Below are 143,688 nucleotides of genomic sequence, written 5' to 3'. Positions count from 1 at the left end.
ATACGTGCACACAAACACGCACCCACACGCACCCACGCGCACACATACCCACCTGCATGCGCACACGCGCGCACACTTGTACACGCACACGCGCACCCTCCTACACACGTTTAGAAACGCCCACCCAAGTCTGCGAGAATTTCAGGAACAATAGAAGAACTACGGCAAGAAATTAGCCATAAAATATGTGGGATTGGAGCGCAGCGCGGCGATTTCCAATGATTGATAAATTATGCGCTCCGCGGGAGCCAGTAGTCTGAGATAAAGTATTTACCAAGTCTGTATGTACCCTGAGCTCAAGTATTGTGTCTTCAAGCATCTAACAACTGGCGCAGTAGCAAGTTCTTGTGTAGTTAGGTTGGGCACGTTGTCTCCAAATCACTGTAAAATCTGAACTGAACTAGTTTTTATTGCAGCTTGTATTCAGTGTTTTTTTTTATGAGTCTATAACTTTGAAACTCAAAATAACTGGTTCGACTTCGTAGGTTGCAAACTTGCTAATTGCCACCAAACATTGATCTTTTAGCTAATCAAAGCGTGAAGATGAGTAGAAATGGTCCACTCCCCTCCCTCAAATCCGCATATCTTTTACTTTCTCTCGAAGTTTTGATGTTTGTAATTTCAGTCTTCAGTTGAAATTACGAGAAAAACCCCACCCCTTCTATCCTCCGACACCCGAATTCATTCTTGGCCCCAAAATTCGTTATCTCTTCGCTGCACTGAGTTTTCTCTCTTCCTGTTACTACGTCTCTTGGTTGCCGTTCTATTCCTCCTGTGGTACACGTTCTGTCATTCGACCGCGTTACGACTGCGTTCCCGCCTCATTCTCTCGCGTTAATTGTAGCTGCGACGCCTTCTCCACACATTTGTTCCCTAATCCTGGAGGCTCGCTTCAAGCGCCTAAGCATTACTCTAATGATTCTTAGTTTCGCGGCTGGTTTGACTGACCGAACGCTGTTTTAAGGTGCATTATAAGACACCAAGTTTTTTTACCGGTAAATTGTCAGCGGGCGCACGCGTTGCTTGCAAACACCCTTTTAGTGACAGAGGTAACACACTGTCATTACCAGAGAGAGAGCCTTCTGAACCCAGACCTTACCAATTCCACGCCAAATTGTTTGTAGCGGTTTGAAACCGCTACTACACGACTTCGTGACGACATGTATAGTTCTCGACACCTTTTATACGCTGAATGGCACACTCACCGCTTGTGGTCTTAACATTGTCCTTTATTTCTCCACATTCATCGCTAGCCTCTCAACTGAAATACAGTTTGTTGTGATGTGTAACTTAGTTCATGTTTGTGCCACAAGTGGCGCACAGCGTTAAGGTGGCCAGTTTCCACAGTCATCATTAGTAACCGCAGTTTGGTTATAAATAGTGTGCCACTCTTACCTCTTGTTCTGTTGTTACAAGGAAGCGTCTGCGTCCCTCTATTACGTCGGCGACTCGGCGCGTGTCGGATACGACACAGTCCGGAACGATGATGTGTTTCCGGATCTCCTCAGGCCTCACTGAAGAAGACTATAAGAACCACAAAGCTCAAATCTGGCGAATGTTCTGCGTCGATCCACATTACTGTCTTCTTGCAACCAAGGTTGCTGGCCGGTTGGCCAACAAATAACGTCTGGGCGTGCGTGACGGTGGAGAAACAGACCTGAGATAGCTTAGCTAAGGGGGTTTATTTGTTCGTTGATTATGTATACATGAGTGACAATACAGAAGGAGGTCCCAGAGCCAAGGGCTGAAAGGGGACCTCCTGTGAGTAAGCGCATAGTCAATGGTACATGAAAAATTGGCAGTAGATCAAATAAATCAACAAAATTAACATATAGTCAAGGGTAACAGAATACAGGTAGTTGCATATTGACAATTAAAAGAGACAATGTGTTTACGGCTGTAGAAAAAATTCAAGAAGACCTCTTTTAAATACATACAATGACGAAGAGAGTTTAACGTTAGTTGGCAGGGAATTCCAAATCATGAAAGCGGCAAAGTTGGCAGTTTGTTTTCCATAATTAGAGTGTGCATTAGGTAACAGCAAATTATGATTAGAGGCAAACCTAGTGGAATTTACGTTAACAAGATATTGAGGCTTGATAGCCCACACATCTAACGGAACGTCTGATGAGAAACCCACACTAGACAACGCACGGGATACGCGAGAGATACGTGAGCGCATACGCGGATGGGTCATAGAATCGGTGTGACGCATAGCGGAACTTGCCAGCCTTAGCCACCGACGAGTGCCGGTACTTGTGGTGGCGCTCGCTGCAGCGGGGTGGCGACGATACGGTGACGGGACCGGCGCGAGTATCAGTCACGTGGCGGCTGAGGTCGCGTTTTCGGTCGACGACTACGACCTCGTGAGCGGCAGCGGGTCCGGACAACACCAGCTCACATGAACCCTGGCGCTCGGCTGGGAGTCCGCGGTGGCTCGAACTCTGGCCTAAGCTTGACGAGCGACGTTACTGCAACGCGAGAGATGAGATGACGCTCGATCGGGGGGTCGGTCCCGGTGCACAGCTCTTTCGGCCACTCGGAACAGCTAACCGCCTGCCTGCCCTCAAGTTGCGGTGGTGGCGGCCCATCGTGGTACCAGCGAAAAGGCTCATACTTGCCCATGGGGATTGGCCAGGAAGGGGGCGCTCAACGAGAGAGAGTCTATGCGAGGTATTAAGATAAAGTAAGCAGGAGAAGTCAGCCCTGAAACAACAAAAACTGAGGAAGGACAAGTAAAAAATCATCCAGAAGTCATTTTAAATCACCAGAAAATCACCAGAAAATCATCTCACCAGAAATCACCTAAAATCACCTCAGTGTGCAGCAGGGCGGCTTACGCGTTTCTGTCACAACTCCCACTTTGGAGGGACTACGTGCGTAGTTAATTAACAGCGGAGCTGTTGTACAAGCTGAAAGTTCGGTGTTGCAGGAAAAAAATAGCAAGGAAATGCGGAGCGCCCTTGAACGCGTGCCTCGGGGCGACCGCCGAGCGTTCCCGGCATGCGCTGTGGCTTCAGCAAAAAAGAAAAAAAAAAACTGGCAAAAACCCAGAGGAGCGAGAAAATGCCGAGCGCTCGACAGTGCCTGCCTCCTGGCGACCGCCGAGTCCCCGGCTCGTACCGTGGCTCTCGCAAAAAAAAAAAAAAAAAAAAAAAAAAAAAAAAAAAAAAGGAAAAAACCCTCCACCGCTGTTGTCAAGCGCTAGCGGGCATGCAATGCTTTACATGAGGAACACGACGATATCGATGCATATGACGATGACTGATACTAGCGCAGTGCAGAGCAACGACGGAACATGCAAATAAACAATTTCAAACTTGTACAAATGCGTTCTGATGTGTCCTTCAGTGCTCACATATAAAGAAATCCTGCAGCTTCGCTAAGGTTCAAGCCTTGCGTGACTTGGTGCAAGCTTCGCCATTCGCCAGTTGAGCTGATGGAGGTCTACAAAAATGAGGATGACTTGCATCCACCACTCGCCGTGAATACGACGACGACCACAATGATACTGAAACTTAAATAGACAAACGCGAAGAAAACGAAGTGCGTGAGGCTGTTTCTGCGACCCGCACATCGGTACCGTGAGTGGGTGTTTTGGCCAGGGCTAAAGTTCTTAAAGTTGGGCGAAATTGTTGCAAACCTGTAGCGGTGGGGGATATTAGGGCTATGGCCCTAGGTTCCCCGGGGACCAGCATGGCGTCGTGGTCCGCCAGCTTGGCTGCAAGCAGCGTACCCTTAGAGGCATTCAAGCGGCACAGCGTAGAGAGCATTCCGGTAGCACTTGTCCCCGCCGGTGACGGGGTGATTCGAGCAAAAAATTCAAAACTCCTTCAAGAGCAGTTGAAACTAGTGAGCCAACATTACATGGCCATCTCGGAAGTAAGGCAATACGGCAGGGCAGGCCTTTTGTGCCGATCTAAAGACCTAGATTGTGTCGCGGACCTGCTGCGGTGCACATCGTTTGCCTCGGTTCCCGTGAACGCCTTCATTCCGGCGCACCTCGCTTGTGTGAAAGGCATTGTTCGTGACGTTGATCCCACTGCAGTCTCCCGAAGAAGTACTAGATGAGTTCAAAATGGCAGGTGTGACGGCAGTCTACCGTTGTAGCAGAGTGGAGAATGGACGGCGGATCCCAACCGCGTCTGTTATCGTGATTTTTGCAGGACTAAAATGTCCCTCTGAGGTGATGGCATGGCCGCTGGTGCATAGGGTAGACCCTTTGGAGCCTAGGCCACTGCAGTGCCGGAAGTGTTGGAGATTTGGCCACACATTTCGGGGATGCAAGTCCAATCTTAGGTGCAAAAAGTGTGGAGATAGTCATGATGCGCAATCCTGTTGATCAGACATCGAACTCTGCTGTCTCTGTAAGGGAGCCCAGGAAGCGACGTATTCCTACTGCCCGGCCAGGTCTCATGAATGTTCCCTCTTAGAGATAATGGAAAAAAACCGCTGCTCTAGGTTTGAGGCTTCGGCTCTGTTGAAAAGTCGTACCCAGGGTTATGCGGCAGCAATTCACAAAACAAGTTCCGCTGCTGATGCCGCGTTTCCAGCGACCATTACTCCTGTAATTGAAAAGTCCATCACGCAGGTAATGCAGCAAGTGGTCGCTGCGCTTACTGAGACTCTTGTCACGCTGACGCATGTCACAAACCTTTTGGCGGCAAAGTTAGGTTGCTCAATACCGGATGTTCCCATTAACCACCAGGCCACATGTTCTACTTCTGAACCTCAGCTTGTAACACACTCTGAAACAGATGATGCTCAGGCTATTGCAGGCTGCTCCTCACGGCATACAGCAGAATCAGTCCCAGACTGGGGTAGCGATGAGACAGTCGGTCCGAAGGGAGTTGAGGTTGTTAGTAATGACGAGGTTGGAAAAGCCGCCCCGGCTGTAGACATCGACGACTCCTACGTCATGGAAGTGAATGACGTTTCCACAAATAAAATTCTCCCCACAAAACAGAAGAGGCGTATCTCCCCTATAGATGAAGCTAAGGCTGCACGTGGAAAACCACCAAGCAAAAAGGCGTCCCCTACGTCTTCAACTAATGGCACTGATATACTGGGGGCCATTGTTGCGTCCACAGTACACGAGGCAGTATAGCATCTCTGAAGGTTGTACAGTGGAACTGCCACTCCGTTAATTCTTCTTTTGTTGATCTCAAGTGTCTAGTTGCAAATTACTGTCCTGATGTTGTCCTCCTTCAAGAGTCATGGCTTTCTAAGGACAATTTTTTCGCTTTAGGAAATTATCGGGCCTTTTAGATTAGACCGCAATAGTAGAGGGGGTGGGTTACTAACCTTAGTTTCTTCAAAACTTTGTCATAGAGCATTTTCGTCGTTGGAACTGATGTCACCCAGTGGCGAAGTTCTCGCGGTAGACTTGCTTCTTCCTGGGAGTCCTCCGATCTCCATCGTCAATGTTTATTTTCCGGTAGGCTTCCGTAGAGTAGAGAAACTGGACAGGTTTATAGCCAGTAAATCGACAATTATTGTTGCCGGTGACTTCAATGCTCACCACGTTTCTTGGGGCTTCAGAACGGACTCTCGTGGTCTAGAGCTCTGGCACTGGCTTCAGGAGAATGACCTTTCCTGTCATAATTCCCGGGCTGTTACATTTTTGCGTGGTGGATCTCGATCGGCCTTGGAGTTGACCTTCTCCTCAGGCAATGTACAAGTCGCGTCCTGGGGTACATTACCCTGCGGTTCAAGCAGTGATCATTTCCCTATTGAGTTTACGGTAGGTGTCCCTCTAACTAGAATTGAGGTCAGAAAGCAAAAATTTCTTAACGCTCGAGTTTATCAGGGGGCACTGCGGGATTGCTTTTCATCAATGCAGACCACTGAGTCCATTGTAGATGCTCAGCGAACGATGGAGTCATTGCAGGCAGCAGCAAAAAACGCTGAGTTCACAGTCAATTGTACCGCACAGCAAAAGGTCTTTAACTGGTGGAACTCTGATTGCAGCCGAGATTATCGCCGTAGAAAAGCAGCTCTGAGGACTCTTCTGCACAATCACTGTCCTGTAAATTGGATAAACTATAAGTACATGGCAGCAGTGTTCAAACGTACAGTTGCGAAAGCTAAAATGGATTACATTATAAATCTCAATGACTCTCTTTCGAATCCTAAAAATAAAGCAGCGCTCTATAAGTTCATGGCAAGCAATCGGGCGGTTTCTATCAAGAAGTTACAGTCATCAGAGGTCTTGACTTCTGCTGAAGAGGCCCAGATTCTTGAGCGCTCTGCTAGAGGTCTTGCGGTTCGCTTTTCTTCTCGTTGTAATAACTTCCGTCTTATCGGTCCTCCAGAAACGGATGATTTTATGCCAGTCTCATCTTGTGATCTGACGGAGGCCTTGTCCATCACACGTTCTGCGGCGCCGGGGCTTGATGGCGTGACTGTTGGTGCTATTAAATTTTTGGCTGAGGAATTCCAACCGGTTCTATTGAATGTGATAAATTCATCCCTCAGGTTTTGTTGGATTCCACTCAACTGGAAAGTGTCCAAGATAATTTTGCTCCAAAAAAAGCCAGGTCAGGGTTTCGATTTAGACAACATAAGGCCGATTGCTCTGACCTCCAACATGATAAAATTAATAGAGCGAATACTTTTTAAACGGATGACTTCTTTCATGCAGGACAGGCAAGTACTCAGTCCTGCTCAGATTGGCTTTAGGCGGGGATGTTCTATTTGGAACGCTCATGTGGACTCAGAGGCGAGGATCCGCTTAGCACAAAAAGAGAAACTGGTGTCGGCTCTAGTGACCTTAAATGCAGCTAAAGCTTATGACAGTGTCGAGCATGGTATCTTACTTGACAAACTAGCGCGTATAAACTTGCCTACATATCTTTTTGCTTGGATTAGGGAGTTTTTGGCTGATCGGGAATTCTTTTGTACAAACGGAAGGCTATCTTCAGGAAGATTTCCACAAACTAGAGGAGTGCCTCAAGGATCGGTTTTATCGCCTTTACTTTTTAACATCCTTATGAGTGACATTCCCATATTCCCAGATGTAACAACCTACGTTTATGCGGATGATATAGCGTTTTTTGCGGCCGCAGTCGACATTCATTCGCTATATGACCGTTTGCAGGCCTATTTATCTGTCTTGGAGGCATGGATTGACAGCATTTATTTAACGTTAAATGTGTCGAAGAGTGCTTTACTTGTTTTCCCGGTTGCAGGAACAATTTCAATTTCTCTCACTTACAAAAATCAAGTCATTCCGCAGGTGGATTCGCTGAAATATCTTGGTGTTACATACACGTCTGCTCTTGATTGGAAGGCACATATTAACGCATCGGTCACAACAGCGGAGAGGGCATTTGGTCGCATGAAAAGACTATGTGGGAAACGAGCAGGAATGCGCCGGGACACAATTTTGCTGTTGTACCGAGCCTACGTCCGGCCAGTCATGGAGTTTGGGTGCGTCTTGTTTTGCAGTTGTCCTATCTACAAACTGCGTCCGTTATACCTGTTGGAGAGGCGCATTCTTCGATTTTGTCTTGGCCTTCCCCGGTTCGTTTCGAATCTGTACTTAGAGGCACGCGTTCCTGAACTTAGGGTCCGTTTTCTCTTGCTGACGGTGCAAACTTACCTCCGCATGTACGTAGCCCCCTGTGGGGCTGCCAAGCCTGTATTTATTTGTGAGCCGAGTATATTTTTTACATCCCCGTGGCCTAAACGTATCTCTCCCCAAGTGCTATTTGTTCAATCATGCCTGGATTGTATTTCTGTTAAGTTATATGAGGTCATTCCGGTATCCACAATCGAGCGAGAAACTGAGTTTTACTTTCAAAACCCCTTCCCTTCCGCTGCAAAACTTCTACCACGCTCGCTATTAGCCGCTATTTTAAATGAATATTTATCCCAGTATCCTGCTTCTTCTGTGATTTATACTCATGCATCTCAAAATGGCGAGAAAGCTGGAATTGGTATTTTTTCACAATCTTTAGACTGGAGTTATTCGCTGCGAATCCCGGATTACACACCCATTTTTATGGCCGAATTTTTAGCAATAGCTCTCGCTCTATGCGAAGTACCGCAGCATGTACCAAAAATCATCATATTATCTGATTCGATAGCAGTTATATCGGCGTTAACTTCCTCTTCGGACTCTCCATTGTACCGCACACTATTATTTTTTGTTCCCAGGCATGTGAAGGCGGTACGCTTGTCTTGGGTCCCTGGCCATACGGACATCAGGGACAACGAGCAAGCGGACCATTTAGCTAATCTCGCCGTCACAGCTCCCATTCAATTCGGAATACCTAATCTGGCTCTATTTGCATCTGCGAGACTAAGACGATATTGGCATTTAGACGCCACCCGTTCCGATTCACTCTTATCATTTGAAGAGTTCCAACATTTAAAGTACGGGTGCAATGTTCATTTTTGTGGCTCTCGGCAATGCGAGGTGACCTTCACCGAGCCGCGCTGCAGGGTTCCAAGGCTTAATTTCTATCTGTTCAGATCAGAACTTTCACCTACAGAACTATGTGTGCGGTGCCAGGTCCCCGAAACAATCGAACATTTTTTCCTCGACTGTCGCCGTTTCTCAACAGCTAGACAACTGTTTTTGAAGGAGCCGATTGAGCGGTTGGGGTTGACTTTATCGATAACACTTATATTATCTATTGGCGCATGAAAGCTGGGGTTTGCAAGAAGGGATATATATAATTGCATTCAAAATTTTCTTTCTGCCTCAGGTCGTTTGAATTGCTAAGCGGTGCTGATTAATGGGTAATTCGGGTTTCATTCACAACTAAGTACCCTTTTACAGCCTCTTTCCGGAAATAAGTATTTTGAAGTCCCCACGTTTTTAACCGGTTTAGCCCTGGCCAATCCCCCCTTGTGGGTACGTGCCAAAAACTTTGAGGACATCATCATCATCATCATCATCATAGTGTTATATGCGTGTGTCCAAAGTACACCGTGCACAGACAGAAACCCGTATTATCTTTGTGCAGGCAGCTTGGTGCGGGACTTGAGCTGAGGGCTGTTTTGGGTCCATGGTCGGGTCCCAGTCAGGCTGCGCGTGCAATCAAAGCTCTTTTGGAGTTTCTTCGGAGCACAGAACTGGACAGAGTTTTGTGATTGAAAATTTTGGCCGCATCAAATGACATCATTTCGTTTTCACATTTTTTTCTCTCTTTTTTTCTCTCTTTTTTTTTCTTTTTGTTTTTCTTCTCTCATCTAGCGTAGCAAGCCAGCCCGACGGCTCGGCTAACATCGCTGGTTTTCATTAAAGTTATTCGCTCTCTCTCTGTCCGGCAATGTTCACCTACAAAACCTTCGCCATTCAAATCTTGGGCGTGAGGGCAAGCTTCCCTGAATTTTTGTTCGCCGCTTCGCGATTATCTTACTGTTTCTTGTCAGGTCGAACACAGCAGAAGATATGACGGCGAGGTCCCCATGCAGTCCCCTTTAAAATGGGCCCCTTTAAAATGTTTTTTTTTTTTGAAAATAATTCAATGTCACGGAATTGAAACAGCAGGCGAATACTACCAAATGCTTCAGCAATATTGAGATTACTCACAAAGGAATTACTGAGCCCCTTTAAAGCCGTTTTCGCTAGGTATACGCGAATGTACCGCTGCGAAGTCATTTTTCTAGAGATAATAAGTTTGACATTAAGTCCGAAGGCCTCACCGCCCTTTATCAAATTCTCCCATAAAACCGCACGTGCCGCCTTTGAGCGTCATACACCAAGACCCCTTGAAAATAGGCTTTATTGAGGTATAGGTTTGGGCGCAGTCAACGTTCGGTAGGCCTTACTACTTTGCGAAAATTCGCTGCTGGGAAGGCATTTGTAAGAGTGAATATAACCCGTCTTATATGAAACTAGGAAGGCCACAGTGCCTTCCCACATAGCTTCGGTGCCCTCCCAGCAGATGCTATGTGGGAAAGCACCTCGCCATCTCAACTCTCGTCCCTCGAGGCCTCCCTCCGCACACTTTACCGTATCGCTGTGGGAGTACCCTCCTACGCCCCCAGCGCAACCCTTCTGGAACTAGGGATATATAATACTCTTGGGGCCCTATTCTCGACTGCACATATTGCCGGCAATTCAGGCAATTTTCCGGAAGTCTTTTCTGATTGGCTTTCAATTTTGGTCACGTGCTTCCGGTTGACAAAGCGGTTGTGTGTGCTGTCGTCATTTTGACGTTTCATGTCGTCTACGGACACCAGTTCTAAAGTTTGCCTTATTACTCGTTACTAAAGGCGCATAATTCTTGGCCGGCAATGAAAAACCAGACTAAATGCAGGGGACATGACAACGTAAGCCTGTCTTTGCTATTCAACAACAATACTGCTTGTAATACACACCCCCTCTGTGATTGGCTGAGAAGGCGTGACGTAATTTAAACAGTTGGCGGGAACGATTACCTCATGCATTGGCAACTGCGTAAAAGTGACGTAATGCTACGTAACAATGCGGCTGTTTTTGTCGCAAAATACAAGCAAAATAGGGCACAATATTGCCCCGGCTTACGGCGCCGCGAAATGTGCGGTAATTTGCAGCAGGCGCAGTTTTGCATGCGCGCTGTTTAAAGCATGTTTCCTACCGAAACAAATTATAGTTTCAACTGCTTCCAAGTCAGCGATTATGGAACATACAAATAACATGCCGTATTTTGCTTTTATGTTTGGCAATGAAATAAAAATTTTTTGTTTGGCGTAACCGCAACATAAGACGGCAGTACAAGCCTCTCCATGACAAAGAGAACCCAATGCATGGCATTTGTCCATACTTGTCCTAGTAAGCTGTTGGGTCACATGATCGAACTCAAGAGAAAAATAACAATGAAAAGTGACTATTTAGTTCATTACAGCGCTGATTGCAGTCGAGCTTGACGAATGAGTGAATCGGCGAGATCGGTGCGCTCCGCGGTTATCGGGCGTAGCGCTTCGCTGCTCTTACGTGTCATAGAAGCGATGGTCGCGGCCGTCTTTTTTCTGTGATCACGCCATAAACTTGTAACATAGCAGCAGACGATGGCGTGGCGGTGGTGGCGGCAGGGAAGGTGATAACGCAACAAAGCTTGCATTGAAACAGAGAGCCCAGCTATGTTAATAAAAGCGATTGAAAGAAATAAATAGATACGGTAAAAAAATTGTGCGATGTTCTTTAGCTCGACATCCGCCTTTCGCTCGCTTTTGGATCAACGTTTCTCGATTGCCTTGTGGTGTTGGTGCCAAATTTGACCTCCAGAAATGTATTTTTCTTGTCAGCCTCAGCTACCGTCTTAATTTTTATTGTACATGCCAAGTGTTTTTATATCTTTCTTGCACAATATTTGATAATTGGTAGCGATCTTTATGAGTGACTCGTCAAATTACACTGCATGTCGTCATAGCTATAGGTGCAGCACGTCACTGATTGCTTACGTCGCGCTCACGCAAAAAAACATGGGCGAAATGCCGGCAATTTGTGCAGTCGAGAATAGGGCCCTTGAAGAACGCATCGCGTGCCATCGCAAGGCCCAATTCGAACGCCTGCAGATTTCTGCCCAAGGTCGTGCTATTCTCAATACACTTAACTACCCCACTTCGCAACTACCCCCCATACCACCGGAACACCCTCCTTGGGCGACTTTCGCTAATTTACGGGTTGAGTCTTTGCCCCGCAACATGAACCCTGATCGACACCCTGCTCGTCGTGCACTGCGTGTTCAGGCCCTCTCCAGACGAATTAATTTTCTACTTTCCAATGGTTCTGTTGTTTACTTCACTGACGCCAGCGACATCCCCTCAAACTCAACGGGCACGGCTTCATTTCTCCAACTCCCTTCTTTAGACACAGCCACGCTTTCCTTTCTTTCCCCGCCGGGTTCGACCTCTCTCGAAGAACACGCCATTGCCCTAGAAATATAGCACGCTACTCTTACTGTTCCTACCAGCAAGCCAGTATATATCTTCCCCGACTGTCAGTCAGCCCTTCGTAATTTCGCTTACTATGAGACTCACCCACACACTACTGACGTCGTCACTCCGATACTTGCATCGAATCATCGGCCACGTTTCACACTGGTTTGGGTTCCTGGCCACGCTGGCATGTGCGGAAACGCCTTCGCAAACGCGTTCACCCGAGTACCCGGGTCCGCCCATGTCCTGGCCAACCTTATACCACCCGCCGATGGTTCGTACTCAACACCGCGCTTCCCGCCGTTACCAAATACACGCCCCACGCCTATCACGTACCCTGTACCCCCTCCCCCCCCCCCCCGTTCCCGTCTAACTCGTGAGGCTGCGTGCCTCATTCGGCAGGCTCAAACCTCTTCACTCCCCTCCCATCACATTCTTCACCGCATCTATCGGCGCCCTGGCCATCCTTCCTGTCCCACCTGTTCTTCCTACCCCTCCATCCCTCATTCTTATTGGGACTGCACCCCGCCATCTCTTGACCCACCCCTCGCCTCTATCACCTCCTGGGAGCTCTGGTTGTCTCCCCCGCCGACAGTAAACATCCAAGCTGCCCAGGAAGCTCTCTACAAACACGTGCACCGGATCCGCACGGACATTCTGGAGTACTACGTGGATCCGGTGAATTGAACTTTGAAATTAGTACCTGGACTTAGGTCCTGCGGAAAATAAGGTTTGTTCTCTCTCTCTCTCGGAGAGCTGTCGTGCTGTGCGCTGATGAAGCAGGAGTACCGCATCAACACGTGCACACACAGTCGATTCGTAACAGCTGCCTGAGATAGGAAGGGGGGGGGGGGGGGGGGGTAGCATGTCCCGTCGTCCTTCTTGACCGTCGTTGTCCAAGTCGCGCTCTATAATTTTTTTGAATCATAATGAACCAACTTGCCCAACAGATTTGCTAAAAACGTTGGTTTTCTCTGGCGTCACTTAATGTCACCCAAACTAACTTAATCTAAAGCAACCTAACCTAACTTAACGTAACCCCACCTACGGAACAGCAGCAATGATTTAAAGCTCTTAAAACTGAAAATAACGTCAGTCAGGAAAATAATCATCCAAGCAACAAAAACTAAAGAAAAAAAAACACTACAAGCTACGGGCTAGAACTTCCGCCATTTTGATGACGAAACTACGTTGTAACTGCTACACCGTTAGGTCGCACGTTCCAGAGCAGCCCCCCCTGCCCCTTCCCCTTAGAAATAGTGAAGCCCCTGGACGTACCCCTACCCGGCTCCAACACCCTCCACCTTAACAGCCCCCTCCCCCCACTGAATTTTAAAAGTTCCTTCTTCTTCTCCCAAAATCTGCAGAAGTTTTCATCGAAAAATTTCTCGCCAGTGCTTCCTATTCTCCTGAAACATTCCACAAATGGGACGCACCTTCTCCACCCCGGAACCTCCTTACTTAACAAGCTGCAGCTAGTCTCCATCGTCTTTATTGCCACTGCGTCCGAATCCTTTCATTACCGAAAATTTTTACCACCCTATGTCGCGTTATTTATATCCCTGTCGACCCACACATTTAGGCACCAACAAACTCATTCTCATCGCAGTTGTTTTCATTAAATAAAAAAATAGACCGTTACAACAATAAAAAATATATATGGCTGTGAACCTCGGCTTCTTCGACTCCTCGAGTACCCCTGTAAGTCGATGTGATACTACCATACCCCCGCCCCAAGGTGATCACTGGCAGCAACGTCCCATACTACACAGTCCCCCCTCCGCCCCCGCCCCCCCCCCCCCCCCCCTCCCGGGGCTGGAGCCAGCCTAGCCAACAAAAGCTGCGACAGCAACACCAACTTTAACCCTGAGCTGGAGTGCCGTCGGATGGCAGTGTAGGCATCGATTCGGCAACGTCTTCGTCGAAGCCGTCTTTCATGATGATCATGATGATGATGGTGGTGGTGGTGGTGGTGATGGTGGTCCTTGGTGAATGGGCATACACAAACAGGGATCGGCCAAGCATCAGGTGTATGAAAAAAAAATTTATCGTGGTAACTTCTTCTTGTTCCTTAGGCATGGCACATACCCAATGAGGGGGTCAGCAAACGTGTGGTTGGAAAAAAAATTGTCTTATCTCATTACGGGGCAATTTACAAAGATAATTTAAAGCGGTTAGAAACCATTTTGGGTCCATAAATAAGTTAAGAAAAGGGGAAATTTCAAAGGGAGAGTACATATACTTTATAACGAAAATCGATTAGTATCTTCAGTGAAGCTCAGGAGTGCAGAGCAAATATCCTGGAGGCCGAGCCCACTCTCAGAAGCCCCGAATGAAGGTTATGCCGGCACTAACACGGCAACCCCAAGGCTGCGAAGAGCGCAGAAAAACGTAGATGGTATAAGAGGCAGGGGTCGACGGACTCACCTTCATTACAATAATTACACTGAGGAGTTAACCCTAACGACACATGTCAAGGTACCCGTCCAACAGGGGAACTTGACAGCGATGGGTCTTTAGAATATTGATTGATTGTAGGGTTTAACGTGCCGACGCAACGCAGGCGAGGAGGTGCGCCGTAGTGGAGGGCTCCGGATTAATTTTGGCCTCCTGGGGATCTTTAACGTGCGCCGGAACCTCGTACACACGGGCGTTTTTGCTTTTGGCCTCCATCAGAAAAGCGGCCACGCGGCGGGAATCGAACCCGCCGTGAAAATACCCTCTAGATGGCGTGCAGGGCAAAATTAGGATTTCCACGAGAACTTAGGTGGCGAAAATCTCTCAAGAACAATAAAGCTGATTCCCGATATGCTTGTAGCCTTAGCATCCGACGATACCTAGCAGCGGTGATAAAAGATGTTGGCGGAACTGCGTCTACGACAGGAGCCCTCGCCAAATCTTCTTCTTCTTAGTTATTTTTAAGTCGCCATAGTGTAGGCATAAGTGTGAGGCTATTGCACCTCTACCGGTCACGTCTGTGTTGAGGTGACGTGGCACACATGTGTAGATCGATGTTATGTTTTTGAGAAAAAAGTTAGGAGTCCCCCGCCTTCCCCCCCCCCCCCCTTCTTGCCTGGCCTCCTTTCCTAACTCAGTGTCTGCGGCGCCGCAGTTGGCGACACAACAACAACTTCGATGGCGATTATGATAATTGCATGATGGTGATGATGATGGCGATGCCCACAATATGTTTCGTACTCACGAGGGGGATTGGCCAGAGCTAAACCGTTTACTGGGCTTCGGTTGGAGATTATTGGCATAAGTTATTTTCCAGAACAAAAAAAAAAAAATCAGCTGAAATGAAAGTAGACACTCATTAAAGCCCTAATCGCCCAATATTCATGACTTTGTTATCCATTGAAGCTCCTGTAGCAAAAAGATAACTCTAAATACAACTATATACCTCTTTTTTTTTTGCGCAAGCTTAGTTTGTTGCCCCCAAAGATCAAATATGGGGGATGGAAAGGATCAGCCCCATACGGTCCGAGGACGACGACGACGGGACGACGACGACAATGATGATAATGATGAAGGGTCATCGCTTGCCGAGAACGGGGGAAATGTAAAAAAAAAAAAAAAAAAAAAACGCCCCACTGATTCCTGGATCTGGCACAAAGGCGAAAATTCCACCCGAACATCAAAACCAAGTACTCTTTGTTTGACAATAGCGCACGTGGACGAGTATCTAGAGTACAACCTTTTTAGTCTTGAGGATGCAAAAAGAGCTAAGTTTGGGATACAGAATTGAACGGGAGCTCTGATTACATAGACTGTCCAGAATTTTGTCGCGCCTGATGACCATATTCCAGGAAGCCATAGCAAACATGCCTCCTTGGAGTGTTCAGGAACGATAAAAAGAAGTGTGCGGTGCATTGGAGACTCTGTAAAGGTATTTAGTGCCGAAATAACCGGCATAGAGTCAGGAAATATGATGATTTCTGTTACATAAGTGGGTACGTCACACTAAACAAGAATTTGATTGCTGTCGTCTTTGTTGACGCGAGGGATTGGCCCACAAGGTAAAAATCATAGAGTTTCATACTGTATTAGTAGGAAACTCTATGGCAAAGATCAGTTGCTGAATGACACGACGGCTCCTCTATATTACAACATTTGCCTCAATTTCATGACGCTCATAGCGCATAACCATTAAGTGAGGTTACCCGCTACTCGATGAAACAGATAATTCGATTAATAATTTCATGTTGTAACATGGTCTACAAACACAAAACCTCGCTCTTCGGCATCGCCTGTCAATTTCGCCTCTAAACAGCACGCGCTAGCTTGGGGACGGTCCTTCAATACCTGCGTGATTTCCTAACCAATCACGCCACGCCAGGTTTACAAGGAGCGCTGAAAGAGGCAAGAGCACGCGCCAGTTGCCGCAGTTTCACGTAAATGCTTACGTCATGACCCAGCCAACCATAGCCCGGTCAGGTCTGGGCGCTGCCAGCTCTGTGCCTTCCTACCACGCGGCCAATCTAGCATGTCCGCGGTACGGTACGATAGGAGTCTGTTTCTGCACAGGTACCCCAGCAAACCTCACTCCTCTGGTGTGGTCCCGTCCGACGTCTGCCAAACACCGAACAATTACGGCACCACAACTGCACCCTGATCCCAACCAACTTGACACAGAATTAATCCGCCAAATAGCACTTCATATTCTAAACAGCGGTCTGACACGATTTGTCTGAGCGTAGACCTCAGCGGTCCCACTCACGATGGACGATTTTGCCTGGCCCGCCAGTTGTTAGGGGCTCATTTCAAGAGTGACGCTGAAAAGTACCGAACCCTGATAAGCGTGAACAAGAAGTTACGCAGTGAAACCTAAAAACAGTAGCCCTGCCCGAGTGCTTTAATTACCATCCCCCATTCCCTTCGAATGTTTGAACCAGCAGCTCCCCCCCCCCCCCCAGAGTAGTTACCAAATGTTTTTCTTGATCTCCGTCTCCTTGCATTTAATTAAATTTCCACCTTGAATTTCAGTTTCGTTTTACAGTGGTATTCCCTTTCTGTATAGTTCTGTGGAATCGGGCATTCCATTCTCGCCTGACCTCTTAAAAGAAAAGTTGGTGTTTTATATAAACATTTTCTTAGACGACAAAGAAAATAAATCAACTAAAATTTCGGTGTGCGGCCTCTTAGTTTTTAGAAAGCAGAGGGCGAACGCTGCTGTATCGCCCGGGTGATCAGGTGTTCCTGAGTCTCGAGTCCAGAGCTGGTCACCCCGAACTGTCTCGTTTGAAAGGTTGCTCACATTTCCTTGAAGGGCGGAAACAGTCGTCCAGTGTACTTGCACGATTCGTGAGAGGGAGCACGGAAGGTTTTTAGGGGGCGCACTCAAGATCTTCGTCCACGTCTTTACCGGCCCCATCATCATCATCGCTTGTCAGCCAGCACGCCCCGCGTGCCTTCACGCCCCTAGCTCGCGCTGCCACGCATTCCGAACGCCGACACGGCAGCAGCGGTCGGTCATGGAATACGCCGTCCACTTTTCCAAGGGGGCCCGCGGCGGCCCTGCTGCTTGCCAGTTGAGGGGCGTCTTCGAAAGAGACAGGCCGGAGGAGTACGGAGACGGAACCGCCATGGCCCCGGGGCACACCGACGGTGCTGCTGACACCGGAGCCGACCGAACCCGCAGGGGCTTGGCTTCGGAGGCCTCGCGCCTCCCACTCGGGGAGACGGGCGCCGTGAGGCGCGCATGCTGCCTGTGCTTCAACGAAGGAACCCGTGCGGGGAAGCCACTCTTCATGTCTCCCTGTGCGTGCGAAAACTTGTTCGTGCACCGGTCGTGCGTGCAGAACCGACTGGCCCGCTACCAAGAGCAAGCGTCGTGCCCATCATGCAAAGCTCTTTACCCGGTGGAACGCCGCACGAAGCCTATTTGGAAATGGTTTTGGGAAGAACCGTCCCGTGAACAAGCTTTCATGTTTGCCGCGACGGTCCTCTTCACCGTGGGGAATATAGGCGTCGTCGCGATGGCGTGGATGTATGTGTTGTTCGAGTACCGCCCGCCGACCAAGCTCCCGGCGGCTCTCATTTCATCAGCTCTCTTCCTGGTCACCATCTTCTGGATCGGCTTCACTTGCTTCCGCATTCACACGCTCTACAAGCCGTACATCCGCTGGAAGCAAGCCAACACTACCCTCGAGGTGATGCTGGACGAAGTGAGTGCTCCGCAAGTTTGAACCGTGCGTCGGCTAGGAACGGGGACCCGCAGGCTGCCGTTGACCTCTCTCCTGGGCAGCAGTTATGACCCATGGGTATGAAGAGACTTTGCGTTTTTGGTGTGACCGTTTCAAGTTCTGGGGAAGGACTCTTTTTTTTTACTGTGGGTGGGCTTGTAGATGGCTGAGGAGACTTTCTTCTTTTCCCCTTTTTTGGTTTGGGTTTTCGGGTTCTGAAGACATTTTTTTTTCTTTTGTCAGGGTTTCTCGGTTGCTGAAGATACTTTTGTTGGTGTGAGCTTGCCAAACGGTGAAGGCTATTTCTCTGTCTTTTTTTTTTGTTTTGGCGTTAGCTTTTCGACTGCCAAAGATACTCCCTCTTGTGTGTGTGACTTCGTCGAGTGCTGGAGACTCCTTTTCGTGCGGGCTTGTCGAGAGCTGAGGAGAGTTTCTTGTGTCTAGGTTGGACGAGTGCCGAAGAACTTCACTCTTCTTTGTTGTGCCTTTGCGTGTGTGGTCCGAGACTTTTTTTCTGCTTTTGAGGGATGTGTATCCAGAAACCGTGGTCTTGAAATAAAGTGTGACTTCCTTCGCCTTAACTTGTGCCTCTTTTCTTCCTCCGAACATACTTGCTGTGAGGCAGCATGAAGCCATGTCCTCTTGGCGTACAGTCGGGATCAATTTGAAGGTGATCGCGGGAGCACCGACCGACCGCGACGACAGCGCCTTAGCGTGACACTTTTTAGCATAAGCCACAACGAGATTATGCTAGGTTTACTTCTCCCATGGCTGTTCCAGGCAGTGCGCGCATTGCCTTCAAAAACGATAAAGGCCACGCTCGTTTCTTTTTTTTCTTTATCCTTTCATCGACATACTTCACACTGATACGCAACCTTCTCAGGGTAACTATGCCGGCATGCCAGGGCATTGTTGTGTAAAAAAATATAATTTGCTTCCGCAATGCCGAGTTATCTTCGGTGTTATCAGGTTGCCGAGGAACGAAACGCGAATACGTCACCCAAAAAGGAATGAAGAAAAAAACTGCGGCAGTCGGCCTTTCTAGAAGGGGGTGAGCGAATTCTATGCAACAGCCAAGAGGTGAGGGAGGGCAGCATAATCTCATCTTCGCGAATGAAAAAAAGTGCCACGGAACGGCGGTCTGGTCTTGCTTCCTCGGTGCTCCCGCGATAACCTTCAAATTGAGCCTGACTGTACATGCCTCTGTACCCGCAGCGCATCTTTTGGTAACAATCCGCAGCAATTAGCTTTAAATTTTCCGTCACTGTCGAGTTAGATCGAGAACACGGGCTATCAAAGAACCACATTCTTGTCTAGTGAGGAAAGGGCGAAACTCTACACATCAAATAAGATATAGCCTGTGCGGTATACAAAAGCAAGAGAAAGAAATACCCGCTTTTCTAACTAAGACAAGACATCCGAGCATGGCCTGCCGCTAGCAATGCAACACAGAAACATAACAGAAGGCATGGCTCACGGCAATATCTTGTTCCTTACTCTGCAAGGCATGTACTCGGAACAACAACATTCTGGCAAGTCCTCGCTTTTTTTAGGCGAAAGCTTTAAATCTCTGTTTTAAGTGCGCATATGGTGAGGTTCAGAAAATAGGTGGTACAATAAAAGTTAAGTTTCGCAAGGCGGAGTTTGCGCGCCTGGAAAGGGCGTGAGCCAGGGAGGAAGAGGAGGGTCAGAAAAGGAGGAGGATGATGATGATGGCCCATAAGAATGGCGGCTCCCAGCTCACGCCTTTTCCTGGCGCGTGAACGCCGGCTTGGGCAACTTCAACTTTTATTGGACCACCTAGGAGGAGGGTCGGAGGAGCGCTCTGAGAAAGGGCGACGCAGCGCGCGCCAGGAGGAGGAGGAGGAGGAGAAAACTTTATTTAAAGGAGCCACGAAGAGAAAACAAAAGTTTGTTTTATTCGAAAGATTACGTGTTTCATAGTACCTCAAGCGCTTTCCCGGAAGCAAATGATGCTTTATTCACTGACAAGTAAGGCAATTTAAGCCAAAATTTTAAATCTCCCGCTAAAATTGCACATTTCGTCACGTGAACAATGACGTCATACGAGCCGGTCCATGAAATAGATACTTAGTATGCCGACTCCATATAGCACCCACACGCGGGAGTCGACCGAGACGGCGGCCATTTTCAAAATACTAGTAAAACCTAGTGCACCCGCAGCCCTAGTCATGGAATCGCCTGATCCGGAGAACAAAACTCTCGCCGAGGAGCTCGGGCTTGCATTTAACAACCTCACACCACTTGAACGCTCAATGCTTCTAAGTGCACGAGCGGCAAGAGTTGTGGGATACGCTGTGGACGGGAAAGCGACCATTCCGCGATAGCCACAACAGACGAACGCCCAGCCGTCGGCACCGCTGCCTCGTCAGCCCCGTCGCGACGCACGAATACAGACTGGTATGTATGTGCCGTATTTTCAATTTCAGTAGCAGTATCGCTTATGCCAGTTGTCCGGTATCGTGTATGGAAAGCCGTTCGCTCGAGCTCTGTGCTCCGACCAGAAAGATTCGAGCGTCAATGCGCTGTGTGTACGGCAATTTTTTTCCCCAAGGTCAGAGCGCTTTTGACGAAGTCGGCGACGAGCGCCAGCATGTTCGGGTCCCTGCCGTATATCACTTCCTCGAAAATGAAGCGAGCACACTCGTACTTCCTTTAGCTCTCTTTCTCCTCCGTTTGCAAAGTTCACAAAACGTAGCCACTTGCTTCGCCGAGGTTCGTCGTTGGGCAGCACATGAAAGGAGATCTCACCGGCGGGGATGTCGCACTCCCTCGACGATTTGCCCGTACTACATGGGCATTTCAAAACACAGCAACGAAATTTCATTGTAAAGTACTCGAACAAACTGAAGTTTTCAGTGGTTGTAAACTGTAAACGAGCTCGTAACGACAGCAGCAAGCCAACACGACCTCCATACCGAAACCTGTGCGACGAGTGGCACTATCTCGTTGCTGCTCTGTGTTCCTTACTCCCCTTGTTTCTATTTTTACCTTTGCTGGTTGGCGATATGACGGCCAACCTCCTGTGAAGGGATTACGATACCAAGCATGGTCACGGCTGTGCGGGCTGGGACGGTTCGTTGGCCCCGAAGAGCCTTGTACCCGAAAATTCGTCTGCGCGACGGTGGCGACGGCGAGATGTCGAGTTCGGCTGGCGGTAGTTTTGTACACATTGGCATACACGCTTGCGTGTTCGTTCGGAACTTCAACCGTTTACTCCACCGTTCTTTGTCATAAAAATAATGTGCAGTATGTTTCACGGGCATTTAGCTCGCTATGCAAACTGTAAGCCCTGCCTAACATGAGTTTGCTTTTGCCGGCCTCCGCCAATCGCAGAGCATTCTCGAGTGACATCATAGGTTCTGTTGCGGAAAATGAGCTGGTGGGTCGCATGGTCATTTCCTTTTTTCTTAATTATGTAGCTTATTTGAGCGAAGTTCGCGTTATAAGTGGTGTCGTTATGGTTCTAACGAGGCAATCTTTCGAATGAACCAAACTTGTGTTTTCTCTTCATGGCTCCTTTGACGGTGATATCGAGCTTGCAAGTGCGCGGGGTCTTCAGTTCAGGACTCCGTTGGTGCGGCCTCTCGCCTTCGCCCATTTGCTTACTTAGGTCCGAGCTGGAAATTGCTGCTCGTATGTAGTATTGGGAATTGGTGCAAGGTCTGGGTTTTAATGGCGTGCCCAAACCATATGAAAGAGCGTTGCTGGGCATCCGCAGTGCCTCCACAGGGGGTAGTATAGTGAGGGGTGAATGGCATATAGCCATGTGGGATGTGTAAATGTGTTTGTTTGAAGTTGTCGGAGGGTGACTTCTGGTTCTTTTGTTAATTTTTCTGCCGGTGGCGGGAAGGTGCGTCGTGTGAGCACGTAGTGTTGGGTGATGTCGTTGTATGCAATAGGTGAGTGTCTGGTCCTCTCTTCGTTCTCTTGTGGTGCCCGGCGCACGCCGGGAGGCTGCGATTGCGAGCGAGCTGGCTGGTCAAGTGGTGACGGGCACCGCCGCAAAGTTAAGCAGAAAGTTCAAGAGGAGATGAACATGTCCAACTATGCTTTCGCCTTCAAAGCCCGAGAAACGTCTAAGCATTCAGTTAATTTTTTTCCTTAGATGAAGAGGGTCGTGGGAGGAAGAGGGAACGTTTGTAGTACAACGCCGCTAATCAGCACCGCCGGCCTCGCGTCATCCCCGTTGTCAGCAGATTCGTCTTCTTTATAGACATGAGGCAAGAGACTGACCGGATGTTAAAGGAACACACGCATTAGATAAACTACGTGCGCGGGGGCCAGAAACAATAATTTTCATTCCCGTGGTGATTTCCACTATCATCGTCGACCCAAAGAATTAACTAGGGAGCGTAGTGTACAGTCAGGGACAAGTGAAATGCGAACACAAAAATATGAATCAGAATGTAAAAATAGGGAGATTTCTTTTCGTGCAAGTTAAATTGCCGTGCGTTTTTATTACAGTAACAAAGATTGAAAATTCAGGGACGCTTGCACTCACGCGCAAGGCTTGAATGGCAAAGCTGTTGTAGGTGAGCATTGCCGGACACTTAGTTAGGTTTCGGTATCATTATTTATTTTCAGAGTTGCGGTGATAGTAGGTGGTGCTGGTGGTGCGCAAAAAATGGCGCATGCCGACTTAGGGGGATTGGCCAAGAGGAGTTCTTTTTCCATTGCAATCAATCATACGATGCAAAATAGTGAAGCAGAAGAAATAATTTAGTCTAAGCTCATGAGAGAGAGAAAAAAAAACAAGAAGAAACGACAGTGATCGTCGTCGTATGCATCGAAGAGGTCGTCGTCTGCTTCGCGGCGAGTGGTGGATGCAAAGTCATTCTCAGTATTGCAGATTTCCACCGGACTTCCACTCTTCGTCATCAACTCGAGGCAGCGGTGGCGGGATCTGCAAGCTGTCTCGGGAAGGATTTGGCACACTCGTAACCACGTCTCCAATTATCCACAGTGGCTTCCAAGCAGGGCGCCTTACAGACGCTGCCGTGATCGAGGGCTCTTCTACGGTGCCCAGCGCATGCGCACGACGACACGAGGACGAACGAACGGGGAGCGTACGCTATGACGTGTTTCTCGTTAGGAGGAAGTGTTACCACGATTACGGCGAACGCTAGAGTTTTTTTTTTTTTTTTTGTCAATCTTAGCCAATTCCCCTAAGTGGGTATGCGTTCGGGGAGTTTTTTTCAACGCGGTAATTACGGCCAGTAAGAATAGCTCCGCTGTTAAAATGTGTCTGTCCAAATATACCACTAGCGAGCCATTATTTGATCTCTGCTATCCACATTCTTTGATTTTTGGTGTTCTGGTTTGAATCTTTATGTTTTAATTTAATTTGTCCGTAACAGTACAAAACAATAGTCATTGCCGTGGCTGTCTTAGTCGGTGCTGGGAATCGCCCAAGCAGATTTACCCAAGCCTTCGTCGCTGCCTCCACAGTCCTCGTCGACGCAGGGATCGTGGTCTCACGCTTCCTTCGTGTTCTCATTCCCGCCGGGAGTAGACCATCTTTTGGACAGGGATGAGCTGGTCACATGACGCTCACGAGTGCGATCCTGGGACGTACTGCGTGCGGATGTACAAATTTTGCTTCGAGCAGAGCGTACCGTTGTACAACGATAATGTGGTCGTGAAAATATCTCCCACAGTGTTTTATATTATTCTACAGACCAAAACAAAAGGCATTGAGTGAGGTTAGAAACAAATGAGCTTAGAAACAATTGTGTTCTGTGCACTGAAGAATACACTACAAAGAGACCAGATAACTGCAGTCAACCCCTTTGGGGGGGGGGGGGGGGGGTTGGCGGTTGGCGCTGGGGTGCAAAATGAGGTTACATTCGAAACGAGACAGCACTTCATTAATATAAACTAAACTGCGTTAGCGTAAAATCACTGACACTCCCGCGGCTAACATTTACAGTGAGATAAAGAGTTGCGTCCGCCGAGTGGACTGTGGTTGGACACGGAAAACCCCAGCGGCCCCAGTGGCACAGATGCTGTAGCGCTTGCCGCCATAAAGCACTAAATTCCAGTTTGGAAGGTAGAAAATAGTCCTAGTTGATCGGCAGACTCCGATGTTCGCGCTACAAAACACGTTGCGGCCACGCCAGATTGGGGTGACATGACAGGAACGAGGCGTCAGCGGGCAACACTAGAGTTCCTGTATATAGCTCCCGCAGGGAGCTAAGAGTTGCGCGACCCTTTTCCACGCGCCGCCGTGATTGCGACACTCCGGTTATCCATGCCGCGCAGAGAAGCCCCTACTACGACTGCGCCGCAGCCGCCGCCGCGGGCGGCACCACGCCCCGCTCAGGAACAGCAGCAGCAGAAGCGTGAGGCGCCGCCGACCGAAGCGCCCCCACCGCGCGTCGGCCGCCATCGGAAGCGTGGCGGCGAGGCTCCTTCACCCGCGACGGGCGGCTTTCCCGCAGCAATCCGGATAACAAAGATGGCGGTCGGTCGCGCAACTCTTAGCTCCCTGCGGGAGCTATATACAGGAACTCTAGGCAACACAAAGGAGTACCGAGGAACGCAGGCTCCTCTGCTGCATGCAAATGCGGCTAAATGAAACCCAGAAACACCGTGCGCTTCACAGGAACGGCTTAAACACGTGCTCCATACGGTAGCATTGTTGTTCTTGCAGAACGTTGCCTTAACGCGAATGTCGTATCTGTAGCAGGGTGCACCGGAAATTCGCTGGAGCGTGGCCCCAGCTCTCCCCTGAGGGCGCAACCGAGCTGGTTCTGAAACGCCGGGTTCTCCAGTTTTAGTACCTGTGGTAGGAGTCTGTAATTGTATTTCTCGTAATAAGATGCGTATAGTGCAATAAAATTCGGTGCCATTTGTGCGCAAAGCAGTCGTCACTTCATCGTCCCTTTCTTCTCCTCGCAGGAGAGAAGGACGAGAAAAGGGTCATCAACCTGGGGTGATAGTAAAATGCGTCAAATTCCAAACGGCTTACAACATCTGCTTTGAGAAGAAGCTGAGGCGAAAGCTCTCTGGTTCGTTCTTAGCCACCGATGGCGCATGCGGAAATGGACGAGGTGCTGCATATGAAGCCGTAGTTTGCAGAGGCTTTTACGAGTACTTTCAAAGTAACGGCCACTGAATAGCACCCTGTGTTGCTGCGGTTTTACGCAATTTTTTGCCGTTGTCTAACGTTGTTTGGAATGTGCCCTTGGCAAGGACGGGAATATCCTGATAGTTACCAAATACATTCACGACTTTATGGTTTCATTCAGTAACTTTTAACGAACGACACTTGCGTAAGCCACTAAGTTTTTTTTTTACCTGGCTTTCAACAACACCGCAAAAACCTGAAATTCGGGCTTGAGTTTCCGTCGAGTGGCTCATTGCAGCGGTTATGTATTAATATTCAGTTGTAGAAAGACTAAATTTTCTGGCAGTGAATAGAGCCACAATAATATGGGAACAGGAACCTTTGAACATGCTTCATTCTGTGCATGCACCCAAAAGCAGTTAGGCGAGCAATTGCAAGTTCGTGACTTGATTCCGCCCATATGCTGGCTGGGACATCAGAAACTGTTCAAGCTTGCCTAAAATCGGTGGAAAGGCCTTTGGGGCTGGTTTTTCGTGCTCCATCAATGCAGCTAAATTCGAGTCTCTGTTAAGGAAATAAATAACGGCAGAGTGAGCAAAAAAAAAAAAAAAAGAATGAGCAATCTGATGCAAACGACAAGCGAACCCGTAGGGGCGCCATAAATGAACAAAAGGGCTTACCGCGTGAAAACGTGGCTAATGAAAAAAAAAAAAAAAGACGGAATTTAAGTCGCCTTGTGGACGCAAAGCAAGGTTGCCGGTATTTGCGAAACTTTTCCTTCTTTGCACGTCTCCCTCTAACGTACGGGGTGGGTTTAGATACAGACCGCTCTTACATTCAATTAAATCGCCCTCTCGCTCTCTCATATGGCCTTCTGTATCAGTGAGAGCAGTGAACTGTATTGCAGCGCAGCCTATAGTGTCAAATTGCCCTCGAAATACAGAAAATTGCAAGGCTCTATCATATTTTTTTTTAAATCGCCTCCGGTAGTTTCGAATGACAATATCGTTTTTTAGTGGACAACCGCTGATTGTACGGCAAGTAAGACTCAATAAAGCCTTTTTTCAGGGCAGGTTTTTCTTTATTTATCCTGCGTCGAGAATTAGGCGTTCAGAAAAGCGAAAGAACAGCGGTTCAGCTGTGATGATGCGAGTGTGTTGCGATGGTAGTGCGACATTGCGTTAATTATTCAGTTAGTATTGGATGACTGCATGATATTACGCTGACGAAATTATGACGTGATGAAGCATTGTGCTCACAACCCGTTCGTTCAGTCGCGCAGGATGGCGAGCCCCTTCACCAGCACGAGACTTCGTTTCTCTGAAGAGTTCGGCTGTGAATCGCTTCCGTTTATAAAATCGCAACCAATGTACGGCCACCAGCCAAGCTGCATTCCTGCGCAACTACGCTCGAGGCTGTTACGTGGGACCACCGTAAGTCCCCCTCTGCGACAGTAAGGAGGGTAGTAATGGGAGATGAAACGGTGAGCCTTACCTTGTTTCCCCCGAAAGTATCTGCTCCGTCGGCTCAGCGAGCTCCTACTGGCTACGCGCCTATTCTGTCCACTTTGTGACATGCGCGACCCCTTGTAACCCCTCCTTTGTCAATGTGCGTGGTCTTCAGCGCCGGGGCTGTCCCTTTAGTATTCCTGGGCCAGCCGCTGCCTGTAAGACTGGAATTTATTGACATCGTGGGGACCCTGGTCGCGTCTAAAACGAGCCTATCGTGCGACCAAAGCTCTGGAAAGTACAACACTCGACCAGTGCCTAAAAAGAACTCTACGCAACCACTTGGATCATCGTCAAATTTTCCATCACATTTTCAGTTGCCGCTATTTTTTTTAACAATCTGGGGTAGCATTCCTGGCGTCTTTGCCCTACAAAAGACGCCAGTCTCATTAAGGACCGTTCTCTCTCTATAGCTTTCTCTGCCAATTCTTCTCAGTACATAGGTATAATCAGGCACTGCTGTGGTGTATAATGAGATAGAGATCTTGCCTAAGGCGTCACAAACCCCTGAGCTGTAAAATGAGAAAATTCGCAAATACCAGGGCCCCAAAGTAAGTACAGGTGACGGGTGTGTTCTGAAAACCTAGTTTCCATTTCTTCTCCTGATTGAATAGCAGATTACAATGTACATTGCACCATTGGTGAGAGGGATACCAGTCCCCGTTCCATGGGCAACACATCTTAGAAACGTCTTCCTGTGTCCTTTTTTCTATTCGCGCTGTAGCTATTTTTTCCAAATGAAATACCAAATCGCCCAACAGTACACTTTGTTAGAAGGGCACTTGGGTGTTGCCATTGCTCTCTGGTGTCTTCTCGTCTATCACTGTCCGTCGCGAGATGCAGGAGAGCGCTGCCTTTCCTAATTTCAGTCATCCCAGAAGCGAGGTGTGGGATGCGTCTTGTTATGAGTAGCACAACCGTGATCCGGCACATCACTAAGCTGATTTCATTAGTGACGAACGCTTAGGATTATGACCACGCATCGCACGTGCGTACGCACGGGCACATTTTCGAAAGAAAGCGGCCGCGCAACAGACGGGGTGGGATGAGAAGTACGCAAACACTTGCGCTTGTCTCGTGCCGTCCCGTCTGTTGCGCTGCCGCTTTCTTTCCAAGTCATGCACCAATTAGGATAATTTGAGCTTGATGTTAAGCATGCATAATAGATACCTTTATATACCATCGCGTAACCGGAGTGTCTTGTTTAATTTTTGTACGTAAGCGCTAGACAAAGCGATAATATTGTCAATGTTTACAACTTCCAGAGAGAATAAATGCGGCTTCCAGCTGCACTTCACCTCTTGAGCAGCGCTTTGCGCTTTAGTGCCAAGTTAGCGCGAAAGAGGCGACCCCTCGTCCCCCCAGTATCACCGCTTCGAACCCTTCAGCATTTTTGCTCTTAACGTTTATTTTCGTTTCTCCACTCGCAACATGGCTAATCACAGATGAAAATTTTGGTTGATTTCTTTTCACTTCATTCAATTTTGAAATTTACCGGGTAGAAGGAGGTGCCCACTGCGCACTCCAATGTTAGTAGAGAAGAAGCGACCCTCTTAAGGTGACTGCAAATGGAGTTTTTTCTCGTGGGACACCCTACATCATGCCATGTACCCCGGCCAACTACGACATCCAAAGCGAGTTCTGCTCGCTTCATAGCGCTGTGTACCGCACACGTTGCGGGACTGTGAGGGCAGCGATGCGACGTACCACTCATTGCCCAACCAAGCAAGGAGCAGTGGGAGGCCCAGCTGGTGAGCTCAGACCCTGAGGACGAACTCTGGCTGGTGGGCAATGCTAGGCGAACGGCCAAGGCCATGGCATCCCGTGCTAGCGATGCCACCAACCCGGGCGGGGAAACAACACTGCTCAGTAGTAGTAGTAGTAGTAGTAGTAGTAGTAGTAGTAGTGGTAGTAGTAGTAGTAGTAGTAGTAGTAGTAGTGGTAGTACTACTACTACTACCGTTGATTTTCCAAGGGAACGCTGATTTTCCAAGGGACTATTGAAGTGCTTAATGTCATAGCCTCGACTGCTCAACAGCATTCTCAACAAGCCTCAACTTCTCAGCAAGACTGCTCAACAAGACTCAAACAAAACTGCTCTCCAGAGTAAAGTTTAGTAGTAGTAGTAGTAGTAGTAGTAGTAGTAGTAGTAGTAGTAGTGGTAGTAGTAGTAGTAGTAGTAGTAGTAGTGGTAGTACTACTACTACTACCGTTGATTTTCCAAGGGAACGCTGATTTTCCAAGGGACTATTGAAGTGCTTAATGTCATAGCCTCGACTGCTCAACAGCATTCTCAACAAGCCTCAACTTCTCAGCAAGACTGCTCAACAAGACTCAAACAAAACTGCTCTCCAGAGTAAAGTTTAGTAGTAGTAGTAGTAGTAGTAGTAGTAGTAGTAGTAGTAGTAAACTTTACTGTGGAGAGAAGTCTTCCTTGAGTCTTGTTGAGCAGTATTGTTGAGCAGTCTTGTTGAGCAGTCGAGGCTTGTTGAGAGTCTTGTTGAGCAGTCGAGGCTATGACATCAAGCTCTTCAATAGCCCCTTGGAAAATAAATGTTCCCTTGGAAAATCAACCGTAGTAGCACTACTAGTCCTACTACTACTACTACTACTACTACTACTGCTACTACTACTTAGTAGTAGTAGTAGTAGTAGTAGTAGTAGTAGTAGTAGTAGGACTAGTAGTGCTACTACGGTTGATTTTTTAAGGGACTATTGAAGTGCTTTTGTCATAGCCTCGCCATTGTTTATTGGCCAACGAACATATTGCTCCTTTTATGTCAGTTTACACTCAATTTTACCAACGGCGGAGCAAAATTAGGTTTTCACCTGCGGCTAATCACAGGCGCTTCAGCGAAATAATCGCGCCCGCATCTGGTTTCAAGGGGGTGGCAGTGACACCCCTTCAGCTTTGTATTGCAAAGCGAAGTATCGGTTTCACAGAAAAGTACAATAAAAACGGAGGAAAGTGACACGCAGTGTAAACGAGAAAATACTGACAAGAACAGGCACGCTGAAGCAACAGAAGAAAAAGCTCAACGAAGAAGTAGTAAAGCAAGGTAGTAGAAATCACGTTTCTTTCGATAACGTACTTACGTAGAATATCTCATCTGCTTGCGAAGGAACGGATTCCGTGTTACCGTTTCGCCGCGCCAAGGCCGCCCGCAACGTTCTCCGGATTCCCCATGAGCGGGAAGCAACACCGACAGGAGAAATGGAGAGATGCTGTGCAACGACCGCCCCCGCTTAATTCCCAGAACTCAAGGAGGCGAAAAGTGGCGGATGGGATATCGAGCGCTTCGTGGAGGGGAAATGCTCGTTGCGAACCGAAAATGTAACTTTGCGCGCTGGTCGCTCCTGGAACTGTTTATTCATTTAATGTTTCTGCGACTCCATTTGTTTTATCTGGTTCACGTTACTTCCGAACCGCCCCACAGCAGGTGTATATAAAGTCAGGGATCGTCAAGCAGAGCATCTCTCGCAACCGAAAGCCTCTCGTAGCGTCTAAGCTAGACTAATTCGAACAGACGGGAAACTTAAGCAGCTACGTCAAGGAAAATGAAGGTGAGTGCATGGTTTTAGAAAATAGTCACTTGATATCATTAGCGTATGGCATTTGAATAACTTGTTTCCTGCCAGATCTTTAATTGCTCTAGTCAGCGTTAAAGTTGTGAGAGTCAGAGTATGGAAAACCAAATCCTACGCACAAACTCAGAGCACGACCGGGCACTTTTGCAATGCCATGCTCTCGTGTTGTACACTTTGATAGCATTCATTAGGTGCAAAAAAATTCTCCCGATTTTTGCTTTTGGTTGATGATTTTTTAATATATCATCTTGGGCTACGACCTGTCATATAATACTATACGTTTGAGTCTACTTTTTTCCGCAGATGCAGATCTTTAAACTAACTTTCTTAGCCCTGCCAAATAATAACTTGTTATGTTAAAAAAAAAACGTTGGTATCGTTCCTTTTAACTAAATTTATCGCGGAAAGTAGCCGCACAAAGCATTGCATAATACTCTCGCGTTGTTTATACAGTCGAGCACGGATATATCGAACTCCAAGGGGATCATGAAAGAATTCGATATATCGATAATTCGATATATAAAATAGGCCTATCTGAAGATTATCTGACAACTCCGCACATCACTGAGAGTTTTCTGAAGTCGTGGAAAACGGTAATTTACCGCTTTGACCGTCAAAGCACGGAAAATTCGAACCGCAGCATGATGACCACCACACTTTATTTATCATTGAAATGTCTTTGAGCTTTGCTTGTTTTTTCTTCTGCGTCGTAGAGTTCGCCAAATTGTCTTCAAGATTACAAACACGCACAAATGAGAAAATCAACGCTGTACACTGTGCCACAACAGAGGCGAATAACGCTGACGTAACCTCGGCTGCAGTAGGCGGTTGGGAACGTTGTCAGGCACTGAGTGCCGTTATCTTCAGTATCCGAACCGAACACCTCCCCCATCTGGAGGCGTGCAACGAAGTCGCTTTGCACCCGAAACGCTCCGGAATAGCCGGGGTGGGTTGTGCTACATTCGCCTTTACGTCAACGTTGATGGGTGCATCGCCCTCAAAACTACTGCGAGAAATTCCGAACGCCTTTTCAACCATCTTTTCAGCAGCCTGCACCCGATGAATTTCCGCCTTCGTTGCTCCGAAATGAATGCCTTGTACAAAACAAACATACAACGCCGCATCTGTCCACCTGCACGAGCCACCAAACAGCTCAATCACAGAAAAAGAGTGCCTACGGTCAATTTCTTTTGCTCCTTTATGTCCTTTCGCCCCAACCACTACCCGCGTTCTAGCTATCATGGAGCTGCCCCTCGTGCTAGCGTGAAAACAGCTGTTGAAGGCCATCGAAGCGACATAATGCCGCGGACGCCGCCTCTGTCTCACCAAGCCAGGCAGCGCCTGCGATGAGTCAACATTATCATCAACTCCACCCCATCAGAGGACGCAAACTTTCAGGGGAACCTTCGGCGTGGAATTCGATATATCGAATTTGCCCGTGATCAGGAGTTCGATACACGCGCACAACAGCCCTATACTTTTGCATGGGATTTTCAAGGGGATTTTTGCACTGTTCGATATAAACAATAATTCGATATATCCGTGTTCGATATATCCGTGTTCAACTGTATGACATTTGAGGTATGCAGAGTTTTAAAGCAGCGTCACCCACAAGAAAGGTTCACGGAGTAAGTCTTTTCAGTCTGTACGCCCTACCACGAAGCACCAAATTTAACTCAAACAAGCTAGCATGCCCTGGTTGCCGTGATATAGTCATTTGCACTGAAATGAAACTTTGTGTTAAGCTGCTATCATCGAGAAAACGTTGGGTGACAAAGACGCTAAACCTACTGCATTTTTCTTACATGGGCGCATTTTTTACTGAATTTAAAAGGTATTTGATGAGGGCTTATTAAGAGCGTGTTAGTTATTTCAAGGAAGCCGTTTCAGACTGGTAGCGATTAACAGTCAAGAAAATAGTGCAAGTTCGCAAACCATGCAGCATAACGTGAAACTTTGGGTGTTATAAATGGACTCATCCGCATTCCGACACACTCCTAAATGTTCCTTTTTTCAGTCGCAATGTCACCCTAACCTTTGTCATCTAACATGGATATGCCCTAATTTTACCCGGGTGCGAGATCTTCTGATTTTTCACACCTTCCGGAGTAATGCACAAAAACACTTGCAAAGAGTTCGCAGTGACATATGGTAACTCGAAGGAATTAATTACTTTCGTTTAGAAAATGGTCTCTTGGAAGTTGTTTATCCGCGAGTTTTCAGTTTGTCCTCTCGAAGAACTCAAAGTGAAAGTGCGCAAACTGGACAACGGTTACAGTGCCCTCAGTGCTCTTTAATTACAGCAATAGACAAAAACTCGATAACAGTTATGGGGTTCTTCAGTGTGTTTTTCTGAATTGAAGTGCAGTATACAAGAACTGAATGTGACTTTTCAATTATCCAAGTGTTCTCCCCCCTTCTATTCCCCCTTTCCCACATTTCCCATACCAAGGCGTCTTGCCTTTTTCTCATCAAAGTCAATCAATCAATCAATCAATCAATCAATCAATCAATCAATCAATCAATCAATCAATGAAACAAACACAACTACTTTCTCAGCTTATTTCCCTGTATGTAACCCTTGTGCTACTCCCACCCGCTGCACCCGCAGTTCTTCGCAACGACAGCCATCTGCACCCTCGTGGCCTGCTGCGTTTTCGCTGAAGACGCCGCCAAGAAAAAGGACGAGAAGGACGTGGAAGGCCGCGGTGGTCTTCTTGGTGCTGGCGGTGTCGGTGGCTATGGAGCCGGAGTGGGACCTGGTCTCGTCGGAGCTGGTCTGGGAGGAGCTGGCCTCGGTGGAGCCGGTCTCGGTGCAGCCGGCCTCGGAGGAGCTGGTCTCGCCGGAGCTGGACTCGGTGGAGCCGGTTTCGCCGGAGCTGGGCTCGGTGGAGCCGGTCTTGCCGGAGCTGGACTCGGTGGAGCCGGTCTTGGTGCAGCTGGGCTCGGTGGAGCCGGACTCGCCGGAGCTAGCTATGGCGGCGCTGGTCTCGCCGGAGCCGGTCTCGGTAGCGCTGGACTTTCTGGCGTGGGTGCTGGTGTCGCGGCCGGTCCCGGTCTTGTTGGTGCTGTTCCCGTTGGAGCTGGAGTGGTGGGCAACCCGGCTCTCGTTGGTGCTGGCGTCGGTCACGGCGCTGGTCTCGGTCACGGAGTGGGCGGCGGCTACCAGTCCGGGTTCGGATCTTCTGCCGGAGGTCAGCAGGCTGGATACAAGGGTGGAGCTGCCGGACACAACCAGGGATCAGGGGCATTCGCTGGCGGTTCCTCCACCAGCAAGGTGGACTCCTTCAGCAGCAACCAGGGCTACAACCACAACTCGGGCTTTTCTGCCAGCGACAGCAAGAGCTTCGGCAGCGGCCACAAGCAGGGATCTTCAGGATTCAACAGCGGCGCTGCTGGACACCAGGCTGGCTTTGGGCAGTCCTCCTTCGGAAAGGCTGGCGGCGTTGGTGTTGGTGGCGTTGGCCTCCATGGTTGAAGTTTTACATCATTTGAGCAGCTACACGAGCGAGGACATCTTACTTCTTGTTCACCATAATTTCATATTTTGTGGCACCCGCAGTAAAGAACCAAAAAAATACTGCCCTCTTGCAACTATAAACGGTGCATACATTAGGAGTTCGTGGGGCACAAAAATCCTCTTAAGGAGGTGTTTTAATCTCCTTTTGTCACACCCCTTGTCCATAATACTCCTGTAATTTGGTCGGAAATAAATCTGGTTTAATTTACTTCGTTTAATATTATTTTTTAAAGCGCAACCACAGCTAATTTTATTGGGTTGGATAAACTCGAAATGACTTGTTTTACACTAGTAAATTAAAGATTTTCGGTGAAAAGAGAGAGAGAAAAAGTAAAGGAAAGGCAGGAATGTTAACCAGGCTACGGCTTAGAGCCCCTTCATGTACCTATGGCCTGGTGTAACGAAACCTGTATATTTCATATACGTACTCTACAGAACTGTTGCGTTCCTAAGCAGCCCTGTTTTCGGGACCGCAAACAACCATAACGAATTTTTCACTGCTGTGTTAAACTTCCCCCATTTCAATTGTTATACGAGTATTACCTGATTAGAGAAAGTTGCAGTATTAAATGAATACCGGCAAGAAGTCGGATTTGATATAACCTGGAGTGTGTGGCACACTTGTCGAAAAAAAGGAGGTTACTGCAAGTGTCTATATCATAAAACAATTACGCCAACTCTGAAGGCAGGCATAGGGACTGAAGCCGTTCGCTTAGAAGAGTAACGCATGACTCCACTCCAATTACTCCAGGGAACCGAAGCACAAGGCCAGCGATACTAAATGCTGTGTTATATACAAGTGTTTTGATCTCTGTACCTGTATAAAGGCCTGTTCTAATCTTCTAAGCGCTGATTCCGTCAGATCGCATTACAGTTGGTTCCTTTAGGCCTGTAAGTTAAGAAGTGGAAAGTTGACAGAAACCTTGTCCGTGGTTCAAACCAAGCGTACGTCTGCGCTGTGGGCATATTGAAATTGGCTTAGTCCCTCTCCATACAGCAGCTCATGGAGTAATTTATAGCCTTTTCAAATAGAGTGAGTTGCAACCACCTGCGAGCTTTCTTCTATGAATCAATGAAGTAACGTGTTAGTTCGTCTGATGAAGTTGGCCTTTGGGATGGGGAATTGCATGTTTCATTTCATCAAGGAGGAAATAAAAGTGTTTCCCAAAAATGTTTCCCATGCCGCCAATTTGAACTGGCTAAGAAGTATTTCGCGATTAATAAATTACAAGAATGCTCTGACATGCATGCAGGGGCCTACTGAGCAGGGCACAAAAAAAACATAAATAGTATACCCCCCCCCCCCTCACCAGCGCTGACTTTCCCGGTTTGCTAAAAAACATGGCCGCACATGCCATAACATCCTAACCACCGAAATGGGTCTTGGCATGCCCGGTGCATTGAAGGTGTCATCATGCTTCCCGCAATTATTATTACAAGGCACAGAAACGTAAAATCTCTTTAAACTGCGGCAGTAATGCGCGCTTGTATTGGATAGCCGGGCTTTTATGAAAACAGCCAACCTACTCAAAGCTTATAAGCTCCTGTGTAACCCCGTGCAAACCCATGCAAAAGGGCTTCAATATTGTAGGAATCGCGGGGTTTTATTATACTGCACAATGAACACATTCGCACTCCTCCTTCTCCAAAAGTTGTCCTCAATTGTTGAAATTTTCGCTCAGACTACTTTACATACCTTCCCCAGAGGGCAATGTCATCGACATACTTTGTACATCTGACAAGCACTGTCCTGATCGGACAATGTATTTCCCCTCTGGAGAAAACGAAACGACTTCGCAACAGGCAGCTAGGCTTCTGAGATGACTGGAAATTAGACGTCGAAATGGTAGACATATTCCAAGAATACTGGAAGGCACTCGAGACGAAACGAAACATAAAAAGTGGCTTAAGTGTTCTGAATACGCTGGGACCTTCTAATTTCGCCATCTGAACGCCGAATAACCCATGCACCGCCGTGGCTCAGTGGCTAAAGCGTTGCGCTGCTGAGCACAGGGTCGCGCATTGGATTCCCGGCCGCGGCGGCTGGTTTTCTGATGGAGGCGAAATGCAAAATGCCCGTGTGTGCGAGATTTCGGAGCACGTTAAAGATCCCCAAGGGGTCAAAATTATTCCGTAGCCCTCCACTACGGCGCGCCTAATCACCTGCGTTGCGTCGGCGCATTAAACCCATCAATCAATCAATCAATCAATCAATCAATCAATCAATCAATCAATCAATCAATCAATCAATCAATCAATCAATCAATCAATCAATCAATCAATCACTCGATCGATCAATCAATCAATCAATCAATCAATCAATCAATCAATCGATCAATCAATCAATCAATCAATCAATCAACGCTGAATATAAAAATTACAGGTACTGCTTTCTCCATACACATACAAGTTTCATGTAGGTACTTCCGGGCCCCTTTGCGCATATTGTGGCTTCATCGAGGTTTGGTATCGCAACTCCTCCCACCGATAACTAGTCCGTGCGGAAGCACGGCTCCCCGCTCCTGCCACCCTTGAGAAACGTGGCAGAGAATGGGGGGGGGGACGGTACCTTGCGTTTCCTGAAGGCAGTTCGTGCATGCCTTAGCTCTCTGTAATATTCTTTATACAAGCCCATATCTCTCCCTGACTTGTTATGAAAGACGCCAGATTGTGGTTGCGCTTCAGACACTGTGTAAGACCACCTTCAACGTTTCCGTAAATACGTCCACTCAGCGCCTATCCTCTACGGGGCTGTTCCTGCCCTTGGGAGATCTTATACAACCACATAAAGACCGGCAAACGGCGCGTCTTTCTAGCACAAAACAAGGACACTGGATCCTTCACCAAGTTGCTCTCAAACTTACTGACCTCCCTATGATCACCCCTTCTGCACACCGCTCCTAGATAGACTCAGAATAGCTCCCATCCCAAAAAACATTGCAGCTGACACTAACCCAGGGAGACGCCGTGCTCGCGTTGTCAGTCATCTCCCTCCTATTGATTCTACGATTGTCTACACGGATGCATCACGGACGCACGTCGGAGCAGCCGCCTATTCCATCCCAAGTGGCGATGAAGTAGAGTGACACACACCCTTGGTCCTTTCACTAATCCCTCACCTACAGCGACTCTGGAGACCCTCCCAATAATCACCAGGATTCAGGACCTCTCCTTGGCACGGCCGCTTGATGAAAGCGACATTCTGTTCCTTGCTTGTATACTACGCGCGTGTTTAACGCGTGCATGTATCGGCGCCATGTTTTTTCACCCGATACTGGTCGTTCCCGATCTGCCAATAATACCGCAGACCCTCACTCCGGCAGGCAATTCCGCACCTAATCAGTCGTCGCTTATTATTTGTGGACAGTAGCATATCGTTTCGAGATAAACTATATCAACCAACGAGTAACTCCTATCGGAAAACTTCTGTCTAGTAACTTTTGCCGAAAATTGTTTTACATTTTTGTTTTTGTGCCTCAAGAATGCTTAAAAACGAAAAAAAGATGCAATACTAGTAACAGAATTTTCCTTGTCCGAGCTCGCCTTATGGTGTTTCGACGCCAAACTTTCTAAATGTTCGCGCGACATCTTTTAGACTCAAAGAAACAGAAATATGGCTTTATCTGCGAACTCCTGCAATTATTGATTAGGAAAATTGTATTGGGGCAAAAAACAATTCGGCAGCATAGGAACGTGTTTATTTGTGAAAAAAAAATGGGTGAAAAAGGTACCATTTACGAATTAATGGGTAATCGTATTTCCTCCCCCGCCCTTCACGGATTTGGTAGTTGCTAACTTAAGGCTTTTGTCTCTTTGCTACCTGCCCACAAAAGTAGAATTTTGATAGGATTTCATGTTTTCTTAGATCGGGGGCAACTGTAAAAATGCACCTTTACCATCACTTTCTCAGAGCAACCCAAACCCAAAAGACCGCTTCTACTCCAAGAAGACGCACGATAAGACCAAGACCCTCTAAATTCTCGAGCCCACTTCATTTTACCCAATCCCTAATCTGCTTCCCCCAACCAGCCTTGCCACCTCTCTCTCTCTCTCTCTCTCTCTCTCTCTCTCTCTCTCTCTCTCTCTCTCTCTCTCTCTCTCTCTCTCTCTCTCTCTCTCTCTCTCTCTCTCTCTCTCTCTCTCTCTCTCTCTCTCTCTCTCTCTCAAAGCAACCATTTGTTTTCGCTGTTTATTGCGGGAAATCTCATTATTTTCATCCACATATTCTGTTTTTAAAGATATTCGTACACCGGATAACTGCATTGTTTTCCCAAAATGATCAGTTTTCTACAAAAAGTATTTATTTATTTTGCCGTGTAATTAGCCGTAACTTTCACCATGGTTTAAAGGGACACTAAAGAGTGCAAACAAAGTTTGCATGTATGGAGAGATTACGATGCTGAGGGTCCAAATATACTATTCTCGCGACTATCAGTTGTGTAATAAGGCACAAAACGCCAGAAACGCGAAAATCGGTAATGACGCCCCGTACGCTTTTGGGTACTACGGTTTGTGACGTCAAGAACGTTGCGAACGATGAGAGCTCACTGGTGAAGCATCTATAGAAGTTTTCCGGAAAACGAGTTCCGGAATGGTTGATCACGTTAAATAAACGTAAATCAAAGCTTTCAGTGAGCTCATCGTATTTAAAAAACACTGACTACAGCTTTTATACGCAGCGAGGCAGGTTAGCTGCTTTCCTCTCTATTCAGTCAGCCATCATGATTTCAGTTTCCTTTTTGAAAAGCACTGCTGCGCAATTAGCGAAGTCAATAACCTACGACAGTGAGCGCCCGAACTTCTGCGAGCAATATACTCGGCAGGAAGCAGCTAAATACCCTTCATTAGAAGCGACAAAGGGAACAAGAAGCACTGCACGTGGTTAAGCATCCCCCCTGATCTTCCAATCTTCCGTTCTTTGCGCGCGGATGTTGCTATTGGTAAAACGTGCTCGCGCCCTGTTCGAACATACAATCGCCTGTGAAATGAACTTACTAGGAGTGGTTAGCTGACCGATACGCTTTTCCGTTCACCTCGAGCCGCCGTTGATAATTAGTAAAGCGCGCGTCGCTCTGCCCTTGTTATGTTTGAGCCAGGGAGAGCGCTGTCAATGACGACAGCTCGACACGGCTGCCGTGAAGAGTGTTCGGTTCACGCTAGGTTCGCGCGGCGCGGGAGAAGATAATATGAGATAGCTGTGATCGCCAGACGAGGTGAACTGAAAGCAGCATACTGAGCGGCGCCAGTCAGAAGCTTGGGACGGTGAGCTTGATTTTCGAATGGACGCTTGTTGCTTCTTAAGAGGCTTAGCCGGCAGCTGGCTGGGTGGGGTCTGGGAATCCGAAGTAGGCAGGCACACCAGCCGCTCCAGCATCTAAAAACATTTCTCATTTTCCGTTGGTGAGAAATCATAAATGTTCAAGCCAGCCTCCTCGGCCAGAGCAACGTTGCCGTAGCCGGCCATGGCTCGGAGACGGCAAAGCTACCGTTGCCAGCGTTTACGCTCTAGACCGCACCGGTGCTGCCGATGATTCGCTCTTTGTTTATGAAGCAGTGGCTACGTCGCGAGAAAATGAAAAGAAAGCGGGCGACAGAAATGCCAGCTTTGATTGCTTATTTTTTAGCAAATGACACATCGTTGCTACTTATCTGCAGGTGTTTAAGCGTCCCGCCGGACCTTCCAATATTCCGCTCTCCGCGGATATTGCTATCGGTAAAACGAGTTACGACACCTATGACCTTTCAGTTAAAACAAAATTTCATTTATCCTTTAGTGCCCTTTAATGGAAGGTAAAATACGAGAGATGGCCACTTTGGTGGACCGATCTACTGCCTCTTGATTCTGAAAGCATCCAAGACCGCTTCCAATCCAGCCCATAAAACATGAGGGAGCATACAGGAAAGAATATGCCATGAGAAAGAGCTAGTAAAGCGTGAAGCGGCGGCGTCAGGAGGGCCGAACCCTGTTCGCGTGTATTCCTGCGCAATATACAAAAAAGCACTGCGGGTGGGTTTTAGTCCACGTGCTGTTAACAAGAGATGGCACCAGCAGTCCCGACGCTGAGCTAAAATTACGTCAATCACCCACAATGTCGTGTTTTTTGTTTTTTAACACGAAAGTGTTTTATTCCTGGATACAGAAAGATGTCACTCACGTCATATCCGTCAAGGAAGTGACGCCAGTACAACGAAGCAAGCGGCCTGTAAAGGGTGCACCCCTGAACACAGGGTCTTTTAGCGGGGAAGCAACCTTTACTATTAAGAGTAGGTTATACTTAGGGTTGTTCGTTTCGGGTTTCATATTTTAACACGAAAGTGCTTTATGCCGGGATACACCAAGGTTTCACTGATGTCATATCCATCACGGAAATGACGCCAGTACACCTTTGCTGAAGCGACCCGCCAGCATGACGTCGCTCACCAAGCACACCCACAAGACAGCCGCCGACCAGGAAATCATGCTCAGCTGCATATTTCGCTGCACATTTCACTTTAGTGTTTTACTGATTCATATGACAGAAGAATTAACCACAGTTTTTTTTCAAGCTGGCAGTTTTAACTTAGAGCTTCTGCTTGCAGATTAAGCATGCTGTTTGACACAAAGCGTGAAATTCAGATTCATATACTGCTTAGTTGCAGATTTAGTGGAATATTTTTCACGCTGAAACTTTAATTCTCTGAACGGCGTCTGCGTCCGGAAGGCTGCGTAGACTAGACATACGTGGCGCTGGCTAACACCTAAAACAGAACTGAAATTCACGTAAAGATCTATCAGCGGCAAAAAGAAAACGCATGGACATTTTCAGAGCATTTTTGACAAACTTTCAGGGGGAAAATGCTAAAAATTGGGAATTTTTGAAGCTACAGATGGTGACTTTTCTGCCCAGTACGCAACATCACTGCATTAGCCTGATAAATTTGTAGATATCCGTCGCAATTTTGTGTAATACCTGGTCAGATGTATCTACAATTGAGGCTACGCCTGCTTGCCATCACACGATTTCAGAGGATTCTCTATCGAGCCTGGTGGAAGACGCCATTCAACTTTGCGTTCGGCACAAAGTAAGGTTTCAACTTCAATGCGCGAGTACTTCTGGGGGACACCCAAGAACATCACTTCAACTAGTCTAGACGATAAGCAGAAGCATAAAATGCTGTGCATGCCATAGCAACTCACAATCAAAATAAATTATTGGCGAGAAACAGCTCCTACGCCAACCTATTGTATTCGTAATGCGCAGTCAGTAACACTGCTTTTATTCAGATCATTGCGGGTAAGCGCGACCCAATGGTACTTTAGGAGCCGACACGATAGGAGAGGGGGGCTGCGAATTTTTGTATTGAGCTTCCTACGAGCAATTGAAGTGATTGCCTTAGTGAAATCGATTGACTGAATAATTAAAACTAGTCATTCATTTCATTGGACTGACTGGAACGACGTATTTTATTAACCATGCTATCCAGTCTTGGTTGGTTTTGTTTGCTCTGTGAGGTTTTGATACCTTGTGTGTGCTTGAGGGCGAGCACGAATGAATTCCGGGAATTTCTGCGTCGGTTGGTGTTAGTATTGATATAACTTATTCGTTAACTGAAGCTGCTTTGGGAAATCATCGGTAAATGGTAGGCAATTAAACTATGTATTTTCTTAACTGTTTTACCAGGTCCCAATGCAGTCAGATACAATGGGTCGTCCTTGGGCGTAAGACGCCTGTAAAAACACTTTTGGAGCAATAAAACTGATTCTGATTCTGATTCCGCGCCTATGGGTCATGGGGCACACTGAATACTTGTTTCAGGAAAGACACAGGGATTCGAGTGATTATTTACCGAAACTATTCGTAAGTGATTTATTGATTGAAACTGTCGGTTCACCCTAACTGTTTCATTGATATAATTTATTTCATCAGGCGCTTACACGTTCGGTACACGTTCTCACTCGGTGGGAATTCGTTACTCTGTATACACTGGCGCAGGCAAAAATGAGGCAGACACCAAGTTGATATATGCGAAAGCTCTTAATCTGGATCTCAGTGATCCAAAATTCTCTCAGGGGACGCTGTGAAACCAAACATGCGCTCTCTAAGGAACTGCTTCTTCATTTTTCGTTCGTGCGAAAGCTTGGGAAAGAAGTACCATTTCTTCTAAAAACGGCTTAATTCAGACGAACTCGGAAAGTCAATAACTGAAATCGCTACTTGTATTATGGCCCAAGCAGCCGGTCGTATGCGGATTTCCGATTCCCCACATTCTAGTTCGTACCAAGCGCCTCCCTCGGTTCTGTTGAATAAAACACGCTCTAAGGGCGCCCAAGCAGCCTAACACATAAAAGCGGCAGGAAAAGGAGTCAGCACCGTGTCAGTTCTGGCCTGAAAATATGCTTGCCATTCCATGGTTTAAACGATACTACTGTACTACAGGCGCAGTTGTCATAAATAAAAGGAAGTGGATATTTTGCCGGCAGCCGGCATTTTTTTTTCACGGGAATTATGCCGGCAGTGTCGTCCGATTGGCTGGCTCTTTCTTTGACGTCAAATTTCCGGTTCCGGTTTTTTTTTTCTGCCGGCTGTCCGGCTCTTTCATAATCCCGTGCGCGGACATCGACTACCTCTCAACTTAACCCGCGGAAATGATGTAGTCGTCGGGCGACGATTCTGTCGAGGCTTCCTCATCGGCGTTGATCAAGCCACCGTCGTTTGCCACTGATACCAAACCTACGGAAACGATGACACCGTCGGGCGAAGACGTCGCGTGTAGGTGATCGGTTCACAAGTTTTGCCGAGCTTGAAGCGAAGATAAAAGCCTACAGCCAGGCCCACTTTGTGCAGCTACCATCGTAACTGGTAGAGTGCCATCAAAATTACAGGAGCAGAAAATGACCTAAGCTTTCTGGTCCTGTTAACTGTGCCGGCAGCTGGCATTTTTTACGGGGATCGAGTGCACGTCCCTACATGATACATGGCCGGCAGCAGGAGCCTGTTGAACTGACTGAGTATTTCTTTCTCTATGCTGACGGCAACATGTATCCCTACGTAACGGCTGCCGACACACTTCGCCGTTAATTGTGCCGACACAGCCAACACAACGGTAGGTCCACCGTCGCAAAGGGTTAGTGCTGGCATTACATTTCAGGATAATGCCGGATATTTTGCTACATCAGACAGTGCTGACATCAAATCCCGGGATTCCTGGGTTCTGCAGGACGGGCTTGTGCTGCTAAGGGCTCTAAGCTGCTTGTCCTGCTTGGTGTCCTCCACATAACTCCTAATTTGTGGCACCCGTTGCCCAAATAGTTGTGGCTTTCGAGTAACGGCATCACCCAGTTTCTCCCAGGTTATACAGCATTGTTCTTTTGCCTGCTTGGAATCATCATTTGGATATGCGTCATAATTTGAAACCACTAGAACTACTTTTTATGCTTACCAGTGAAATGAACTCCATTTCTTTTCGCCTTTTGTTTACATATTTTATTGCACAGTAAGCATAAATATCACATTGCAGATATGGATCATACTCTATTTAACGCAAAACGAATATTCATAAAGCACAAAGTAAACAGTAACAAAAAAAGGAATGTGGTAAAGCTGACAGCTGAAGCAAAAAGAAAAAATGAGAGACCCTCATTCATCCACATTGAGCGCATTGCCATAACTTCTTTTTCGGCTGCCTCTTGAGGGAAGTGCAAGGAAGGTGAAACCAGTTGAGGCACCAGTCACACATGATTGCATCAAGGTCTTCCAAATTCCCATGGCACGCATGGCACAGCCAACAATGCCGGGACTTCTTCACGTTTTGTGTGGAGGTTACAACACGCCATGCATCGTCTGTGAAAAAACTTCTTACAATACTGATGTCCACGCTCTCATCCAAGATGCCGCAGTGAACCAACTCGGGCCGTGTCTCCACATCTTCTTCTTCAAGTAACCTGCCTTTAAGTGCACTGGTTGCAGCGTCTGAACCTACCAGCCACGTGAGGATCGCAGTCTTCTTTTCAAAGATGGGAAGTGACCTGAATGGGCCACGTTCCCTGGCGCGCTTACTTTTCCTGGGAAGTCCAATCACTGTTAGCGTGTTTCCTTTCGGCCGTCCACATTTTCGCATTGGAGGTGCCAACTTGATGTCTTTTAAAGTGGTGCAGAAAGAAGCAGGCTGCTCTCTGTGTTCCTTGGCTGATTGATCCAAACCGTCACCATGGCTTGCTACTTCAGGGACTTGAGCTGTCCTTACATGAGAAGTCTCGGTAACTTCAGCTGGTGCCACAGTCCAGAGACTTGCATCATTTGCTCGTTGCACTTCGGGGACCTCTGGCAGCCTGGTTTGAGGAGGGTCAGGGGAAACTTCAGCTGCTGCTGAAGTGCAGGGGACCACATCAGTGTTGCCGGGTGTTTTAGGAGGTTCTGGATACATGGGGCATGGCTCGTGAGCAACAGAGCTTGCACTAGCACCGTGATCATCTTGAGCGCCAATTTCGCTTGCATTAGTTTCGAGACGTACATCATTTCCAACCATCCAGTGCTGTAGAAGATTCTCGAGCGTTTCCATCCTTCTTTGAAACTCAGCCATGAAGACTTCAGACACGACACCAGCTATTCTTGCTGCCACCATGGAAGCCTTTCTGAACTTTTGATGGCTTGACAGAATTGGTCTACTGTCCTGCTTGTCAACAATAACTGGTTCTGGCTCCTCTTGTTCCGCAGCAAGCAGCACCCCTCGGCTCTTGTTGTAATGTTCGGAAGTCCATCGTTGGGCACACATACTGTGATCGAATTTGCTCAACCCGAGCTGGCCGCGTGCAGCGAGCATGTGGCAGCAGGGCAGAAGCATTGCCCTTCTGAAGCCACAAGTACAGTCGCTTGCTGATGCTACACTGTGTGCATCTACAGAAAGCCCATTGGAAATGCGAAGGTGGCGTTCCACATGTTTGAAGGCATATGGAGTTAACAACTGGCTGTACAGCTCCAGGTCTTTATCGCCGTTTGTTATGACTCGTTTCTTGTTGAAGAGTGCTACTGCCTTGTTCGTGCGCTCCTTCCTTGTTGTGTGAATGAAGCAAAAAAAGTTCGTGACGAAGTCTTCCAATGAGCTGTATCGCTCAACAATGGCCTTCAACTTTGCGTTGATGCTTTCTGCGCGGTTGTTCGTAGAGTTCAGGTAGTTCCCGCAGGACTGCTTCATTCCCATTACCCATTCTTGGTGAATGCCATGCCAGTTCGACTCAAAGTAGTCTAGTACTGCCTTTGGTGATGAGGACTTCAGGGTTTCGTGCAGCCGTTGATACTCATCATCATCTTGTGCATACACCATATGCTGAAGTATGTCCAGTGCTGTTTCCTGTGCTGGTTTGGTTATACCAAGCTTCTGGACACTTATCTCTCTTCGGAATGTCTGCAGCGTATGGAAAGCACATATGTGCAAGGAAGACTGTGGAAGAAGCTCTGTTACAATCCGCCTTTCCTTGAGGTCTTTGTCGGCCATTGTGATCTTCACAGAGTTCCAGCTCTTGTTCAGCTCTTTAAACACGTTAAAAAACCATCGTAAAGTGTCACCATCTTCAACTCCAAACAAACCCACTGCAACGATTTCACTTTCCCCATTGCCATCTTCCACAAGCATGAGGAAGCATGACATTCTTGTTTCGAGCAACTTGTATGTTGCGTCAATAAAGATTATTTCGGGGTAGTCCTCGGAAGATCTTCTCATCGCATCATCTTGAAAAAAGATTGCTCTGAGCTCATTGTTCTCGCCTGTTAGCAGTTGAACTGTTGACGCGTACTTATTTTGGAGCAACTTGACTGTCGCTTCCAGGTCGTTTCTGGAACACCCTTGTTTTTTTCTGGCTGCGAGGTTGGACAGGTCTCTCAGTGTGACCGCTTTGTTGCTTTGAACATCAAGCTGCTCCCTAAGCAACTTCTTGTTCGCCCGAAGCTGTAGCATTGAAGCGGCTTTGGTTTGTAGGTCGGGTGGCAATCTCCGCTGTTGAGGTAGGTGCCTGAAAAGGTGTTCAGACACTGTGTGGTTGTTATGTTCAAGCAAGAGACTTCGGATTTCCAGGTGGGCTCCATCTTTGCTGGCGGCAAGGTAGATGTTAAATCCGCAGTCTTGTTTGAAGGTCCTGCACACAAATACAGAACTGTTAGCATGTTTGAACTCAAAAACTAACGAATCGGACTGTAGCACAGTCAAATGCTGCTGTGTGAAAAGGGCTTAACCAACCACAGGGCACTGAAGGCTACCAACTCAAGCCCAGAGATTTTAAACAAACTTTTAAGGACAGGAAAACTGCATTATACATAGGGACAACCCTCCATGGCAGTGCATTCATTGGTATAGGAGTGCGCATTTGAGCGTCAGTTGAAGCTGTGCATGTGCAGCCGTATGCAGAAATGCGACAGGAAGTTGTCCCCACGTGTCCGCAGAAAGAAACGTGTATGGTGGATACTTCAGCAATCCTCACTTGGGCTACCACATACAATGTGCTGCTCATGCACTAATGTTTTAATTTCAAAGTGAACACGCATCACAGACTCATTTAAAGAATTAAGATTCATTTACCCACATTCTGTGTTGTGATAAAAATTACTTTCAAATTTGTCGGCGCGATATTATGGAGTGGATTTCTCGCCTTCGAAGACTTTTCTAGTGCTCAACCACTACCACTAATATTCCAGAGTAATATCGCATGAGATAGAATGCTCGCAGAGATCGTGATAATCTAAGTTGGGACGCTCTGTGCTTATGATGCGCATTAAAGGCCTGTTCATACTTGCTACCGGAGCAACAAAAGGACAAGATTTCTGTTACTCTAGTCGCCTGGCATCGCTCAAGTCGCTCTTGTCGTGCGAGAAGAACGATTGGTCTCAACCAATTTTTGTCAGTTTGACAAGAGCGACTTTAGTGATGCGACTAGAGTGACAGAAATCGCGTTGCTTTTATAGCTCCAGTTGCATATGTGAATGGGTCTTAAAGGGGTCATGAAAACAAAATACAAGTTGTGGTTAATTAGAAGGCTGCCTTGTTCCGGTAACAATGATACAAATTTTTTATTGCAAACTTCAAACAAATAACGGAGATATTTAAAAAAACGTGAAGCAGTGGACACTCCTTAGCCACCTCTGGCAACTTTTCTGTATGACATCACAGAATGTTGTTTGTGCGATTGGTGGCTACCAACCTAAACTATCGCAAGGACACATGACTAGACGATTGTAGTGAGGCCTACACTTCCATTCGATTGCATTACTTAAATGCTGGCATGCAGTTAACACACGGAAATGTATGTTTTTAGTGTTGGCCCGTTTGACGTCACTCCTGGCCACAACACGTCACTGTAGCGTGAAATTTAAATTTTTTAATACTTCGTTTTTTGGTCAAAAACATCTTTTGTGACTGGAATGAAGTTGAGTGAAGTACTTAAGTCTAGTTCTCTCAAAATAAACAAAGCTGTATTCTGTCTTTACTCGCAGCAAACATACTGCACCGGTCACCAGTACCGCGAATGGCTTTCCATCGTGTTTGAACTATAAATGGGTTGAAAGTTGGGCGAGTTGGTAATGATGCATCTCAAAAAACAAACTGCGCTCAAATTAACGGGGACAAGAACACATGAAAACAACACAAGCGCAGTTGTAAAAAATTAGAACGTAATGTAAAAATTAGAACTAATGTAAAAAATTACAACGTAATGATTACTTACGAAGATGCACGTGCAGACGCTTGTGTCGTGAACTTCTTGCCTCCGTGGATGCAGCAGTACTTGACACTCTGGTACTTTAGTGCCTCTGACATGTTGTTTGCAATCTTTCCAACTCTCTTCTTTGCTGCCTCTATGGTGCGTGCATCCCTCCGCCAAAGCTGCACAAAGTGGGCTTGGCTGTAGGCTTCTATCTTCGCTTCCAGTTCGGTAAAACTTGTGAACCGATCACCTACGCGGAAAGTTACATCACTGGCAACTGGCTCGCACGACGCCGAGGAACAAGCCGCGACGTCGTCGCCCGGCGTTGCCGTCGTTTCCGTAGGTTTGGGATCCGTAGCTAACGGCGGTGGCTTGTTCAACGCCGATGAGGAGGCTTCGTCGAAGTCGTCGTCCGACGGCGCCATCCTTTCCGCGGGCTACCAAGTGCCGTGGTATCGAGTGGTAGGTAGTCCGAGGACACGCGCAAACAGGAGACACGGATCGAATGAGCGCGAGTTCTCTTCGGGAAGAGATGACTCGAAAGAATCACACAAGGGGCAGAAAAATGTCATTGTGTCTACTGTTTATTGTAGCTATTTGCTTTCCAGAAGAAAATTATTACCACATGTGTGCGCTCACCAGCGCACGCACAAGAAACATGCGTGCGGAGCGCTTAACTATAGTTCAGACCACAAGGTACTATGGAGGCTATATTGTTCTCAATAGAGCTGAGGCACCTAAATCACCGTGAAGGGGGTTTTGAAAGGACCTTTCAGTCTCCTGTCTCGGAGGTAGAACCGGAAGCCCCGGCCCCTATTCTCGCTTTCCTTCGCGGTAAGTTAGGCGCCCTCAGTGGGCGCTCAATTGACACCAATGCAGCCTATATAAATACAATACAGGGAGAGGCATAACAGAAACCACATGTGAGCGTCGAAATGCAAGCGCCCAAGAAGAGCTAGGGGCGCATGAGCGCCAACTTTCCGGAGCGCGCGTGCTAAATAGGACCACGGCCGGACTGGAGCAGCGGCGAGCGCGCACTTTCAAAGTGCGTGCCCGCCGCTCCTCCAGCCCGGCCGTGATAGGACTCGGCAAGCGCGCGTGTGCGAGAGCCTCCATGTGCGAGAGAGCGAAGGAGAGAGAAAAAAAAAATCCGAAGAAAAACTACAATAGAACCCACAGCAAAAAAAAAAAAAAAAAAAAAGGGGGGGGGGGTATGCGTACGGTTAGTGGACACGTGATATTTTTTCGCTCTTGCACTCATGCTCATGCAGATGCAGAAAGCCGCCCCTTTCACCCTAAGCATTACCTGTGGCAAGAAGAGTACAAGGCTGCTCAAATCAAGAGACTTGGAAATATTTTGAACGCAATTATTAGTACGGTATTGCTACTTTTATCTGAACGGACAAAGTGAATAATATGTACGTTTACTGCTGCAGTCTTTGATGGTATTTTGATTTCAGTATTTTTTACGAGGAGAACTCACCGATTGCGCCATGTGTCCGGAATGAACTCTGCGAGAAGAGCGCGTCTAAACTTTGAGCAGACGACATGTGCACTAACGGTTTCGGCACCCTGCGTTTTATTTCAGCCATGTAGGCTGCATAATTTATCTGTGCTTGATTTATTTTCGTACATTTACTATTGTTTTTAAAAATTGTTTCCCAAAAAAAGATCTTAGGCTGCGTTTCGAGCCTTTGTCCCTCAGCGGTTTGTACGTGTGCTGTTCCCCGGCGCGCGCATATGAGCCAGGAAGCGAGTCGCAGTGATACAATTTGTTTACTTTTGCTGCGGACAACTTGCGCAGCTTCCACCGCATTGCACACTATAAATTTGAGGGAAAAGGATCTTGAGGGCCTGCCCACATAGCATTTTACGGCTCGTATGGCAGGCCTGCGCGCGGTGAGCTCCTGTGACCGGACATTATCAGCACTGAGTCACTGAATCGTTCCGGATTTGGCTCTGAATATCCTGAAATTATTTGAAAAAAAAACATTAAAACGTTAAAACTACTTTGATTCGTTATCCGTATCCGGCGTTATCCTGAAATGTAATACCAGCACCCAAACCTTTGCGACAGTCGGCATATTTAACAGGCGTAAAAACTGTCGGCATAATTAACGACATAGTGTGTCGGAAGCCGGTACGTGCAATCACCCGTAAAAAATGCCAGCTGCCGGCATAATTAACAGGACCAGAAAATGCCGGTTGCCGGCATAACTTTACAACGGGCGGAAAATGCCGGCTGCCGGCATTTTCCGCTTTTGTAATTTTGCCGGCACTCCGCCAGCTGCGATGGTAGCGCCACCGTTGTGCCGGCATAATTCCCGTGAGAAAAAAATGCCGGCAGCCGGCAAAATATCCACTTCCTAAATAAAAATACACTTCGAACAGCCGGTGATTTTGCGTTGTAGGGCTATGATGGGACGCAAGCGACAATTGCAAAGGCTGGACAATTTACCCCAAGACCAAGCAGCGTGGTTTGCAACGCTCAAGCCATGCATGCTTATGCTGCTTCAGGTAAGGCTGGCTTCAGGCCGACCGTGCCAACTGATGGCAGCTCCTCTCCTGGTGCGCCTCCGAAAGCAGCCTAATTTGTACGCGTTAAAAAAACCACGTGCCACACACCTTTTTTAAGCGAAGCTGTATATAGCAACCCTCCAGTGGTGGCAGATCTCCGCCCGTCTACTCGTCGCGTCGACACGCAAAATATTTCGACTCCTGTTTCTCCCGAATGCTCGTAGATCTCCATCTAACGTGGGTATTTTGGACAAAATTATACTGAAGCTGGCCACTAAGACTACTGTACCATCACGCCAAGTTTCATTTACTTGTAATAAGTAGTTAATTCACGGTAAAGGTATAAACGTTACAGATTTACCGTGTACTGAGAATATTAGGCCGTCTATGGAGGGTTAGAAAAAACGTCTGCGTTATATGACAATTAGTCGTTAAGACGACTCTAACAGTACGCTGAGTTTCGTTTACCTGTCGTAATCAGTTCACACGGAGGTTGGAAACATTCAGGAATTCACTTCTGATGTTAGTACGTGCGCTTCTGCGTGAGGGAAATAGGCAATTCCATGTTTTTCCCCCAACAAGAAAACTCCGGCCACTGGTATGCTGCTCATCCTTCTCCACAGAATGGAAGGCCTGACAAATTTTTATGGTTAACCTTGTTATTACCTTAGGTTCGCCTCAGTTGCGAATTCACCCTCCCTGCTTAGTAAAAACGTCACCCCTATAGTTGTTCTTTCCATTAGGCAGACTACGCCTTCGAGTCAAATTTTGTCGTGCAATGTGAGCGTGTATTCTCAAATTTGCCTCGCAAACGCAAATGCCGTTAAAAAAACCCTGACATTTTGGATATAAACTCTTTCAATATAAAGTCTTTTTTTTTGTTTCCAAACCAGCAGGTCTCAGATCTCCCCTGAGACCCCTCCCGGCTTTCCTTTCGCGCTGCCCACATGCGCGGAGGCTTGAGCTAGTCGTAGGTTTCCGAATACCATGTTTGTGCGTCAAAGTGACACTCTAATTATGAGGAACACCGCGACGAACGACTCGTAACGCAGGCAGGAAAAGGACAGGAGGGCTGTCACTACTTCAAAAAATAAAGAGCCACCCAAACACGTAGCGGAAGCCACTTCTTAAACCAAGAATAAGAGAAAAAAACGCCTAAGAGAATAAAGAAAAGTAAAAGGGTGCTGAAAGTCAGGAAGCTTTCGCGGCAACGTCTCCGTACAGTGCACTTCTGGCTCGGTTTGAAGGAATTAATTCGGTGTTACCGTTCGGCAACGCCAAGGTCGCAAGCAACGTTCCGCGGATTGTCGGCGACCGGTGATGACGTACCGGCAAGGGGAGAAAGCCCTAGCGTCTTTTTCTCCGAACACGATGGGGCGAGGGGATGCAGAGCGCGAAATACAGTTTTCGCGGTTGGGGCCACGCTTTGTTGCGCCTCTAAAAGGCAACTTCGATATGTATGCTCACTCGTAGAACGGCTTATCGCTTGCGTTTGTGTTTCTTTAAGTTTTTTAATTGCTTTCGACACCCGGTAACGTCGCTGGGCGCACGGTATAAAAGTAGCAGGCCTCGGGAACGGAATCAATGACCAACACGGACCTCTTGTAGAACGAAACCCACCGGGCCTCTGTAGGAGACACATCCAGCAACGTGATACGATGAAGGTGAGTGCTCTGAGGTCCGCATGGGGGACTTGATTCTACTATGCCTAAGAACTGTGCGAGGTACACTGATGTCTGTTAACAGGCTGGTCAGAAGAAATCATATTTTAACTTGTAGTGTGAAATATTTATAAAGTAGCGGCAAGCATGGGTTGTGGAGGAAAGGTAAATTTTGTACCTTGGAGGAGAAAACGCACGCACACTCAGCGAAAAGCAAAAGGAGTGACTGACCACTCCTTCGTGAGTGGTGTGTGCGTTTTCGCTTCCTTTCATATTACGAAAATAGTCTTGATTCCGGGACCTTCGTGGTGACGTTTTTTTAGCTGTGCTATTTAATGAGCTGGTCATTGACAGAACTTAGATATCCCAAGATATTTTGCGCAAAGAGTAATTTTACTTTGGAGCTTTCAAATTTAGGTCTAGTTGTGAGAATTCAAGCCTCTGTCACAGTTTATGTTATGGAAGAAAACTTAGATACATAAAACTGGGGCGAAAACTTTTAAACCTTTATTTGGTTTTTCAAACCATCGTTCTGTGTGACTTGGAGCTTCGATTTATTTGCGATTTAGCTTCGATTTACCGCAAGTGTACTGTGAAAAACCATGGCGTTTTTCACAGTACATTTGCGGTAGATTTTTAGCGCAACACTACTTCGTTAGCGAATTAAACTGACATTTATCTTTATGCCCTACCAGATCTGGATGGACAGATTCCGTATTCACTCAAGGTCTAGAAAAAGTTCCCAGTAGTTCAATGATACAAAGGCATTCACTGCCTAGAGTGCACCCATCTCACCTTCAGTTTTTGTGTTTACGACTGATTCTTTGTTCTCTTTTTAAATGGTTTTCTTTGCTCCTCTACTTTGTTGTTGTTTTGCGCATTCTTGTCAAAAATCCCCAAACAGGCATAGGTTATATGAATCGAACATCGATCCCCCCATTTCCGTCGTCCTAAGCTGTGTTAACATGTTCGCGCACTTCGTTTCGTAGTTATTATTATTTCGATCGTCAGGCGCCATTCGCCTCAGTAGTAAATGTCTTGTCTCTTGTCAGGCGTAAATGCTTCCCTTCAAAATGTTCCCTCACTTCAACTGAAACTTGTCATGGTGCTCCACCCCATACAACCTTGGGCGTAATTCTGTATAGCACCAACAGCACCCTCTAACCCTACCCGACGAGTTCTCACAGCAGTTGTAGATTCCGTGCTAATTCTATTTGCACCAGGTATATCGTTACCGCCCGCATTTAAACAAACCTATGTACGAACATGCAGTAAATGAAAATCTTTAACGGAGCTTAGCTAAGGAAGGTTTCATGTCTTTGATACGACGGCGGCTCTTGCTGATTTATTCCTTTGAACGTTTTAGTGGCCATGCACGTATATCGTCGAGGAGCAAGTGCGTGCACCGGGGGGTGTCATAGACCGCATGCTCCTGAAAAAAAATCGGTTCTAGAGTATTCGGTGCGAAATATATATGCTGGCAGTAGTGTCCAAATGAAGCTCTGAGTCTTTCTATAACCAGAGATATTTAACACTTTGGTATATCTTGAAATTTCCTACCCGCAGTTCTTCGCAGCAACTGCCGTCTGCGCCCTTGTGGCCTGCATCGTTTCCGCTGAAGATGCCGTTAAGAAGGACGCAAAGAAAGACGACAAGAAGGACGTCGAAGGCCGCGGTGGTCTCCTTGGAGCTGGAGTAGGACTTGGCGGTGTGGGCGGCTACGGCGCCGGAGTGGGGCCTGGTCTCGTCGGCGCGGGTGTCGGGCCAGCTGGCCTCGGCGCAGCTGGTCTAGGTGCAGGTGGCCTCGGCGCAGCAGGGCTTGCCGGAGCCGGATATGGTGGTGCTGGTCTCGGTGGCGCTGGCTTTGTTGGAGCCGGTCTCGGTGGCGCTGGTCTCGCCGGAGCTGGGCTCGGTGGCACTGGTCTCGGCGGAGCTGGCCTCGGTGGCGTCGGTCTCGCGGGTGCTGGTGTCGCGGGTGGTCCTGGTCTCGTTGGTGCTGTTCCCGTTGGAGCCGGAGTGGTTGGAAACCCGGCTGTCCTTGGCACGGGCGTCGGTCACGGCGTTGGTCTCGGTCACGGAGTGGGCGGTGGCTACCAGTCCGGGTTCGGATCTTCTGCCGGAGGTCAGCAGGCCGGATACAAGGGTGGAGCTGCCGGACACAACCAGGGATCAGGCGCATTCGCTGGCGGTTCCTCCACCAGAAAGGTGGACTCCTTCAGCAGCAACCAGGGCTACAACCACAACTCGGGCTTTTCTGCCAGCGACAGCAAGAGCTTCGGCAGCGGCCACAAGCAGGGATCGTCAGGATTCCAGGGAGGCGCTGCTGGGCATCAGGCCGGCTTCGGACAGTCCTCCTTCGGAAAGGCTGGCGGCGTTGGAATTGGTGGTGTTGGCCTCCATGGTTGAATTTAGGCATCATTTGAGCAGCTGCACTAGAGAGCACTCTTGAACTCTTTTGTTCACCATCATTTCATATTTAGTTACATGTGCAATAAAGCAGAAAATAAATACTCTCACCTGCGCTTCCACATGATCTGTCTATGAAGCATTCCAAGGTCACAAACAGCTATTACAGAGATGCTTTCATCTCCTTTTGCCAGGCCTTTTGGTCATATTTCTCTTGTAAGTTTCTCCGAAATATATCTTGCTCAATTTATTTTGTTATACCCATTTCTAAAGCGTAACCACAACGCCTTATATCATGCCCTATATACTCGGCACGACGCATATTACGTTAGTAAATCAGACGTCTTCAAATAATAGTTCCTCAGTGGAGCTGTAGCTTGATTGTTCGGAGGCTGTACGTAGTACCTTCATATACTTACTCCCATTTATTGTTCCCTAGCCAAGTGGGGCTGTTGCCTAGGTGACAAACATCACTAACGAAGCTTTCGCAGCTATGTTAAACCGTCGTCATTTCTATAGAGGTTGTTACCGGATTGTCGATATTTGCAGTATTCAGCGAATACCGGTAAGACGTCGGTGTCAGTTTTAACCTGCAGTTTGTGGCACACTTGTCTATAAAACTCACTTGTACTTCGACTGGCTTTCCCGCCAAATCTTCGAACACGCGTCGGGTCTGAAGCCGCTCGCTCAGATAACACAATAATTCCATGTATTATTCCTTTTCTGAAGTCGTGGTATGCTTGGTTGGGGTTCCTTATTATGTGAAGGCTCTTCTGCTGTCTCTCTCTGCAGGCGAAACGAAGCGCGATTTTATTTATGTTCAGGCTACTTCTCTCACCTTGCCCAGAGGGCAATGTTATTGACATACAGTGTACACCAGACAACCACCGACTCTGACGAAAACGCAACGGCTACGCAACAAGATAGGCTACTGTAATTAATAGAAATCAGATGACCAAGTGGTAGAAATATTCCGAGTATACTTGAAGGCACTTCAGAGAAAATGAAACGCAAAGAGGGGCGTAAGCGTTCTGAATGTGTTACTACCTTGTCAATTAGTCATCTAAATACTGAATATCAAAATTACGGGTGCTTCGTTCTCCATACACACTTAAGTTTTATGTAGGTACTTCCGGACATCTGTGTTGGTATTGTGGCTTCGTGTTGCCAGGCGTCCATTCCATTTAAGCGCAACAGAAGTTACTAAAGGTTTCGGTATTGCAAATTCTTTCGCCTATGACTAGTACGTGCCGAAGGTATCCTCATTCCTGTTAGCCTTGCGAAACGTGGTGGGTGGAGCTTGTGTTTCCTATGAAACGTATCCTGCTCAGATAGATGTCTTCTTCGGCGTGCACTTTTTGATGCGGTGAAGTTGGCTGGGTTTTTCTTTTGTTGTATTTTGTATTATATCTGTTGCGTTATGTCCTACAAGAATAAAACTGTTTCACCTTCAATCAATCAATCAATCAATCAATCAATCAATCAATCAATCAATCAATCAATCAATCAATCAATCAATCAATCAATCAATCAATCAATCAATCAATCAATCAATCAATCAATCAATCAATCAAAAAAGCTTTACTACAGAAACAAGCTGGAAAAGCTTCCAGGGCTACAAGCTGCGTTACTCAGCTTGAGGGGCTCCAGAGGCCATTACCAGGCATGTAGGCGACGATAGAGAACTATACATCATGGAATAGAGCAATTAATACTGATACTGCAGCTGAATCAAATACATTGTAACAATACAAAGCATGTTGGAAGTAATAATAATTTTACACATGTAAACACACACACGATACATTTGTAGAAACAGGTTAGCACAGGTTTCAACGAATGGAGTCCCCACTACCCTACGACATCCCTTCGGCTTCTTAAGGACGTCCAGCGTACTCACGTGACTTCGTCACTAAACCAGCCAAAACAAACGCCACTTTGATAAAATGTTCTTAACATTGAAGCAAATACAAACAGTTCAAACAACTCCACGAGGACTTCACAAAATCGGCTCGCTGAAAGTTCGCCGAAAGGCAGTCGAAGATGAGAATGCTGAAGACGAAAGTTAGTCAGCCAAAGAAGCTGTGCTCTAAGAAGTACTGAAAAAACAAAACAAAATATGTTTCTGGTTGCCGCCAAATAAAAGGTACGCGCTAAGGCCCTCTGTTACTTCCTAAAGAAACTTACGCGTTGCCGTTGCGGTTAGAAAAAGATGCAGCGAATGTTGCTTATTTACTTGTTCGTTTGCGTGTTATTTTTGCTTCTGACGGATGGAAAGCTCCGCAACTGTCACAATCAACAACATGCATCAGTTGCATTGTTAAAAAACAATACTAGCGTGTAAACAAGTATATATAGAGACCGCAATACAGTTACTACCAACACGCAAGTACGTAGAGTAACGGCCAAAGGAGATGCGAACACAGAATTACGAACCAAAACACGCAAAGTTGAAAGGCACTGTCCAATAAGGGCGCGCCATTGGTATATGCAGTGGAATCTCGTTAAAACGTAACCGCATAAGCCGTACTTTCTTTTTATACGTAGTTAAGCAAATCCCCGATTCGGCTTCTCGTTTACCTAATGCATTCAGATAAACCGTAGCGCCGGTTTGTACGTACTTTCTTCGCGTCCCCGTAAGGTACGGTTTAACGAGGTTTCACTGCATCTGGAAATCCACATTTTCTAAATCAGTTTTTGTAACTAAGCCAGGCGTAATTTTTGCATATTTTCATATTCGTGTTTCAATTGTCTATGCCTGTTAGTCACGGTGCCTTTGTACAGCCGCACTTGCTCTGGTGCAAACGAAAACCAAGTCTCTCGGTCACAGGTGGAAGCAAGCAAATCTTCGAGCACTTCACTATTTTTTCTATGTATGTGTGCGTGTGTGTGCGTTCGTGCGCGAGCGTCCAACGTTACAGAGCGAGTTTAAAATCTACGCGCTTGTTTTTGAGATTTCATAAGAAAGCGCGATGCAGCCACTCTTGTTGCCTAGTGACAGTGGTGAAAGACACTGATGGGCTACGGAGGGCGTGTGTCTTTCGTTACACATTGCTTCTTGATTATGGAGAGTGGGGGAAAGGGTTACCGGATATCAAATATTACCATGTAGGTAAACCTACACTTCACCAGAAAGACAGCTAGTCAAGGAGTCGTCACCATTTTGAAATGGTAACAAAAATATTATGGCGCGGCCGGTAAGGCCGTTACATGTAACACGTTACTCCCACAGCCTTACGCGCCACGAGACAACAACCATTCCGCGGAAGGGCTTCTGAGGGCCTGGCTGGAAAACTGCTACCACAAAGAACGCGAGGAGAGAAGGCAATATATGGTTCTTCGTAAATCACAATGCCCCCAACAATTAACAACAATACCCACTTTCAACTTAACCCGTGTCAACGCTTATTCGGCTTCGCAACTGCGGCCTACACTGCCCCCGAATTTGGTCGTATACCGTTGTTGACACCTGCGTCCGCCTATATGCCTTTAAATGGGCAACGGCGCCGCTCGTGGTTGGTTGCTTCGTTGGTCACCCTCTCCTAAAACGGTTACAAGCCTACGCTCATGCATGGAAATTGTGTGCGTATTTTGGGGGTGCGGATTAGCCTGTATATTTGCCGCGAATATTTTGCAGGAACTTCCATACCGGAATATAAACGTGGTTGCTCCACTGTGCCGCGTGAGAGGTCATATTGTCTCACAGGCCTTTGCCCATTACCGACTGCAGAGCCGAATTTACCCCCCGCCACACCCCAAAATGACCAGAGAGGACACCATTACCCTCAGACAGCTGCAAACTAACACATACCCCCACGGAACACTACTCCATGCCATCTACCCAACAACATACACTCTGACTTGTCAACACTGCCCCACACCCAACACTCTCTACCATATGGTCTGGGAGTGCCGACAATCGCCATCATTAAACCCCCAACCAAACCCAACACTGGAGCAGTGGGAGGACCAGCTGACCAGCTCACGCCCTCAAGACCAGCAACGACTGGTGGACAGGGCCCGCCGGGCAGCCAAGTACCAAGGCTTCCTGGACTAAGGAGGCCTCCCACAACGGAACTAATACAGCTGAATAAATGTTTATTCCTCCTCCTTTGTAAAACTCTGAGTGCATTTAGCCAGAATTGTATTTGAGTACAGCCAAATTTCCTTCGTTTCCAGTGTTTGTTAGCCGGTACCTTTTAATACCAGCTGTCCCGGCGGTGGGAAAGGGTGAGAAGGGGGTGGGGGTGGGGGAATGGTAGACGGGTTGCATTCTGGTCTTTGCTTGTCGTTGTATATTGGACGCGCGTTGTACGTGTGCATATCTCAGTCATCTGTTTGAACCAATGCTGGTCATTCTAGATCTGCCAATGCAATTTCACTCTCTTACACTGGTAGACCACATGTGAATCCGGCTTTTTAAAATCAGTTTAAGCTTATTCTCCGTGAACAGCTACACATCGTTTTTATATAAGCTAGAAAAAAATCGAGTGACTTCTTCCCAGAAACTAAGCTCATTGCGGGTAAGTGTGAACAATCGTCCTTTGAGAGACCTCCCAACGGGGGGGAGGGGGGACGCTCTGAATTTCTTGTTTGGCTGCATTAAGCTAGTTAACAGTAAAGGAAGCTATTGCCTTACGGAAATTTATCGATTGAATAATTTTAAGCGGTGATTTATTTTAGTTGATTGATCGGAATTATGTACTTTCTTAGCCATCTTTTATCACCTAGGCTGGTCTTGCCGCGTAGTATTTGATACTCAGGGCACATTTGAATGCTCAGAATTTCCGTGTCGGCTGGAGTTAGTATTGATATAATCTAACTGTTGACTGAACCCGACTTGTTCTGTAATTGGTAAATTGTAGTCAAATCAAATCAGTTGTTTGCTTAGTGGCTTTATCATCAGTCCTCGCCTACGGGTTACGGGGTACCGGGTAGGCATGTTTCAGGAAAGACACAAGACATCAGGTGAAAGTATTATTCATTGAAAGTATTCGTTACTGATTTATGGATTGCAGCCGTTTGGTGTTGGTAACTATTTCCCTGATATCAATAGTTTCACGAAATATTTTGTCAATCCTTGGATTATACCGCTCGAGGAAGGGGGGGGGGGGGTACACATGTTACTGTATATACACTGGCGCATGCAAATATGGCGCAGACACCAACTTGATGCACGCAAAATCGGTAAATCACTAATGCATCCATGGCGATACCCTCAGCGAACGCCGCGAAACCAAACGTGCGCACCATGACGTTCGGCATCTTGGGTCTCCATTCTGTGCAAGAGCATGGGAAAGATTTACCAATCCTTTCAAAAGCGGCGTACAACAGACGAACCTGCAAGTCCTTCCTTAACTGTAAATGGCCGGTCGTTAGCGGATTTACAATCCCCACAGCCTAGTCCGTACCAAGTAAGTAAAAAACTAGGCTGAAGTTCTTCCGTCGGTTTTGCGGTGACGTATCACGCGGGTTTACAAAACAAGCTTCAAGGGTGCCCGCCACCAAATGGCTGTAGGAAAATACGCCGGCGTCGAGTCAGGACTTCGTTGAAAATATACTTCCGCTCCCATGGTTTCAATGGTATTCATGTGCTATACGCACAGTTCTCATTATTTGAAGTGTATACGTTACAGAATTCCCCTCTGCTACTACCTACGAAGGGTTACAGAAAATGGCTTAACTGCGAAATAAACGACGTGATAACTAGCACCTAATACGACTCCAACATTACGCCGAGTTCCATTCACTTGGTGTGAATAGGGTTGTTCGTTTTCGGGTTTTATGTTCTTTTTTTTAAATCAGGGGGGGGGGGGGGCGGGAGGGGCGTCGGGTGGTATTTTTCAAACCGATAATCGGGGAGACATCAGGTTATTTGGTAAAGCCCATCCGAAATTCAGTTTTTTATGGTTTGAATCTACGGATGTTCCAAGTAATACACTCGGTTTATTTTATCAGAAGGTATCACGAGCTGCTTAACGTCTACGCTTTAAAATGGGTATTATTTGTTTCAGGCTGGTAATCGCGCAGACATCAGGGTTTTTTAGTAAATACTTCGCAAAATTTGATATTTGTTGGGCAATAAGCCAAGAATGATGACGGTAAGTAGTATTGATAACTTCAAAGAAAGGAAACATTTTAATTACGCGTCATTGTTTATGTATTGCAGCCGGGAGAAAGTTATCTCGACATCACAGCTTCAACCAGCTAGGCACAACAGTGTCAGTGCAGTATTTTCCAGCCTGTGGTAGCGAGCGGTAGAGTCACGCCCATTCTCAATAAGTTCAACCGCTGTTTTGTGGGGCTTGCTTCCAGCGAGGACTGGTTGAGAACGGCGGACCGTCAGCCCACCATTGTGCAGATCGCTACTTTGAAAAGGTCCACTCGGGGATAAATCGGGTTCTGCTAGAACATGTTTCTGCTAGAACATGTTCGGTGCATAAAAATCTGGTATAATCGGGTATTACCCGAAAATAAACAACCGTAGTTATAAATAGTTCTTAGTTACGTACGAAACATCAAGGAATTCCCGTGTGCTGTCAACATTGGCGTCTGGGCGTCGACGGCCCCTTGTTTGTCCCCAAGAATTAAACTTGAAACATCGAAACGTGAAGCATCGCCCCTGTGGTCATCGCTTGGCGCGAAGAACACTGCTAACTTTGTTTCGACTGTTTGCAGTTTTCTTGCAGTTTTCTTGCCGATAGTGCAGTGGTCTGCCCCTCTTGGTAATGGCCAAGGGTGTTTCGTTGGAGGTGGCGTGGTTATTATAAAAGGACATGAGTAACTACATTAAAACGGGCGAAGACGACGGGACCTGTGCTAGCGTACATGCATTTACCATAACATTGTAAAGATTTAGCGTAACAAATACAATTATTCTGCACAGGAGCCCGGCCCTGTCCATAAATCTAAGAAGGCATACTTCGCGCTTGCCAAGAAGCCTGTGTTCAGGAAAGTCCTCGTGTTTTATTTTTAAATACCGTTTTCGACAGTTGCGCGTAATACTGGGAGACATTTATGCCTGTTTTTAAGAATATTTTTAGGCATATTTTTGCGTATGTGCGAGACTACTTCAGTCGGATATTTCGCTGACCTTAAGCAGTTGTGGGTATGCGCCCGTCCGGTTGCCGTTCTTACCTCGTTTTTATGTACCCCATTTTTAAATCAGCGCATGAATCAGCAGTTTTGCTCCGCATAACCGTATGCCATAACCGTATTAGCCAAGTCTAAAACCCTAACGGGACCAGAAGGTTAAAAAAAGTGGGCTAAGCTTGCACTAAGTCGCGCAAGGCTTGAACCACAGCGAAGCTGGAGGATTTCTTTCTTTGTAAGCACTGAAGGACACAGCACCACTCTTTGCATTAGGTTAGAAATTGTTTATTTCAATGTTACGTCGTCGCTTGTCCCTGTGATAGCAGTAGTCGCGTTTTATGCGCACAAAAGGCACAAAATAAACACGAAGCGCGCCCACAACGTGCATTCGCCCGCTACCGCTCTGCGGATCATCCACACTAGAAGCGAGACGCTGCCGCCACCTATAGGTTGATCTCCCGGCGAATAGTTGTTCTTTCGCTCGTGCAGACTGCGCCTTCGATGCAAATTTTGTCGCCTGATTTTAGCGTGTATTCCCTAATTCGCCTTGCAAACAGAAATGCTGTTCCGAAAACAAATTATTCGTTTTTGTCATTATCGGATATAACCATCCTCCTAATTTAAAGCAGCTGGGCTCGCATATTGCTTAGAAAAACGCTAAAAAACTACTTTTAATTATCACTTTTTAAATACTCCACAGTAACTGTGTAAGCAGGATATTACTCTCTGTTAATATGGCAAGAAGTAAACATATTTTTTTTTTGTTTCCAGACCAGCATCTCTCGCAATCCGCCTCAGCCCACCTCCCCCTTCCCTCTCACACTGCCACCACGCGTGGAGGCTTGAGCTCGTCGTAGTTTTCCGAACTTGATGTTTGTGCGTCAAAGTGAAACACCATAATTACGATGAACACAATGACGAAAGACTTGTAACGCAGCCAGAGAAGGGACAGGAAGGGTTTCAGGATTTCAAAAAAATAAAGAGCCAACAAAACACGCAGCGGAAGCCGTTTCTTAAACCAAGAAAGAAGAAACAAAAAAACGTCGAAGGGAATGAACGAAGGGGAAAGGGCGCTGAAAGCTAGGAAACTTTCGCGACAACTTACGTATGCAGTGCACTAGCGGCTCCGCTTGAAGGAATTAATTCTGTGTTACCGTTCGGCAACGTCAAGGGCGCAAGCAACGTTCCGCGGATCGTCGGCGAGAGGAGATGACGTACCGTCAAGGGGAGAACGCCCTAGCGTCTTTTCTCCGAACACGATGGGGCGAGGGGTTGCAAAGCGCGAAATACAGTTTTCGCGGTTGGGGCCACGCTTTGTTGCGCCTCTGAAAGGCAACTTCGATATGTATGCTCACTCGTAGAACGGCTTATCGCTTGCGTTTGTGTTTCTTTAAGTTTTTTAATTGCTTTCGACACGCGGTAACGTCGCTGGGCGCACGGTATAAAAGTAGCGGGCCCCGGGAACGGAATCAATAACCACCACAGACCTCTTGTAGAACAAAACCCACCGGGCCTCTGTAGGAGACACATCCAGCAACGTGATACGATGAAGGTGAGTGCGCTGAGGTCCGCATGGGTGGACTTGATTCTACTATGCCTAAGAACTGTGCGAGGTACACTGATGTCTGTTAACAGGCTGCCCAGAAGAAATCCTATTTTGACTTGTAGTGTGAAATATTTATAAAGTAGCGGCAAGCATGGGTTATGGAGGAAAGGTAGTAAATTTTGTACCTTGGAGGAGAAAACGCACGCACACTCAGCGATACTGCAAAAGGCGTGTCTGACCACTCCTTCTGTGAGTGGTGTGTGCGTTCTCGCTTCCTTTCATATTACGAAAATAGTCTTGATTCTGGGACCTTAGTGCTGACGTTTTTTTAACTGTGCTATTTAATGAGCTGGTTATTAACAGGACTTAGAGATCCCAAGATATTTTGCGCAAAGAGTAATTTTACTTTGGAGCTCTCAAATTTAGGTCTAGTTGTGAGAATTCAAAACTCTGTCACAGTTTATGTTATGGAAGAAAACTCAGATACATAAAACTGGGGCGAAAGCTTTTAAACCTTTATTTGGTTTCTCAAACCATCGTGCTGTGTGACTTGGAGCTTCGATTTATTTGTCCCCCCGAAAAAAAAACCTTGGCGTTTTTCACAGTACATTTGCGGTAGATTTTTAGCGCAACACTACTTCGTCAGCGAATTAAAATGACATTTATCATTATGCCCTACCAGATCTGGATGGACAGATTCCGTATTCACTCAAGGTATAGAAAAAGTTCCCAGTAGTTCAATGATACAAAGGCATTCACTGCCTAGAGTGCACCCATCTCACCTTCAGTTTTTGTGTTTACGACTGATTCTTTGTTCTCTTTTTAAATGGTTTTCTTTGCTCCTCTACTTTGTTGTTGTTTTGCGCATTCTTGTCCAAAATCCCGACGACAGGCATAGGTTATATGAATCGAACTTCGATCCCCCCATTTCCGTCGTCCTACGCTGTGTTAACATGTTCGCGCACTTCGTTTCGTGGTTATTATTATTTCGATCGTCAGGCGCCATTCGCCTCAGTAGTAAATGTCTTCTCTCTTGTCAGGCGTAAAGGCTTCCCTTCAAAATGTTCCCTCACTTCAACTGAAACTTGTCATGGTGCTCCACCCCATACAACCTTGGACGTAATTCTGTATAGCACCAAGAGCACCCTCTAACCCGACCCGACGAGTTCTCACAGCAGTTGTAGATTCCGTGCTAATTCTATTTGCACCAGGTATATCGTTACCGCCCGCATTTAAACAAACCTATGTACGAGCATGCAGTAAATGAAAACCTTTAACGGAGCTTAGCTAAGGAAGGTTTCATGTCTTTGATACGACGGCGGCACTTGCTGATTTATTCCTTTGAACGTTTTAGTGGCCATGCACGTATATCGTCGATGAGCAAGTGCGTGCACCGGGGTGTGTCATAGACCGCATGCTCCTGAAAAAAAAATCAGTTCTAGAGTATTCGGTGCGAAATATATATGCTGGCAGTAGTGTCCAAATGAAGCTCTGAGTCTTTCTATAACCAGAGATATTTAACACTTTGGTATATCTTGAAATTTCCTACCCGCAGTTCTTCGCAGCAACTGCCGTCTGCGCCCTTGTGGCCTGCATCGTTTCCGCTGAAGATGCCGTTAAGAAGGACGCAAAGAAAGACGACAAGAAGGACGTCGAAGGCCGCGGTGGTCTCCTTGGTGCTGGAGTAGGACTTGGCGGTGTGGGCGGCTACGGCGCCGGAGTGGGGCCTGGACTCGTCGGCGCGGGTGTCGGGCCAGCTGGCCTCGGCGCAGCTGGTCTAGGAGCAGGTGGCCTCGGCGCAGCAGGGCTTGCCGGAGCCGGATATGGTGGTGCTGGTCTCGGTGGCGCTGGCCTCGCTGGAGCCGGTCTCGGTGGCGCTGGTCTCGGCGGAGCTGGGCTCGGTGGCGCTGGTCTTGGCGGAGCTGGCCTCGGTGGCGTCGGTCTCGCGGGTGCTGGTGTCGCGGGTGGTCCTGGTCTCGTTGGAGCCGGAGTGGTGGGCAACCCGGCTCTCCTTGGCACGGGCGTCGGTCACGGCGTTGGTCTGGGTCACGGAGTGGGCGGCGGCTACCAGTCCGGGTTCGGATCTTCTGCCGGAGGTCAGCAGGCCGGATACAAGGGTGGAGCTGCCGGACATAACCAGGGATCAGGGGCATTCGCTGGTGGTTCCTCCACCAGCAAGGTGGACTCCTTCAGCAGCAACCAGGGCTACAACCACAACTCGGGCTTCTCTGCGAGCGACAGCAAGAGCTTCGGGAGCGGCCACAAGCAGGGATCGTCAGGATTCCAGGGAGGCGCTGCTGGGCACCAGGCCGGCTTCGGACAGTCCTCCTTCGGAAAGGCCGGCGGCGTCGGTATTGGTGGTGTTGGCCTTCACGGTTAAAGGTAGGCATTAATGGAAGCAATTCGGAAGAAATGCCAGTATTATCTATTTTATATTGTGGTAGGGGCCTCTTTACTATTATAATGATATATTGAAAGTTCCACCTTCTACTTCATAACGAGTACCTAAGAATGATTCTAACGTTATTATGCATTGTGGTGGCAATTTTTAAATCTGAATGAAACTTCAAAGACTCATCGTTAGCGAATAATTTCTGTGGAGCACTTGTAATATTACGCAGAAACCCCCAATACAAAGTTGTGGCGGCTGTTATTCTGCTATTGTTGGTTCATTGTTTTCTCCCCACAAAAAAATTGTCCTTGACGGTTTGGGTAGATTAGCAATAATCGAGCCACAGAAATGGGAGGTATTTTCATTTTTGATTTTTCAAATGTACTTAAACAAGTGGTGAAAAGGTTGTAAGTTTTTACCAGTTAGCTTTCGAAAATCGTATGCAGAAAAATTTGCTAACTAGGAATTTAGTAGAAATTGACGGTCATCTTGCTGAAAGGCTGTAACCTTCAGAGTGAAGCGAAGTGCCGGTACGAGTGAAACTGTTTATATCGATATGGTTTTGTATCCTAGACCGATGCACAGTCTGATAAAAAAACAAGCTTCAACTGTCACGCTACGTATTGGCTTTGTCACGCTAGCTAACAAGGCCATTTTGACTTCAGAGCACCGGCATCTGTGATTAAAAAACGGTCCGTACTACATAAAGCCACAGCCTGTGGGCACAACTGCGCGCATATCGAAGTAACGCGGAGGAAAGAGCTTACAGCCTATTAAACCGGGAGAAGAGGGCTGATATGGGAGGTTTTCAAACTTACACGAATGATATATTTATTAGTACCAGCGTTCTTCGGGGGCAGAGGTCATCTGAAATTTCTACACCCATTTAAATCCAATAACACCCAAGGTAACGAAATGGTTGTGTTTATTAGCTAAACGATCTTAGTTTAATTTGAAGCGACACCATTTTTAGTGACGTAAAAGCGCAGCCTTCTGCTTTAGGATTACTTAATAAAAAGCGAGAGAAAAAATGCTATAGGAGGAGGAGAAACAGAGGTCACTAACTGTCCTTCGGCCTTTGTTTCTCCTCTTCGTGCAGCGGTTTTTCACTGGTTTGTTTATTACGTAATCATTTATTGCGACACTGCAATGGAAGAAACATCATTTCAGTAACCATTAAACTTGCAACAATCGCCACTGACCCTGGGCCGTTTTCATTAACATTAAATGATCGAATACAGGTCATTGTAACGACTGTTGCTTTGGAGCGCATTTTTTAACAAAAAGCATTTTGTATATTTTGAAGTGCGTAGTTTCCCCCTTTAAAATGGCTGTGTTCAGTGTCGATATTCTTTATGGTATGCCTGTATGGCGGTTCTAGACTGTACGAGACTTTTTAACTCCCATGGCTTTTTCCTTTCTTTCAGAATTTGCGTCCGTCACTATCAACTTCGTTCGCTTCATTACTTCCTACAAAGGGTTCCCCTGACATCCAAAGAGATAATAAATTTTGTTTGACCAAAACATCTGAAGTTTATTTGGCCTGCTGCATCTTCATCCTCATGACTATTTGTCAAATCAGTTGTGAGGGAACATCCTTTTGGTGTGATGGGTGTGCGAGCCTGATCCCACCCGACGGAACAACACCAGCACCCAAAAAACATAAGTCACCGGTTTATTCCAAAACAACAACAACAAAAAGCGACCCCGGCAGAAAGACAAGGTGAAGTATGCAATGTCCATGGGACAACGGCGACAGTAAATAACCCCCCAAACCGCTTGTGCTGGGAAAAAAAGGGGCCAGTAAAATCCATTCAGCACACGACATACAGGTGACACAAAATTTAGGTGAAAGACATGAGCAAATTTGATATCTCTCGAGCGTGGATGACGTTCATTCCAAAAAAAAAAAGTTTTGCGTCTCATACACGATACATATATACATGCAACCGTAGCCATAAAATTTCGCGTGGTGTAACGCGATTAAATGAAGTTTGTCAAGCGAAAGCTGGTTTTTCGTGCTAGGGGAGCGTTCTGTGAACGCGCCACAGTGGCGCTGTACAGCCGCACGCGCCGTAAACCTTGATGCGCCCAGCGCCTTGTATCATTTTCTGATGGTACGCGCCTTTACTCTTTCCCCTCTATCTTTTTATCCGCACCCATTCTCTGGGAACAAAATATACGATTAGGTATGAGGGTGAGTGATTGATAGAAATAGAAAGTGGAAAAGAAGTTGACTGGGGATATTTTGGACCGATTTGGGAGTTCACCAGCATACAACCCCGTCCGTGGGAAGGGGAGAGGGGGAATAAAAGGGGATAGGTGAGAACAATTGGGGACAGAGAAAGAGGGAGAGAGAAAGAGATAAGGAGTGCGTAAGGTTAGTCGGCACGCATTGTGCTACAGCCGTTTGATGAGGTCGGTCTCCTCGAGGAAGGCCAGGTCAAGTCGGAAGGCCTCCCGCCGGATGAAGTTGGGGCCCGTCGGGAAAAGCAGGTCCGGCCGGGTGTGGCTGGGCAGCCCGAGACGCTGGAATGCGGCCTGAAGCTATGCTCTCGGGGCGTCGTGCTGGCGGCAGGAGCAGAGCAGGTGCTCCAGGGTCTCGAGCTGTGGGCAGTCAACCCATGTGGGGATGACCCGCGGCCTTGTCGGTGCAAGTGGGCTGCCACATTGGAGCAATCGAGCCGCATTCAGAGGAGCATGCGGCGGCCGTCCCTGCTGTTGCGGTCAGGTAGGACCTGTGGCGCTTTCACTGCATAAGCTCTCGAAGTGCTGGCTTGACCGTGGCTCAGCCTTCCTTCACCCTTTTCCCTATCCCCCTCTCCACAACACTTGTCGGACAAACAAGTGACCAGACGCTGTCACTGTCACAGCCACCGGCGCCGCGATTGCTTCGGTTCGTGGCCGAAGCGTGGTCGGTGGCACTCCCGTCGGCTGCGCGAAACAGCCCGAGGTGTTTCTTTGACCTTGAGCGCTTGAAGCACTTGCTTGAAGGTCCCAGGGACGTTACCCAGCTGACTTTGCACCTAGATTAATAAACTTCCCTTAAATGGCGCCGCTTCCCAATGCAGTCACGCCGACGATATGAGATCCTGTATTTGAAAGCCGCGCCCTGTGAGCCCACCGAAGGTGGTGGATAGTCCGCGCTGGCAGAGGTTCATGCTTGCGTCGACTGCTCCTTTGTGATCCCATTCTCGCGTTCGCTGCCGCCTAGTTCTCCCTACTCGTAAGAGCCGCTTTTATGCGAAACTCGGTAGCTGTGCACATGATCTGGGTTTTACGCGCACTACTCGCGTGTTTGTAGCTCGCTCACTGTGCACCGTCACAACGCGCACCGGGCACATGATACGTAGGCGGCTGACGTCACTAGCTGGGTTCACCTCGCGCTCGCTGCTCGGTCACCTGCAGGCGCGGGAAATACAGGCAGGCGTTTGCATTGCTACAGTTGAAATCAAATGGCATTTACTTCGAGATGGGTAGGAAAACCGAAAATTTGTCCAACAATAAAAAAGTGTCGTCCTGGGCGACGTGGAGAGTTTCCTCGTGTACAAGGGCCCTGTGCTATATAAGAAACGTAAACTGAGCATTAATTGCCCAAAGGAGCACTTCACGCTATAACTGTGTCTCCATTAAACACTTGCAGCCAAAAAAAACTAGCACAACGATGCCATATCTGCGAAATACGATACCGGTAGTCACTCTTATACGGCTGCTTGGCTCCACAGCGAACGTGTGTACACGCTTATATACAAGCGTTTCGAGCTTCAGCAAGTGTGTTAACACTCGTTACTTGCCAGCTAGCCCAAGGGCATATGAGTCACCCCAAAATCGCAAATATTAAACGAATGGAGACGGAATGACCTGAGGCTTGCCCTTCACTCACTCACTCACTCACTCACTCACTCACTCACTCACTCACTCACTCACTCACTCACTCACTCACTCACTCACTCACTCACTCACTCACTCACTCACTCACTCAATCAATCAATCAATCAATCAATCAATCAATCAATCAATCAATCAATCAATCAATCAATCAATCAATCAATCAATCAATTAAAGCAGCGTAAAGAAAATCCCTAAAAGATACAACATCGAACACATTTTCTTAACATGAGCCATGGGCTGAGTCCACAGCATAAATTAGGTAAGGTGCCTTTTTTTTCAAGAGAGGGCTTCTTAAATCGGTGTTTTGAAGGGTCAATCACCGTATTTTCTGTAACTGCAATGCTATAATGACAGTATGGAAAGGCGGAAATATGCCAAAAATGAAGCCACAACGGTCAATATGATGCCGTAGAGGTTGGCAGCATGTTTTGCAGCGAAGAAGTGTACCTCTAGCCTGTGGCCTTGGAGTGTCCGTCTACACAGTGGCGCAGAGCGGAAATTCTTCATGCATGGCCCTCTAGGGAGAGAATAACGTTACAGAAAACGGCTTTCTCTTGTTTTATCGAAAATATCCCGTAAAATATTACACGACCATAGGCCGCTAAGAAGACTAACATCACGCCGAGCTTCATTTTCTTGCCAGATGTAGTTGACAATGAAGTTACAGAGAAACGTTACAGAATTACCTTTTGCGGTCAATACATAGGCTTCTACGGGAGGGAAATGAGCAGCCTGATGTTTATCCGCTCAAATAAAAAAAAACTGTCCTTCAAAGTGTCATTAAGCTAATTAGCTAGGGAGTGTGCTCAGTGGGAAATCACAAACAAAGGTGTTTTGTTTCGTCCACTCCTTCGACTGCGCCCGGCTGCGATGCTCACCCTACTACTACTATAACTTATTAACAGAGCGGAAGGGCACTGAATGTTTGTAGCGTTAATCCAAAAAGCCTTCGCAGTGCTACAACATTGGCCGGCACACTGCTTTGCCACCTGATTCGGCGATAGTGCACCACTACCGTGAGTATCGCTTAAATCGCGCCGCCAGCCGCGCGTTCACAGCGGCGTGGGGATGATGTACCGCGTATCAGATGTGCTGGTGTGACCCGGGCGTGGCCACCACGCTACCATGCCCCGTTCGATGACACTTGCCCCTTCTGCACAGCTCCTTCCGAACAACCTGATGCGGACCATCTATTATAGGCGTGTCCTTCACTGGACTCAGCCAGAAAGCGACACCTGAGATGCACAGGACTCCATCCTGCAAGTCCTCCGGACATCCAGCGGTGCCTCTGGGGACCCCACCACCGCTCATTTCTTGCCCTCCTTCTGGAGACGGGTGCCCATCGGTTCCTGTAAATAGGTTATTTTATGCCAACGGCCATTCTATCGCAAATAATAATAATAAAAAGATGTGCTGGTGATTCCAGCATAAGTTGCCATTACCCTCTCGGGGGTATTGACCCGGAAGAGGGCGCTCAATGGCAGAAACAATATATGGAACTGGGAAGTAAAACAAAGCAGGGATGAGAGGCAGTGCGAGAAGCTGATTCGGAGATAAACAACACATACGAGGTATACGTTTCTCAGACGTTCTGATATACGGTCTGTATACAGCCAGCTCCTGCCCGCTTCCAAGAGCTTCCGAGGTCCTCGTCAAAAGACGCATGCCCAACCACGAGACCAGGAAGCCCAGACGTGTGCACAAGCTATGATTTCTGCGAAAGCATAAAACAACGGTACAGAGATGTTAAATTACGCTGCCGCTGGAGAAGAAAAAGAAAAAAAACAGACGAGTTGTAGCGAAAAAATGAAGACAATGAAAAATGACAGGCGAAACACAGTAAAACAACAATGGGGGATTATAGGAATAAGCATGGTTGGGGCATTTATTCGCAAACATTTCAGAAATTTCACTGAAGAGGAGGTTGAGGGTAGAGCATAGGCGGGCGAAATTTCTCTCGATTTTCACAGCGCTGGTAGCAACCCCTTACATCAATGAATCCTCCCCTCCCAACTCCCCCGCGAGGCATCCAGCCTCCTCTTTTTCAATAAAAGATTTAACAACAACATCTACAGTTACAGCCAAGTCGAAGAAGATAGAAAGACGCAACTGCACGCAGCCGAAATTTCCCTCTTCTTCTTCGTCCTCTTCTTAGAAGAAGGAGAAGTACAGGTGGTAGTGGTGGTTTGCGACAGGAAAAGGAAAGGAAATGCACTGGGGATATTTTGAGCTCGGCTGGGAGCCCACTTGCGTACAACCCAGTGCAGGGGAAGGGAAGTAGAGGGGGAGCGATTGGATAACGTAGAGAGAGAGAGAGCGTGCGCGCTGTGATGAGCCGTGGTGTGGTTGGTTGATTTTTTTCATGCGGCGCTTCTCAGAAAAGGGAAGACAAAGAAGACGACGACGAAACAGAAAAAGAGGAAGAGACAGGAAAAGAGGAAGGAGCAAAAAAGTACTAACTTGAATTTTTAACTACACCGCACACACATAGCCCCATCGGCCATGTGCGGCTTCTGTCAAGAGGAGGAAACAATTGACCACTTACTGTTGTCTTTCCGGTGGTTCTCCTCCCTCCGAAATCATTACCTGCAGGTTCCCCTCCGGCGCCTGGGTCTCGCCTTGTCGGTGCCTAATTTCTTGTAATTTGGGGCAGTCGGGCTTGGTTGGTGTAACGGGGATGTGTCGTGCTCTTCACTCATTTATTGCCGAAACAGGTCGCGTGCATTGTTAATCAGTCGCATCAACCAATTTTTAATCGTTTTTTGAAATAACTGCTGGTACAGCAGTATTGAATTTTTTTGGTTCCAAAATTGTTAGCATCACTGTACCCCATTTTCCCTTCATTTGAAACTAATTGCTGAGCTTCTTCAACAGTGAAACCGCAATAAGACTTGGCCAATCCCCCAGAGTGGGTACGTGCCGTTCTTGTACCGGATCCAACCAACCAACCTACTCGGCCTCATCTCTACCTCCCGGTGCAATATTTCTGCTATCCACATCAAATTCAAAGACGACGACGACGACGACGACAAGACCGCTCGCGGCTAGTTCCATGTCACATGACCCAATCATCCAATCACCACACGGCACGTCACAGCACGCGCTTTCAGCACGCCCCACTAGCCGAATTCCGAGCAGGCAGCAGATCTCTGGCCGGGGAGGCAGTCGTCTGGGCGTCCCGAGGCTCCTCTGTCCTCCCTGGTTTCCCCTCCCGGGCATCTCTAGCGTGGTCACCGACGCTTCGCTGCTCCGGCCGGATGGATTGACGAGCGGCGCCGACCTTGTTCTTCGGGGCTCAGCTGGTGCACCTTGAGGACGCCCCTTTGGGCAGCGCAAAAGCGCAGCCGAGATTCGACGCCGGTGAGTGGACGGAGGGGTGCCACCATCGCCGCTGGGGTTCCACCATCGTTCTCGGGCCAGTGTTTTGCCGACGAGCGTAATTTAAAGCATGGACCGGGTTGATTTCCTTCTGGTCAGACGTGCCCGCTAGGCCGAACAGCTCCACCTTGGAACGCGCGATCGGTGCGGGGGGAGGGGGGGACGAGGGGGTCATGTCGCGAGCCTCCCACCAGCATGCAGCTGATGACGCCGACTTTCTGGAATGTCGGGGCCCATCCGCTTGAACGGAGGGCTCTTAACGAGAAGAATTAATGGGAATCAGATTTGTGAGTTGGGTTTTCGATGTCAGGTTGGATGTCTTGGTGGTCAAAAAGAAGTGGTTGCTTGCGCGGTAACTGTCCCAATGCAGTAAGATTTCGCTATTACCAATTTAAGCATTTTGACTACCACGTCTATTATGGTAAGACTTATTCCCGTCTCAAATGCACATCAGCCTTGCTGATTTATATCGGACAAATTCCGCCTCGTGCTGCCGTGCATCAGTTGCTGCTCCAGACTGGAGTCTGACTTCGGTTTGCTGTTTCTGCTACTTTGTGGCTGCCAGAAGTGGTTAATACATGCGAAGCGTTGAAATATACATTCCGCAAATGATGGGCTCGTGTTTTCGTCGGACGGTCGGGCTAGCAGTATCGCTGCGTTTTTTTTTTTGTGTGTGTGTGTGGTTAAGGCAATCATTGCCTGCACATTGCCCGTCATACTGCGGTTAGGTAATATTACGTGCCACGAGCTGTCACGATTAAACAAAAAATCCAACTGGTCACGTGTCTGCCTGCTTAGCCTCAAATTTCGTCGGTAGTCTTCGGAAACCTGTGCCAGGTAATACTAGTTGCTCTCCCCATCCCGCTCTTCCCGTCCCGTTTCGCTATCCTCATTAAGAACACAACGGTCCGCTCAATTCAATTTTGTTCGTTTTTTGTGGCCGCGGGACATTTTTTGGGGGGATCTTTAATTATTGACGGCCTTAGAGGACATCAAGCTCGAGATCTTTTTCTTGGCTTTTTTTTTATGTCGGCTCAGCGCGACGCCGCTTTTGAAGGGCCATTTTCTCCTAACTTCGCCACTGCTCTTAATGCGCATTTTTGTTTGCCATCTAAAACCAAGCTGAGGCCTGCAGAAATTTCGAGTATTGTTACTAATGCTTAGCATGCTTAGTCTGCTTGTCTTGAGTGTGAATCCTTTACAGCATTTTTTTTACGCTTTTCTAAATCCTGTCCGACCAATTGTCTTCATTTACGCCATTATAACGATTACACCGGGAACCTTCGCGAAATCTGCGTCATTGTAGAAATGCAGGGCGTTACACGGTTCGCTATTTTCCGTATTTTTTTATTTTTATCTTTTTAGTCTTTCAAAACTTTTTTTAGACCAATTACATCGTTAACGCTTTTTGTAATGGTTTCAGGTGGGACTTTCGCGAAATCTGTATTATTGTGGAAATGCAGGGCGTTACACTGTTCGCCCTTTTCCGTATTTTTAATTTTGTTTCTTTTTTAGTTTTTCGAAATTCTTTTGTAAGAATAAGCGCATTCCGCAAGATTTGCGGAATTCAGGAAGTTCAGGGCGTTACACATTCCGCCTTTTTCGGATTTCTTTTTTCTTGTTCAGTTTTCCAAATTTTCGTGTGACCTGTTCACGTTGTTATGATGTTTACACGTGGAACTTCCGCGATATCTACATTTTTGTGCTAATGCAGGGCGTTACACGGTCCTGGCTGTGGGGTACTCGGCAAAGAATGCTACGCATTAAAACAAAGCCAACGACTATTTTAACGAGAATATGCCGCTATAGTCGGAGTACTTCAGCGTCAACTATGCGTAATGTTTTCCTTTTGCGGAACGATGTTGACGGGCATGAAGCATTCCACTAGTTTTAATTATGTGGAAGGCTTTGCCTATATTATACTACTTCAAAAACGCCATGAACTTTTCGTCCAGTGACTGAATCGAGTGCAGACAGAGGCATACCTGGTTTTTCGCCTTTGGGTAGTCCAAGGAAGGCTGTCATATAATTAAAAAAATTAGCAGTGAATTAGCTCGGCTACGCCAGGGTATACGTAGCGTGATCTCAGGTTCAGCAACCCAGTCCAGTCCAGTCCAGTTCAGTCACTGCTCCTCGCGCATGCGCAGCACGGCTCTCCAGGAGCCACGCGAAACGGCTATCAAGCGGCTCCGGTGAAGCGTCAGACTTGGCTACAGAGCGCGCGCGCCGGCGCCAGTGCTTCTGCCGCGGCTATGATGTCACTCCTCTGGAATGCGCAGACCGGCGACTGGGAAGACCCAATTCTCTACACACACGTACTCGAATTGGATTGGATTTCCAATTCAATCCAATACAATCCAATACAATTTAATTCAATCCAATCCCATCCAAATCCTTTCCAAATCCAATTCCAATCCCATTTAATCCAATTCAATGCTTCTCACGCTTGCGCAGCACGGCCCATAAGGGTCCACGCGAAACTGCTCAACCTCGGCCAGTGTAGCTCACGCTACGAAAACCCAAAGCGATGCACGAGCGTGGTTCCATAGCACGCCGCAGGAAGCCGTCAGATTTCCCGGTGGCAGGGGCAGCTATCGGAGCGGCTCGTGATGGAAGACGTGGGGTGTACCGCCAGCCTCTGCTTCGGCTGGGCGCGCTCCCCCTCGCAAGTACCCCAGCAAGGCCGAAGCGTATGACGCGTACAATGCATCGTGGAGGTGCCAACGGTGCACTGTGAATGAAATCCTGTGGTCCAGCTTCCACACAATGCGCCTAACAAAACCAAATCGGCGAATGCAAGTGCATACGATCTGCGTGCGCTGTGGCATCACGGAATGCGAGCACAACGTTCTGCACTGCGCAATGGAGCAGCGCCGATCCCATTTGGAGTGAATGGTATGCACGTTGCTTTAATTCGCTGAATTTTTATTGTTGGCGTCAAATATTGGTCACATGAGCGCATTTGGGGGAAGCTATTAGCGCAATGCTATCCTTTCATAAGTCGTACGGAATCGCCCTTGCGCAGATCACACTTTTTTACCCAAATTGTATGCTTGACCTCGTCTTTCACCAAATTCGCGCATTTGGTCACGTTGATTCCAGAGCACTGTGGTGTAGCTTAGTGTCACTGTATAAGATACAGAGTACCGTCACTGAGGCATGCAAGCGAGCAACGGCGGCATTGTTTGTTTATCAGTGGTGCCAGATTGCCGCTTCTGCGGTCTCACAGCTGACTTGGACGATGTCATTTGTAAACACTGCTGAAGACGCAGCAACACGGCATCTTCGGACACACTTGTGCAGCAGAAATGCTTCGAAGCGCGTTATCTTTTACTCGCATCGGAACGACGCCAGTCCCGCGCAGCCGCAGAGCGGAGAGAACAAGGTGGTGAGACTACCACAGTTGACCGACAGAAAACGCATAAACAACAAAATGGCGTCGCCCATGAACCGTCCCAGTGTAAACAAGTGTCACGTGATACGAAGTGGTCAATGATCATGGCGGCGACACGGAACGATAGGAGAAAAGAGTGCCGATACTCTGTAACCTTATCTAGTGACACCAGTGTAGCTGCCCCGCGACCATTTCATCATCACCAGCCTATCTACGCCCACTGTTGGGCAAAGGCCTCTCCCATTAATCTCCATCTACCCCGGTCCTGCGCTAACTGTCACCAATATATGCCTGCAAACTTCTTGATATCATCTACCCATCTAACTTTCTGCCGCACCCGCCGCGGTGGCTCAATGGCTAAGGCGTTGCGCTGCTGAGCACGAGGTCGCGGGTTCGATTCCCAAACGCGGCGGCCGCTTTTCTGATGCAGGCGAAAAGCAAAAACGCCCGTGTGTACGATATTTCGGCGCACGTTAAAGATCCCCAGGTGGTCAAAATTAATGCGGAGCCCTCCACTACGGCGCGCCTCATCGCCTGCGCTGCGTCGGCGCGTTAAAACCCTACAATCAATCAATCAACTTTCTGCCGCCCCCTGCTACGCTTGCCTTCTCTAGGGATCCACTCTGTTACCTATAATGACCAATGGTTGTGACCCTTAATGAACGAAGGCAAGATAACCGTAGGCCATTAAGGGGCCATTTCATAGTGCGCATTAATACGTACTATGGATAGAATAAAGGCGTGACGGGAAAAATTGGTTCATTTTCCCTTCAATCGTAGGAATTTCTATTGGTCGAGAATTTTGAACAAGGTCTTGAAATTTGTGCACTGTATTTTTTCCCCGTAAGCGATTCAAACGCAAGGTTTTAATATGCGTAATCGTTCGTACGTGGCCCGCTGAACAGAAAAAAACATTTACGCCGGTCTGCTTCACACTGATGAACCACGGTGAGCTCGCTGCATGCATTGGAATAATTGTGGCGGATAGGGATTCCAGATTATAGGTGTTATAGGGATCCAATGAGGATTATTTCAGGAGGGACACAATACGTCGGACTCTCCATTAACAAGCTTCGCTCCTTGGGGCGCAACGAATGGTCATTAAAGTGCAGTTGCTTCTTCGACGTAACCTGCACCACTAATCGGCCACTCAGAGCTCACTGTTCCGCGGGTGATCGATATACTCGACGAGGAGCGATCAATTCAAGATCAGCCTGCTACATGGCCGGTGGGTATGTCTATCCTCAACCTGAAGCGACATTCTTTCTAAGAGAACTAGAGAAGGTTCTAAAGTTCTAAAGAAGACAACATTCTAGAACGGGGCGCGTCCTAGAGCAGGCGCGATTCTCAGCCTTTGTGACACGTAGTTTGCGTTATTCTGGCTACCGCCTGATCAATATTGCCCCGCTTCGCAGTTTACTGGGAAACCTTGCGCTCAGCCATGCCACGGAGGAACAACGATGGCCGGTCTCGCGGCAGTGAGGCCAAGAAGGAGGGCGAGACGGTCTCCTGGCTGGCCCCTCCGTCCAAGCGGCTGCTCCGGAGGATTGCGGCCGTTACCCGCCCTCCCCCTGAACCCAAGAGGGACTTCGACCTACCGCTGCGGATTCTCTGCCTGGAGTCCGGCAGAGGAGCACCGACGGGTCCCCAGCTCCGGCAGCTGCTGGGATTCCCCACCCTGGTCGACCGGGTCGTGCCGGCGGACCACTGCGATGTGGCGGTCTACGAGACCCCCAGCGAAGTGGCCTACATGCGGCTGCGTCTGGAACGACCGGCCACAGAGTCCTTCATCCAGATCGTCGTCAAGTGGTAAGCCCCCCCCCCGCTCGGGACAACTAACCGCTGCCTTTGCGCTCTGGCTGCGCAAAGGGACTATTGGGGAGACGAGAAGCTACTTAGCGAGAGTCGGGGTGGCTGCAATTAGCACTAAGCGCTAAAAGGGCCGGCTCTCATTCGGCATAGCCGATGTGCATAATTTGTTACGTATACCCTTCTTGTTCGCTGTTTTTTTCGCGGCTGCGGTGTTAGAACAAATCTCCCCACTCATTGACCGACCTGGGACAATCACGTAACAGTTGCGCAACAGTGCGCTCGAATGACCAATCCATGCATACAACTGCGACGAATAACTCTGCCGAGCATACGGTAGGACTTGGATGTTCCGCCTGCGCTTTGGACCCACGCAATGCAAGCATGCCGTTCTGCATTGCGCAGAGCCACCATGCCGATCAGTTGAGTTGGAAGCCTCGTTGCCTGAGGTCACCAACGCTGCCTATCATAAAATACTGAGGGCCAATAAGTTGCTGGCGTAAGCTACAGAAAACCCGTCCGCGACTTGGATGTGTGGTGGGCTGCTCTTGAAGAGAAACTAAAAATCAAAACAATTGAAAGCCTCGTAGAGTACGCTGAAGGCACCAAGCTTTATATCGATTCCATGTTCAGATTTTTAGGTGCGGCGTACCTTAGGACCACACAATGTCCGTCCGCGTCCATGCGCATAGCATTTTCAATCGCAAAAAAATCACACCAGGCACCGGCAGCATTCCTGCCTGTGTCTGGTAGATCAGACAAAGGTAGTGTCAGCCGTCTTACCCATTGGGCTACGACCGTGAGTTAGCACCCGAGAGCCAAACGGCTTATCCCTCGCCCGTAACAGCGTGGAGTACCTTAGGGCCTCCCAATGTACGTCCGCGTCCATCCGTGCGCACACCACCATCAAGCGAAAATCAAGCGAAATTCGATTCGATTCGTGAGTTGCAGTTTCACTTAGGGAATAATCAAGGTGCAACTCACAGCTCAAATCTTAATGACGGTCGGGGCACAACTCGGATGTCACTCTGGGCGCAACTTGGATGTCATTTCGAGTCCCCGTACTCCGCACCCTCGCCATAATCCACGGAGTGGACATGCTGCCATTTTTTTTGTTTAACTTTCCCTCTCAAGGTCTCGCTATCCCCTTTTTTGAAGGGGAGTACTCCCCTTCTCCCGCTCACGTAGTTAATTAGCATTCTGCGAGTGGCGCTGGTGTGAACGTTGATCATTCCCTGAATTAACTAGGTTGGATGCATAAATTGGTCACTGGAATGCATTGTGGTTAAACGGAACCCTGGGATGGTTGTAGGCGAAATTTATGGCAGTTTTCTAGCCCCATCTTAAGCAAAACGAATTTCCGACCTTTGTTTTACCCACTCTTTTATACCTACGGGCCATAATTACTTCCGCATTATCATTCAAATATAGCTGGACAAGTTTCCGGCCCCCATAACTACAATAGCTCAGCGCAAAAAAAAAAAAAAAAACTAAAATTGGAGTCTCTACAAGAATGTTGTACTCACGTCGAAAATGATCTGACCTCGCACTGTCAGCAAATGCTTGCCATGTTTTCTTCCCCTCATAACTTGTATTCAAGAAAAAGACGGCCCCGCGTAGGAGCAACGACCAGCACACACATAAAAGGGTCAGGCGTTGGTTCCGCCCAACAGGCTTGTGTTAAGGAAGGATTATTAACGGATGAAGCAGGATCTAGAAAATTGCCAAATATTTTCGTTCTGTGAATCTTCAGTCATTCTCGCCAATAGCGAGAGATGCAGAAGATACAGAAGATAACATGCAGAAGATACACTCGTGATAGCGAAATAGTGTTTAAGTTTTGCCTTTGTTCCAAGTGTTTACAGTCCAGACTGAGCTGCTTGCAGAGCACGCGATCACCGCTTTTAACGAACATATAACAAAGTCAGGTTCCCGACACAAGGACTTCGTTGTAATGGGGGTTTACTTAATGGGGGTTTGCAACAAGGTAGCAAATTGGGCGAGTTGGATAGCATTAATGGTGGTCAGCGCGAACGGAAACAACACACGAAACAACGCGAACGGAAACAACCACGTCTGTGTCGTCTATTCTCTTCTTTGTGTGTTTCCGTTCGCGCTGACCACCATGAATACTTAAACCCCCTCCTTTTTCATGGTCACTACAGTGTTTAGTGTATTGTTACAAGAGGCAGACCGCCACATAACAACTATGGTTCGTGTCACTTATCCTGCCGTCACGTTACTCTATCCACGACCCGCTTTGTTCTTAACGTATTAATCACATGTATGTATATGTCGAAAAACTGTATATGTCGAATCTCACCCGACTTAGGAATGGCACTGCGCCAACTATCGATATTGACCGGTATAAAATTCCCGAAGCAACTGCATTCGAGTTGTAGCCCTAATACCGCTTCTAAGTTAAGTACGGAATTTGGGGATCAGCCCGTTGCTGCACTTTTAAATGACGGCTGCCTTGCATGTATGTCCGCAGGTGTGACCTGGAGAGCATGCAGCTCGTGCTGCGCCACAACGTGGCCGAGAAGTGGGAGCCGCCAGAGTGGTGGCTGGCTTCTGAGGAGCTGGAGGAAAAGTGCGACCCGTACCAGACCGAAGTGTCCATGGAGCACAAGGACATCCAAGTGCAATCCTTCGCCCTCGGTTGTGCCCTGGGGTACAACACCTTCATCGCACATTTCGACAGCACCCTCACTGCGCCGCCCCCGTCCGCCTCCAAGACGAGCTCAGAAAAATCGGGAAAGTCCGGCACGGCCAAACCTCGTCCGGATAAGGCGGCGTCTGCCAACGCACGCGGTGCAGCCACAGGAGTCAAACCGACTCCATCTTCCCGCAAGCGGCAGGCCGGTACGAAGGTCTCAAAGGCGGCTGGGGTATCAGTGCCGGCAGAGACGATTGATCAACACGAGCAGGCACCGGAAAGCGCTGCGTCGGAGAGTAGCATCGAGCCATTGCACGCCGAGGGCCTTGATCCCCAGACGCCAGCAACGGTTGAAGATACGTTCTACGGCGGCAGTATTTCACCGCCTCCCGAGGTGTGTGATTACCAGGAGCTGGCATTAACAGGTGATCTTAACTCGGAAATGTCAGCCCACAGCGAACATCCGTGCTCTGAGCCATGCCTAAGTATCCCGGACCTGCCATGTTTAGAAGCGGAGTCTGGCTTCTTATCTCCAGCGCCATTGGCTACGAGCGCTCAAGAGGAGCCCTCCGACGAGACACAGGCCACCAGTATTGAAGCGGGGATGTACGAGCCACTCTCGATGGCGGCTTGGCCAGATCTGAGGGCCGCTGAGGCCCAGAGGGCGGCCTCCTCTTGGCGATCCCCCAAGCCGGTGCCTACGCAGGCCGTCTTTACTGCGGCGCCCTTTACGCCGCCGCGCCAGGAGTCTGGCTTGGTGGTAGGGTCAGCAGCCGTGGCGCCACCGCCTCGGTTCCAAATGGTCCCAGTGCCAACGAGGTCAGCGGCAAGCATTCCAGGCTGGGCTGCTATACCCCGTTCTGCAGTGATGGAATTCGATGAGCCCAGCGTGCCAGCAGAGCCTCAGGAGACTGACAGTAGAGCTGGCCCGGTGTATTTTCCCTCCGGTTCCCCATCGGTGTCAGAAGTGCAGCCCCCTGACGTACCCTCAACGATGGGGACCGATCTCGCCCACGATGCTTCAGCGCCACTCACGGACCAGCTGAATATACCATCGATGCATCCGCAAGTGGGAGTCGAGACCAACTGCGACTTGCCTTCACCCCCACCGCCGAACCAATCGCCGTCCACGGACATTGGCGAGCATCAGGCGACCGCAACTTGCGCAGCGTCTCAGCAGGCCCCGTCAGATACGCAGCCCTCCCCGCTTCCGCCAATAAAGATCCACTCTTCGAGAAACGTTCAGTATGGTCTACGCGTCACCAAACTGTATTCCACGGGTCATATCTCATCGGGGTGCTCGGGATCGTCACCGCCCATGCCGGAACCCAGGTGTTCCCAGTCGACTAGCTCATCGGCCCCAGTAGCGGCATCGGAGGGCTACAAGGTTAGTCCTATAGCTGTCACAAGCCAAGATAGTTGAATACGCATTCGCATTAATGTGTAATTGTTCTGAAAACGTAGCTGTTCGGACGGGATTAGAGGCTCCCTGCCTCCCACAAAATTGTGAAAGCCACGCAGTACCTTTCTCAGCATATCCAGGTCAGCACGAAGTGACGCTGTATTGTAGAAAACGCGACGGCCCGCCGACCGGGGGCTTTTTGTAACAAATTTCCTGTTTGGTGATTACATATAGTAGCAGTTTTGGGGATACCCTGGGTGTGTCAGTGAGTAAAATTCCTGCCTACAATGGCATGGTCTAACGTAGCCTTGGTTCTAAGGCCTCTGTATATAGTGGAGTTTGATACCCTTAGGAGTTTGATTACGTCACCCCTACCGGCTAGATAATCTTCCCGCCCATATAGTACAACATTCGACCCAATCCCCGTTTACGAAAACAACGCGGTTGTGGACTCAGAGTGTAATGGCGGCACTCTGGTTATTTAACCGTAAATGCGTCGCATTGGTCTCCTCAGCCTGCCCTTCGCACCTTTGCGCAGGTGACCCAGTGCAACGCCCATTTCGAGCACTGCAGCCACACCCTATTCCTTTACTTCGTGGACGCGCGCTTCGGCGGCAAGAAGGCAGGCCAGTCCAAACTCTACCGCCTCGTCTTGCGCTACTCCAGCGTCTGTCGCATCGTGCTGTGCAAAACTTCACCTACGGCCACTACCATGTACCTGCACCTCCTCCACCCTCCCCTGCTCTACAAGGTGTGCGCTGGGATCCACAGCAACTGCCACCGCGAAGGAAACTACCTTCCTCAGGTACGAGCGCGTACGAGCCATCTATTTCGAGGCTCGGGGTGAAACGCATACAAGCAGCTGTGAGGCTGCCACGTCCGCCGCAGTGCAATAGAGTCGGCGTATTAGAACTCTTCAGCTTCTTTAACGTTTATGCTAAGCTCCCATAGGCGGGGATCTTAAAACGCGACACTTGTATATGGCTACTCACACCGTTACGTCCGTTCGTAATCGGAAGGGCGAAGCGGGATTATGTAAGCGAGAGGGTGCATCACTCTCAGTCCTTCCTTCGACCATAACTTTCGATTCTTGTGCCGTCTTGACAGGGAGTCGGATTCTAGACCTTAGAGCAGCAGAAGATAGCTTCACGCACTGCGGCGAAACGCCGAAGTTTGGCCTTAACTGGAATTGTTCTCCAGATTTTTATTTCAGCAATGTCCCCTCCAAATACATGTTACACCAACAACCATAATTTATTTAACGTCGTAGTTTTAAACGCTCATAAAATGTGTGCACGTACATCTTCGTTCTTAGCTAACCTCAACTGAAACACCATGCTCACTTAAGGTTGAGGTAACTGCCCTCCTTTCGCCCTAGACACTGTCATCAACAGGTCACTCCTCAACCTTACACAATACGGTGGAGTTGAGGTTCATATGAAGGTTGAAGCCATCATCGACACCCTCAGCTGTGGCTCTTCGAGGTGTCATGGTTTGCTTGGGGCTTTTCTTTGCAGCGATTCTCTGCACAAAATTCCCAATTCCGGGCCGTTTTGATGTAAATTCTTTATGAAACAAAGTATGCATTCCTTTAGGTGCATTGAAGCATATTCCAGCAATTCTTGTAATCATTCATCGTTCAGAGATAGATCACAAATGAGAATTTTACGAGTAAGTCTACTTGTTAAATAGGACCAGAAACTGAGATTACTCATTATACGTTTGAGTGTTTTTCATTGTATCTGCTAAATCAATATCTCATTAATCATCACCAAACAGATATTAAGGCAATGCTTCCTTCACTAACTTTTGCGCGAAACTGAGAAAAGTGGTAGGATTAGGAATAGGAAAAACTTTATTTGTGCCGGCAAAACAACGGTTTTTAAGCGCCGCGATGCGGCCCGGCGTCGTCCTAGAGTTTGCCGTTACGCGCAGCGCCAATGCTTCCTGTTACCAGGTCGCCTGGCCTGTTGCCCGGTCGCCTGGCCTGTGCTTTTCTAGCGCACCCCGGACTTGCTGGACGTCCTAGAGTTGAGTGTCTTTGTCGCTTCTGTGTGCAGCATCCTGGAAATGCGACGGATAAGTCCTTGATTAAGCTTCGTTTGGAAACTGGGCACAGTCCAAGAAAATGTGCCACTTGTCTAGATGAAAAGATCTGGATAAAACCTGTGCAGCGTTGCCGGAGCGAGGATGGACCTGGTATGGAGTGCAGTAGTAGCACTGCCTCCTCCCGGCTCAAGCCCTGTGGGGGGAGGGGGGGGGAGGGTGGCATGACCTGTCGAGCCAGGCGGTAGGCCTTTTGATCTCGTTGTAGCTCACGAGGCGAGGAGCGGAGGGTAAGTGCCCGCGCCTCCGAGTGTGCCGTCTCGTTGTGGTTGGATGCAGTTTCGCATTCGCTAATGTGCGCCGGAAACCACTTGACACAAACTTCTCTGCCCTGGAGCCTGGCCTTGCCGATGATGGGGGCCGCCTTGGTGCAAAAGCGGCCTTTAGCGTACTTTCGTACGGCCATTCTCGAGTCACAGAGCACTGTGCGGCACTCGGCCTCGGAGATGACCAGGGCGATGGAGGCCTCCTCGGCGTCCGTGGCGTCGGTGCACCGTACGCTGGCAGTCGTGGTCTTGGTGCCCGTGGAGGCCTTAACGGCGATCGCGACGTAGCCTTCATGCTGCTACTCTACCCCGTCGACGTAACGCCGCTTTCCAGTCTTGGGCGGGCATCTCGATGAGGGATTTGGCCCGCACTGCACGTCTTCCCTTGTGCTCCGGGTGCATGTTTCTGGGTACTGGGTCAACGCATATGTGCGCCGTCGCTTCGTCGTTTATGTGGCGCTGTTGCCGGTCCGGCGTGCGGGGGTTGTAGCCAAAGGTCTTGAGGATTGGGCGTCCCGTCTTTGTTGTGGAGAGGCGTTCCGGCTGTGCCGCCAACGGCACCTCCACGATTTATTACAGGATATTGTGCACTCGAAGGTGTAGTAAGCGCGCCGTGCTCGGGGTTTCCGTGAGGCCCAGGGCCGATTTGTAAGCCTTGTGCGAGAGTGCATTGATCTTGGCCCGTTTCATGACCGCCTAGTTATGGTACGCGGCCACGTACGTAATGTGGCTGATGACAGTACGAGTCTCACTAAAATGTATGCGTTGACCGATTTACGCCTCTGAGGCGTAGTAGACGTATAGTCGTCTTATTCTGGAGGTAGCTTGAGTTTCCTGACTGGAGATCCTATACGTTGCAGTAGCAAGCTAAGAAAATGGAGGAGATATCCTCTCGAGTGTCTGCTGTGTGCTGTGTCATGACCTGCGTTAAAGCCTTGCTGTGTTACAACGTTAAAACAGCACTGAATAAGGGCTAAACCGTAAAACTAACATGGGACACCGATAGATTTAGAGTTCGATAACCCCGATTTGGGGCAGAAATCTGATTGGATTGTAGGGTTTAACGCGCCACGCAATGCAGGCGATGAGGCGCGCCGTAGTTGAGGGCTCCGGATTAATTTTGACCACCTGGGATCTTTAACGTGCCCCGAAATCTAGTACACACAGTCACTTTCGCTATTCGCCTCCATCAGAAACGCGGCCGCCGCGGCCGGGAAGCGAACCCGCGACCTCGTGCTCAGCAGCACAACGCATTAGCCACTGAGCCACCGCGGCGGGTGGGACAAATCTTGGAGCGTGTAATGAGTGCTACCAAAATGCCGGCCACGAATCCACCGCATCATTTCAGATGAGCCTTTTCGGGTGCCCGTAAACAATGTGGTACGGGCTCCGAGGAACAACGCAAAAAACGCAGGCCTTGGCAGGAACATCTTTGGCGGCGGCTCCTTAGCATGCTCTCTCTACCTAAGACTGGAACCCCTCTCACGTATGTACGTGTGGTGCGTTATCGAGGAAAAAAGCAAGGAAAAAATTCAGGCCGAAGCCGTCTTTGTGTTGCTGTTGTGTGACAGATTCGGACAGATGAACCGCCCCTCGCCCCATCTGATGTTCTCCTCTCTCACATTACCCTCACTCACCCCCCTGTCACCTTCCTCGATTTCTAGGCCTTCAAAATTTTGATTCTGAAGGTCGTAAAAGTAAAATGACAGAATTACCTATCCTTCGGAGTTGTTGATTTATTGAGTAAGCTCTTACGATTTGCTTCCTATGATTTTACCTCCTTTGTCTAAAATGACAAATTCTACTCCCACATCTTTACCACGTTAGACAGTAAATTTTGCCCTCAAAATTGATTCAGCCGTATATGTGAGAGTTGTTTTCTGCTAGGATGCGCTCGCTGTACATTTGTCTACGTTATGCTTTTTTGGGCTTTTGTAAAAGCGCAGTAGTTCCCTATGTAAGAGTACATTGTTTCGATTTCTCAGATCTTCAAGTTAATTGATGGGAAATTTTGATGAACGATTACACCCAAACCTCGTATTGCCCGATACGCGCCATGCCACATTCACGCCACGTGCACCATTTCGAAACTGCGCCCCTCCCGTCGTCTCCCCAGTTCAACCTGTCGGACAGCACCCCGTGGGACCGGGCGGTCGAGTTCGGCGAGGGCCCCTACATGTGCGGGGTGGACGTGCTGGGCAAGAGCCGCGTGCTGCGCATGTCGCTCAGCGGGCCCCGGCACTGGGACTGCGTCTCCAACTTCATCCTGCGCACTCGGAAAAGCGCCCAGGTCTTCTACTCCCCCATGAGGGAGATGCACGCGGTGCGGGACCTGAAGACCGTGCCCAGGCCGAGCGTGCGCGACTACGGCGTCACGTACGCCCTGCTGAGTGCCTGGTCATGCAGTTTCCAGGTGAGAAATGCCATTCGGGAAATTCCAGAGCGTCGCCTGTGACGTAACCTCATAGGTCACGTGTCTCTTGCACGCGGCACGTAAATATTCGCGGTCCCGTAGTCGCTCCATATCGCGCATATGATGTACAGTTACAATCTAGAAGAACTGGGCGCCGGAATGGGAACTTATATTTTACGTAGAATTAGAGAGGAAGAAGCTGCTTTGAAAGAGTAATTATCCTTATCAAGATAGATGGGAAGAAGACGCCGGATGCATGTGAAAAACTGCGTAGGCCAGATATAAGGGTGTATGGAGCGGCGTCATTAAAGCTCCTCCGCAGAATGCATCGCCTTGCTTTTGACTCGTGTCCGATACAAAGGTAAATCCCTCATGCATATCCTGCTAGCAGGAGTTCATCGCCGCTTCACACACACGGTTTACGTGAGAAAAACTTAACTTATTTTGAAATACAGCCGCAGAGGTCTCGGCACCTTAGACGTACTATGTGTTCATTACCCAGACTGAGAGATAGGGCTGAGTGTCGCACCACAAACGCGTAATATCGCCTGAAAGAGTCTTTACCCAGCTGCGAGGTGACGCGGCTGACTTTATTCTTACGTACAATCAAAGACAATCCTGTGCTGCAGCCTCCCCACAATGTACCCCAATGACCAATGCATGCAGCCAAAAGTCTGACTTGGGTGCTTAGCACGCGATTTGACTCAAAAGTTGGTTCTGCGCACTGGGGCGCAATGCAAGAAATGGCGTTCTGCACTGCGCAATGCCAATGGGCAGATCGCAACAGCTGAATTCGCTTTGTTGGACGCATGCAGGGGTCAACCTAGTCCATTGTGGTGAAGCTAAACGATGGGATTTACTTAAAGGCACCCTGCAATGCTTTCAATAAACGCTCTCCCTCTTTCATTCGCGCCTGGAAGCACTGCCAAAGCTAGTTATCGCCAGCACGGAGCGGCACTGCGTGATGTGCTCGTCGCAGCAGACACGCCCCCAGTTTCTGCTTTGCTTTTGTGGCTTTGTTTAAAGTTGCTGTCGAACAGCATACATTGCTGCAAGAAAAATCTTTTTAGCGACCATAGAGCAGTAATTTTTGGCTGAGGTACTTTGCGACCCCCTAATCTAAGTGCTGAATGGGTTTGGTTAAATACATTCTGCAAGCATTTAAGATTTCATGGTACATCTCGTGCCTCTGCACTGTTTTTTAAAGCGAGGTACCAAACACTTTGACCTGTAACTCTCACGCAGTCAAACATGAAGGCAAGGTAGACAACGGGAACGAAATGGTAATCTTTTTATGCTGGTGTGTCTGCAGAAGAGCTATAAAGGGGCTCCTCATGCCAATTTCCACTAACATGAACAGCGCAAAAAAAAAAAAACGCTGAATCAAAAGAAAAGTGAAAAAATCATTCCTTTCTCAAAACTATGAACAAAACAAAACAAGCCTAACTGGTAAAAATCGACCCAGGTCATACCAGATGACGGTCTGGTTCTCTTGGGGTGACTGTCGCAAAGATTAATTTATTATTTTGTTGGAATAGAAAACAATTTATTAAAAAATGACACCGAAGCACGAACTGAAATGGCATAATTGTGGAACTGGCTGCAAATCAGGGAAGATCCTCTGCTCCCCTGCAATGAATAGGAATGCACTCGGTGTGGACGTTTCGTGATGTATTTCGTTTAGCTTTTCGGGGACATTGCTTTTTTTCTTTTTGTCTTTCTTCTTTTTACTGCATCATTTTATCTCTATTTATTACGAAGACGGGACATTAAATACGAGAATTAAGCCGTATGAGTACGCGCTGAGGCGATACTCGCATTAATTGCAAATTCGGAAAACACTCACAACTACCGTTCCACCACTTCCGTCCTACCTTTCTTGGCACTGCGTAGCGTTCACTTGACTACTGAATGATCCTTCGCAAAAGAAGCCGTCGGCTTGTCGCATACCTCCTCTCCCTCAGGGGAAGCGTTTTGTGACGACCTATACGTGTAATGTTTGTTGATACCGTCCCCCACGCCCTACAGGCCACGCGTAAGGCCTGCTTTTATGCACCGTCAACCCTGTGTTTATGCTTTGCGGAAAAGCATTATTTCATCGCACATAAATTTGTTTTTCAGAAGCATGCACCGTTTGTTAAAGACATTTTTGGTCCATGATTCTTGGGGATATCCATTAAGGGCTTCCTACTTTGTTAGAAGCTTTTCTAATGAGATTGAGTGGAAGACATTTCAGTTATTCTGCGATAAGCGCATTGGCGTTCTCATTGCCCTATGAAGTCAACTGGGAAGGATTTAAGTTGTTCACACTTGGCGTTTCGATTGATGCGCAGGCTGCAGACGAGCTGGCGTTGGATCCCACGGGATACCGGGAGACGCTGAAGAAGCTCAGCGCTCGCCTTAAGGAGTGTCCCCGTGCAGTGGAGGAGGCGCTCTTCGAGCTCTACACGTCCTCGAGTCAAGGGAAAGTGAGTGAGCCGTCCAGAAAGCAGGAAGATGAGCGGTGCTGGCCAACAGCGACTGTGTTAATTAAACCTCCCCAAAGCCACTGCCTGCTAACGGCCTCGGCATGAAGAGGCATGCTCAAGTCCCTGCAAACTTGGCCAGGGACTTCAGTAGCCGGCCTGTATCCCACTCACGTTGACCTGGCGGTCTTCGGCCTCGGCGCCCTTGCGCCACAAACACATTAAGAGTAACCGGCGCCAATTTCGCGTTATTTCTGCAAACCAAAGCCTTCTTTTTATGTTACTCGCGTTGATGTAGTCGAGGCTAATCCCCAAAATTTCAAATGTCCGGAGTTCTTAAAATATAACGATAGGTTGACTGTTACTTGAACTCTTTCAAACCTGCTCCCCATCAACCCGTCACAGACGACATAATTACTTGTACTACGTTACGTTTGCTAAGTGTTCCCCAAATGGTAAATACAAGTTTTTGTGGCAAGAATTTAAAGTCAGTTACGAGGAACCCATTGATTGCGGTCTTAAATCTGATATTTCAGGTGAAATTGTCACATTAAAGCTTTTTGCAATGTTTTATTCCATATGCATGCTTTGTTAATGGACGTATCTTGACGTAAAGAGACTAACGCTGCTGGAGGAGGTTTCTTGAGAGCCGTCGAATTCATGCGCGTACCCTTGGAAGTGAGCTCCTCAGCGCTTCCTTCAAAACAAAGGCCTTCAAAGAGGCATTTAAATGGATAGCTGTAGAAGTAACAAACTTAATCGGTTGCTTTTACGGAGTAACGATTAAGTGCTATGCACGACAATTGCCACTTAACCATGTCCACGTGTTACTCGCTTTTTGGGTGGGTTGGGATGGTGAGCACATATCCGGGTTACATTCTTTTTTGCCTCCTGATTGCTATCTACTAACCGCCTGGCTACTAATACACAGCGCTGGATATCGAGCCAGGGCCCGAGTTCAAAACGTTATTCAGTTCTAACATATCATGACATATCATGAGTTAACAATTCGCCGGAGTACATGCGTAGTTTCTCCCGAACGAGAAGCGAGGTAGCCAAGCGGCAGGCCGTTCTCAAAACTGCCTCCGTGATGCCGTTCGCGCTAGCGGTTTAGTTAGTCTGGTCCCAGGCGTCCTACGGATTTTTTTTTCCTCCCGTAAACAAGTTATTCTCCAAATTGAAAGCGACGAAGGAACTCGTCTTAAAACGCAGGAGCTTGCGCCTGCAGCGCTCGTTTTAGAGCTTGAACAGTCTCCCCTGCCTCTAGGTTGCGATCATTCTAAATGTGCACATAATTTTGCCGAGTCAAGGGGCGAGGCCCGGCTTTTGTAAAATTTATCCCGCTCCATGAATCCACCGTCTTTCTACCCGCGTATTTAGCAGGAAGAGATTTCGCTAATTAGGGCGCCTTGGAGATTTCGTACCGCCAGGCAGCCCTGGTAAGGTGCTAGCAGCTGTTTTCTTACGTTGACCCTTGTGTGTCACTTAGGGTGTACAACTGGAAACACTATTGCTTGTCGCGCCGGGTTACGGTAACTATCAGAGAAAAATAGTGGGCGTGACAAGTTTTCTAAGTATCGCAACGTTTTAGGCTGCTTTAAAATTGCATGTCAGGAGCTATATTCCCCATTGCCATTTACAGTGAGTAGCCTTTCACTTACACTTGATGGGAAAAGTAGGGGTGGGCGCGGGTTAAAAATTTTAATCCGTTTAATCGGTAGGTTTTAATCGGCTAATTAATCGATTAATCGGTCGCACTGGTTTAATAAAAAAATTATAAAATTAATATTTTAAATCATTATCAAAATATAATATGAGTAGGCTCTTAGGCCTATACACAGCTTTTTGTCGTGGTTTGAGAGAACGGAAAAGGAAAGTAAGTGCACTGGGGATATTGAGCTCGGCAGGGAGTGTACCTGCATGCAACCCAGTGCTGGGGTGGGGGTGTAGAGTGGGATGAAAGGATAGAGCAAAAAGAGAAAATTACGCCCACCTCCCCCTCGCGGGAACCCTGGTGTGATGCGACGCTGAGGGGGGGTTCAAGCGCAACGGAGAGCAACCGTCGACCGAGAGGCCGCCGGAGAGCGGCACACCGGTTATATGCGCAGCGCGCCCGAAGGAGAGGAGACCGCGGAGAGAGAGAGTACTGCACATGCGCAGCACCGCGCGCAGCGCCGCCCACCGGCGGAGTGACAGCGCGCTGGGCCGCACACTCGCAGATGTTGAGAGAGTGTTTGCTCTCACCTGGGCACGCGCCGGCGCCAGTGCGTCTGCCGCGACTATGACGCAACACAATCCAACACAATCCACTTTAATCCAATCCAATCCAATCCAATCCAAGCCAAGCCAAGGCAATCCAATCGAATCCAATCGAATGCCCCTCGCGAGAGAGTGTTCGCTATCGGAGTGGAGAGGGGGTGAGCGGAGGAGAATGCGGACGCCGACGACGACGACGACGGACGCACGCAGGAAGGAACGGGCCGCCGACAAGAGATGATCTCAGCGTCGCATCTAATAAAAAAAAGGCCAAGGTCAGGCCAGCACATCACAGGCATCCCAGATGAGCTGAGCAGATTATCATCATCATGGCGCTAATGCGGGTGGGGCGCTTATCACTGCGTTCGTCACTCGCACTCTTTCTGGAATCAGGAACATTGCGACGCCCCGTAATTGCAGCAAGTGTCGATTAACTGTGGTTTACTTGCGCCGTAGTTGGTTCATATAACAATAAAGCAGTGAGAGTGCCCACTCGCCGCTTTTTGCATTGTGTATTTGTATTTAGGGTACCATTTTCCCGTCTGCCTTGGATATCAGCTTGCGGTTTTAATCAGTATGCCACCCCCGAGCATCTTGTATCGTTTTTCGTTGTCAAGTAAGGCGGGTTGTTTGAACACGAATATGATTCTCAACATGCTTGTGCATAATTAAGCCATGACACCCTTGTTTCATTTCGATTACGTCACTTCAGGCGATTAACCCATTCAAAAAATTAATCACGACTACGGCATTAAACGATTAATGGATAACTTAATCGATCAATCACCCACCGCTAGAATAAAGCGCCAAGAAATATAGAGAGGTGCATTGTTTCCTCTTTCGCAAGGCAGAACCGCATCTTCTCGTTGTTGCGTTAGATTCCGAGGGGGAAAATCTCGTAAGGCGGGGCGGTGCTTTTCGAGCATCCTCGTTCTCGCTGTGTTAACTTTCTTCGACAAGGTGTGCGTCTTTTGGTTTAAGCAGATTTACAGCAATCATCTGAATACGTTCGTCACCTCTAGCAGCTGGCACTGACTTCTTTTCGGGGTCTACATTCAACGTAAACGGGAAATCTGGAAATGAGAGTTCGCCAGCCAAAGCTGTTTCTTGCTAGGCGCTCAACATTTATTAAGCCCATCTGGCGTACGAACGTGAGAAGTTGAGTGCCCGGAGCATGAGGAAGCTTTTATTAAACGACAAACACTACCGCCCGTCTCCCGGCGACGTCTACAATAATCTCACTAAGGGTTACCAACTGTTCAATGCAGGAAGTCGGGACGGTAGGGTGGGAGGGGGGGTGTAACATAAGGAGCCAGGGAAACAGGTTTTCTTTATTGCGGTATCTTCCAGACAATCTATTGTTGATTCATTGTAGCGGCCTTCCAGACAAATCCACTTTTTCTTTATTGTTGCGGTCCCTTGAAGTGGTACTTCAGCTGGGTATGTGATGCTCGCAGCACTCTTGCTGGAGAATGTACTCGTAAGAGCTATTGCACTTCACGCGGATGTTTAGCTTTCCCTGCAGCTCTGCCCAGACAAGTTCGTGCTAACTGTGTGTTCCGTAGCGTGACGCGCGTTGTTGGGAGTGCGTTGGAAACATTAAATTTCTACCCGACGGTTCAGAACAAATCCGGGACATATAGCTGTCCCGACAGCGACGGCGCGGGTCTCGGGACCTTGTATTAAAAAATTGCCCACGTGTCTGCTCGTTTCGTGTAAAATGTCGAAAGAAAGACGATAGTCGACTTGCGCCCCTGGCAAGTAAATGCCTCCCTACTCTTTCCCGCTCAGCTTTCACGCTGTGCCTCTCCCGTCTCGTTGATTGATTGATTGATTGTTGGGTTTAACGCGCCGACGCAACGCAGGCGATGAGGCGCGCCTCAGTGGAGGGCTCCGGATTAATTTTGACCACCTGGGGATCTTTAACGTGCGCCGAAATCTCGAACACACGGGCGTTTTTGCTTTTCGCCTCCATCAGAAAAGCGACCGCCGCGGCCGGGAATCGAACCCGCGACCTCGTGCTCAGCAGCGCAACGCCTTAGCCACTGAGCCACCGCGGCGGGTCCTCTCCCGTCTCGTCCCTCCCAAGATAACACCATAGAGGTTTGTTCAAGTCGGGTGCCTCGATGCCAGCGATGCCGTATGGCGGAGACGCGCGTGAATCGGAGCACCCTACTACAATGTTTATAGAACAACGTTCCCTGCTCCAAGAGCGTTCCAAGCGTAACTTGGAACCTATCTAGTGGAACCTTTCGTTGCTGTTGCCGTTTGAATTTTTTAAAATGCCTCCCCGTAGCTACACGATTTTCTGCGACGGTTTTCTGCAACTGATGTTGTTTGCTATCGCAAAAACCAAGCATCCGTGAATTTTTAAATAAAGGACCGCGGCAAATATCACTCATGTTTTAATTTGGTTCCTTTATATCTGCGTAATGTCTTGTTCTTGTTCAACAATGTTGACAAGTATGAACATTGACACCGGATTTAGACTATTAGATTTGGCTGTGGGTATATAAGACTATTGTTTCACTTTGGCCGGCTGGCTGAATCGAGTCAGACACAGACAGGCAGGCAGACAGACAGACAGACAGACAGACAGACAGACAGACAGACAGACAGACAGACAGACAGACAGACCAAAATTTCTGCGTTTAAGTAGCCCAAGAAAGACTGTCGTTTTTAAAAGTCAGGACGTCGGGAACCCTAGCCCCACTGCGCCTCCGTTGTGATCAACGCCCTTCCCTGGCCTCCGCATCGCAGATCTTCCACTTCCAGACGGGCCTGGAGCGGCTGTACGCTCAGTACCGGGAGCACCGGGTGCGCAGCGACGCCTTCACGGGCTCCGTGATCGCTCAGGAGCTGCCCGATCACATGGTCAACGTGCGCAAGGTGGTGCTCACCCCCACGCGCCGCGTCTACCTGCCTCCGCAGCTGGTGTGCAAGAGCAGGCTGCTGCAGCACTTCGACCCCGAGTACGCCGTGCGCGTCGTCGTCCGCGACGACGACTGCAAGCTCATCTCGTTCGCGCTGGGGTCGTGCAAGGACGATTTCCTGAGCGCGGTATGTGGGCCGCGTCCCAGTCGAAAATGGCGACGCGAAACATTTCGGTGCTTTGTCGCATTCTCGCGTGTCGTACTGTCGTCTTGTCGTATTCTTGTCGTGTCGTGATTCTGATACTCTGCGGTGTGTCGTATTCCTGTCCTGATTTTGGTGTTCCGTCGTGCCGAATTCCTGTCTTGTCGTGATCCTGATCAGTAGTTGCACATGGTTTGAATGTTATTGCCCCTTGTGAAGAGTAGCGTAAATGGCAGCTCTGTTGTGACTACAGGAATGTTTATCGTTGCGAAAATTGACTTTGTCGTTACGACGGAAATGTGTGTCGTAACAACGGATGGTTTTGTCGTAACATCCCTTCGGTTGTCACGACAGGAATTCTCGTTAGGTTTTTGCGGTATTCCTGTTGTGAGTTTAGACTGGGGTTGGCGAGATCGGGGCCGCGCACACATAACGAGAGAGTCAAAGCAGGCGTTACCGCACGTTAGCAATCCGAAGCTCAAGCAAAGATACGCCGCACAGTAGAAGTTTTGGCTTGGGTGGATCAAGACCCAAGCGTATTTCGTGCTGTTCAGCGTCACTCGGAAATTCGTCGTGACTACCAAAGGCAGCATGAGAAATAGTGTGATCAAAGCTAAGTCGACAGGTTTTTTAAAAATTAGGTGCTTAGATGTACGTGAAGACCACCTCTTCAGTGAGGTTTTGCGCCCAGCGGGACACAGAATGAGGTGGTAATTATTGATGTCGGTGGCTTAATTAACTAAAATTGAATAATTAACTTTTTAGCGGCTGGAGTAAGCGGCCATGTTTGTATTGAAAAGTTAGGCGCAATCGTGTTTCTATGCAGTTTAATTTGGCAGAATTTTTTAGCACATCCATGCTTCGAGATATCCAACTGCGAAGTTTAATTGCCGTTCGCATGATTATGCATGCAAGACAGTGGGGTCCAGCGCAAGGCTCTTCCCTTTTGTGAAGCGCGTGCTGTGTACGGTGTCTAGTTTGAGAAAGGGGTGGAGCCATAGGCAAAAGTGATAACTGGCACCCTTTCAGTCTTGGCTGGCGTTATCGCAATCTGCACGACTCGGAACCGCTATCGAAACACAGAACAAAGGGGAGGAGCTTTGCGTCGGTCTTCGCTGTCTAGCATGCGTAATCATGCCATCGGCAATTAAACTTCGCAGTTCGATATTTTGGGGTAGGAATGTGCTAGAATTCTGCCAAACCAAGCTGCGTGGAAACACTATTGCGTCTAACTTTTCAATACAAACATGCCTGCTTACTGGAGCCATTAAAAAGTTAATTACTCAATTTTAGCTAATTGGGCCCCCGACATCAATAATTACCACCTAATTCTGTGTCACCCTGGGCGTGTAACCTCACTGTAGCGGTGGTCTTCACGTAAATCAAAACGTCTATTTAAAAAAGGAAAACCTGTCGACTTAATTTTGATCACCCTGTATTTGCAATACAAGTACTGTTCGCGAAGGCGCGTTCTGTGGGCATGCACGGAAGGGTTTGTTCATCCAACTGTCGCGAAGAACGCGACTAAAGGCCGTGCTCTCCGCACTGCAAAATTCGGCGCGTTTCGGGTTCTTTTCCAGGAATTTAGATAAAAAAATATGGAGGCGGGACATTCCAATTTGGCTGTTATATTCCAACTGTGCTGGGGCATCAAAGAAAAATGTCCTGTTTACATTGGTTGGCTTCACAGTCCACAGAACGTTCTTTTTTGTCGTAACCGTCTGCTTGTTCTCGTTTGTGGCCTGGCATGTTTCTTGCCGCCGCCAAGACTGGTCATATTCGGGTAAGTTGTGGTGGAGCACACGCGCAGATATTTGGAACATGTGAATGGCTCAGCTACCGACTGCTTACTTGCTTTCGTGGTTTCTGAAAACAACTGGCGTTGCCGGTACGCACCGCAAAATTCTTTAGATGAGGTAAACATGTAATCTACAAATTGCGTGGACTTATTGTCCAGAAAGGTGTGTAATTTGGATCATAATCTAGGATCATAATCTAGGTTATTCTGGGACGTTTTGCAACGGACACTAAAAAAGACATTTACATCACCCCGTACACCATTCGCTTCTTGCCATTTGAGGACGTTAATCGGGTGCTATATGACGTTTTTTGTTCCCCTAGGAGTGTTTAGCTTGTGGAACTGTCGCATGACTGATCGGCAAGCGGAACCCCCTAGGCCAACCAAGTGCATTTTTCGGGAACAGGCGGCGTTGGTGCGGAGCGTTTCTGCGGCGCAGAGTGATCCAGTGGAGTGGCTGCCTCTTTTGGATGCGTGCGTTTGCTTGCCCGAGTTTTGAAATGTTGCCGACCTTTGTTAGACTGACGTGCTTACCCTTTGCTGTCTGTTAAGTGTTCACATTGCGTGCTAATTGTCTTGTCTGAGTTTATCTAAAATTTCCATGCATTAAAGAAAAAAAAATCTACACTCTAAGAACTCGAGGAGTGCTGGGCACTCTGTCTAGGAGTAAAAACTTTTGTCCCATATTTCACTCCCTTTGGAAGCATTGGGCGACTCTTCCGAGGAGTAGCGCGTGGCGACCGAACGAGAGGCGAAACACTCCCCGTGGGATTTACTTGCTGCTTTCGAAGCGGAGTACTTGAACCCTGTGTGGGAATTGCAATACCATCTCCAAGGCAGCGTTCCGTCACTCCCTTTAGGCGTGAATAAGCTCTATTGGCGGCGTTCCCGGATACTGCAGACGGGTACCACTACTCTCTCTTGGAAAGCACCTCGTTACGCCTCAAGAGCGTTCTGCTATTCCCCGTGAGGCAGCGTGCTTTCGCTCCGCCTGCTACTAGACCCCCCCCCCCTTTCCCACGATGGTACTATAGGCAGTTACAAGCAAACAAAACAGGACAAGCTATTTTGAAACATGGAAAAGAAGAAAAAACAAGCTCAGACTTTATTTTTCAAAATACCACAACAATCGGTTCATTCTGCAATTTAACACAAAATGCAATTTATTGGGAATTAAAATATCACGGCATAAAAACGGTTTCTACTCCACATGCACACAGGTGACGTAGCGCCTATTTAGGATACATCCAAGAAAAAAAATCACAAATAAAAATGCAGCAAAGCAATTGAAAACACTGAAATACAAAATTAAATTATGACGATAAAAATGACATTAACATCCACAAATAAAAAGGTACTGGCATTAGCACGAAAAGCGTCAGTAGAAATACAGCAGTGGGAGAATAGTTAACAGTATTAACATAAAACAAAATGGCCTTAGTACATCAGTGAGTGCTTCACATGGACTGAAAAAGCCAGCTCTTATTTAACACACATAAAAAGTATTTACAAATAAATTTTGCGAAAGAAAAATCTGGGACAAACAATTCAGCGTGGATTACTATTAACGCATTACAAGGTGCAATCAACACAAAGATACAAAGCCATTGACACGGCAACTTTGCAACAGATATATTTTGGTGGTACAATAGGAAACCGCAGGAAACATTCCCACTGGGTTTTTTAGACAGGTGGTTCTCAAATGAGGATGCGCTAGTAAGATTTAAAAAGGCATAACTTGGTATTAAAAACAAACACGTTCGACCTGACTGCTTCATAATGTTGGTGGCGGCCTCCAGAACAGTACCGACCAGGGCACCGCGCTTGAGCCAAAGTAACGTCTACAGAAGCAAGAAGGTGCGCTTCGCCTTTGAAGCGTATTACACAATGAATGGCCAAAACACAGACAGCAGCAATGGGAACCCATCCACGATGTCCAAGGGTGTGAGGAGAAGTGTCTTGAATGCGACGGCCACTGCTGCTGACGCCTCGGGGATCTCTCCCTCTCTCAAAAAAAAAAAAACAATCTGCGGGCAAGTAGCGTCTTCCCGCGGTTCCTACATAGACAGAAAGAGGGGGACAGCAAAGATAAGTTCTACAATGAAAAAAATATTAACGAGTTTGACAACGTTAAATGAAGTTTATTGGGTGATTAGTTTTTGCGCCGAGAGCACGCACTGAACCCGTATTGGAATGCCATACTGCTTGGCGCAGTAACCAGTCTAGATGCGGATGTGGTGACCTTGGATGCCACCACGCTCATTGTACGACTTGGCGAATGTCATGTCAGACAGCGCGCCCTACAGCTGTATGCCTACGCACTGCGCCCCAAACCAATTAGCGCTTACGTGTCCGTAGCTTCAACTGTTTACCCCGCTATCGTTCCCGGTATAAAAACATTGCACAAAATTTAAGGAAACATAACTCTTTTTGTAAGGTTACAATCCCTGAATAATTTGCATTGGATTTTGTCCTCAGCCGACTGCAACGTAGGGCCAATTATACGTTCACAAGACTAGCGTGGAAAAGTTGCTAATGGGTCATATAGCTACTGTTTTCTTCATTCTCGAGTACGCTTCGTTGCATGCACGCTGCAGATCGCAACATTTGATGAGAACCAATAGGGACCAACCGACGCGAAAAAAGTAATGTAATGGGTACAACAAACAGTGTGGGCGACAGCGACAAACGAAAAAAAGTAATGCATTGCTGCTAATGCCCTTCGACGTCGTTGCTGCCGCTCGCTTGTGGGCTGCTTCTGTCCGGGAATAAACCCGCGACGGCGACGGCCCGTCGCCTGCCACTGTCGCCGCCGTCACCGGCCTGTGTAAAAAAATTTCGCTTGTCTGTGTCGCACACAATTCCTGCTTGCCGTACACACTGAGTGAGGTTTCTCGCGTCGCTCATCGCCTTAGACGCATGTAATTACCCCTTAACAGTGCGGTGAGTACGCCCCGAAAAGTCCCATTTCCGTCCATCCTGCCCTCAAGCAAAACGTAAAAAAACTTGTCTGAACAGCATTTCAGTCTGCTGCTGTACGCGCGGCGGTCACTAAAATTATTGTAATTTAGTGACTACCACGCGCTAGACGCGCTCCTATCACTCAGCCTATTGTACGCAATTCTTTGGAGCCGCGCAGGTAGCCACAGCTACTGCACGGCCGCCACTCTAACCCTAGCCGCCGAGCTAAGAGTGCAGCGTAGCGCTGCGACTACTCGCGCGACCATGCTTCCTACCTGCGAAAACATTCCGCAAGGATACCAACACTTCACGAATCAACGAGATTGAAACGGTGCAAGAATCGACGCTGTTTGCACACTGGTACAAAAGCCACCCTTCAAAACTAAGCAACGGTCAAAATCAGTCACGAAAACGTTAGGACTAACCGCTTCCGCGGACCGAAGTACCCGAGAGTAACTCTGCTTCGTTAAATACACAAGACTAGAATACGAGGTTAACTAATGGCTTACCTCTACTTCCCTACAGCGTTTCTTCGTCCGGTAGATAAATCCAAGGTCGTAATAGCTGCGAAAGATCCCAAGCTCACGGCGCGAAGCCTGCGACGGCCGCGGATACAGTCCGGCCATAGCGCGCGCATCGCTACACAGTGCGCATAGTTCCGAAATCGGGCTCAGCGCTGTCGCCGCTGTGATGTTCGTCCGAAAGAAAAACTAGTACCACGCACGCACGCACGCACGCACGAATGAATGAACGAATATACAACTTGCTCGCGTGTGCATGATGTCGCGCTGACGCACAAGCGGCCAGCGGTTAGCCAACACGCGACGTATACTGTGTCGAAGCAAGTATGACGATAAGGGCAGGTCCAACTTCCCATGTTGCACGAAGCGTCTGCTTGAAAGCCCACTTCGTTCGTAGCGCATTGACATCACGGTCTGGCCCGGCCTGTAAGTCGCCCGTCCGGCCTTGGCGGGTTCACCGCCTGTGTAGGTTTTTGCAGAACACGCGCACTTCGTGGCTCGCTGAACGTGCCTTTCTCAAGAACGCTTGCTCGGGCGGTTCGCGTTACCTGATCCCCCGGTTCTATGACGCGTTACGTATCGTGATCCACGCCTGCGCCGCCGCGCGGGGGGGGGGGGGGGGGGGGGAGGGGTCATCATTTCTCTTTGCTTAACAAAGGCGCTTGAGTTCCAGCAACCGATCGGTGTGTACGCTTTTATCGTCGATCGTCAGCCGACGAGATAGTTTTCACCGTAGCGGGTGTATTTGAGATGCCCTCGCTGTGATATCGCCTGTTCCTCACACTCCGATCTTGCAGATAGGCCCCATATTGCTGTTAATACCAGTTATGTATACGGATTTCCTTTATTTAACCTAGTAAAAGCTATCGTATGTACATGCCTATCTCGGCGACACTAGCCACGGTTGTTGGGCCGGGTTCGTGTTGCGCTTGCAGCTTGAGCTATCAGAAGAACGCGGACTTCACTTCTTGCAACACCATTTTTCTCAATCGATCTCAGATTTAGAATCCGTTTTTTTTTTAGCTTGACTAGGCGCGGGACAAGCGTACGTCTATAGATCAAACTCTTTCAAAGCGACCGTCTGCAGCGGTCCGTAGATTAGTTCCTTCGGTTTGCCGCCTGCCGCCACTGAACGCTGCGAGCAATCGTTACACGAATTTATATTCTTGCACGTTTAGAATTCGCGGCAGAAGTAATCGGGCGCTTTTTACACAACCGCTTTATATAATATATTCGTATGCAAATAAAACATCGCTGATGAGTTGGTGTGCGCAGATGGCAGGAGTGCATCTCCATGCTTACTCCCGCACTGGACAAGAATGAAATTGCAATTCTACTCTTCGTACTGGAGATGGGAGACGATGCGCAGGTTTACTCTTCACTGGTGCGGGAGCAGAACTGGGGCTGCACTCCGCCGCGCACGAGAAGAGTACGCGGTCAGTTTTGCTCTCCTCCTCATGGGGAGCGAGCATTGCATCCAACTCCCCGCAGCTTTCGAGGGGAGTCCACCAACGCTTGCAAGAGTACAATGACTGTTGGACTCTTCAACTGCTCCCCCGATTTCTTAGAGTGTAGGTCAAATAAAACCGATTATCCCGCGTGGAAGATGCGACCGCACTTATGGTTGCGGTTGACTGACTATCCTTGAAAAACGAATCGCTTAGCGAAAGGATAACACTTTAATTTGGCGATGAGAGATGGCGCTTTCGTTCCACTTGACTGTATTCCACCCACATTCCGTCTTAAGCAAACATTACTTGTTCGATTCCTAAATAACCGGATACGTGTCGAATTACCCCGATGTTAAATCGCAATACTTATTAACGAGCGGTATTCAAGTTTACGGTGACTGAGTTACTGGTGTAACACCGTGCATAGTTTAAATGCCGGGGAGCTGACATCAACCCGGCCTTACAGCGCAAGTAAAAAGGAACTAAGAACATTTAAAAATGCAATATTTAGGTAATTGGAGGGTAAAACGGCAATCCAGATTTGCGGGCTACGGATTAAAATGGTATGTCTAGAAGACACTGTTCTCTTTGAACATTACCTTGTAGCTCCTGAATTGAATGCTACAATTTATTTTAGCAAAAGTGGCGTATAGGCGTCTGAACATTGAGCTCGTACGAGTAGCCCGATCAGTATTGACAGCTGCCTTGTCGTGCTCCAAGTGCGCCAAACGTACCATAAAAAAATGGCGCCACGACGCCAAGAGGGGGGGGGGGGGATTAGTTCGTTATATCCGATACTTGTTATAACAGTAGAGGTAAAAATCGGCTGTAACAAATCAACAATCTGGCTCGAACAAAAATACGTGAAACGAAAATGCATTTTTTAGTCTTCCAACCCCCTATAAAAAAGGTAACCCTTACCATCCTTGTTTCATTCCAAGCTGAATGAGCCGGAACATGAGTGCGTGAAATTACAACAAAGGTTCAGTTCACAAAACAGGACTGCGTCCTTATTTATTTCATGAAGGATGTGATCTTCATCTGGTGGCTACTCACAGCACTGAGCGGATAAAGTTTTCCACAGTGTTCACGAAAAAAAGGCATTTATACTTCTGCAGTTTCGGATGCCGGAGTGTTTTGCCCAAGTAGCTTCTCAGCCTCCTGGTCAAATTTCTTCGTTATATCCGATATCGCGCGCGGCTCACGGTTTCACTTTCATTATAAAATAATAAATGCGATTTAAATAAAGGAGGACCAGTTCGTATTTAGTTCACTATTCCCGATAATTTGCTATACCAGTGTTCGTTATAACGAGGTTCAACTGTACATTTTCCTTCAAGCCTGAGAGTTTGCGTGCTGTGTGAATAATTTGCACTGTCGAATCATCTCACGGCCAGGTGATCAAGCCACCGCTGTCGTACGGACTGAAGATCGGCGACCGCCGCTTCGTGTTCCTCGGCTGCTCGACGAGCCAGCTGCGAAACCACGGCGTTTGGTTCTACTCCCAAGACGAACAGGGTCGTACGGCCGAGTCGATCCGCTCCGGCATCGGTGATCTCTCGTGCATTCACACCGTTCCCAAGTTCATGGCACGCATGGGACAGGTGAGTGTCAGGGTTCTCACGGGTAGGGGGGGGGGGGGGGGCGCTTGCGTATTGGTGGGGTGGAATGCAAGAGCCAAGTGCCAGTTGTGGGAGGTTCAGGGGCGTACGTATTTCTTTTCGCGGGGGCCGAACGCTTAAATGGCGAAATAACATAAAAAAATTAAAAAAGAAAGAGCGAACTGATCGTCAGTTTTACAAAGTTTTGCTGGACACTTAGGTCTGCTTGCGGGCTTTAAAGGGACAGTGAAGTGAATTTTTCAAGGTCCCGTTTTTGCTTGTACTGCGTAGACTGGCTCAAATTAGCACACTTTTCATCGTTTATCCAGTTGAAAAGTCGGTAATTATTTTACAAAGCGCAAAAGAAAAACTACCATGCGCGGTTTGCGGCGGCCGCACCAACTAAAGGCTGTGACGACGGCAGGAGACGCACCGTGATTGGAAGATGTCCAAGGTTAGCATTCAAACAAGTTTCGGTTTCGGTTTTCTCAAACATGCTTGAAATCCAACGGCATCGTTGGATGGGCATTCTCGATATCTCAGTAATCGTCGTACCGCGCTTCTGCCATGTTGTCGGCTGTAAAATGCATAAGATAAGCCTCCCAGGGCGGCTTCGAATCGTAGCAATCACTAGCCAAGGCCGACGGAATGGATGAACGCCCTCCGCGTCCCCGCAGAGGCTCAAATGCCATGCGCTTTTCCTCCATATTTGGAGCTTGCCTCACTCATGCCTGTATCGTAAAAAGCGCGTTCGCACTAGGCCAAGGGTCTGTTGATTCTGGCCTGTGCCCTCTGCCCGCAAGCCGTCGGTGCTTATGGCAAGAGCACGCCAACGAGAACTCGCTAGCACGTCGGTGTCAGCCTGCGCGCGTTCTGCGTTACGGCTCAAAAAAAGGTGAACTCAGCATAGAAAACATCGGCCGAAAACGAAGAAGTCAACTTATAAAAAAAAGAATGTATCCTCAGGGATTCAAACGCGTGACTTCCAAAACACTTGGAATATCACACCTAGCCCTCCAGACCACTCTGTCACGGGCTTTTTTTTGTTTTTTTGTAACACTAACTCTATTTCCAAATATATACAGAGCCGTATGCAGTGGTTACAGGGGTTTCCTAGTACATCAGAACATGGCTTCACTTAAACATAAAAAGGAGGCGTTCGGCTATCATGCGAGGAGAGGGTCATAATGCTTTGCCAAGTGAGTGTAAGCCAATCGAGGAGTATTGCCCGCAACGCCACAGAGCGTTTTTAAGCAAGAGATTGCCTACGGGCTACTGTGTCATTGCACAAAGTTTGAAGGTAACGGGATAGAGGGAAGGGATAAAATAGAGCTCTTGGCTAAAGCCATTTCTTGGCATAAGTGGGCTCCAGCGTTACCCGGAGCTAGCCCTCAAATTGCGTCCCATCTCCTCTGCTGTTGTGACTTGAAATCCATGAGAGCTCGCGTTCCCCGATCCAGTGCGTCGCCTAGCTCGGAGTCTGCCTCAGCCCCGTCGAGGGCGGCATCTGCCCATTATGCCTTTTGGACAAAATGCCGCCGAGCCGGTCGGGGGCGTTCAGTACATTCGACGGCATCGACTCTCGCCCTCCATAGCGAGTGGAGCCCTATTACGTGCACACTGTCGCGAAGGATCGGGTGGTCCGAGGCCGCATCTAGGAACTTCAAGTTTGTCCAAGTGATTTTCCAGCGCATGTTGGAGCACTGCAGCTCATCCCAGAAGTAGAACGACGTGTTACAGTCCATGAATACGTGCTCGGCCGTTTCCCTCCTTCCGCACAGTAGACAGTTGACCCCTCCCGGCAGAAAAAAACCGCGTTCCTCCTGTCTTGCCTTTGTAGGCAGTATACACGCGTGAAAGCGGAAGAAAAAGTCATTCGAGCCGGTCGGGATAGGGAGCTTCCGTACTCGCCGCAGGACGTCACTTTTCGGCCGACCAAGGGGTGGTAGGCGGTACATGGGCGGCGGGAGGGTCTGTTCTACGAGGTCCCAATACAGCTTCCTTGGTTTCACTGAGCAGAGGTATTCCCACAAGGAGCGTTCCTGTAAGAGGGCCACCACTCCTGCACTTCTCTGTAAAAACCTGTTGCACGGGCACCACTTTGGAGTCCGCTATTGTTACGAGCCAAGGGGTGAGGTGCAACGCGCCTACATTTTGCTCTGCCGCCTGGAGGAAGTCATCTCGGTGATCTCGGAAGTACAAAAATCTTTGCACAGTTAGTTTAAGCTCTATGTTAACGAGCCCAACCTCCCGGCTTCAGCGCTCCAAAAAAAATTGGTGCGGCGCATGGGCTCATACGTGGATCGCAAGACAAAAACAGCGAACAACCGATGTAGCTTGGCCACTGAGCCTGCGTCAATGGTTGAGACTCGGGCCGCTTACAATATGGCCGGGTATACCACGGCGTTGCAGACATGTGCCCTAGAGAATAGGGCAATATGTCGCGCTCTCCAGGGTTCCAAGTTCGTTCCAGCAGCTGCCAGTTTTGTCTGCCACATGGGGGCGAAGGCTGTGCCGTTTTCTAGGTTTACCCCGAGGTAGCGGGTGATGCCCTCTCTCCATCGAACTCCGTAGAGTGGTTGTGGTTTGGTGGGCCATCCCTCTAGCCATGCGCCCTCTGATTTCAAAAGACTGAGTTGGGCCCCCGAGAATCGACAAAATGCCTCAGCCAGTGCGACGACCTCCCCTGCCCGCTCTCTCGAGGAGCACACAAACGCAACATCGTCCCCATAGGCCAACACTTTGAGTTCTTCGTCGCCGAGAACTAAGCCTTTGATTGACTTGGACGCTATTGCCGTCCTGCAAAGTGGCTCAATATACAATGCGAAAAGAATCGGGGACATAGGGCAGCCCTGCCTGACTGATCTTCCGATGTCGATGGGCGCCCCCACCTCCCCGTTAATGATGATGCTGGTGGTGACGCCGGTGTAGTAGATTTTTATCCCCTCGACCATTGTATCCCCTACCCCACATTGACCGAGCAGCGTGAACAGGAAGGCGTGGTCAACTTGGTCAAAGGCCTTTTCAAGGTCGAGTTGTAGGACAGCTAAGCGGTCAATGCCTGATTCCGCCACCTCACAGATGGCCCGCATGCGGTGCAGGTTGGTGTTGATGGAGCGTCCCTCAAACCCACATGTCTGGTGACGATCCACCACACTACTCAGGGCTGTCTCGAAGCGTTGGGCCAGGATGCGGGCTAGAATTTTGTAGTCGGTGGAAAGACTGATAGGCCTGAAGTCTTCCACGTCGGGTGGCGTGTTATGGTAGGTTTTTTTGGGGATGAGGACTAAGTTACTGCTCCGCATGGAGGGTGGAAGCAGTTTTGTGTTTTTGATGTTTTCAAAGACCGCCGCCGATAGAAGGCAAAACACCTGATAGAATTCCGCGATTATGCCGTCAGGCCCCGGTGACTTATTCTTTGAGAGTTTCTTGATCGCGCGCTTGACCTCTTCTACCGATATGGGTTCGTTTATTGTGGCCTTTACGTCCTCGGCAACCGTTGGCAACGTGCCTGTGACTTCCGGTGGAGGAGCCTCAAGATGAGCGTGCGGGGAAAACAGCCTTGCGTAGTATTCACTGTACGCAGTCTCCACCTCTTCGCTCCCACTAGCAAGGCCTCCAGCGTGGTTCACCTCGGGAATCCTTTTAGAGGCGGTCTTTGCTCGTTCGAAAGCGCCGAAAAGCTTCGATGGCTGTGCCTCGGACTCCACTCGTTGCTCCCTGCTCCGCACAAGAGCCCCCCAACACCGTTTTTCGAGCTCAGCGCGGATCTCGTATTTCACGTTACGGATGTCCTCAGAGAATTCCCCGGCCTGTCCTCGTCCGCTTCTACGAGGTAGCGCAGGCACTCCACCAGTAGACTTACTTTCGCCCTTCTGTCCTCGCCTCCTGTCGCCCGATTGTGATTACTGCATCTTTGACCTGCTGTTTGAAGCGCTCCCACGCAGCTCCATCAATGGGTGCAGTGCTCATTGCTTCAATTTTACCTCTTACGCGATAGACGAAGGACGCGTGTTCGAGGACCATGGAGATCATTGGCCAACGGCTGGTGGTCTTTTTTCTGATTTCGCACTCAGTTCGGATGGTACATGTCACCAAGCCGTGGTCCGAGGATGCGACAGGAGTGACGGCGTAATCGATCACTAATGGCAGCGAGTCCCCCGTCAAGTGAACCCGGTCAAGGCGAGCCTGTGACGTGCCTGGCAATCTAGTGAAGCGGGTGGTTGACCACCCACGCTGAAGGGCCACGCGAACCTACACCTGTGACTGAACCTAAACCTTATAGCTGTTGGCCTTAGAGAGATCGTCATGGCTGCTCATCGTGGTGAGATCGCACATGCCCAAGATGCGTTATCTTTGTGCAATGATCCGTAGTCGTTATTTTAGGATGGGAAGATGTCAGTGGCTTCCCACCCCAACCCAAACATTTTTGAAGGAGACGCGGCCCCTTCTCCCGCCTTTCGTTGGGCAGTGGGTAGTTTAATACAAGAAAAGGGGCAGCCGGTGTCAGTGGTTAAGGCAGTCTCCCGCTTTTTAACGCGCGGCTGTGTGCCCGGAGACTTGGGCTATTGGCAGCGACATCTAACCGCACGTTTATGAACCGAAGACAACATTGATAAAAGCTAGGCTGTTGGCGACGGTTTGTCGGCAACCAAACACTGGTTCGAGGTTCCGATAACAAGTCCCAGTAAATCAAAAAGAGTAAAGCACCGCTATATTCCCTTAAGGTCAGCTCCTGGGGCAGGGGAAGATAACATTCGCAGTAGCAGTTATTGCGACAGGCCGACGTAGTGAAATATTTTATGACTCAGGTACTTTCTCTGGTTTGTCGTCATTCCTAATACAGCAATTGCAAGGAAAAATGTCTACCTCATTATCAGTATCGCCATGCACGCACCGCACGTATACACAGAAGAGAGTAGACCTTGAATTCTTTAAGAAATCACTTGTGACCTAAAATATTAAAGTAAATTGCTCCCGAAGCGGTGGTACGGTGAACGTATACACAGCGTTAACATACGGATCGAGGTTTCATTGCAAGGTGGATTTGCACGGTGGCGGGGTACAAGCGAGACGTCAATAAGGTTCTCTATTCAAGACTAACAGCAGGTAATTCGCGGTTACGGGAAAATGTACGCGTGTACGCCGCGTTAGATTCTTGAGACGCGTGTGTTGGGGCCATCTGAGTGACCACGCAAATGTGACGTAACTTCAACAATAAGCCTGACTCGCATGCGCGTGGTCATAATTTGGCTGCTAGATGCTTAGCTGGTTACATGCATGAACTTCCCTTTCATTTTAAATTGCAAGCTTCGTGAGCTGACACCGCTTCACTCGACCCCCAGCCGAGCCAGTTACGCCTTTAGGGCAAAACCCCATTTTCCTCTACCGGCTTGAGGGAGTATATACGTATTCGTGGCCAAAATGGTACGTGGAACTAGCTTATTGTAGAAATAATCGTAAATAATTTCAACGACCTTGGGGGAGCAAAAACAAATTTACAAATAGATTGAACTAAACTGCTAAAGCACTGAAAATAAAAAAGAGGAAAACGACGCATCTAATGGCGTCACACTGTAAAATTAAATGTGTAAAGGAACTCTTCAGTTATTCAAATCGTCGTTTTACGTACATCTGCCTGCCCTATTTTATTTTGCTCACAGTGTTGTTTGCTAATATGTTTAATTCAGTATCCTTACCCGCCGCGGTGGCTCAGTGGCTAAGGCGTTACGCTGCTGAGCACGAGGTCGCGGGTTCGATTCCCGGCCGCGGCGGCCGCTTTTCTGATGGAGGCGAAAAGCAAAAACGCCCGTGTGTACGAGTTTTCGGCGCACGTTAAAGATCCCCAGGTGGTCAAAATTAATCCGGAGCCCTCCACTACGGCGCGCCTCATCGCCTGCGTTGCGTCGGCGCGTTAAACCGTATACAATCAATCAATTCAGTATCCTTCACGTCATATCTTACGTTTTGTGATATCTATTTTTTAAGTGCGAATTCACTTTATAAGCGACCCCAAACCTTCCACCGCCGGCGGCGGCGGCGGCGGCGGCGGCGGCGTCCGCAGTCCTCCTCTCTATATAAAAATAAACCGCATCCGGCGCCAGGTTTCGATCCGAGGACTTCGCGGCCGCAGCGCGACGCTCTACCGACTAAGCCACGGACGCGACGCTGATATCAGTGTTAGTAACGCGCTTTATATCTTTAACGCATTCAAACTACGTCGTCAGCGGCGTGCGTTGGCGACTCAGCGGCGTTATAGCGGCTTGATAACTGCGTGGTGTACACGTGATACTACAAACCCGATGGAAGAGATGGAAGAGAAGGCGGCGAGGCGGTGGGCTGCGGGGGCCGAGCGCAAGCGCCGCAAGCGGGCCGACAACCGTGCATTCGCACTTTCACATTCTCCCCCTCGGGGAAATGCGGGGGAATTTTTGTGGTTGTTTACCTACTGCACATCTTCCAAAACGTTGTAGTTTACTATATTTTTATTGCACGTAATGCCATGTACCTGGGCCGTAGTCAAGTTGTTTTTAATAGCTTTTAGACCGGGAATACATGTATATCCAGCTGGATATTTTTTAGTGAATAAACTGAACTGAACTTAACGGACCTTACTTCTGGTACACTTAAAAATTAATAAACTAATAAAATTCTTTTCCGTATTTTTCAGATTTTCGTTTAACATTTTGAAAAATTTGCAAAAGCACACATGAAAAATGCACTACCTCTAACTAATATGACAAAATGGCTACAAAATGGCGACAGCTGCTTTATTCACGGAGTCGTTCTTGCCGCAGGCGTTCTCCCAGTCCTTGGGCTTTGTGACTGTCCCGCGCCAGTACACGACCGTGGACGAGGACATCCGCACCAACTCGGCAGGCGGTGATTCTTCACGTCGTTCGTACATCTTCAGCGACGGCATTGGCCGCATCTCGTATGCTCTCCTGAGAAAGGTTCGCTCCTGCGCGGGGAATTACGCGTTGTTTCGCTGTCTTAACTCGCCTCAAACTCACGCAAAGTACAAAGCAGAGCAAGTGAAGTTTGTGATTTTTACTGCCAGCGTTGAAGGGTGATATGCGGTTTGCCTTGACCCCCACTCCCTGGTTGAACGTCGGAGAACCGTAACAGCTCACCAGATTGCGTTGTACATCGCAATGACCCGCTGGCTATTAACGGGGTACGAATTTCGATTTTTTCAAGGGACAATTCATATTCGTCGTACATTCTCATTTTAGACTTCAAGGTATACACTGTTACTAGCGTAACACGTCATCCATTTTTATTTAGTGAGAATGACTTTGTAGGCAGCTCTAAAGCTTGTGCTAAATGCAGGAACCCCCGTTATAACGGAGTAGTCAGAACAGGAAACTTCTTGGAAACTTGTTGGAACAGCAAAGTTTGTCGCAAGCGATACTTCCTTAAAACTGGCGCTAAAGTGTTGCCAATGCGCTGTGCTTGGAAAAATGATACACGTAGAATATAGCGAGATTCTGTATTAAGGGGTGTCCTGGTAACGAGGGTTTACTCCATGCTGGTACTGGCTTAAAAACGCGCCTCTCCACTCTAATATGTCGAGGCATCATTTTCATTCATTTTGTGCCTAAAGATACCTGCCATGCATTGTTAACGGGTAGGCTTTGATAACTGAAGTGCGTGGTTGAAAGTTTAGCTTTGATTTAATGAACCCCTATGGGAAAAACAATGTTTCTTGCCGATGGTTTCTTGTTCCGAAAAGTTTAAGTGAAAAGTTCTTTCATATCTACTCCTTTAGGGTGGGGATTTACTGAGATATTTATTTCAGAACAGCAATATGCCGCGAGTTTGTGACAGCCCAACACGCGCCTATATTCTATAGTTAATGTACGCACAAGTCCACTGCAGTAGCGACCGGAGAACAGTATGGCACGCCTTAAACACCAAAGAAGGAATGAAAATAAACATCGTGTGCACAACGTTTTTTTAACCCTTTCGTGCTCATTTTTTTTGTGTCAGGTGCTGGCCCTCTTGTTGAGCCGACTAGGGAACCAAGGGACACACGTTGTCATCTGGGAAACACCCCCGACCTTCCCCACCAGCTTCCTTCCCAACCCCCGCTTCCGCTACGCGAAACCCTGCCTGTCCAAACACTCCAGGCATTCCCGGCCTCTTCTCAATTTTCCTCCGTCCGCTTTCCCCCTTCCTCAGGTGCACAAGGCCTTGGAACTGGACGAAGGCGACGAACCCTGCGCGGTGCAGATTCGCTACGGTGGCTGCAAAGGAATGCTACTGCTGGACCCGACGCTCAGCGGACGACAAATAATCTTTCGAGAAAGCATGCGAAAGTTCCCCTCCGACCACGAGGACCTGTTCGTGCTCAAAACGAGCAAGCCACGTGAGTGCACAACTGACTTGTTTCAGGCATAGAGCGCTTCACAGAAGTACCAGGCTGCGCCTGCTCAGTACTGTGCATCTTGCTCGTTAAGCCTAGTGCTCATTAGGACACTCGCTGTCAAGGGGGCGTGCACGATGACTACAGCTTTGTTAGCCTGGCTCGGTATGTACCGTGCGGACGAATTTGAATTAATAGGGCATATTCACACTGTACCGCTGACTGAAAATTCTGCGGCGATCACGCGACAATGTGACAAATGAGATAAGCTGTGGGGATATTAGGTGACCCGAAAAATGAGCCGCTTGTTAGGGTGTGTTTCTCTAAGCCGGCCGGCCCGTTCTCTAAACCGGCCCGCGCGCATTCAATGAGCGCTCCGACCCGGCTTGCTGAATCAGCGCACAAATCGATGCAACATGTCGCTGCACGCCGGCACCGAGGCGGCGTCCAGAGAATGCAGCCGGTGGCCTGAACGGCGCTACTGTGTAAGTCGGTGCACTTCACCCACTAACCGGAAGCACCCAGCGTTCAAGTAGTAGAATAGGCTTACATGGAACTCTTGGGGGCTTCAGGGAGCTTAAAATCTTTCAAAGGGGGAGAAAAGGGAGGCATTCTGAAAGCACTTTTTTGTTATACATTTGCAGGAAGTATATGGCGCACCTTTACAGAATTTAGTACAGCATGTTTCACCCTATCAGTCCGCTCCTATTTCCCACCAGCCATTACAACACGGAATCCGCAGACTGCGAATGAGAAGCTACGCGTAATATCAGGTTGGGGTCAAGCAAAGATGGAAACAGGTCTAACAGGGAACAGCCGCAAGCTATACGACTGATGTGCGGCAGGCAGTTGCACTTGGCGGCAGCACTTGAGCACGAGGGAGGGCGGAAAGTCGGTTTACTTGTTGTAGCAGCAAGATGGTGGTGCAGGCAGCTTCTGCCTCACTGCGGCATTAAGCACATAGCCCGTTGGAGCGAACTGCGGATAGCACACAGCCTGAGGCTGCCGATTGAGTTGAAGACGTGTTTGCAGGCGTCCTCTACCTCAACCGGCCGATGATCACCATCCTTGAGCAGAGTGGCATCAAGCCAAAGGCCTTCCTCACCCTCCAGAACCGCATGCTCGACTCGTTCATCGACAGCATGCTCGAAACCAACGAGGCCGCTCAGGTATGCGTTCGTTTGTGCGTAAACGCGAGATTTGGCCATCAAGCCTTATCCGCGAGTGTAACTGTCACGCCCATTACATGCACACTCGAAGCAGCAGACAGCTTATGATCTAGCCCCTACTTTTAACGTTAAAACAGATTAGAACTGTTCAACCTGCTGCAAAATGCGTAATGCCGAAAATACAAGATGGATTAGTTGGGTTTTGTTCTATGCGTGACTGCTTTGCACGAGCACTTGATTTAAAGCCAAGCTTTCTTGTTCTCACTGGTGGCTGCGTCGTAACCAAAACACCCTGCAGGAAAGCCACCTTTTTACAACGGGAAAGCGCATGATGACGAAAGAAGAAATGCTCCCTGTGGTCGGAATCCAACCTGGGTCCCTCGCGTTACGAAGCCGACGTCGATCCGATTGTGCCATCGTCGCATTCGGGTCGCTTCCCATTTCCTTTGGGTTCGTTGCGCTGGCGTGCGCTGGCTTTGAACTTTGGCTTGGTTCCTATGCCTGACGTGAAATGGCGGCGGAGGTCTAACGGCGACGTTTGGGGGGAGGGGGGATGAAGGTGCACTCAGCTTCTAGTAAGGGAATCCATTTGCTGTCGTTTGAGTTTGGTCTTTCTCGCAGACAGTTTGCACTTCGGTCGTAACCCTTGTAATTTTACTACCGAGTGGTTTGCACTTTGATATTTGAAGTTTCCACTCGAAACCCAAGAAAGCCATGCGATTCAACATTCGTCGTCGCTAGACTGATGTAATTTGAACTTTTCGTACCATAGGGGACACAGTTGTTGCAAAATATACCTCATGCTGACCGCAACGACGCCACTGCTTTTTCTCTTTAGTTGCTTTCAGAATACTTCAGGTTAAAAAACATATAAGCTTTCTGGCACTTTGGTTATACATCCACAGCTGCGACCGTGCTTTTTGCCACTACATCAATAAAAAGCATGGAGCAACGCTGCCGCTGTGTGATCCGTTTCGAAGAGCCATTAGCTAAAGATGTCTGTATCTGAGTACGACGGGGTTGAATGTCGGCCATGGGTGTTTAGTTTCTTCTCTTTCACCATCTGTTCAATAAGGGAGTTGTTAAAATTCTTTCGCAGCTGTCTTAGCCGACCCGAATTAGTTGGGCTCCTTCTTTTCGGGGTATGGGCGACATTTCCGGGCGTGCATTTCTTTTCTAAAATGGGCTGTTAACAAAACTATCTCTCGCCAAAATATGGCTGTAGGCTTACCTAAAAAATAATTGGCAAATTATAGTTTATTATTTTATTAATAGCACTTGGAACCCGTTTTATTGCGTGCGCCACGGCCTCTGACACCTTCGTGCAAGAAATACAATTTTACCTTCGAAAGTATATTCTTTAAAATTACTTCTTCCCTTTCACTTCTTCCCCGTTGCCTGGTACAGTATTCCCTGCGGAAGTTGCAAATAAAACAGGCTCACTTTCGTCATGAGATGCAGGGGATGACTGGTCTGCTATTGTTGCACTGAGTGTGCGAGAAGGCCTAATTGTCGTGGTGGTATAGTTTTTTTTCCGCGAATTTAACTTTATTGAAGCCCCCTTCCGCCTTGCTGTTCAATTTTCGCGTATACGATAGCCGTACGCCAATTTCGAGAAGGTCATTAAAGCCTTACTCTACTAGTATTTTTATCAACCAAATTAGCCCACGATTTTTCCGATATATATATAAAAAATCTAATACAAAAAAAAACTGTGGTTGATTCCTCTATCATAGGAATCAGTAAAACACGAAAGTGAAATGTGCAGTGAAATCGGCAGCTGAGCATGATTTTCAGGGTGGCGGCTGTCTTTTGGGTGTGCTTGGCAAGCGACGTTCTGCTGGCGGGTAGCTTCGGCAAAGGTGTACTGGCGTAATTTCGGCGACATATCTTACGTCAGCGAAATCTTGGTGTATTCTGGCATAAAACACTCTCGTGATAAAATATAAAACCCGAAAACGAACAATGAATGAATGAAAAGGTTGCTTCCCCGCAAGAAGACCCCGTGTGCAGGGGTGCACCCTTTACATGCCGCGTGCTTAGTTGTACTGGTGTCACTTCCGTGACGGATATGACGTCAGAGAAATATTCGTGTATCCGGGAATGAAACACTGTCGTGATAAAAACTAATGGAAGTTTTTTTTCTGCGATTGTTCGCCGAGGATTGAGACATAAAAGCTAATTTCGCAGTGATTTACGGCGCTGGGCCACTGCTCCATACAGCGTTTACCTATGCATTTTATTTGAATTTGGCACTGATTGAGTGCTAGAGAGAGGTTCAGTATAAAGCTCCAATCTGCCATTGCTGACTCTCGCGTGACAGTGAGATTGTAAGGATGGGGTGCTCGAATACCACCATCTTTAATCTACGACTTCCTTCAGCGGTTCCCAACGTTTATTTTTTTAGGGTTCTACCGCGAAGGATGTCCATGTATGGGCATGTGAATTTTACGTAACCTGGATATAAGCTGTCACGAGGTACACTCCAGTTCCACCGCAATGACCTCGAGTAACCACTTCATGCCGCCAACAGAGAAAACTTAGCGAATAGCAGCAATGCCCCATTTGACTCGAAAAGGCTATCTGCGCTGTGTCACTGCGCGATGCACAACTCCACGCCTGCATTGCGTTGTGCCATAGTGCAGACCGAAATTAATTAATTGTTTCTAAATTCAGGCTGCTCTTTTCTCTTTGTTTTTGGCATATTTGTTTTTAGCATGTATTTTTTTGTATTTCTTGGTCCACTAGTGTTGCGCACAAGTGACTAGTGTAAAATCATACTTGTTTTGCACTCCTGTTTTTTTCTTTCAAAGCCTACAGTATTGAATAAAGGGAAAAAAATGAAATGAAATGAAATCATGTGCATGGCATAGTAATTCGCGGAAATTTTATTTTTAAATGCATGAATTGTTCAACTAAGTGCATAGAGGCGAAGCTGAACCAGAGGACTGCCTTAAAGTGTAGGGGTGTAGCAGCAGAAGACCAAATACACGCCGATAACCGCTGAAAAGGGGGTTAGGTCTCGGATGTCCAGGCTTCTCTGTAGCAGCGAAGAGATAGAATAAGAACAGCGTATTGTCCCTGAAACAATCTTTAGCTAGGAAAATTACAAGCACAACGCAAAATTACTCTTGCGACACCGTACAAATACCGTTAATGTGCGCGTTGCGTCGTTAGCAAAAATGAGCAAACAGGAGTACACGCAATTCTGAAAACACGATACACACCGCTGTGAATGTACAAGTAGTACTGCGCTGTGTACGACCAACAAGAGGTAAACAGGACGCACGTGGGCCTGCAACTAACTCTTGCAGCCAGACCGCGAATTTATGATACTCACCGCGGCGCATCGGATAAGACAACTTTCTTAAAGCTTGTGGCGTGTCGTCCGATGTACGCGATTTAACGAGCAGCAGTGAAGGCGTGTTTATCTCAATGATCGGTTAGCCGGGTAGGTGTCTTGATTCACTAATTGCGTGACTTCCACTGTCCAAGAAATTAACCAAATTTAAGGAGGCGAAGCGCCCTCCTTAAGTTCCACTTAACTCCCCGTTTTTCTTGTGGCTTCAGCCCCTTGAAAGCTCTGGTAGTGAACGCAGGATTACGGGGGAGTAAAGAGAGGGAGGGTATTGAGAGGTGGAGGGGTGGAGGTGCATTGTTGCCGTTGCTTTGTTGTCTTCATTTGCGACAGCTGTTTCTGCGGGGCCCGGCGCCGGGGTCGGTCCCACCGCCTTCGTTCTTTGCGTGGCTTTAACGTCCCCGTTTTTGACGCGTTCCAGAGGGTAGTCAGTGCTCCTTCGGGTAGCATAGCGCAATCACGCTGGCGAGGTGGTTTAGTCACGGCGTGTGGGGCGCTGGCTGATACGTTTTACAATCCTGTTCAAATATCGGCGTCAGCTCACGTGAATGAAATCTTACCCTTAAGTGTACATTGTTCTCTGGTGCGCTTCCCACGTGGCTAACACGCAGCCGTGTCGCCGACCTTGACACGTCCCTGCGTGCAGGTGTTGTGCGCCTACAGCGCTTTGAAGCTGCCCTACAAGGAGCTGGCCGGCGTAGGGATCGACCTGACCGTCGAGCCTTTCTTCCGGGGCCTGGTGAGGGCTGTCAACAAGAAGGCCCTCAGTGAGTAACGTTGCCGCCGTAAAAACTTTTTTCTCACCCTGCCACCTCGCTGCTGAGCGACTTTAGAGGGTTTTTTAGCTCGAATAAATCTACGCTGCTTTTATTGTTATCCCGCAAAGCACAATGATCGGGATTAGCTGAGCAACCTGACATTCACACGCGAATGGCATCTAAACTAGGCTGCAAAAGGCGGGGTGGATGGCAGCAATCTGCTGTCTCCGTGGCCCTCGCGTACGGTCGGCCAAGTAGCCGATATAACATCGACATTTCGAGCATCCCATGAGTGTGCAGCTTCTTCATATGTCCTAAACATTCTCGTGGCACATGGGGGACCATAACAATTTTTGAACGGAATGGAGCGCGAAAGCAAGTTAGAGAAGGACACGTCACATGAAGCCTCATTAACTACTAAGCCCGTAGGAGCCGCGGAAGCGTGGAAACAGGCGGTGGGATGTAACTCAGCTCAGGGCTGATACGGGCGCTTGTAGCGCCGCGACTATACGTCCCCGTTTCGGAATACGCCAGAGAGACGCACAACAGGAAAGTACCTAGGTTTTCAGTGTCGTCTCGTGCGGACAACATGGTCATAATTAATAACCTGCGTATTGTGAATCGTCCTAGCCGAGGTCACTGAAATGCGCTCTCGGCTCCAGTAAATAACTTTAAGCAAAACCGACTATATTGTTTTAAACCTTAACCTGCTCCGTAACAATCAAAATGCCTCTGGTGTGCTTGTGCGAAATTGTCAGATAAAGAATCATAGGAGCACCGACAAGTGGGCAAGTTGGTATATCAGATAAAAGGCTCTGCATCTCTGCATCTCTGCGTCAGATAAAATGCAGATAAAAAGCTGACTGTCACAAAAGACTTTGCCTATGCCATCGTCCACTTGGTGACCCTCCTAAATCTGATCTCTTCGGTGTATTCGAGATGAGTGATCTCCGGGAGCTCCAGTAACCTGCATGCTTGTAATTCTAACAAAGGGCTTTGATAACCAGATCCCCTTGCCGACGAGTCACAGTACTCTTGGGCGTATTTCACTAGCGAATATAGGCGTCTAGGTAGACAAGTCCGTGGTATATAGACCGGCCTGGGGATGGGGTTGTACTAAGTCTTAACTCATTTCACAGAGGACCTGAAGACGAAAGCGCGCATCTTGGTGCCCCCAACCTACGGCCGCACCATGTTCGGCGTGCTCGACGAGACTGGAACCTTAGAGTACGGACAGGTGTTCGTGCAATACTCCAACGACCTGCTGCGTCACAAGAACGGGGACCCCTCCACCATCGTCCGAGGTATGCGCGTTAGTGCTTACTCCCAACTTCCAATCGACGAAATTGCATCTCAGAGGATAGCAGTTATTCGAAGTGTATGAGTTAAATAAAGCTAGCTGCACAGGGCTTGTCCTGAAGATCCTGAAGATAGACAAAAGGACAGGCCGTTCCATAGTAGCACGCGATGGGTGGGAAACCACTGAAGCAGTGATGGGTAGGAGTTGTACCTCTTGTACCTCATCATTAGGCTTCTGGTATTGAGAGAGGTTCTACCAGGCGATGTGTAATGCAATTGTATTTGTGGGTTGGTGTGTTTGGCGAAATACGCTTGTTTCTGTTCAGGTGAACTGGGTCGATTCGCCGTTCGTGTCGAAGGATCCGGGGAACTCGCATATCACCCTGTATCTCATTTCTCCTGTAGTTCCCCAATCTTGTCTTTTTTAACGTTAAGCTGCGGGGTTGAGAGGGTCTGGAGGTCTCCCGGCACCGGCCAAGGCGAAGGCGGAATTGTGTGTATGAGCGTGTACAAGTCAACCATACCGAGTCAGTAACGCAATCATAGGAATGGCTTTTCGTCTGAAAGCCTGGAGTTATTCAGCGGCCACAGCTCTGACTAAGCCATAAGCGCGCTAGTGTATTGGCAAGTTTACGTACAAATTAAATGAAGATAATTGGCTCGTGTTCGTCCGATGCTGGACGAAAATGTGCGTAGGCGGACCAAGACATTACAGTCGAACCTCGTCATAACGAAGTAGTATTGAGAAAGGCATTTAGTTCGCTATATTCGATATTCGTTGTAACAGTAGAACAAAAAATCGGTTCAAACCGAACGATGATTTGGCTCCTGCAAAAATCCTTGATATTAGAGAGTTTTAGCATAGCGGCTCCCGTACGCTACGCTAAGGTTAGCGGGTAGCGGGACCGCACTGCGCATGCGCGCGCGGGGAGTGCGAGGAGGTTGCCCCTCAGAGGAGGGAAAGAGCGGGCATGGCGAAGGCAGGCCACGCGGAACTAATCCACCCCACCGTGACGAATTTGCTCTCCCCAGTCGCGCCCCGCTACCCGCCGCCGTAGCGTTAGCGGACGGAGCACGCTATGCTCAACTCTCTATTAACTACGTAACCCCTATCTTTCTCCTTGTGGCATTTCAACCTCGCTGAGCCAGGACATGACAGGGGAAATTACAACCGAAGAGGCCTGCATTCCTATTTTTTCTAGGAAGGATGTGATCGTCCTCCGCTGGCTATTCACTGCATTGAGCAGGGCGGTTTCCACTGTGTCCAGGAACAAAGAGGCTTTTTTTACGTTTGCAGATTCGGACGCAGAGAGTTTTTCTCAGTAGCTTCTCAGCCTACTCGTTATACCCGATAGTGCGCGTGACTCAGTTACCACTTTCGTTATAAAAGAATAAGTGTCATTAAAATGAAGCGTGAACAACCAAAGTTGGTATTTAGTTCGCTATAATCAATAATTCGCTCATTCAGTGTTCGTTATAACGAGGCTCGACTGTAGTACAATAGGTCGTGGTTCACGGGGAGGGAATCAAACACGAATGGTTTCCTGCAGGGACGGTCCATTCACTGGAAGTGTCGACACGGTATGAGCCAAGGCCTTACCCTTTTAACACTGCCCAATGCGCCCTCTCGCAGGGGACGTGATCGTGACCAAGAACCCGTGCATGCACCCGGGTGACATCCGAAAGCTGACCGCCGTGGACGTGCCCGAGCTGCACCACGTCCGAGACTGCATCGTCTTTCCTGCAAAGGGAGATCGGCCTCACCCGGATGAGATGGCAGGTTCGCAAATCACACCCGTGTTTACAGTGCGTTGCATTGCGGGGCAGACCCACTCATTTTTGTTTTCTATCTTTTCGTCGTCCGACGTTCACCGTCACCCCATCAGGTGATCTTTGGCCTAGCTGACCCAGTTTTACAGCCATCGCCATTAGACTCGGAAAAGCGGTTCCCTGAAGCCGTTTTTTGTACCATAGGAGTTTCGTCGGCGTTAATGGATCTACAAGCACCCACAGCGGCCGATAATGATAAGGGCAGTGTAAGAATGAATTGGAGAGAAAGAAAGCTTTCCTTTAACGATATAATATTGGGGGGCACCTAGCGAACTGTACTTCCTTTATATTCAACCCCTCCTGGGCTTACGTCATCGAATACGAATAAAATGCACTCGATAAACAGATAGAACGATGAAGCTCAGCACACAATGGGACGCGAGAAATGTAGCTCCCGCTGCGACGATACTCATTGATGCAAGCGTCAAGTTTGTCGTTGCGTTAGTAATAAATAATAATAACTCAAATGTATGCAGCAGCAACGCTTCTTCTACGCGTTCCGAATAAGAATTAATGTCGTGCGGAAGCGGGGAATATACTCATATGCAGGATATTTAGTTGCGAGCTCCAGTGTTCTACCGATTCCTCACTGGTTACTGTTTTAAAAATCGGTCCTTGAGGCAAGAGTGAATGAGAAATTTCGATTGTTATGGGTATCATACTGGCAGTAAATTTTATCTCCGCATAATAAATTTTACCGCTAGTTGAATGAGTCCGGCTACTTCGTTGGAACAGTGCAGCTGTGCGATAGAGCTAAAAACATTCTGCTGTAGACCACCGGAAAATCTTTCTGCCGAACGATATTATGAGAAACTCGATGGTTAACGGAGCAAGATGCAATCGTAAGTCGACAAAGTTTACCTCAGTAGAGCTGACGTCGTTGGTGATGACAATGTGCTCCCGATCAAGGATCTTCATACTAGTGTATACAACAGTCAAATCTATCGGTGCGTCCCGTGTCACCGTGGGAGCCACAACAGTTAAGAAGTTTTCCCTTCTTACTTGTCTTGGCTTGCAAGAGGACTGCTTGTGGATCGTGATTGACATTGTTATGTCGCGCATCCAAGTGCGTGTTGCTCACTGGCAGTATTGCGTTTTCGTTGCGATTCTTTGGCTTGAAATCAGCCTTTATTCGCTTCTTGGGAGACATTCTGCTGTTTCCAGGCTCTTTTTAATCGGGAAAATTGGCAAGGGCATTCAGGAAAGGGTAATCCAAGCAGTGCGGCATCATAACAGCTCCACGATGATTGCAAAAGCTGCTGCTTTGAAGGAGCAAAGTAGCAGGTGATGTAAAGCCAACATTTTTCTTGTCACGGTGGCCTGGAACTGAATTTCTGAGGGTGCAGTATTGTATCGCTGATACTTTTATATTGATAGGTCAACGTTAACTAGTATTTTTAAACCATACTGCTGTTTTTTGCAGCCGCAGGCAACTTCTGAACTTGTTCGTGAGCAACGCCAAGTAAAAATGAAACTTTCCAGCTGTACACATAGCCACGCCAGCTGACGTGCGATCCGCGTAGACACTTGATAGAATAGGCCTTGGTTGAATGACATGTGCGTACAGGCTGCTGCAGTTGAAATAGCTCGTATATTATACAAACCGTCTGAAACTTTGCAATAAACTAAACCTTACTTTTAGCTTGAAACTTGTCACTAGTTTCCCGCCGTATCTTTTCACTGGAAGACATACTTTGAAAAGAATAAGAAACGCCCTATCAACCATCGTCCCTCAATTGATTTCCTGTCAGCGCTTTCCTAACCGTAGGCGAAACTTGCGCAGGTTCTGATCTGGACGGAGACGAGTACTCTGTTCTCTGGTACCCAGACCTTATCTTCAAGGCCAATGCGAACCCCATGCACTACTTCAGTGATCCCCCCAGGGACCGTAGAGAAAGCATCAACGTGAGTTTCTTCCGTCAATCCACGTTCACTGCGGCATGCCTTTCTGAGGTGTCGTCTTACGTGAGGAGTGACCTACCCGCGGGCCATTCGGCATATCTCCCAGGTCTGGGGTGACCCACCGGTGGGTCACGCGCCTGTGCCTGTTTCATTTGCTCCAAAAGAGATGGCGCTACAATCTTTCTTGCTGGAGTTTGGCGCGTTTATTTGAAAAATGCTAGAATGTTCGCGAGCAGCAGGAAATACGAGTGAAACATATTTCAAGAACTGCAGCAAAACGTTTACAAGCAACAGAATGGAGAAATAGGCCGCCAGTCTGCTCCTTGCAAACAATAGCGCCGCCCACATCCAATCCAATAAGTATATAAATGTACGTCAGTTGCATTTTCAAATTCAGGTGGCAGCACATCACGGAGCGTTCTTGAGCGTGGCTCACCGGGGAGTCGCATGAAAACGTTGTCATTGAGTGCGTCGTGGGTCGTCGGTGGCTCACGGCATTTAACACCAGAAAAGTATTCTTCTGGCCACTGATACCATCATGCAACAAGAATCGCATCACTGCCTTCAAGTGTGACTAAGCTATCGCGTCCGCAAGTAGATGCATGCTTGTAACTTCTCTGCCGCGTGGGAGGAGCACAGACCGTGAACCACGGGTGACCCTACGCAGCGCAACTCGGGCGCAGTTTGTTCGCAAACTGGACGGGAAAAAACGCGATGTTTTCCCCACTGCAGCCTCCCAACTGTCCGTTTGGCACTGCAAAGCCCGTTCTGCTTGCGTCCCTATGCCTCTGCGTGTGCATTACTGCTAGAACACCTTTACTGTAGAGCATGTCCTGAAGCTCATAGACAACCATTTGCGGAAATGTCGCACCATTTTGCCCCGACGCAGCGCGGCATAATGAAGGGCGGCCACGTTTTGTTCTCCGGGTTACGCCCCGGCAACGGCTTTTGACCCGAACAACCTGAAATAGAAGGGGTTCAGGAGCCATCATTTTATATGACTCCTGCTTGCGCACTGAGGCAGGCAAGCTCGGGTAAATCGTATATTTTCGGTCTCAGTGTCTCAATAAACAGCAGAAAACCTATCAAATCCAGAACTAGCTCATGTAGGGCGCTGCTTCGAGTTAAGTCCTACATTTCAGGCTTTGGTCATACGAGCAACCGCAGAAGGAACGTTCCACCCGCGTTGAAACACGAGTGCTAAAGGAATAATGGATATACCATTTCTACGTGCCTCTGTCATCGCTGGGATCGAGTCCTGTTTTTAATGTTCTCAGTCATTCAGTGGTACGACATTTCCGTCCTTCGGGGACAGGCGCATTCAAATTTTGGGACCTACCGATGCGATCAGCTGCGCACTTATTATGGGTGAGGCTACGTGAGTATCCCATTTATACAGCCGTCGAAAGCCGTGCTTGTATAATTAAGTGTGGTCTAATCGGCTGCGTCCAAGGAAGCAAATTGTTGGACGATAATAGCCGTACTATTCGATGCAAAAACATGAGCTGCAATGTGATCACCCCTAATGTAAGGCCTCCTTCACTCACTTAAACCGAACTTCTGGCAAAGCCGACAAACAAGATATCGGAATAGTGTGAAGGTATTCTCAATACAGGTAAACTACGTGTGCTTTGCATTCAATGTATGCTATGTTCAGGTTGCGACATAAGCGCGAGGTGTTCGGCTGTCAGAAGAGATGAATATCACTTACGCCAGCGTTGACGGTTAACGCTGCTGCTGCTGCTGCTGTTGTAACAAGTTATGGACTGGCTAAAAGAGGATTCCGCTTGTTCAGTGAATAACAACGTTTGCAGGAATATCTAGGGAATGACGTAATAGCAGCAACTTAGGCCAATACCCATCTGACGGGAAGGGGAAGCTTGAGCACATGTGAGCCTTAGTGGATATACTGGAGCTCCAAAATACACCGGTAAACACTGAACAGGATATGAAGTCTCTATCCGAAAGCCATAAAACTGAACATTTGCCAATTAAACACATCGTATCCACTCATCGTATACGAACTAAATTTTTGCGCGCTTTTTAAGCCGCTTCGCTATACCAGAGTTATGGCCCCGTTTACACCTGTTTTTCTGAATTTCTTGAGTATGATTTGAATCGGATCAGATTGGATCGGATCACAGGTTGTCCAGAACTTCCCCTTTTGCGCTGGCGCAGGCTTGGGGCCATAGCTGCCTCGTGAGCAATTAAATAATTTTGCATATCTAATGTGGTCTTGTTGGGATTTCAGTATTTAAAGAAACAGGTATAATGCTGGTCAGTACAGAAAGTGTCTTTGTACTGGAATGTGTAGGTTCATTCTGAGGACGAACTCTGTTACGTCGGGACGCAACCTTTACGATTCATAGGTAGCTGCTGTTCTCGCACAGACCGCCATCCAGTGCGCCCTCAGGACAGCTCCAGTAATTTTCTCCCGTATTGTTTAATAAATTTCGTACGTTCACCCCCTATTCCTCGGACCCCTTCGTAATAAGGGGGATCGAGTGCTTTGTCCAGGTCTGCTCACCAATCCAGCGGCTTTGATTGGGCTTCAAACATTGTTCAGGTAAAATAAACCGACCCACTTTCCCTCCACTTTCCCCCTCTTCCCCCCAGGTGCAGGACATGGTGGACTTCTTCTGCCAGTACATCAAGGGCGACAAGATCGGGCTGATCGCCAACGCGCACCTCGTGTGGGCCGACATGCTGGACAGCGGCATCAACTCCCGCCGCTGCCGCGACCTGGCGCGCAAGTGCGCCGTCAACCTGGACTTTGCCAAGTGCGGGGACCTGAAAGGCTTCCAGAACTGCGAGAAGCCGCCCATGTACCCAGACTTCATGGAGAAGCTTGACACCAAGAACACGTACTGCTCCAAGAAGGTGCTCGGCCAGCTCTACCGAAACTGCAAGAGGGTGAGAAGCTTTGGTCGGGGCGAATGCGCCTGGGACGGGCTCCCATATGAAGACGAACACAAGCCATCAGTAGGGTTCTCGGACTTCGACAAATGGGGAAAAGAAGCAATGAATCGAGGGGCAGCGAGCTTAACTGAAGGTTAAACGGGGATGAGAGAAGAGACGACAAAAATGGCGGGAGTACATGGTCAAACGCGAAGTTAATCGCGCAGCTTACATCAATCGTCGAGTGCTCAAAATACATTGGGAACGTACTAAGCCCTTTCGTAGTCTTCTCAGTGAGTGGCGGATGAGGTCCGCCAGATTGACGATTTTCATTGCGAATTGACTCTTGAGTTGCCCGAGTTGCCCGAGGGCGCAATGAAGCTATCGTTTCAGAATTACGTCCCGGATCCTACGTTAATTAGTGCGGAAAGTTGAGGAAGTTGGTACTGGGATAACTGGGGTATGTTTTCTAGCGCAAAAAAAAAAGCGTTTGTCCCGTACGTATTCTTTAAGTTCCCGTATGTTTTGCGCTAGAAAACATGCCCCTGCTGTCCCTGATCCAATGACCGCTGACGCTACAACCGTTTCCTCCTCATCACGGTCGGAGCCCTATCATTCATTTCAATAGGTGGCATTGTTTTGGAAACGCGGCTGAGGTCTGTTGCACGGGCCGCCCTGCGTGAACCAGCCGGTAGACAATCCAGGTGTACGGAATGCTGACGAAACAATTGAAATGTGGTTTCCTGGGTAAATTGTAAAGGGAGTTCGTTGAGGACTTGCGGCAACAGAATGTGTGGAAGCAGCCGGCATGAAACCAGCGTAAAGCGGGGAGCGGTGAGCGGAGTCTGTAATTTAATTTACCCTGAACGGCAAAATTTTTCCATTCGTGCACCACAAGCATCCCGGAAGAGAATTGCTTATGCACAAAGCTATGTCGTGGCTTCCGTACAGAGGAGGACTTTACCAAGCATCGCTTTCGTGGTCCTTATAACCATTGGCCGAAAATATAGAACCGGTGTACGTGGAACCGATGGAAACAGAGCGCAGCTCAGACCAGCCCGGCTCAAACGAAAGCGTTTTTTTTAATATCGTGGGAAACGCTATCAAAGTATACCTTCCGGTATAGCCCAAATTTTAGTTGCGGTGGCAGAAGCTGCTGCATGCTTAGGGGCTCCTATGAGCGGCTACTTGCTCCGTTCAATGACAACTGCTACCGGATCCATGTGGGTAAGGCGCTCATTGTAAGCCTCCAAAATGAATTTAAAAAATACTACGCGGGTACCTCCCGTACTGCGGAGATAAAAGCTACCCCAAATTGGTGGTAGTAAACCAACCCCAACGAGCTGTCATCGCAGTAGTTCTGATGCAAAGGTAGTTTATGACGTCGAACTTGGGTGCCGTGTTTCCGCAACAGAGTGGCCACGCATTCATTTTGAGCATGGATTTAAAACAGTTTGTCCTACGCCCCACCTCCACATCATCAGGACTGGCGCTATGAATAAACACTAATGAAAGCGCTGTAACGCTTCAAACGCGATTGATTTTATGGAAAGGCGCAGAAAACGTGTTTCACGTGTATTCAGACTCCTTGGTCTCACCGCTCAGTGGAACAAGAGAGAATGCCAGTGAAAGCTGCATCTCGGTTAGGCTTCAGTCGCATATTTTGTTAAGGTCCCTCTTGCAGTAGCATTCGTTCGTTCATTTGGATGGCAAATTTGAAAAAATCGCCACAGTTTTTTCTTTCCCGAAGATCCTGCAACATTGAATCGACAAAATCAACTCCCATACGTGAAACGCGGTTTCTTTTAGTGCCCTTGGCTTCCAGAAGCTGAAAAATGCTGCTTTCACAGTGCTAAGTGCCGCATAAAATGTGCAGGGCATTGAGGGTGTGCCTAATGCATTCGGGAGCGATCACCGTAATGTCAGTATGCAGCACAGAAAGGAAGAAATGTGGTCACAGTATTTGTTTCGCTCCGAATTTCTATGCCCGCCAGACGCGGTCGTAACTTATTCTACTGAAAACGGTGTCCCGAGAAATTCGTGTTTGTGGTCGTGCAGTAGTGTTTGTCTGTCATTACGAAAAAAAAAATTACCTATTTGCCAATAATTTCCAGACACATCCCAAGAGCGAACGCAGCAGCGGCGACGTTTTTCGTTTGTGCTCTTCCCAAATGGGGACACATTTTGGGGGACATAATTCCGGATTACGAGTACGCTTCTCCGGACGAAGCAAAACTGGAACCCCAAATTTTAGTTAGTAGCCATATTTAATGTGCGCTGCACCGGTTACTCACGCAATTACTATCGCAGCCGACGGGATGATCGAAATGCTCATGCGCAACTCAGCGAACATGCAGAATTTTATCCATCAAGACGTAAAGAATGAACAGATCTTTAAGAGGGTGTGACGTTAGGCAAACCAACTAGCATGGTTCTCTCGGTAGCAGTTGCTGCTGTAGTGAGTACCCCGCAGTAACTGGCATGTTCTCGCACGGCGCCGGGCTCTTGCAGGTCGAGCTGAGTACCGAGTGCCTAGACGTGGTTGAAGACAGCATTCCGGACGAGCGATTGCTGCTTGAAGGACGAGAGAACTATGTTGAAGAAGCCAGGGGAGCTTACCGACGGTGAGCAATGTTCCTCGTTCTAAGTATCAGTCAACTTTGAATAGCGCAAACAAAAGCTGATACAGGGGGGAAATATGCAATTACACAGGGAGGCACTGAAGCATGCGTTTGAACATCAATGAAGGAAGAAAAACTTAAACCTATACGCATGGGGGCAGAGCGAAATGTTTACCAAAGCGGCAAGTTTACTTTGGGAACGGCGTCATCGCATTTTCTCTGTAGTCGAGATAGAAATGTTCATTATGATGTCGAGTGCCAAAGAAACGCACATAAGGTACACTGCATTGAACAGCGTGCTGATACATCACGATGATAGGTAAAAAAAAGGGAGCGTTGCTGGCCGATAGAAAAGTACAAGGGGCATAAACGAATCGAGGACATACCCTCAGCAAAATAACAACTTCATGGCTATCAATGACTAAGTCATGAAATTTGATGTTGGTGAATAAGTGATGTTTCGACATTAATGAATTGTATAATGTTCACGCATTTATGGTACTCGATTTAAGGATACTTCCAGGCGGGTGTTTACAATATCTGTTGTCTGTTTGCGGGTGTCTGTTTGCTTTGCAAGCGTTCACAGCGTTCAGCATCTAATGCTGGCACCGTTATTGTAAAATTTTTTCTTTTGGAGCAATTGCCGCGATGACCACATTATCACCACCTGATTACGGGACACGCTCCACGCGGAGGTGTAGTCGAGAGGGATGTATGTCACGGGAACGTTCAGGGAGAGATCACCCAGGGTTCTTTGTATACAGGGCGATACGTTTGTCCTAATTTGCTTTTTGTTTTTTTGCGACGATGTACTGTGATTCCAGTACTTTTATACTGCCCTCAAAGCAGCGCTGCAGCCACAGAACTTCCGTATGCTCGGCGTTGGTGACATTAAAAGAGCCATGGAGACAAAATACAACTTTGTTAAAGGGGTACTGACACAAAATTTTGAAGACGAGATAACTGCGGAGATAGATTGGTGTGAACACATATACATCATCTGCAAAATATCAGCGGCAAATACAGGCTAGAAAATATTTAAAATCCATTTTAAAGTGTGCGAAATGCAACCGAGCAGCCAGCAAAGGACCACGTGCAATCGACAACCCGCGGATATTTTGTAAATAAACAACGTCCAACACGTCACCAGTTTGTGTTTGCCGCTTCCGCACTGCCGGCGTTTTTCGCCGGTTCGACAGGCTCGCCGCTCCAATGGGAGGTCCGGAGGGCGGAGCTTCTGCTCTCGAGAACGAACGACGCGATCGTTGGCGGCGGAGGCGCTGTGATTTCGTCAGCTCATCGGGCAGCTGGCCGCGACCAAAGTTCTACAGCGATTCCAGGCACTCTGTTTCTATTACTGTATGTTTACATTGGACGCGAAAACTGAGCGAGCCGCACGGTCGCTGTGCACGCGGCGGCCACGGCCGCGAGGTGGCCCAGGCCGGCGCAGGTAGCTCGAGTGATAGCTTGTTACCGCTGCACGAAATTGTACTCAAGTCCCAACCATGGTAGCTTATATGAGAAAGCGGTTAATGATGCGATGGCCGGTTGCATTAAAAATTGTCATCTGCACCGCTTCGAGAGCGGCAATCGAATATCCGCCGCAGTGCTAAGCCAAACACATCTGTAGGCGGACCTGTAGGCAGACCGGCCGGCTGCTCCCAGCGCGCGTCTTGCCACCCACTGTCTCGAGCGTCGCGCGTCGTTCTTTAGCCGCGGTGGCATTTGCACTCGCAGCGCCTGCGTCACGTCCACGGCCGCTTTCTAATTAAGCGGCTCACGAGATCAGTAAGTGGGGGCATTCGCAGAAACTGCCGGCGATGCGGATTCGACAGTGTTACGGCAGCTCTGCTCTGTGATATCCCTCCGACGGTCACGTGGTCAGCTTTGTTTACACAAAATCCACCGGTTCGCGGCACCCGCTGAAACCGAAACTGCGACTGGCCATATTGAAAAAGCCTTTAAGTAAACAACCGTCGCACGCTGAAGCAAATGAGGTTTCTACAGGTGATAAGTAGGTCACTAGCTACTTATCGCAACAAAAAAAAGAAAGATGCGAAATTTTTGTGTCAGTGCCCCCATAAGATTGAAAACATAGTCTTCGGTAACCCACCCCGCTGCATACCAACCCAACCAGATGTTTTTTTTTAGACTGAAATAACACAAAAATTAAACTTTCGCGCTATGATGACGTAATACGTGTAGGCATGACGTAGTACGGGCCAGCACTAAAACAATTTGATCCGTGTGTTAACTGCGCGTTAGCATTCAAGTGATACGTTAAAACGTAACTAGACGCCAAACTACAAGAGCCAAGTCATGGTTCTGTGGCGGTGGCTTGGGTCGGTGTCCGCCAATCGCACAAGCAAGATGTGGTGAAGTCCTAGAAAAATCGCCGGAGAATGGCTGGGGAGTCGGCACTGCTTTGTTTTCTTCAAACCCTCGAGTATTCCTTTGAAGTTTGATATAAGATCGCTATCAGCGCTATCGGTGCACAACACTATTTTTAATGAACCATAGTTGTACTTTGTCTTCGTCGCCCCTTCAGAGGCCGCTGGCCTTCGTGTGGCGGCGGTCGCATCAGCATGGGTGCAGACACGTACGAGTGCGCGTCGTTCTGTGCCTGCGCTGCAGGTACGCCATGAAGATCCGCGCGCTGCTCAAGTCGTACCGAATCGAGACCGAGAGCGAGGCGCTGTCCGGCGCCGTGTCCAAGGTCAGCAAGTTCGTGAAGGAGAAGAACGACGCGACGGACGTGGCCATGGTGCTGGAGAGCCAGGTGGAGCACGTCGTTCGCGTCACGCGCGCCGAGTTCTTCGCCGACGACATGGACATCAGGCAGGAGAACCTCAAGGCGTCCGCCTGGTACCAGGTGCGTTGTTTCCCGGCCTGCGATCCCGCTTCACGGAAAGCCGAAGTTCCCGACGGTGGCCTTCTGGTACCGGAGGGTTTACCCAGGTGGCCCAGAATAAGCTCAGCTCATTTAGTAAAGGCTCCTTAATTTCCGAGCTTTCGTCCAAAAGGAGTGAAGTAAAGGTGCGCGGGGAGCCGCACACGCCCTCTGCCGAACCCCGTGTCTGGAAAGCTTGTTTCCTAGCGGGCGGGCTTTTGACGAAACAGTTCCCTTATGCGCGGCAGATAATGTAAAAGCTACTGCTTGGACATAACATAAAAAAAGCAGCGTCAGTTTCTTCTCTTTATGATCCCGCACAGGTGAATAGCACTGATGGCGCGTGGAGAAAACAAACAATTTCCCGCTCCAGAAAGTTTTTGCGGGTGGATACTGTAAAACGACGGTACAGTAACGTCAGTTATGTATCCTTTGCTGAACTTATTAAGCCGTGCTCAATTGTGGGCGCTCCTTGGCCTCCTCCGTTTTAGTGCTGCGAGTTCTTCACTCCATAACAAGCAAGATGCTGTGGCAGGTTGGCGGCAAAATTCTTCCCCGAAACGTGCCGCATAACTTGGGAAAGAGACGAACTGCGCACCTAAGGGTTTCTAACGAGAATTTCCCCCGACATAGCATCCTGCCATATAATTGTCCATCCCACTCGGATGCCTTTAAAGCGACGCGTGCCGTATTCAACGCAAGTGATTAATGTCGCGAATACTCGTTCGGCAAAGCCGGGTTCATGGCGTCGCTTCAAAACCAGGGCGGCGAATTCATACGGCGGAGCCTCAATCCAGGGGAATAGGAAAAGCTCTTCGACCTCGTCCTCGCAATTTCTGCGCCCAAAAGCGTAACATTCAGGCATTGTAAAGGATAAATAACGCGGCTTCCACCGCAAAACTTCCGGGGTGCTGCTCATGTCGTGTTTAGCAATGCTGCATCGACGTCTGTCTGACTTGGAAATGCGTGAAATGAGGAAGGCGTGGTTTTTGCCGCAATGGGATGTGGCAATGTCCGTTTAACTTCCGTACAACCCCGCCTATTGGCAGCACACGGGAATTCCGCAACCTTTCAATCTGTGAACTGCTTAACCAATAATGAGTAAATGAAATTCGCAGTAACAACGCAGTCACCTTAGCCGCCAATGTTTTTGGCAAAGTTTTGATAAAACCAGAGTTACAGCCAGCTTTTTCGCAAGGCATTTTGACACACGCAGAGGAAAAATGCAGGGAACCCCAGCCTGTGTCCGTACGGAACGCGGACCGCTTCATCGTGTTAAGTAGCGTAAATGGAAGAAATGCTTTGTCGATGTGTTTGGGGGCTTGTGCCACGCTGCAGCCCATGTTTAGAGCTCCTTCCGCGAGAAAGACGCAATATAGCGGTGCGTGCTATTACTGTGCGGTCACCATGCCGTTTGCAACATAAGGGCTCAACAAGCTCTCTGCAATCAAGAATGGAGGAAGTCGAGGCTGTTTAAGGGCGGCTTTTTTTGAGAGAAGGCGACTGTGTGACTGTGTTTTGTTGGCGAGCCAGATAATTATACGGAATCCTATCCATATACAGGTTCGCTGTAGAAAAGCGCGGGGCACGGGCATGCAAACCTGAAGCGCTTTTGCTCATTATTTTCGGAAGGTGTCAGGGATGCCTAATATAAACTGACTATTAGAAAAGAACATTAATGGAGAAATCAAAACAGTTTTCATTGAGGTTTGATGCTGTATCGGTTTGGCGACAAGTATGCACATGCAGTGTTCGGCAGAAGTCAGCTTTTAGAAATCTCGAGCTCGGAAGGAAGAGAGTGGAAGGAGAGTATCCTAGTCAGTTTTGGTATCCACCCTTTTACCACACATATTCAAGTTAATGTTTTTATATTGCGCTATGGATTGCTGAAATGAAATATAGTGCGAATAATACAACCTAAGGAAGAATTCTAAGGTATACGCATTTCTTGCACTAAAGCGAGCAGTCAGTGAGTGATGCTTCTTTAAAAACAGCGCTAAAACAAGACCAACGGAAGAAGAGATGCTGCACTGGTCCACTGAAGAAACGGTGATATGGCGCAGCGTGCATCTTCTCAGTTCATCCCGCTTTTGACGCTTTTTTTAAGCGGCCTACTGTACTTCCTTTTCTACTTCCAATATAAGCATTTCTCATTGTGACGGGGGATATCGTGTACTGCTATAGAAATCACCAAAGGTGGATATCGATTGTTCCTTTTAATTAGCTCTAAAAGGTGCTCATTTCGCACTGCTTTGCGGGTACATACGCGTTTCCTATAACAGGTACTACCTGCTGCAAGCGTAGGGGTGCAAATACCAATCGTAACTGTTTTTACAAGGTACCTATACTCTAAACCCAAATACATCATTGTTAGCGCCTAAAGATCGCTAAATTTATAACGCATACAACGCTTAAAACGACTTCTACTGCTACGTTGGGGCTATTGTCGGAGAAAGCGTAGAGTAAGCTATATACGTTTGAAACGAAGTTTTCCGTAATTCAGTTGCCCGAGCTGTGACAATTGTTACGATCGACAAAAAGTTCAACAGCAGGTCAACCGAAGGTCCAACTAAGCTTTTGGCTTGACATTCTGAGAAAGTTCTAAGCATATCACGAAAGTTTTTAGTCAAATCATATTTCGGTCCTCCTCCCAAAATTCGTTGCTAAAGCAGGTTCACAGGACTTGTATGTATAGACTGAAGACCTTGTTTGGTTTGATGCATAATTTAGACTGGAAAGTCGAGGGTGCGTAGGGTGTTACCTAACCACGCTGAGGTCGGAAACCGCTGAGGCCAGTGGGCAAGCGATACCCACGACTCCGTCGCCGTCCTGGTTCCAGGTTGCATACGAGCTGCAGTCGGCGGAGGGAATCCAGAGCTTCCCCTGGGTGGTATCCGACGTGCTCATGCGCATAGTGGTGGACTACGCCACGTCGGCTAGGCCGCTCCGGAACCCGCGCACCAGCCTGAGTCAACGGCTCGCCGAGCTGCTGGCGGCTGAAACTGAAGAAGCACCGAAATGCGAAGCCGGGTGCGGGGACTCGAAGGTCCTCAACAACCTCCTGAAACTCATGTACGAGTGGATCGACGCTAGTCGCGAGTTCCTCTTCGTAAAGGACCCCCACGAGCTCGCTCTCTACAAGAACATCATGCGCGAGGCCTGCGTCAAGGTGAGCCCTCCCCATCGCGCCCTTCCTTGAAGCAGCGGCCACTTTAGCTGAGTAGCTGAGTGAGCTACTGTATATATATACCGTATTTGGATTTCGCCTAGCAATATAAAGTTTCGCTTTAAAACAATCCCGCATCTTTGCAAGTTTTGAACTTTACTATACTTTCTGTGCGAACGACCACGCTTTGCTACGTAAATGGCTTCCATGCGACGAGGGCGTCGAGTTGGCGCTTCGGTTGCATGACCCCTTCCTGTGGCTTTTGCCTGGTGGTGTTGTTCGTCCGCCGGTGTCGTAGCAGCCACATCGTCAGTCAAGAACTGGCGAACCGTTGCTCCAGTGGTTTCGCGAGGTTAACCAAGGAACTCGCTGGAAAGTATTTTCAATAGCTTACTCCCTCGTGCTGGGGTACAACGACGCCTTCGCACTCAGGCTATTTGTCGTGTCTTTCAAAACGCCCCATGTTCGTTGTGATTGGTTAGCAGGGGCGTTAACGGAAATTCTGAGATTGGTGTTATGTGTACAAACATGGCTGTAATTATAAAAATGGTACTTCTGAAAAACAGGCTTGATCACTGGGAAACGGCGCCTTGGGGCGTAGAGCTCCAGCCATTGTTGTGGGTGGCCTAATCCGGCTTTACTGGTGTGGCCGCAGGCACAAGCCATTATATAGACCGCATTTGGACAGGCATTTGCATTGCCTAGATCTGTGGCAGGTTTGGGGTTATTTATGAAACTTACGAGCATACAGGGTGTCCCAGCTATAATGCACCAAGATTTTTAAAAAGAGCAATGGCGTTACTCGAAGAAAACCAAATGCATAATGTTTCCAGTACAGTGTAGTAGCGGCCAGTAATTTTTTAATTACATTTAATTAATCATATATAATTATCTAACTCGAGAAGCACTGTCCCAATCATTGAAGGGTCAATGAGACACTTGCAGGAAGCACGCACGAGAGGAATCTAAACTCCGGTGTTTTCAGTGACGAAGTAATTTAGCCCTCTCTGAGTGCTAAATAAACCGCACGAAATATGAACAATACCACCGGACGGCGCTCCCGCGCGCCTCGTAAAGCAGTGCCCTTGAACAGGCTGCGTGTGGGTAAGCCAGAATGAAATAAAGAAAAAGAATAAATTGTGACCGAGTTTGTGCGTTATTTGCGACACGCACCCCGCGAAACTTCTGTTGCTGCTCCTTTCATGCATGCCCTTATCAAGGTGATGCGCTGTCTTTTCGGACATGTGACAGGCAAAGCAGTTGTTATCAAGCAGCTTATTTGAGGGCACTGGTTTACGATGACGGCGGGTGCGCCATCACGTACTATTTTTCATGTTTCACGAGGTTTCTTTTTCAGCCAGAATAAATGAGTTCGCAATTAGTTCGTCGCTGAAAATAGAAAATACCGCAGGTAGATTCCTCTCGTGGCTACCTACAATTGCCTCATGGACCCTTTAATGATTTACGCAGTAATTATCGAGTTGGATAATTAATTATAAGTAATAAATTAAATCTCATTCACGAAAAAAATAGCTGTACCGGAAACATTACGCGTTAGGTCTTGTTCTTCGAGGCAAGACGGCATCCCTTTTTGGTAAGTCATGTTTACAACTTTGATGTACTGGATGCAGGAAACACTGCTTCTGCTTCTTGTGGGACTGCTATTCAACAAAAGCCACCCCGTATTCAACCAAACGCGGACGACGCACTCATTTTGCCAACCGTTTTCTCGGCCAGCAAGTTGCACGCTAAACGTACCCGCGAAACTGTGGCATGAGTCTTTTTTGTTTCCGTAAAATCTTGTGTTGTTATATCTACGCTCGTGAGTCCGATTCTATGGTACCACCGTACACGCAGAAAGGAAGTGTCGAACTGAGTGCAAGGACAGGTGTTCTTATTGTCTACTCTGGGGACGCCACTGAGTTCGATTTTCTCACCCTTCATACAAATCCGGAGTACTCATTTCCCCCTTTGCTCCATTGTCTTACGCCGCAGGTGACTCGTTCGATATCCGCAGAAGCGGAACCGCACAAGGTGGTGATTCTGTGCCTGCGCTTCGCTTGCGCCTGGTGCCTCAAGATCTTCCAGGGCGGCACTGACGGAGAGCTCATATCCCGGGAATGCAGGCGGCGCTACCGCCTTGGAAACCTCGCTCTCATAACTCTCAACCGCCTCTCCATGTCTGGAAATCTGACCTACCTGCACAGGGCCCCTGAAGGCACCACTACCACGGAGATCGTGCGGTAGGTGTTCGTACGTTCAATGCTCTCGCAGTATTCGCGGAACTGCCGGCTGTTTCTCGTGCCGTTTGTTGCGGCATGCCACGCACATGAAACATCACGACAGTGTCTATGGAAGCATTTTTTGTGGAAGCTGTGCGTGCAAATCTTATGACAGTGTTGTTAGGAAAACTGAGCCCCATTATCAAGGTACCATTCATCACCACGTGACTAGTAAGCCAGGAGCTTCTCCCCGAATTCCTGCGTTTCAGAAAAAAAAAAAAAAAAATCGCGGGCCATCTCCACTAACATTAAACCTGGGGAGGGACGAAGCATGCAGTGTAAGTGTATTATTGTCGCCTTGACATTTTTGTCAACGGAGATGAAACCATTGGGGGTAGAGGTATACAGCTTTCCTGTAAAGGTCTCGTGTCTTTGAAGCATGAAGGGGCCTAGCGCGAGGCGCAAACGAGTGTCCCGGTGTTTTTTAGTACGCGTTACGAAGCGATCTAGCGCGAGGCGTAAACGAGTGTCCCGGTGTTTCGCGTTATGTTCTAGCGCGAGGCGTAATTAAGTGTCCCGGTGTTTTAGTGCCGGGACTACATGAGCCGATGGTTACGAGGACGACAGGAGACGCCAGCAGCCCGAGCCCCTGAGGAGCTTGCCCCGAAAAAGTAGCGTACTTGGATTTAAGTCTTCGGCAATTTACGCGGCGTGGCTACCATGACGCAGTTGCCTAATGAGGGAGGTATGTAGTGGGCCGGAGACTTTTAATGATCCGTGTTCGTGTTTCGAAATAGACGGGCTTCGCTCGAAAAGAGGCGGGGGAAGCTTGAATTCAGAGGCACAGAAGGCAGTGTCCAGTGACAGTTACGTTAGCTTCTGTAATTCCTCTCGCCACTAGTGCGGGCTGTGAATAAGGCGGTTAGACACTGGGCGTTGTTTCTCAAGAGTTCGGTAATTTACAGCGGTAATCCTAATATAGTTCTCTCTTTGACAATTAACTATGCTCGTAGAATATTCTGGCGGCAAATCTGGAACGCCTGCTATTGTGTTAGACGGCTACGTGACACAAGTTTCTTTGTCTCTTTTTTGCAAAGGGCTGTTCTGTTAGTGTATTTTTGAAGTAGCGACGGCTCGGATAATGTACCGTGCTACGACACCGCACTTCACTTTTCGACATGTCCGGTGCTTCGGCTGGGCTAAGCTGCATGTTCTCACGTGTTTGCGGCTTCGACTCATCGAAGGTAGAACATTGGAATAATGCACGAGAAGAACAGATTACTTATTCTCTTCAGCCATAAAACTTTCAGCACCTATTCCACTCGCCTTAAATAACTGACGTCAGGGTGCAGTTTTAGTATTCAGCATTTGTGGGACCCGCTGCAGGCGTTCTTGTGTGCATGGTAGGGTATTTTCTAAGACGCCCTTTCGTTACGCTTGCAGGGTGTACATCGATCGTGAAGACGAAGAGTTTTTCACCATCATCCGCCGCTACGAGGACGTGTTCACCGCAATCATGATCGACTGGTCGGGCGTGACGGACATCCAGTGCAAACTGAAGAAGGATCGCACTGACGAGTGGTTCCTCCAGTTGATGGTCACCGGCAGTCGGTGGGCCCTGGAGCGCCTGAAGGAGATCATCGTGTATCCCTCCTTCCGCGAGGTGCTCACTGAGGTTTTCAAGCGGGAGATGGCGCAGCACGATTAGAGGTTTCCCTCACCAAGCTGCCGCTAGCGGAGACGCCTCGGTCTGGGCTCGGATGGCCATGTCGTTTGACTCGTTGAACGGTTCTACCTAAACGCAGTTTGTTGAGATAAAGGCCCCGGACCCCCCACCGTTTTTTTTTTCAGAGCAGAGGAGGCATGTGCCATCCCTTGACTTTTTTTTTTGTTTTCCTTCCCGATGCCATTTACCACGGCAGCGTGGAGTGATGCGTTTTGTGGTCATGCTGCATCTGCTGACAGTAGCTTCCAGAGATTGCTTCCATTCACCCTTCTCCCCTCCTAACGGACGTCACAGAAGCATCTCGCAAGTGTAAACAGTGACAGTCAATAAAGGTTGCTCATCCTTGTATTTTGCGCTGTGCGTTTGACAAGAAAAGGTGACATTGAAGGTTTTCCTCCGCAAAAGATTTCCTATGAACGCGCTCTTGTTCGCCGCTGTCCGCCGCTTATTTTGAGCCTTTGAAGCTTGTGCTCTGCAGGATGCCGGAGAATCAGATCAGCGTAAGTTGATGCGAATTATCCAAGTGGGACTATCGGCAGCCAACCGTTTCCTGTGTGAGTATTCTGTACTTCGATACTTGTCTCAGTGCCTAGTCCTATGAAGGTGGCCGATTGTTGTGCAAGGCATGCCTGAAATAGGCTGTCAGTGTTATATGCGAGAACATTGCACCACGATTTTGTGAAAGCGTGGTTTATGGTACGTCTTATCCTAGGCGCGATAAGGAGTCATTCCTTGGCATAATTAGTTGGGCGGGGGGGGGGGGGTAATCAGCTGGGGAGTTCTTAGACGGGTTCCTTGTTGCCCTGTATCCAAGGGTATTCATTCTGCCTCAAATATATATATATATATATATATATATATATATATATATATATATATATATATATATTGCAATTACCTTGTGGCGGAAACACAGTACACAGGGTGCGATAAAAAATTACTGCGATAGGTCTATTAGCCTACCTCGGCCAATTTACGGTCAACATACCCGTACACGGGTGTTGTACAACGCTTTACAAACCGGAGTGTATCCTTCTTCCAAACGATATTTTTGTTTGGCGCCGTGAAGCCGTGTGCTTTTTGGCAAGCGCGATTACCCGGTCAAAAAATAGCCGCCGTTGTAATGACCACCCCCTATATGGGGGTATTGCATAAGGGGTGGGAAACAACAAATGCAATACATATGCAGGATGGGTATAAGTACGAACAGGGGTAAATACTGCAGAAAGGAAAATAATGCATATGCAGGATTGGTATAAATATTAACAGGCCTAACACCTTGCAGAAAGACAACCAGAAAAAAATTCCCCGCATTTCCCCGAGGGGAAGAATGTGAAAGTGCGAATGCAGGAGTTGAATTTCCGCGGTTCGGTAATGTTCGCGAAAGAGAGATCACACACACAAACACAACTACAAAGAAAGAAAGATGCATTTATTCACAGACACCTATTTGTGTTGTCGTTGTACTTGATTGCTAGAGCGGATCTCAGCTTTGAAATTTCGTGTCAGTACTCCTTTAAGCGGGTGCATTAGCCCTTCTCACGCCCGATTCCTGGCCAATCCCCCACGTGGGTATGTGCCATGCCAGCGGCCAGGCAGCGCGCGCCCATCTCCCCCCGTTGCCAAGGAAGACGAGGAGATTCCTGGCCAATCTCCCACGTGGGTATGTGCCATCTCCCCTCGTTGCCAAGGAAGACGAGGAGCGCGCGCACCCGCAGCTGTTGCTATGTGGACGGACGGCGGTCAACGGAATTCAGGGTCGCTTATAAAGTGCATTCGCACTTAAAAAAGACAAAGCGATAGAGAACCAGGGGTACAAAAAGAACACCCTTGATCATTCAATGTGAAAAGAAGCGAGTGACATTTTGTGTAAATGTTGAGTGGCACATTGTGGTGGCAAGATCAGCGGGAAGGCCATTCCAGTCGGGGGCTGCGCGAAAAAAGGAGGCGGCAAATGTTGCACTGGTACGTGGCCGGGCGACATGAACAATGAGTGGTGCGGTGAGATATGCGGGCAGGAGGCAACATATAGGGCGGGTGACCGAGTGGACTGTGATAGAACTTGTGGAACAACATGAGGCTTGCAACTCGGCAACGAATGTTAAGGTTTAAAAGATCAGATTCTTGTTTAAAAGTTGAAACACTCACGTTGTACGATTATGAGGAATGAATGAATCTAGCTGCTCTATTCTGGACTGATTCTAGTGCGTCGCTTAAGTATGCTTGACGAGGGCTCCAGATAGGTGACGCGTATTCAAGTTGGGTGCGAATTAAAGATTTGTAGGCTAGCAGTTTTGTATAAACGGGTGCATGACGTAGGTGTCGTTTTAAGACACCAAGCGATCTGTTGGCTGATGATACGATGTTGTTAATGTGTGCGCGCCATGTTAAATCGTTGCTCAAAGTGACTCCCAAGTATTTATAAGTGATGACATTTTTCAATGTGACGTTACCGATTTAATAAGAATAGGTGAGGGAGCTGCGGCGACGGTGGAAAGAGAGGGACTTGCATTTATTAGGATTTAGTGTCATGAGCTAACGATTGCACCAGTTAAGCCCGTCGTTAATATCATCTTGCAATGCAACTTCAGCTGATGTGTTAGTAACGGCATGGTATATTACACAATCGTCTGCAAACATACGAATATTGCTGGATACAAGGAAAGGTAGATCGTTAATGTATATTAGTAATAATAAGGGGCCGAGAACAGATCTATGCGGGACGCCTGATATTACTGCCACAGGGTAAGAGCTATGTCTATTAACAGTAACAAAATTGGGAATGATTAGTAAGACATTTTCGAATCCAAGTTAGAATTTCAGGGTTTACGTTTAATTTCGAAAGTTTTAACACCAGGTTGAATGCTTTTAACTTTGTTGAATGCTTTTGCAAAGTCAAGAAAGATGGCGTCAGTCTGTATATTACTGTCCAGGTTAGTGTGCAGGTCATGAACGAAAAGGGCAAGTTGGGTTTCACACGAGCAAGTGAAGCAACTTTATTAAAAATGCCTGCAGAACGATTAGGCGTCCCATGTAAGGAAGGCGTCACCATGACGCGGCCATGACGTCTTCCCGGCTGTTGGCACCTCTACTCCGGCCGCTGCCTCACGACTCCCTTTGGTCGACTGCGCCTGCCCCTGTTTTGGGGTGTGCAGCCTTCCTCCGGTTTCGCTCAGTCGTTGCCTTTCGAGGGCCGCCGAGATCTGCTGGACGGCCTGGGCTTGGATCTCTTGATCGTAGCAACGCATTGCGGCCTCGAGCCACGGTGGGATCGTTGTCATCGTCGTCGCTTCTCCCGGGCTCTTGGCACAGTCCTAAAGGATGTGAGCCGTAGTGGCTCCCTCCTTTCGGCACACACAACAAAGGTCACTTACATAAACACTCGGACATATGTGCTTCATCAGCACCGGGGTGAGTAACGACCCTGTCTGTAGTTGTCGATATATTACTGCTTCCTCACGGGTCAAGGCCGGATGAGGTGGCGGCATAGTCCTTCTATCTAGTCTCTACCACTTCACGATTTCGTTGTAAGAGGTCATCCTGTCCTTAATTTCCCACCACCGAGTCGGGTCGACCGCAGTAGCACGTTTGGTTAGTCCTCACGGCGCCGCGTTCGCCGTCTCGCTGTGGTTTGCGTTGCCGCGATCCGACTCATCACTGCCCATGTGCGCCGGAAGCCACTTAATCACAGCACACCGACTTCCACTCGCGAGATCGGCCGCACGCAACACACGTGCGGCTTTACTACACACTCTTCCTCTGGCGTAGTTTTTCACTGCCGTCCTAGAATCACAGAGCACAGTCGTGCACTCGGGGTCGGCGATGGCTAGGCCAAAGGACACCTCCCCTGCTCTATGCGCCGTCGAGTCCGCACACTCGCCGCCGTCCGTATTGCACCGGTCGCTGCCCCTACGACTGCTGCGGCGAACGCCCTTCTGCCTTCTGGATACTCTGCCGCATCCACAAACATAGCACCCCTGTCTTTGGCATGGAGATCGATGAGCACCTTGGCCTTCGCCGCCCGCCGCTCCTTGTATAACTCGGGGTTCATATTTCTTGGCACAGGACACACCCGTAACCGTCTGCTAATTGCTTCCGGTACAGGCACGTCTGTGTTCTCGGGTCCCGCTTCTTTTGGCCCAGGCCTACGTCACGCAGCACTTGTCTTCCCGTTCTTGTTTCCGATAGCCGCACGAGCTGGGCGGTCCTCTCCCTTACAAAAATGCTTTTTTACATTCTGTAGACGTTCTGTTGACATCCTACCAACTTTATTGCTATCCTACATACTCTTACATTCTATTGACAGTCGTCTGTAAAAAGTCTACTGAATGTATGTTGACACCCGCCTGTTGACTGTTGTATGTAGAAAGTCTACTTAATTCACGTTGACATTTGTCTGTTGACGGTTGTATATAGAAAGTCTCCCTCATTTTTGTTGACATTTGTCTGTTGACGAGCTTCTGTAGGATGACCACTAAAAGTGTTTTGACACGCTTTGTCTCAAGTTGAATTTAACGCAAACATCTTTTTCCTTCGTCCTGGAGTCCGATTTCAATTAATTCATATTGGTTTTTGCTAAATACCAGGACAGGTTCACAATATTTGGGGACAAACTATTTACTTGACTTTAACCAAATTACGTTACTTTGTTTGAATCAGGTTTTAAACACACACACACATACACACACACAAACACACGCGCGCCCGAGCGCCTGCACGCACTCACGCACGCACGCACGCACGCACGGACGCACACAGACACACATACTCTCTCTCTCTCACACACACACACACACACACACACACACACACACACACACACACACGTATCTTTCTCTCTCCCTCTCTCTCTGCATGTATCTTCACACTTGTGCAGCCCGAGAAAAAAAAAGTAGCAAAAGGGAGCAACTTTCACTGTTCGTACCTCGAGCCGCGCAGTTTCTCCCTCGGAACAACCAGTTCGTCCCTCAGCCGCACGGGTTGGTACTTCACGACCCGCTCGCTTTCACTCTTCACGGTGATCAACATGACTATTCAGCGGTTCCGAACAAGCGCCAGCCAGCAGCATCAACCACGCGCAACCGCTCGTCACTGTGTTTTGATTTGCGCAAGCTAAGTGCCATGCATGGTTGAAAGGAACGAATTATGCCAGTAAATATTTCGCGACAGACTACTGGACGTGTCTCCAACAACGGCGATAATCTAAAATCGCCTGCTATGCCCACCTAATACGGCCGGCGCAGATGTTTTGGTCGCTCTCGGCCAACCGCCAGCGGCGCCCCTCCCTCTTTGCGTACCTCCGGGAGAAACGCGTCAATCACCGGAGGCAGCCGAAACGCGGCGCGCAACCCATTCCAGATTTCCGTTTTGTTTAGTTACAGCTTGCAACAATAAAGTAAACATGAAGATATGTGCAATTGCTTACGTTCCAGTGTTTCGCGGTATTATATTTTGGAAATAATAACGCGTAGTTTTGTAAACATGCAATGAGAGGCGCGCCTCACCGCGGCATCGGCATCCCGCGGCTGGCGGGTATATATACATGAAGTGCACTGCTAGCATTTGTGCGGTGTCCTGCTTGCAAGCGCTTGTGGTTTTTCGTATGTAGTACGTTTGTGAGCTGGGGTTGTGTTGTTTGTTGTGTTGTGTTCCAGGAAGTGCGCGTGTGGATGTGTGGCTCCGCAAAATGTGAACCCTCGCAGACGAGGTTCCCGAGGCCTAATCTGTTTCTGCTTTCTTTTTTTTTTCATTTTTGCTCCCACTAAACGATCTTTTAAAGGGCAATAATGACGACGTTCTATTAAGCTGTATTGACACCACGGTCTAGGAATGGCCGGCTTTTCTCACTGCATCACGTTTCGAATATCCTGTCAGAAATGCTTCGGTTAGCAACAGCGATTGAGTATAAAGTCTACAAAAAACTTTCTGTAGAAAGTCTACAGAAACGTTTCAGTTCAAACACGGTGGCCAATGGTTGACAAAAAGTTGGTAGGCTGTTGCTAGGAAGTCTATAGACACTAAGTAGACAGTCTACTCAATGTTGGTAGCTTTTGTCGACTTTTGTCAACAAACATTGAACTCAATGTTGGTAAAAATTTTTATGAGGGCTGCGCCTCGGCGATTTCTTCCAAGGTGTTATGCACTCCCAGGGCCAGGAACGTTTCGGTGCTTTTGCAGTCCAGAAGTCCGAGTGCTGCCTTGTACTCTTTGCGTATGAGCGCGTTGATCTTATTACGCTCGCACTGCCTCCAGTTGTGGAAAGCAGCAACGTATGTAATGTGGCTTAAAGCGAAGGATTGCACTAGCCGAATGAGGCTTTCTTCCTTCATACCTGCTTTTCTGTTTGACACCCTCTTGATGAGGTGAATTGCCGTGGTGACGGTTGACCGTCTCGCCGTTCACTCGCTTGCGCTCGGCATACCCTCGTTGCTGACGCCGAGCGCTCGTTTGCGCTCGGCATCAGCATACCCAGCACTCTGACCATCACTACTTCCGGGATCGTGTGACCGTCGCTCATCTTGATCTTGACTTTCACTTGCTTTCTCGCAGGATCGTTGGCTTTCGCCTTCCTAGCTGTCCCTTTCGGTGGAATCACCAACAGTTGTGTGCGGGATGAAAAAGTTGTTATTAGGGTACAGAAATAAAACGTGTGCTACCAGCGCTAGCCCGATGCTCAAAAGACTGAGCTAGTCATGTCAGAGCACGCCGCCAGCCGCGGAACAAATGTTGTCGTTCATTTATTTGCTGCACATGCCTCCGTAAAGGTTTGGTCCGCAATCGGGCTCTTTGGCGAACCCGCAAACTGTGAATTCAAAACGTACACGTTGTGGAATAGTACGTGCCGCCCAATACCTGCACATGACTGCATGCTGTGGCCTGTGCCAGTCTGCTTGCCGGCGTAATTCGCGCAGTAAGATGAACTAAAAGCGAAGAAACAGACGCAAACCCGTGTGCTAGAAAGAGAGCTGGACGAAGTAATTTGTG

The 143,688-nt window shown here is 48.3% G+C and overlaps 5 protein-coding genes across 5 annotated transcripts; 4 read left to right on the top strand and 1 right to left on the bottom strand.

Annotated features, from left to right (window-relative positions):
• Positions 1-30,066: 30,066 nt before the first annotated feature.
• On the top strand, positions 30,067-33,976 carry LOC144179115 (uncharacterized). Its single transcript, XM_077707347.1, has 2 exons — positions 30,067-30,224; positions 32,860-33,976. The coding sequence occupies exons 1-2, from the start codon at positions 30,219-30,221 to the stop codon at positions 33,724-33,726; spliced, it is 873 nt and encodes a 290-aa protein (XP_077563473.1). The 5' UTR covers positions 30,067-30,218; the 3' UTR covers positions 33,727-33,976.
• A 10,012-nt stretch (positions 33,977-43,988) lies between these two features.
• On the bottom strand, positions 43,989-48,138 carry LOC144145962 (uncharacterized). Its single transcript, XM_077677881.1, has 3 exons — positions 47,459-48,138; positions 45,604-45,877; positions 43,989-44,162 (listed from the first exon to the last, which is right to left on the bottom strand). Exons 1-3 carry the CDS (start codon positions 47,860-47,862, stop codon positions 43,989-43,991), a joined length of 852 nt encoding a protein of 283 aa, XP_077534007.1. The 5' UTR covers positions 47,863-48,138.
• Positions 48,139-51,460: 3,322 nt separating this feature from the next.
• LOC144179101 (uncharacterized) lies at positions 51,461-54,271 on the top strand. Its single transcript, XM_077707326.1, has 2 exons — positions 51,461-51,618; positions 53,182-54,271. Exons 1-2 carry the CDS (start codon positions 51,613-51,615, stop codon positions 54,019-54,021), a joined length of 846 nt encoding a protein of 281 aa, XP_077563452.1. The 5' UTR covers positions 51,461-51,612; the 3' UTR covers positions 54,022-54,271.
• Positions 54,272-62,507: 8,236 nt separating this feature from the next.
• On the top strand, positions 62,508-66,577 carry LOC144179107 (uncharacterized). Its single transcript, XM_077707336.1, has 3 exons — positions 62,508-62,665; positions 64,215-65,041; positions 66,479-66,577. The coding sequence occupies exons 1-2, from the start codon at positions 62,660-62,662 to the stop codon at positions 65,037-65,039; spliced, it is 831 nt and encodes a 276-aa protein (XP_077563462.1). The 5' UTR covers positions 62,508-62,659; the 3' UTR covers positions 65,040-65,041; positions 66,479-66,577.
• Positions 66,578-77,155: 10,578 nt separating this feature from the next.
• Positions 77,156-136,995, top strand: LOC144145885 (uncharacterized). Its single transcript, XM_077677756.1, has 20 exons — positions 77,156-77,523; positions 80,018-81,569; positions 82,123-82,389; positions 86,073-86,369; positions 88,703-88,837; positions 93,851-94,150; positions 102,294-102,500; positions 109,295-109,450; positions 110,682-110,868; positions 111,898-112,034; positions 116,039-116,159; positions 117,290-117,454; positions 119,083-119,229; positions 121,063-121,184; positions 123,798-124,094; positions 126,591-126,703; positions 129,335-129,572; positions 132,430-132,759; positions 134,752-134,999; positions 136,422-136,995. Exons 1-20 carry the CDS (start codon positions 77,156-77,158, stop codon positions 136,684-136,686), a joined length of 5,652 nt encoding a protein of 1,883 aa, XP_077533882.1. The 3' UTR covers positions 136,687-136,995.
• Positions 136,996-143,688: the final 6,693 nt, after the last annotated feature.

This window comes from Haemaphysalis longicornis, unplaced genomic scaffold (assembly GCF_048455015.1).
Source record: "Haemaphysalis longicornis isolate Haplotype H1 unplaced genomic scaffold, Haemaphysalis longicornis Haplotype H1 scaffold_1, whole genome shotgun sequence".
NCBI classification, from domain to species: Eukaryota; Metazoa; Arthropoda; class Arachnida; order Ixodida; family Ixodidae; genus Haemaphysalis; species Haemaphysalis longicornis.
The sequence above is the reverse complement of the archived record's forward strand: the minus strand, read 5'-3'. Positions and strand labels throughout refer to the sequence as shown.

Excerpts from the sequence above, each read along its gene's own strand:
- LOC144145885 (XM_077677756.1), top strand. The coding sequence starts at position 77,156 with ATGCCACGGAGGAACAACGATGGCCGGTCTCGCGGCAGTGAGGCCAAG. Across the intron at positions 82,390-86,072 it reads AAGGAAACTACCTTCCTCAG|TTCAACCTGTCGGACAGCAC; the intron begins GTACGAGCGCGT and ends TCGTCTCCCCAG. Across the intron at positions 132,760-134,751 it reads TGCGCGAGGCCTGCGTCAAG|GTGACTCGTTCGATATCCGC; the intron begins GTGAGCCCTCCC and ends CTTACGCCGCAG.
- LOC144145962 (XM_077677881.1), bottom strand. The coding sequence starts at position 47,862 with ATGGCGCCGTCGGACGACGACTTCGACGAAGCCTCCTCATCGGCGTTG. Across the intron at positions 45,878-47,458 it reads GCGTCTGCACGTGCATCTTC|GACCTTCAAACAAGACTGCG; the intron begins GTAAGTAATCAT and ends ATTTGTGTGCAG. Across the intron at positions 44,163-45,603 it reads GAGACCTGTCCAACCTCGCA|AACCTCCTAAAACACCCGGC; the intron begins GCCAGAAAAAAA and ends CCATGTATCCAG.